This window comes from Hypanus sabinus, unplaced genomic scaffold, assembly GCF_030144855.1.
Source record: "Hypanus sabinus isolate sHypSab1 unplaced genomic scaffold, sHypSab1.hap1 scaffold_480, whole genome shotgun sequence".
NCBI lineage: Eukaryota > Metazoa > Chordata > Chondrichthyes > Myliobatiformes > Dasyatidae > Hypanus > Hypanus sabinus.
In genome coordinates, this window is record NW_026781350.1 from 225,949 (window position 1) to 370,127 (window position 144,179).

The 144,179-nt window shown below is 44.0% G+C and overlaps 4 protein-coding genes and 1 long non-coding RNA gene across 15 annotated transcripts; 2 read left to right on the forward strand and 3 right to left on the reverse strand.

The window, feature by feature from the left end:
• Positions 1 to 1,713: 1,713 nt before the first annotated feature.
• On the reverse strand, positions 1,714 to 3,955 carry LOC132389135 (zinc finger protein 239-like). The gene is made up of 3 exons (XM_059961595.1): positions 3,605 to 3,955; positions 3,149 to 3,524; positions 1,714 to 1,847 (listed from the first exon to the last, which is right to left on the reverse strand). Exons 1-3 carry the CDS (start codon positions 3,953 to 3,955, stop codon positions 1,714 to 1,716), a joined length of 861 nt encoding a protein of 286 aa, XP_059817578.1.
• An 11,999-nt stretch (positions 3,956 to 15,954) lies between these two features.
• LOC132389136 (zinc finger protein 420-like) lies at positions 15,955 to 23,704 on the reverse strand. The gene is made up of 3 exons (XM_059961596.1): positions 23,584 to 23,704; positions 20,226 to 20,356; positions 15,955 to 16,382 (listed from the first exon to the last, which is right to left on the reverse strand). Exons 1-3 carry the CDS (start codon positions 23,702 to 23,704, stop codon positions 15,984 to 15,986), a joined length of 651 nt encoding a protein of 216 aa, XP_059817579.1. The 3' UTR covers positions 15,955 to 15,983.
• Positions 23,705 to 56,380: 32,676 nt separating this feature from the next.
• Positions 56,381 to 78,466, reverse strand: LOC132389131 (gastrula zinc finger protein XlCGF7.1-like). Of its 6 annotated transcripts, XM_059961588.1 has the most exons (4): positions 78,333 to 78,466; positions 77,347 to 77,444; positions 74,134 to 74,301; positions 64,460 to 68,373 (listed from the first exon to the last, which is right to left on the reverse strand). In XM_059961588.1, the coding sequence occupies exon 4, from the start codon at positions 67,964 to 67,966 to the stop codon at positions 67,583 to 67,585; it is 384 nt and encodes a 127-aa protein (XP_059817571.1). In that variant the 5' UTR covers positions 67,967 to 68,373; positions 74,134 to 74,301; positions 77,347 to 77,444; positions 78,333 to 78,466; the 3' UTR covers positions 64,460 to 67,582. The 6 variants fall into 6 exon arrangements, 4 of the variants coding, with proteins under 4 accessions (XP_059817571.1, XP_059817569.1, XP_059817572.1 ...); XM_059961586.1 differs by lacking the exon at positions 77,347 to 77,444 and having other exon boundaries at positions 78,333 to 78,381; XM_059961589.1 differs by lacking the exons at positions 77,347 to 77,444; positions 78,333 to 78,466 and adding an exon at positions 78,231 to 78,322.
• On the forward strand, positions 75,165 to 79,096 carry LOC132389132 (uncharacterized). Its single transcript, XR_009510434.1, has 3 exons — positions 75,165 to 75,385; positions 76,608 to 76,740; positions 78,750 to 79,096. It is a non-coding gene; the product is annotated as an uncharacterized LOC132389132 (long non-coding RNA).
• Positions 79,097 to 81,391: 2,295 nt separating this feature from the next.
• Positions 81,392 to 119,714, forward strand: LOC132389134 (zinc finger protein 16-like). Of its 6 annotated transcripts, XM_059961593.1 has the most exons (5): positions 81,411 to 81,551; positions 83,831 to 84,001; positions 86,658 to 86,834; positions 97,519 to 97,644; positions 106,576 to 116,330. In XM_059961593.1, the coding sequence occupies exon 5, from the start codon at positions 107,101 to 107,103 to the stop codon at positions 108,238 to 108,240; it is 1,140 nt and encodes a 379-aa protein (XP_059817576.1). In that variant the 5' UTR covers positions 81,411 to 81,551; positions 83,831 to 84,001; positions 86,658 to 86,834; positions 97,519 to 97,644; positions 106,576 to 107,100; the 3' UTR covers positions 108,241 to 116,330. The 6 variants fall into 6 exon arrangements, 5 of the variants coding, with proteins under 5 accessions (XP_059817574.1, XP_059817573.1, XP_059817575.1 ...); XR_009510436.1 differs by lacking the exons at positions 83,831 to 84,001; positions 106,576 to 116,330 and adding an exon at positions 118,727 to 119,714 and having other exon boundaries at positions 81,392 to 81,551; XM_059961591.1 differs by lacking the exon at positions 83,831 to 84,001 and having other exon boundaries at positions 81,393 to 81,551; positions 97,427 to 97,644.
• The last annotated feature ends 24,465 nt before the right edge of the window (positions 119,715 to 144,179 follow it).

Here is a 144,179-nt window from a genome sequence, read left to right on the forward strand (position 1 = left end):
TATGAAAGTGTAGTTCTTTCACGGAATAAGGGATGGGAGAGAGATATTTGTAATCTAGGGCAAATGCAGAGAGAAGGCAATTACGTTGAATTCCATAGGTTCCACGGTGGTAAAATGAGATAAAAGTCGCCGTAGATTTTATCCGTCGCCGTTCCAAATGCATATACGAATTATCACCGAAAGTAGCTTGTCACAGGGATCAACAACACACACAAAATGCTCGTGGAACACAGCAGGCCAGGCAACATCTATAGGGAGTAGCACTGTCGACGTTTCGGGCCGAGACCCTTCGTCAGGACTAACCGAAAGGAAAGATAGTAAGAGATTTGAAAGTAGTGGGGGGAGGAGGAAATGCGAAATTATACCAGAAGACCGGAGGGGGTGGGATGAAGCTAAGAGCTGGAAAGGTGATTGGGGAAAGTGATACAGAGATAGAGAAGGGAAAGGATCACGGAACGGGAGGCCTCGGGTGTAAGAAAGGAATGGGGGAACACCAGAGGGAGATGGAGAACAGGCAAACAACTAAATATGTCAGGGATGGGGTAAGAAGGGGAGAAGAGGCATTAACGGAAGGTAGAGAAGTCACGGTTCATGCCATCAGGTTGGAGGCTACCCAACTGGTTTATAAGTTGTTTTTCCTCCAACCTGAGTATGGATCCATTTTGACAATAGAGGAGGCCATGGATAGACATATCAGAATGGGAATGGGACGTGTAATTAAAATGTCGAACTTCCGTTAATACTCCTCCTCCCGTTCTTACCTCATCCCTGACATATTTAGTTGTTTGCCGGTTCTCCATCTCCACCCCTCCTTTCTTTCTCCCGAGGCTTCCCGTCCTATGATCCTTTCCCTTCTCCAGGGCTGTAACCCTTTCGCCAATCACCTTTCCTGCTCTTAGCTTCATCCCACCCCCTCCGGTCCTCCCCTATCATTTCGCATTTCCCCCTTCCCCACTACTTACAAATCTCTTACTATCTTTCCTTTCGGTTAGTCCTGACGAAGGGTCTCGGCCCGAAATGCCGACAGTGCTTCTCCCTATAGATGCTGCCTGACCTGCTGTGTTCCACCAGCATTTTGTTTGTGTTGTTGTTTGAATTTCAGATTTCCTAAGGGATATCGTCTTCAAGTGAATCGCCACACCACATACCCAGGCAAGGGTTAACACGTAAGTGGTCTCCACAGGATTCCACAAACAAAATCCACTCCTGTGGATTATTCGTGGTGACAGGCACACATTCGATGTGCACTGAATCGATAATCAAAGTACTCCTGTGGGAACAGGAGAGTTCCAAACAGTGACCCTTGGCCACCAGTTTCCTTGTCTAATTCCTTTTATTCTCTTGCTTCTGACTGTGTCTGTGTCCTTGCTTAAAACCAAACAAACTGCGAGTAATGTGAACAAGCTGCAATGCAGACAGTTCCGTTTCCTTGAGCTCTCTCACTCTCTCTCTAAGTAAAAATCAAAAATGGGCTATTAATGTCAGCTGCTCACGTCATTGTTAATTCCCACCTCCTCAGGCACTCTCTTAAAGTGACAGTCCACAGCAAACGAAACTTAAGGATTCATAACACTTCCCCTCCCCCAAAACATTTCTTTTTGCACTAAAAGAGAAAAAAATTAACTGCAAGCTACAGTATGTAAAATAATGCATGTATGGTTATCATGTAACACATTGCAGAATCGTATACAAATATTAGATTGTGCTTCACTATTAAAACTGTAAGCTCAGCATCTGGAAGGACAATCGGCAATGATATTGTCCGTGCTTTTCATATGCATTATCACAATACCATATTCTTGCAAAATCAGTCTCTAGTTTAACAATCATCTTTATTTGCCCTTTACCTGAATCAAAAACACCAACACATTATGATCAGTATAAACTACAAGAGGTTTCTTCACAGGACAAACATCGACATCAAAATGCCACAAAGCCAAGCTGAGTGACAACAACTCTTTCTCTAAAAACCATAGAACATTACAGCACAGAAACAGTCCTTTTGGCCCTTCTTGGCTGCGCCGAACCATTTTTCTGCCAGCTCCCACTGGGCCATATCCCTCCAAGCCCCTCCCATCCATATATCTGTCCAAGTTTTTCTTAAATGTTAAAAGTGAGCCCGCTAAGGTGAAATAATTTATTTGATGCTCATTGAATTTTCTCGAAAAGTAAGATACAGGATGTTCAACATCATCATCATCTTTCTGTAATAACACTGTCCCGGCAGCTTCATCACTGGCATCCACAGCTATAGAAAATGGCTTTGTAATGGCTTTGCCCTGAGCACAGGCTAATGACACAAAAATCGCTTTCAATCCATCAAATGCCTCCTGACAAGGCTCGGTCCAAACAAACTTTTCACCCTTCTTCAGGAGATTAGTCAGAGGAAGAGCGATATCAGTAAAGTTCTTGCTGAACTTTATCCATCCATTCCCAGAAACCTTCTAAGAGCCTTCTTACCAGTCAGAATAGGAACTTCATCATTGCAACGTAAATGTTGAGAGAAGGCAATTATGTCGAATTCCACGGGTTTCATGGCGGTAAAACGAGACAACAGTTGCTGTAGATTTTATCCGTCATCATTCCAAATCCACATACGAATTATCACCGAAAGTGACTTGTCACAAGGGGTATCATCTTCAAGTGAATTACCCCACCACATCCAGCAAGGGTTAACACATCAGTGGTCTTCACAGGATACCCCAAATCAGATCCACCCCTACGGATCAAAAGAGGTGACATCCTCACATTCGAGGTACGATGATTCGATAATTAACCCACCCTGGTGGGACTAGAAAAGTTGCAATCAGCGACCCTTGGCCACTAGTTCCCTGGTTTTGATCCTTCCATTTTTCCTCCTTCGTCTCCGTCTAACTCTGAGTGTCTGTGTCCTCGGTTAAAACTAAACAAGCTGCAAGTCAGACTGATTTACCTTTTTAATTTCTCTCTCTGAAAATGGCAGTCTACAGCAAACGAAATCTAGAGATTCATAACAACGGCAACTACCGATTGTGAACTGACTGGCGTGCCATTACTTGGGATGACCGAGTGAATCCCTTTCCACATTCTGAGCAAGTGAACGGCTTCTCCCCAGTGTGAACTCGCTGGTGTCTCCGTAGGGTGGATGACTGAGTGAATCCCTTCCCACAGACTGAGCAGTTGAACGGCTTCTCCCAGGTGTGAGCTCGCGAGTGCCTCCGTAGGTTGGCTAAGTGAGCGAATCTCTTCCCACATTCTGAACAGGTGAATGGCTTCTCCCCAGTGTGAACTCGCTGATGACTCCGTAGGGTGGAAGATTGATCGAATCGCTTCCCACATTCTGAACAAATGAATGGCTTCTCCCCAGTGTGAACTCGCTGGTGTCTCTGTTGGCTGGATGACTGAGTGAATCCCTCCCCACATTCTGGACAGGTGAATGGCTTCTCCCCGGTGTGAAATCGCTGATGCCTCCGTAGATGGGAAGACTGAGTGAATCCCTTCCCACAGACTGAGCAGGTGAATGGCTTGTCCCCGGTGTGAACTCGCTGATGTATCTGCAGGTTGGATGACTGTCTGAATCCCTTCCCACAGACTGAGCAGGTGACAGCCTCTCTCCAGTGTGAACTCGCTGGTGTCTCTGTAGGTTGTTTGACTGAGAGAATCTCTCCCCACAGACTGAGCAGTTGAACGGCTTCTCACCAGTGTGAACTCGCAAGTGACTCCGTAGGTTGGATAAGTGAGCGAATCCCTTCCCACATTCTGAACAGGGGAACGGCTTCTCCCCAGTGTGAACTCGCTGATGACTCTGTAGGTTGGATGACTGAGTGAATCCCTTCCCACAGACTGAGCAGTTGAACGGCTTCTCCCCGGTGTGAATTCGATGATGTCTCTGTAGGTCGGATGACCGAGTGAATCGTTTCGCACATTCTGAGCAGGTGAATGGCCTCTCCGCAGAGTGAACCCGCTGTTGAGCCATTACGTCAGATGATTGAGTGAATCCTTTCCTACAAATACAGCCGTTTACCAGCTTCTGCCCAGTGTAAACTGACGGGTGTGTCCGCAGGTGGGAAAACCAATTGTATCCTTTCTCACACACACAGAACAGGTGAATGGCCTTGCCCAGTGTGAACTTTCTGATGTACCTTCAGTTGAGATGACTGAGTGAATCTATTCCCACTGTCTGAGCAGGTGAACGGCCTTTCTCCTTTATAAGATGACGGGCGTGCCAGTTGGTTAGATAACCGAATAAATCCCTCCCCGCAGTCTGAATAGGAAGGATGGTCGATTTTGGCCCTCGCTCCACTCCTTAAATCTCTGGACAGAGACAGCAAAACTGGCGTGCTGTGATTGAGATTCCTGGAGACAAATTCCTTCTCGTTTTAACCTGTGAAATGATTTACAAAGTCCATCAATGGCTGCTGGACAACATTTCAGATGAGATTGCTTGAGTCGCCAAGTTTTGCTCAGGCTATTCCTTACTGTTACAATGCGGTTCAGCCCAAGTTGGACGGATAAAACATCTCCTGACTAGTGCTGGAACCTGGAATGACCATCGATTCCCTGATGCTCTTCCTGTTTCTATAACAATGGGGCATTTCTGTCATTTGCAATTTGTACCCTGGCTCAGTTTGACTCTCTCCAATGGTATTATGCCCTCTTCCTGCTGAGCTGCATGGCCGCCTGGCCCCACAGTAACTGAAACACTCTCACGCAAATTGTCTTTCTTAACCTGCATCTGGGATTTTCTTTTACGTATTGTTATCTTAAAGTTTCACAATTTTATCGGCCTATAAAAATTCCCTGCTGAGGTGAATGGTTGGTCTGCACAGCTGTTAGAAGGACTTAGAGTGAATATTAGAATTACTTCAGGTTCCTGCGGAAAATTACAATACAGAAACAGGCCTTTTGGGCCTTCTGGTTTGTACTGAACTAATTAATCTGCCCACTCCCACACCACTACGATCCAGATACCTACACGAACCTCTTAAAAGTTGAAAACATGCTCGCATGCAACCACTTGTGCTGGCTGCTCATTCCACACCCGGATGACCGTCTGCGTCAAGAAGTTTCCCCCGATGTTCCCCTTAACGTTTCACCTTTCACCCTTAACCCATGGCCCCTGGTTTTAGTCCCACCCAATCCCAGTGGTAAAAGCCAGCTCAGGGGAGTAGGGGGCGACCATGGCTGACAAGGGAAGTCAAGGACAGTACAAAAATCAAAAAGATGTATAACACAGGAAAGATGAGAGGGAAGCCAGAAGATTGGGAAACATTTATAGAGCAACAGAAGATAACTAAAAAGGGAATACGAGGAGAAAATACTAAATACGGTTGTGTTATGCGGTAACCACTTGTGAGAAGGGATATTCTGTGGAATTCACTGTCGATAATACTTTATGTGTTGGATCTGGATTGGGAGTACCTTGTGGAATCTACCTTTGTGTTAACCCTTGCCTGGGTGGCAGTTCCTTCTGAAGACAGTACCCCTGAGCTCAGTGGTTTGGGAGTTATCTTTACACATATGTGTACTCATAACACTTTTAGCTGTTGATTATTTTGCTTAATTTGTTATATTATAAGTAGAGACGAATAATGACAGTGGTTTAAACATCAAAACCACACTCCAGGTGTGGTCTATTGCTTCTGGTTCGTTTAAACCGTTACGGGAATGTAACTGTGGTGTTCGTGTTTATGTCTTTCTGGGGGCCCCCATGTTAACACCTTTCTGTCTCTCTGTCACACCTTGCCAAACAGCTAGAACTAGGGGCCTGCTGGGTAAAACTATGATTCCAATGTCTGTAATCCTGCCGAACCGGAGTGAGGAACTCTTAGCCTGGGCTTCCTCAAATTAAACCGAGGGAAGAGAGTGAGGAACTGTGGTCCAGTCAGAGATGACTGTGGCTGTCGGTGTTTTGAGGTATGGTATCTCAGGCCCCCACCAAACTGAGCTTCCTGTACTGGGAAACATGCATCCTGGCCAGAACCGCAGGTGCCCAGCAGCCGAGAGGAATAACTGAGACTGAGCGATTTTGGATGATCGCTTTTCTCTGCTTTGGAGTAGCCAGGAATTCACGAGAGATAATCAGTTTGGCTACAAGCACTTGAGGAGCTGGCCACAATACTGCAGGTGCCCTGACAGAAACACAGGCCCAAGTAACAGAAACATCCACTGAAATTGATTGCAATCCGGCAAACAGTCATACAGAATCGAAGTGCTTTAGATTTTATCCCAGCTGAGAAAGGGGGAACCTGTGCTATTATTGACACAGAATGCTGCACCTATATCCCTGATGAGGCTACGAACGTTACGTCCCTCTCCAAGCACACTTCCAAGGAGACCGACGGCATCAAGAGAGCAGGGCAGGATTTACAGGGGTTCACCCAAGGGTCGAAATGGTGATCTTCGAAGACCTGTCGGTAATATGTGGGGCATGATGTTGCGTCATGTCCAAATGGTTGTACATATCATTGTTATAATTACTGATGAATGCCGTTTTTACCCACTGAGAAGTTAATGCTGTACTTGGTTGCTTTCTCTGTAGAAGAAAGCATGTTGTTGGTCATGTAATGATCTAAAGGAGGGAATGATAAAGTATGTAAAAGGGTTAACACTTCGTTAAACAATAGCAGCCTGTTTTTCTGAAATAAACTTCTGATGATCAACCAATGTGCTAAGCCATGCTGAGCCATATTTCTTCTTGTGGGTAGCTAGCTAGGGTTTCAGGATGCTTATATCCTTGTGCACTCATGTGTAGAGATAGGACAGCGTCAGTCTGTTCTGTGTGTGCAAGCCATTATGACTATTTTGTAATTTGTCTTTAGGGTCCGTCATGTAGTAAATATTTTTGGCTCCAGCCTGTCTTGTGTGGGGAGTATCTGGACAGATATATCTGTGGTGGAAGGGGAATTGGTGAATTGGGTGGGAGCATTCACAGACTGTTCCTATCTGAGCGACTAACTAAGTAAGTCCCGCTCGGAGTGGATAGTTCAAAGGTTCATTTATTATCAAAGCAGGTATTCATTAATAACCCTAAGTTTTTTTTTTCTTCTCCAGAGAACCAAACAAAGAAAACATGAAAGTCGTTCAGAGAGAAAAAAAATGAATCTCCCTCCACACCCCCTGAATCAAAAAGGACGGCATCACGATCATCAACCCCCAAAACCCATACTCCCGCACAAAATGGAAGGAAAATATCGACACCCGTTAAAAAACACCCCTGCCCCGCACAACTGCGGAGGAGCAGGTGTCACCAGTGTCGAGGCGGCCGCATCGGGAGCAGCGGACACAATGGGCGACCCCGGAAGATTTACAGGTGAAGTGTCGCCTCAGCTGGAAGGATGATTGGACAACGGAGAGAGTTCGGCCGTCCGGCCCTTTCACTGTGACACCCCGAACTCCACATCAAATCCGTCCAAACGAATCTGGGCGAACTTTAACGACCAATAAATATAATTCCTCTCAGCGATCAGCTGTCTGAGTGATTCCCTGACTCTGAGAGGAAGGGGTATCTACGGTCCACACTGTCAGGGTGTTGAGTTTACCAGGAGACAAAGGCTGCAGGGACGGGAGGTTTTCTGTTGACTAATACACTGTGTGTGGACCCCGCTGGCAATCCTGGTGTTATGACCTGAATCGAGAGAAATACCACGCTGCCCACTCCACCAACTACACGGCACAGCCGGACACATAACAGGGGACATTACATCTCACAACACTGGATTCAGCGATGAAACCCGTGATTAATGTTGTTGTCTCACCGAAAAGTCCTTTAACCCTAACCCTGCAATATGGTGTTAAATCCCGCTCCCCATACTAACACGGGTGATACAGACCAAAGAACAAATGGCCGGAGAAACTCAGTGGGTCAGGGAGCATCTGTGGAGGGAAATGGACCGTCAACATTTCGGGCCGAGACCCTCACTCTGGACTGAGTGTGGACCGGAAATAATCAGAGAAAAGAGGTGAGTGGTAGGGATGGGGCAAAATCTGGGGATGTAGAGGTGGATCCAGGTGGGGGGGGGGGGTGGTGGCAGGTGAAAATAGTGACAAGGGTGGGAGGTGAGTGGTTGGGGCAACACGGGGCTGCAGAAGATGGAAATTAATTCTATAGAGCATGAACCAAGAGGTTAGAGAGTATTTGTTATAGAGAGTGCAATGACTGATCCCTGGAGAGGTGGGGTCATAACTTGAAGAAAGATCAAATGTGATAACTCTAAATGTCATTTGGAGAATCGAGGACTGTGAGGTGAACACATTGAAATGCACAACATCATTACCGGTTGAACCAGGGATCCCAGTCTCTGAAAAAGGGGTCGACTGTCCGGGACTGTGATGAGGGGAAATGTCTCCATTCCGAGGGTCGTGAATATCTGTAAATCCCCTCCACAGAGGGCGGTGAAGACTCAGTGATCGTCCTCACGTAGAAAAGTGGCCGGCAGATGTGTGGAGACCGAAGGGATAGATGAAATGAGAATCGGACAGAAGCGTGGCTGAGATGGGAGAGCAGCCGCCATCTTGTTGATGGTTAGAGGGGCCGAATTGCCACCTCCTGCTGTTTCTCACTTGATGTTTCAGTGTTCCTGTCCACTGAAGCCGGGAGAATGTGAATATAAATTAGTGTTTATAAACACAGAACTGTTTTAAATGAAACGTGAACACTGCCTTTTTGGTCTTGAATTATGTTTCGGACCCGGGTGGGAATCGAGCCTGTGACTCTGTGACCTGGGGGTGGGGGGAAAGGGATCGGTGTAGATATGGTGTGGAAAAATAGACATGTGTCTGTGTAAATATGGAATAATTATGGGGAACGCGGCGGATGGGTCGGGCAGCGTGTGAGGGGCGAGGAGCAGAGTCACCGGGACAGGTGGGAGTCCCTCCACCCGTCACCTGATCCCATTTCCTGTTCATGTTTTTCTGCAGATCTGCAGCATCTGCGGGTCACTGCTGAACGTGTACGTGTAGCTTCACCTTTTGCCCCTTCAGACAAAGCAGTGAGATCCGGATCTGTCACGTCCTCTCGTTGTGGGTGGACAATGATTTTTTTTTCCCTGCAATATTTTCTGCATGTTTCATTCACTGTTTCAACGTGCTGAAGTGCGGCCGATCTTTCTGGGTGTCTGACCCGTTTATGTGAGAATTTATCCATTTGTATTTATCTGAGCTTCTCATAAATGTGTAAAGTTTAATTCAGCTTCAGATGAGAATTTCTAAAACAACAACCCAGTCAGTCAAATAGTTCCACACAATTAAAATAGTTTATTACATTTTTATTTTTTCTATTTTTGTACTATATTACTATAGTTATTTTAAATCACAATTGTTTAAATCTTTTGTTAAGAATTAGGTTCCACTGCTACCGCAGAGACAACGAATTTCATAGCATATGCCGGTGCTATTAAACCTGATTCCGATATTGATATGGGAGACCCACCACCGGTCACCTGATCCCAGTTACCGCAGATCGTAATGTGAGATTGAAGCATTTTCCATATACTTGCTTTCCACAGAGATGACAACAGTTCAGTTTCCTTCTGCGGTTCCGGAGCAGAAGCTCAGTCTGTCTAGTATTTCCACACAATTTAAGTGGGGAATTTGTTTATTATCATCACGTACTGAGATACAGTGAAAATCTTGCCTGATGTACCATCCACACAGATCGATACATTACGACGGTACATCGAGCTGACATACAAAAAAACAAATAACTGTAACAAAGCATTATAGCTGCAGAGAAAGTGCAGTGCAGATACACAGACGTTGCAGGGTCACGTCGAGTTACATTGTGAGGTTGAGTCCATTTTATCATTCATTTGGCTTATAACTGCACACAGGAAGCGGTCCTTCAGCCTGGTGTTACGCACTTTAAGGCTTTTGTATCTCTTCCCCGATGTGGGAGCGGGTTTGCAGCGAGAATGTCAAGGTTATGAGGTTATTTGAGTACATGGCCTGGTTCTCCGAGGCAGGGAAAGTGTAGGAAGAGTCCATGGAGGACTTGTTTCCCTGATGTTCTCTGCTCTCCAATGTTCTCTGCAGTTTCGTGCAGTCATGGGCAGAGCAGTAGCCATACGAAGGCACAAGGAGCTCAGAGACCTCGGTCTTCACCCTGCCTGGTGTCGCTGACTCCTGGATTTCCTGTCAGATCGCCGGCAGGTGGTAAGAGCGGGCTCAATCTCCTCTGTCTCTCTGACCCTCAGCACACATAAACCACAGGGCTGTCTCTTTGGCCTTCTCCTTTACTCTCTGTGCATCCATGACTTGTGTTGCCACCCACAGCTCCAATCTGCTAATTAAATTTGCTGACAGTACTACATTGATTGGCCTAATCTCACATAATAACTTAAAATCGTTGAAATGCCTCCTGACAAGGCTCAGTCCAAACAAACTTTTCACCCTTCTTCAGATTGGTCAGAGGAAGAGCGAGAGCAGCAAAGTTCTTGCAGAACATCCGATAATATCCATCCATTTTCAGAAACCTTCTAAAAGCCTTCTTAGCAGTCAGAATAGGAATTTAAGAAATTGCCTGGACATTTACCCGAACAGGAGGCAACTTGCATTGACCTACAACATAGCCAAGGCAGGTCACAGTGGCATTGCCAAATTCACTCTTAGCTAAGTTAACTGTAAGGCTGGCCTGGGAATACCTGTCAGACAGTTGTTCTACTGCAGAGATACGCTCTTCCCAAGTGTCACTCCCTGTGACAATATAGGCATCTGTGTGTTCCAACCCTCGAATTACAAAATCAATCATTCTCCGGAATGTTCCTGGACCAGTTTTCATTCCAAACAGCAAGACATTATATTCAGACAACCCAGATGGTATCACAAGTGCAGAATCTTTCTATCTCTGTCCGTCAATGGAACACACCAATACCCTGTAAACAGATCAATCTTTGTAAGAAATCCAGCTTTTCCAACCTTATTGATGCAATCATCCATCATAGGGATAGAATAGGTATGAGTTTTTGTTATTGCATTTGCCTTCCTATAATCAGTGTAAAATCTAACACTACTATTAGGTTCAGGCTCAATAATGCAGGATGAGATCGAATCTGATGCTGAAGTACTAATAATACCATTTTCCAGCATATTTTCAATTTCTTGCTCAGTCTATTTACACTTTTCTACATTCAACCGATATGGGTGTTGTTTAATCGGTTTAACCAATATCTACATCATGTACTGCGACCGTGGTTTTCTTGGGAACATCGGGAAATAAATTTTTAAACTGCAGCATTACTTGCTTCAGCTGTTGTTGTTGCTTTGGCTGCAGGTGAGCCAACCTGTTATTAAAGTTTTCTGGAACAACCGAGTTCATTAGCCTAACTGGGACAATGTTTAGCTTGTGAAAAGTCTCAGGCAAGTCAATTGCTTTATTCTCAAGGTTGCCCGATTCATATGTTTTGACAACAACACTCACAGATGGTGCCTGCTTGTCAAAATAAGGCTTTATTATATTTATCTGTACCACCTGTGTTAGTTTACATCGGTCGTGTGTTTTGATAACATAATTCTCATTATTAATTTGAGAGACTATTTCATACGGTCCATTGAGTTTTGCTTGAAGTGGATTTGTCAACATTGGAGATAAGGTAAGCAACTTATCCCCCACCTGGTATTTTCTTTCGCAAGCCCACTTATCAAACCAACACTTCATTTTGTTTGAGAAATCTTTAAGTTTTGTCTCGCTAGACTACAGGCCTCGAGTAGTTCATTATTGAACTTCAAAACTTAGTCGAACAAGTTATCATGCACATCCCCATCAATCCACTGTTCCTTTAACAATGTCAAACGTCCCCTCACTCTATGACCAAATACAAATTCAATTGGACTAAAGCCCTGTGATTCCTGTACCAACTCTCTTACTGCAAACAAAAGCAAATATATTCCTTCATCTCAGTCTTTTCCATTTTCAACACAGTATGTCTTTTTTAGGCAAGTGAGTGTGTGAGTGCAATAATGTATTTTCAAGCCTTTACAATTCATGGAGTGAGAGAGAGACGTGTGGAACACATTATGTCTTAATCATTGTTTTGAGGGTAGAATGAAATCTTTCTAGAACCCATCGTAATTCTGGATGGTACGCAGATGATGTAATTTAGCTCCCAGTTCATAAAATACCTGCTGAAATAATCCAGATGTAAAATTGCTTCATTGATCAGAATGGATTTCTTCAGGCAAATCAAATAAAGTAAAAAAAAAACTTGTTAAGATCCTTCGCTACAGTTTTAGCTTTAATATTTCTGAGAGGTATTGCCTCTGGGAATCTGAATGCAGTACACATAATAGTTAGCAGATACTGATGGCCAGCTTTAGTCTTTGGCAATGGGCTAACACAATCCACTATAAATTTTGAAAATGGTTCACCAAATGCAGTTATATATAGACTGCAGTGGGGCACAGTGGAGATCTGATTAGCTTTACCAACAACTTGACCAATGTGACAGTTTCTGCAAAAGGTCACACCATCTTTCCTGAGATTAGGCCAGTAGAATTATTTCATAATCCTGTTCACAGTTTTATTCACTCCAAAATGGCCACCTGAGGGCAAACTGTGGGCCAAAGATAAAATTTCAGTCCTATAAACATTAAGAACTACACCTTGGTGAACAATTGCCCATTCCTCACTCGCTGGTACAGCAGGTGGCCTCCATTTCCTTATTATCACTCCATCCTTGACATAATACCCTACTTTCTTAATCTCATCATCTGAGAGAGCTGTTTCTTTTAAAGCTTCAAACTCAGGATTTTGGTTCTGTTCTGTAATAAACTCGTCTGCATCAGCAGACATTTTAGCCATTCTTCGAGGTCCTGCGCAGGAAGGATAAATGTTAAAATCCATCTGTGGGTCATCAGTGGTTGGTTAGTTGTTAACTGCACTGCAAAACAACTTTACCATTAGCCAGGTCATTCACTACCAGCAAAGTAACATCTTCCACCAGTAAACTGGAGCATAATCCGATCTCAGCAGGTCCCGAAACCAACCCTGACAGTAAAGTTACCTTGAGCAATGGCATGGAAACCATGTCCACCCAATCACTTTAATAAGATTTACCTCACCAATATTAGTCTCATTACCAAAGCTTAGAACGCTGTTTGATATACGTGACTGAGAAGCCCCAGTAACTCAAAGAATTTTCACTGTTACCGGGTTGACCCTTCCTTTACTAATACAAACCCATCTGACATAAAATGATCGAATCCCTTCTTAACTCGGTCAGACCTCTCAGACCTTAACTGAGCCTGAAACAGAATGTTCAGAACCCTGAAGGTTGGTAGGTGCTACAACATACTGAACACAGGCATCTGGGACTGAATACTTTTCCTTTTTCTTCTTCAGGATGGAACAATTAGCCATAATATAACCAGCTTTCTTACAATAGAACAAGTGAGACAAGAATATATCTCCCTCAACTGCTTCCCTTCATCCTTACTCTTGTCACTATTACAGCTTTATTTTCTGGTTTAACTTGGTGATCCCTGCTACTCTTTTGGAAGCTTATTCGTGATAATCTTAACTTTATGATTAAAAACATTCTCATCTGCTACTCTATCAGTCTCCTGCAAAGTGGCAGCATCCTTTTCATCTAAATATGTCTTTATGTCATCAGGAATGCACCTTTTGAATTCTTCAATTAAAAGCAACACTTTCAAGCTGTTACAATCATCATTTATGTTTTTATATGTGCACCGGTGTTCAAATCACACAAACTTCTCATAAGCAAGTTCCATATAAGTCTGTTTCACAGATTTCTTCAAATTTCCAAACTTTTGTCTGCATGATTCTGGGACCAACTCATAAGCGTTGAGCACAGCCTGTTTCACTATGTCATAATCAGCTGCTTCATCAACTGTCAAAGCAGAATAGGCTTGCTGAGCCTTCCCCTTAATTACACTTCGTAAGAGAAAAGTCCAACCCTCTTTTGGCCACTTTAAACTTTGAGCAACCTTCTCAAAATGCTGAAAGTATATATCAACATCTGCCACGCCAAATGGATGTACCAATTTAACTTCCTGACTGGCATTAAACTTATCACTAGAGTCTAACGCTAGACCCCTTTGCTGCAATCTCTCTCTTTTCCAGCTCAAACAGCCTCTGTCTTTCTGCTTCGTCCCTCTGTTTTTCTGCCTCCCTAGCTTCAAACTGCCTCTGCCTTCCGCAGCCTTTATCTGTAATTTTTCTCACTTGTACTGGAGCTCAAGCTCACGAGGTTTACTTTCAGGAAACACCTCCAACTCCTCCACTTTAAACACACCCTCAGATACATAACATTCAGCTACTATCCTCTGCATCTTTACCTTCCTTGTTGTCGAATTCACCTTAGCAAGGTGAACCAGCAGCAATAACCTACATCTGGAGTCTGTTTTTGAAGTTAAAACTATCTTTATTAGAATCTACTTATAATATAACAAGCAAGACAAACAAAAGTTAACATTGTTATATGAATATATATGTGTAAATATAACGCCAAAACTATTGGGCTCGGGAGAAACAAGGCTTAGAGTCTTGAGATGGCAACGTATGAAAGTTCAGTTCAACCATGGAATAGCTGATGAGAGAGATATTTGTAAACCAGTGTCAATGTTGAGAGAAGGCAATTATGTCGAATTCCACAAGTTTCATGGTGGTAAAACGAGATAACAGTTGCTGTAGATTTTAACTGTCTTCGTTCCAAATCCACATACGAATTATCACCGAAAGTGACGTCACAAAGGGTATCGTCTTCAAGTGAATTACCACACCACACTCAGGCAAGTGTTAACACATCAGTGGTCTTCACAGGATACCCCAATTCAGATCCACTCCTATGGATCAAACGAGGTGACCTCCACACATTCGATGTATGCTGAATTGATAATTTACCCACCCTTATGGGCATAGGAATGTTGCAATCAGCGACACTTGGCCACTAGTTCCTTGGTTCCGATCCTTCCATTTTTCCTCCTTCATCTCAGTCTGACTCTGAGTGCCTGTGTCCGTGGTTAAAACTAAACAAGCTGTGAGTCATGTAAACAAGCTGCAAGTCAGACTGATTCGCCTTCTTCATCTCTCTCTCTCTCTCTCTCTCTCTCTCTCTCTCTCTCTCTCTCTCTCTCGCTCTCGCTCTCGCTCTCGCTCTCTCTCGCTCTCTCTCTCTCTCTCTCTCTCTCTCTCTCTCTCTCTCTCTCTCTCTCTCTCTCTCTCTCTCTCTCTCTCTCTCTCTCTCTCTCTCTCTCTCTCTCTCTCTCTCTCTCTCTCTCTCTCTCTCTCTCTCTCTAAATGTCAGTCCACAGCAAACAAAACCTAGGGAATCATAACAACAGCCACTCCCCATTATGAACTGACTGGTGTGCCAGTAATTGGGGTGACTGAGTGAATCCTTTCACACATTCTGAACAGGTGAATGGGCTCTCTCCAGTGTGAACTCGCTGATGTCTCTGCAAATGGGATGACTGAGTGAATGTCTACCCACAGACTGAACAGGTGACTGGGCTCTCTCCAGTGTGAACTTGTTGATGTCTCTGTAGATAGGATGACAGAGTGAATGTCTTCCAACAGTCTGAGCAGGTGAACGGCCTGTCTTCGGCATGAACTTGCTGATGTACCTTCAGATGTGACGATTTACTGAATCCCTTCCCACAGTCTGAGCAGAGGAATGGCCTCTCCCCAGTGTGAACTGATTGGTGTTTCTGTAGGTGGGATGTGAGTGAGAATCCCTTCCCACATTCTGAGCAGGTGAACGGCCGCTCCCCAGTGTGAACTTGCTGGTGACTCTGTAGGGTGGATGAATGAGTGAATCTCGTCCCACATTCTGAGCAGGTGAATGGCCTGTCTCCAGTGTGAACTTGCTGATGACTCTGTTGGTGAGATGAATGAGTGAATAACTTCCTGCAGACTGAGCAACTGAATGGCCTCTCTCCAGTGTGAATTCGCTGATGACACTGCAGATTGGATGACTGAGTGAATCCCGTCCCAAAGACTGAGCAAGTGAACGGCTTTTCCCCAGTGCAAACTCACTGCTGTGCCATTAGGTCAGATGACTGAGTGCATCCTTTCCCAGAAATTCAGCAGATGACAGCCTCTGCCTGGTGTGAACTGAATATTGTGTCCACAGGTGGGAAGACTGACGGAATCCTTTCTCACACACAGAACAGCTGAATGGCCTTGCCCAGTGTGAACTTACCTTCAGTTGAGATGACCGAGTGAATCCACTCCCACTGTCTGAGCAGGTGAGCGGCCTTTTTCCTGTGTAAAATGACGGGCTTGTCAGTTGGTCAAATGCCCGAGTGAATCCCTCCCCACAGTCTGAGCAGGAAGGATGGTCGATTGAATCCCTCGCTCCACTTCTTAAATATCCAGACAGAGACAGCAAAACTGGCATGTCATGTTTGAGATTCCTGGAGACAAATTCCTTCCAATTTATAACCTGTAAATAGATTTACAAAATCCATCAATGGGTGTAGGACAACATTTCAAGAGAGATTACTTGAGTTCCTAAGGTTTGATCATCCAATTTACTGTCTCATCTTGAATGCTGAGTGACTGAACCTTCTTGGCCAACCTCCCATATGAGACTTTGTCAAGTGCCTTGCAAATGTCCATGCAGAGCACATCCACTGCCTTGTCCTCCCTATCTGTTTTGTTTCCTCATATGGATTACCATTCTGATCTTGCAGAGGATTATTTTTTTCCCATGCAATCTTTTTGTTCTTAACATATCTGCAGATTCCCTGAGGATTCTCCTTCACCTTGTCTGCTGGGGCAACCTCGTGCCTTCTTTTATTTATTTCATCAGTGTTCACTTGAATTTCCTGTATTTCATAAGGACCCCATTTGTTCCTATCTGCCTGTACCTGGTATGCACCTCATTTTTATTGACCTGGAAAGCCAAAGGGTAGAGCTGCATGCTGGGAGGTGGGGGTAAGGGGGGGGGGTGGTTAAACGAAAGTTGCAGTGGGAATGCGAGCCTGAATAACTGAACAGAGAGTGGAGTGTTTGTGGAGATAGTTGTTGTTCAGTCCTCAAAGTCAGGAATGAAAAAGTTGAGCATGATGCAGTGAATATGCTGAGCCCTGTATATTTCAATACAAGGAGCATTGCAGGAAAGGCGGATGTGTTCAGGGCATGGATCAACACCTGGAATTAAGATACTAGGATCTGGCAACTGTGGATTGGGACAGTCTGTTTTTCTAAGCTCCATGTACCTATCTACGAGGCTGTTAAAAGACCCCATTGTATCTGCTTGGACCACCACTGCTGCCAGTGCATTTCACACACGCACCACTCTCTGTGTAAAAATCTTACCCCTGACATCCCTCAGTATCTATTTCCAAGCACCTTAAAACTACGCCCCCTCGTGTTAGCCATTTCAACCCTGGGAAAAAAAAAACTTCTGTTTATCTACATGCTCAATGCCCCTCATCATTTCACACACCTAAAAAAGGCTCTAAAATAAACAAGGAAATTATACATTGGATTGAGATTCTGTTAGAAGTATAGAAAATTATGGGGGTATAGATAGGGTAAATGCAAGCAGCTTTTTCCACTGAGGTTGGGTGGGACCACAACCAGAGGTCATGGGTAAATGGGGAAGATGAAAATTTAATGGGAACATTTGGAAAAGCTCTTCACTATAATGGCTGTGAGAGTGTGGAATGAGATGCCAGCACAAGTGGCGAATATGTGCTCGGTTTCACCACTTAAAGGAAGTTTGGATGGGAACCTGGATGGTGGGGGTATGGAGCGTGATGGTACCAGTGCAGGTATTTGCATTAGACAGCTTAAATGTTTTTTCAGCATTGACTGGATGGGCCAAATAGACCATTTCCATGCTGAACTTCTCCATGTTTCTGTGACAGAGAAGCTGGCCAATCTTGTTTGGAAGGGAAAGATAGGAGTGACAACGGAGCAACAATGGTTGGAGTTTCTGGGAGTAATTCGGGAGCTGAGTGATTCCCCAGAAGTGGAAATATTAGAACAACAGGAGGACACAACCGTGGCTAAAGTGAGAAGCCAAAGCCAACATAAAGCCAGAGAGAGGGCACATAATACAGCAAAAACTTTTAGAAACCAACAGCAGACAACTAAAAAACCTCAGATGAGCTCAGTGTGTGAAATCCTGGTATTGTAGTCATTTATGGGTCTTGGTAGCTCCCAACCGTCTGAGGGATTTAGAGGAACAAAACATCTGGGGCCTCGCTAGCTCTTGAAAACCAAGATTCCCTGCACCAGTTTTCTCTCAACTTTTATCTTGGCAGTCACATACAGACTCTACACCCTCAAAATTTCACTTCTGTAGGCCTACCACTTACTGAGATCTCCTTTGTTAGAAGATAGCCTGTCCCAAACCACACTTGTCAGATCCTTTCTGACACAATCAAAATTGACCGTTCTCCAATTTAGAGTCTCAACCCATTGTCCAGACCTTTCTTATACCATCTTTATTTTGAATCTCATGGCATTATGATCACTAAATTTTGTCACCAGCCTTGGATCATTTGCTAACAGCTTATTGCACACTTCTACGTCGGGAATTCTACGTACTGATTAAGGGCACATTTGACAAACATTACCACATCCAGTCCTTTTACAGTGTGGGAGTCCCAGTCAATATGTGTAAAGTTAAAATCACTTACTGAATCAACCTATGTTTATTGACATGGTCTGCAATCTCTCTACAGATTTGTTCCTCTGAATCCCTCAGACTGTTTGGTGTAAACAAGTCCCAATAATGTCTACAATATCATAATTCCCTGTCCTGAGCTCATCTGGCTTTCCTACGAGGCTTCTTGCATTGTGATATACACAGCTCAGCACATTCATCGCACCATGCTCCATGTGATTGCTGACTTTGTCTGAGGTCTGAACAAAACCTGACTGGTGTCAAGAAAACAAACTCTCGCTCACTGTCACAAAAACAAATGAGCTGATTGTGGACGACAGAAGGAATGGAGTCAGGCTAACCCCCATTGACATTAATCAATCTGTGGTTAAGAAGGTGAAGAGCTTTAAGTTCCTTGGCATAAACACCACCGAGGATATCACATGGTGCCCTGACGAAGGGTCTCGGCCAGAAAAGTCGACATGCTTCTTCCTATAGATGCTACCTGGCTTGCTGTGTTCACCAGCATTTTATGTGTGCTTCTTTAATTTCCAGCATCTGCAGATTTCCACGTGTCTACGTACCAGCTGTGTTGTAAAAAAAAGCACAACAGCACCTCTGTCACCTCAGATGACTGAAGAAGTTTGGGTTGGGGCCCCAAATACCAAGAACATTCTACAGGAACACAATTGAGAGCACCCTGACTGGCTGCATCACTGCCTGGTACGGGAACTGTACTTCCCGTAATTGCAGGAACCTGCAGAGAGTTGTGCGGACAGCCCAGCACATCTGCAGATGTGAACTATTCAATCCATTTACAGAGACAGGTGTGTAAACATGCCCTAAGGATATTGGGGACCCAGTTCACCACAACCACAAACTGTTCCTGCTGCTACGATCCTGGGAACGTTACCACAGCGAAAGGAATAACAGACTCTGGCACGTTTGTTATGTGAAAGCTACTTGTTGCCCAGGACCAAGTTTTTTGATGTCATTAACTTCCCAGAGAGAATGGGTCAAAACATGTCGTCACGGGTAGAAAAGTCCAGAACAAAAGAAGGTAGAATCTATTATAAATATGAAGGGAAGGGTAATAGTCTGTCTCATTGGAGTCTGGCACATTTGGGATGTGAAAGTTACTTGTTGCCCAAGGGCAAAGGTTTTTGATGTCATTAACTTCCAGACAGAATGGGTCAAAACATGTCGTCACCGGTAGAAAAGTCCAGAACGAGAGGAGGTAGCTCAACAACACACAGAAAATGCTGGAGGAACTCAGCAGGCCAGGCAGCATCTATGGAAAAGAGTACTAATGCTGAATTCCTCCAGCATTCTGTGTGTGTTGCTTCGATTTCCAGCATCTGCAGAGTTTGTGATTGGAAGCGAAACAAAGGTGATTTTCTCAATGTGATGTAAAAAATTTTGTTCCCTTTCTCCGAGTTCCTAATCCTTGCATTTAGATAGCTGGAGCTCAGCTCTGTCTGAGAGATCCATCGGTTCCCATTCCCTCATCAGCCAGAAGCTCCCCGGGACCCGTGTACGGATCGTGGGGCTGAGAGAGAGAGGGAGGTGAGCAGGGCCGTCCCGGGATTGCGGGGTACGGTGTGGGGAGCTCACAGCAGTTGCCCCTCAGTCGATGTTTAGGACAGTAGTCCGTAGATAACTGCTTACCTGCGTCCGATCCAGCTGCCGGGCTCCCGAGACCTTTTGTGAACTGCACGCATGCGTAAAATTCGCCACCGTCACGACCTTCACGCCTGCGCATATGACCGATGCTTCAGCGCCGGCGAATTTTTTTAATGCTGAGCATTATGGGTACGCACGGTGCCATTAAAAGTTTCTGCAAGCGCCAGTTCCATGTCCAAACCTCAGTTTTCATTTGTATATGGAAAACTCAGCAGCTGCTTTAACGCAGAAAGCGGCTCCCATACTCAATATCAAAGGGTATCTAATGCCAACGTTCAATCCCCTTACAAAGGCAGATATAAGACACAAAATATTCTGCAGTTGATGGAAATACAGAGACGCACACACACAAAATGTTGGAGGAAATTTGCCTTTCAGGCAGCAACTAAGCAGAGGATTACAAAAACAGCAAAGGGAAAAACAGAGTTCTGAGAATACTCTACCGCCGACCAGAGGGTGCGACAAATCCCGTCCCACCATGGACGGCATCTGACGGCCCAGTACTGTCCGGAATGTCCTTTGGAATTCTGAGTAAAGGACAGGATCCAAAATACCCCTTCTTCCTCCGGACCATATCCCACCCGTACTGGTAAAATGATCCCCAGTGGTGAGGGGCGGAGGGAAAGGCATGTGTGGCTTCCGATTCGGGGCCAAGTAGGGACAACGTACAAGTTTAAATCCCGATACGTATAAGGCGGGATGAATTTTTAGAGAACGGGGAAGACGTGATGTGTATGTTGCCGGGGCAGTTTCCCTCATGACTTTAGAGAGACGGATAAAGCGAGGGGCTAGTTACCGCCATTCCAGTTTGAGCGGACGATCTTTATTTGAACAGAGACCCGCTTGTCAATATTGAAAGAGGGGCCAAGCCGTCTGTGTCTGAACTTCCATTCCGAGTCTGGGTGTTTGGAAGAGGTTAGAGGAGGAGTTGTGTCTGTGGGGGTTGAGAGATTCCGACGGTCAGTATCTGTAGCTACTTGGAGACACGCGTAGTCAGTGTGAGAGGGTCGTGCAAGAGGCGAGTTTTATTATCGGGAGTCACGACCTTCAGTATTTTATTTCATCTGCTGTATTTCCCATTAACCTTCCACTATGTCACTGTTATGTTCTCCCAGTTTTCCCGCTCTCCATTAGTGATTATAAAAATTTGCAAATGCTACTGACATCTGAGGAAGTCTAGTGTGAATCCTTCACCGGTCCGGAGAAGCAGCAACATTTCAGGGCTTGATTCTGCAGATTCGCGCTCCCCGTTATTGCACGATATCAAATCTCCATGGCCACCCGATTACCCCGCAGCTTTTGGGAGTCAGTAACTGCCCCATTGCATCAGCTTACGCATCTTCTGCTTCACTGAAGGGTTCCCCCGTGTTAATAAGAAGCGATTATTTTTAACAACTTCATTCTAATATATCGCAATTGTCCCAGTGAATGCAAATTGAGCCCCTTCCCCGCATCTCCATCCTCTGTGTGGAATGTGTTTTGATTCCCGGTTAGATTTTTCGAGGCACATTCACTGTATTCTTCCTGTACCGACCGTCCACAGTCCTTACACCTACTGTGACTCTGCCTTCACAATTCTCATATCATCCTGGCAGACTCCCCACATCTTCTCTCTTCTAGGCATAATTTAAGTACCTTCTCCACATTTTCCACGTTCTTAGCATTTGAGTGTCCTACAAACTGCTATATCATCCTGGCAGATTCCATCACAGTCTCCCATCTTCCAAGGATGATCTAACCCCTCTCTCCAAATCACCCGTATCACTGATAGTGAACGCTTTTAGCAATTATGCCGCAATTTTACCATTTGAATGTCACGATAAGAAGACAACATCAATAATAAAAAATCAATACTGTAATTGAACTTTCTGAAGCAAAATTGCCGGGCACACATTACTCCTACCGAAGATATTAATTCTGAAGTTATACAACTTAACGTTATTGAAAGTATAAAACGTAAATTCTTTTAACTTGTTTCTCGTTTTCCTCATGTTCGGCATCATTGTTGTAAAGGGCCTGTGCTGCAAACCTGTTATAGCAAGGGTAACTTGTATTTACTGTATGAAAATAGTCTCAGGCCAATAGGAAATGTGTCCCGATATGTTATCAAATTAGAGCGAAGTTGGGCCAATGAAGAATTACATCTCCTCCGGGCTGTAGGATTCGACTCTTGCTGAAACTGGAAAGCTTCATCCGGACAGAGAAAAGGCAATTATACATACAGGTATAGCAGACAAACCGGAAGTTTAAATAAAGGGAGAATTCGGAACAAGAGGGAAGGAGAATGGACGTCGGGATTGGCAGACACGGCCAGGTCACTAGCAAGATTTAGAAAATGGACACTTCGACAATGGATCTGCGTGTTTTCAATCCCGGATATCAGGGTGATATAATGTGCAAGGTAAAATACATTTTACAGAACCGAAACGACAAGCAATCTAATCTGTAATAGAAAAATAAATGATTTTACTTCTGAAATAATGGAAAGGCAGAAATGCTGGGAACAGTAACTTTTTCAGGCAGTTCAATTCATTAATGTACTTGCAGAGCGGTATCTTATTTCGAAATTTGTAAATTATTTGACCCTTTCATCTGAGCGGTACAGACTAAAAATATTTCAAAACTAAAGTAGCCGGCGAGAGCAGAATGATTTTCACCTGCTCTCTGAATCTGGTCTGTGTCACTCCGTAGATAAATGTATTCGTGCAGCTGCTGAAATTCTGAATCACTGAACCCCAAACTGTGCCTGAAAAAGCCGAATAGACGTTTCCAGGTCTGTGTAGAATCATCGCATGAGATGAAGACCAGAGTGGTTGTCGCCCAACAGAGAAGGAAACTCGCCGACAGGCTGAAGAGCAGAATGATGGATTGTCTCCGACTCTGCATCTCCGGATCCCGGTGTTTCCCGCAATTTCCCCGTCCCTTCAGCCCCCTGCGGACTCTGCTCGCCGCTAGTATCTGTCTGACGGTCAGAGCATTGAGGGTCAAAATGAGGAAGAAAGGAAGTAGCGGATTCAACAGACGGTCCGTTTGCTCGACCCATCTGGTAGAACAGGACTTCGATAACCACCACCATTAGATCCGCCGCAGCCATCGCCACCAGGTAACGCGTCACACATCTGGAGAGACCGCAGTTTCCTCGGCTGAGAATGATGATCGTCACAAGGTTAACTGCAGTGAAAAAATAGACCAAAAATAAGAATAAAGAAATTCAAACGCATTTTTGGCAGAAATACAGCCGTAAATTGTTCTCTTGAAATTAAATCTCTGCTGGACATTATCAGTGGAAGTAAAAAGATACTTTGTTAGTTTGAACACGTGACCGCAGCATAAAGCGTTTTACAGTAGCGCATGCTCACATTAATCTCTTCACGTTCACGGATGCAGCAGCGATGAGCAGAGTCCAAGAATGATGGAGCACAGAAACGGGTCCTTCGGCCCAATGTCTCCATGCCGACCGACATGGCCACCTGATACAGTTGTTCGTGATTGGGTCACATTCGTCAAACTGTCCATGTGTACTTCAAATATTGTTAACGACTCTGTACGCCCATTTACTTTGTCAGGCTGTTCAATACACAGAGCAACTTCTACGTGAGGAAACGTCGCTCGTGATCCAGCTACATTTCTGCCCTCAATAAAATGCCACTCGGCCGAACCTCTCCCTGTAACTCAATCCCGCGAGTCCCTGCAAATCTTTGTAAATACTGACTGCACTCTTTTCAGCGGACTTCTGCCTTTCCTATAACAGGGCGACCAAGACTGTTCACAGAACTCCAAGCGCGGTATCTCCAAGGAGAGGGGTAGTGTAATTGAAGTGCGCATCTACGCTTCTTTCCGAAAGTCTGAGTTACTATTCGATTGCAAGGTCAGATTCTGAAACCAAGATCTTGCACCGCAGCAACCTTCCCTCTGTTTTATTTTACTGCTTCGGGGACAAACCATTGCTCTGAGCAGAACATTGTTACCCGGTCTTAAAAGTGCTCGGCACTTGTAATGTTGTTTAAATCTGTAATATGCAAGTCAAACGATGACAAAACATAACACACAAGACACGTAAACACTGTCAGGCAGTCACAATTGACAGGGAGGATGCAACAGTGAAAAGTTCTGACGGGACGACGTTGGTGGTTTCTTAACAGTAAGACTTCTATTCTGTCTTTATTGTGACCATTTGTGACAGTGTTGTAACTTGAAAACAATGACAATGCACATATGTTGAAGCTGAAATTTTTCATTGTAAATGTGATACGTTTAGTGTTTAACACATTTATGGATTATATTCATTAATGCACTTAAATTCAGAGTATTTCATTATAATATTCCCAAAGATGTCGAAACATTTTGGCATAATTTCAAAATGATGTTAACATGGTATAAAGGAAATTCCAGCTGCTTGTCCACAAATGCCACGTTCGCGGGGGAATTTGAATCATGGCGAGGCTGTGGTATGGAATTGATGACGGGCGCAGTAAAAGAATTCCTGATCCTTCGAGCCGGAATCGAACCAGCGACCTAAGGATGACTCCATTTCCTCTACAGTTCTCCGCTCTACCAACTGATCTATCGAAGGAAAAGCGACACCAAGTTTCTCCACGTTGGCTCCTACCGACAATCATTATGCAGATTTCAGCCCGGCATCTGTCGACCGATGGCAAAAGCCTGCCTGTGGCAACTATGTCGTCCTTCCAGCACTGGGGGCCACAGGCCACGGGATGACGCCGATCACCGCGCTTCTGACAATTCTAGGGACACTACGATTCCAACACAGCTCTTTGATCGTCCTCGCCCGTTCAAATCAAAGGTTACTCAGCTTTCTCTTTTCACCCAGTAACCAGGGCAATGTCCTTCTAACCACTCACCTGATTTATGCCTGAATCGTCGCCTGCAGCTCATCCATTACGGAAACACCAGCTGCCAGCCGGCTTTCCCACCAATCTGCTTTCAACGCAGCAAACCTACGACATTTTCTTCCGGCCCTTTGACTGAGGCACTTTCCGCACAACCGCATCTTTTGTGCATTCCAAGTTCAGGGATTTGGTGCGACGAATCCTCTGAATACAAAATGTCGATGGAGAATGCGAGCATCGATCTCGCTACCTCTCGCATGCTAAGCGAGTGCTCTACCATTTGAGCTAATTCCCCAGCACATCGCGCTAATCTATAATTTGCACCATTGGACAAACATCATTGCATGCCTGCCACTGTTCACCGATGCACAATCAGCAGCTCACAGAAAGGCACACACACTCACTCACTCACTCACTCAGCAGTAGCTGAGAGCGGCGTGAGGTCTCTGCTTCCGAATCAGTAATCGAAAGGTACTTACCCGGGAGACCGACAATTACAATTAAGGTGTAACAAATATCCCTGTCTGGAAACATTGTTAATCCAAGGCTGTTCTGTTCGGAATGTTGTCAATTTCTAAATTTCCCTCTATGGATAGCTGAGACCCCGTGAGTGGGGATAAAAGAAAGGTCTGGAGAGACACCCTAGTGGACACTGATTGACTGTCGGGAACCCACAGAAAGGTGGGGGCTTCGGAGACCGAACCAGGTGATCGGTCAGTAAAGCTCACAGTGCTACAGCAGGGCCGGTGGGGACTTGTCTGTGTGTCCACTCATGCCAGAGTGAAGAGTCCACCACAGAAGAACAGTCTAGCTGAAGGACGGAGGGGTTATAACTGAATGACCACAAAAACACGACGGATTAAGAAAGCCACAAAAGGTTTTCCTGCCACAGCTGTTGCTGTTACATCTCGCTCGCTCGCTCTCCGTCGTTCTCGCTCTCTCTCCAACGTTTTCAACACAAGTATAATCACCTCAGCATTTATGAACTGAACTCTATACTTTCCTATGACAATTCATTTACCCCTAGACATCGATAGAGCTTGTTTATTATTGCTTATTATTATTCCTACATTTTTAGGTTAATTACTGCTAACTTGTTTTATATGTATATTTGCATTTTTGATTCTGTATTGTGTCGTTTACTAATAAACACCTTTAGTTTGGTACCACCAGACTCCAACGGATTCTTCTCTCTCTGCTGATCAGACACCCAGTTACGGGGTATGTAACAAGTTCATCAAACAAACAGCTCCATAAGATGTATTTTAGACATTGTACATATATATCATATCACATATCATATCACAAAATATATATCACAAAATTTCCACAAAGTATTTATCTGGGATATACACTTATAAAAAACAGTGGAAACAAAAATACAAACAAACAAAAGGAAAGAACTACGTACAGGTAGGGAGTGATTTTTTTTACAACAGATTCATTGATCTGTGAGATTAAAATCAGGCCTATGAGGCATTATGTAGTTAAACCATTTTCCCCAGTATGAATCAAATTGTTCCAGCTTATGATTAACACAAGCTGTTATCTACTCCATTTTGCAAATGTCCATTGTAATTTCCATCCATGTATTTAAAGTTGGGCTTTCCTGTGATAACCATTTTCTAGAAAAAGTCTTTTTACCAGCCACCAACAGTATATTCAGTAAATATTTATCTCATTTCATCCATTCTTGAGGTATACATCCAAAATATATGGTCTTACTCTCCAAGGGTATTTTACATTTAAAGATGTCTTGTTAGGGCATTATGTATCCCCCTCCAATAGTTTTTGATAAAAAGGCAGTCCCAAAAAAATATGATAATGATTTGCATTTTGATTTCCACAATTTCTTCAGCAGACAGGGAGGTTACCATCATAATGGGATTTCTAAGAAGGTGTAATAAAATATCTTATTAAGTTTTTCCATCCGAACTCCCTCCATTTCTGTGAATTGGTGACCTGCCGTTGATATCTCCATATTGATGACCATCCTTCCTTAGATATAATTATCCCTCCTTCCTTCTCCCATTTTGACTTAATGTATGAAGTCGAATGTGTTTTACATTTTCCACTCCCTTATACATGCTTGAAATGATTCTACTACCATTATCTGAATTATATGCTTTTCTAAGGAGTTCTATCAAGCATGTATTTGCCTTGGTTACATTTTTAAGCGTCTTATTAACATATTGTCGCATTTGTAAATACCGATAAAAATCTTGTTTTTCTAATAAATGTTTCTCTTTAAGCATTTCAAAACTGAACAGTGTTCCGTCTTTCATTATGTTGCAAAGAACTGTTATTCCTTTAGCTGTCCAGTACTTAAATCTAGCATCCAATTTATTTGGTGTAAAATCAGAGTCATATGCACACCATTTAAGAATTGCAATATCTTCCTCTAGATTATATTCATTTATAGTAGTTTTCCATATTTTAAGAGTCACTTTCACCCATGGGTTATCAATAGTATTTATGTAACTTTGCAGGTCGTTATCAGCCTAAATTGCTTGTATGGGAATGGGAAGTACCTGCTCCTCAATGTTTTTCCAATGAGTGTCATATGCTGGGTTGCACCAACATATCACAGCTCTCAACTGTGCTGCAATATAATAATCTCTAAGAGAAGGTAGGCCCCATCCCCCCTTTTCCTTTGCTAATTGCAAAGTTTTGAGACGAACTCTAGGCATTTTACCTTGCCGAATATACCTTGATATATTGATTGAATTGATTTTGATTAATCTCTATTGGTAAGGTCTGAACGAGCTATAACAGTCTGGGCCGTATATTAATTTTAATAGACTCAATCCTTGAACTGAGACTGAAAACAGGAATCAGGCTCCATCATGCCACATATTGCTTAATTTTTTTATATAAAGGCTGATAACTACATTGTGATAATTTTGCCAAATCTTTTGGGATAATGATGCCCAAATATGTGAAAGACTGTGTGCCATGCCCAGGGGTATCAACTTTCAATTTCTATTGTGCGCTATAGTAATATGAAAGTAGCTGGGTTTTATCTATGTTGATCTTGTATTCTGATAATTGACCATATTGTTCAAAGGATTGCATCAATTTAGGTAAAGAGTATGTTGGTTGCCCTAGATAGATCACAATGTCATCCGCATAACAAGCCATTTTATGCTCAGTCCCTTTAATAATAATTCCCCTGATATCCTCATTTTGTCTGATGTATTGAGCTAATAGTTCCAAAGATAGTGCGAAGAGTAGTGGTGGCCATGCACAATTCTGTCTCATACCCCTTTCTAGGGTAAGACTATTTAATAAACATCCATTGACTTTAATCCTAGCAGCAGGATTGTCATATAGTGTCTGTATAGTTTTAATAATTGTGTCTTGGAAAACAAATCTATGTAAAGCTCTGCAGAGTAAATTCCAATTAACCGAATCAAGTGCTTTTTCAGCGTCCATGCTTACCACTATTGCATCGATATTATTTTGTGTATATGATCCAAAATGTGAAGTGTCCTTTGTATACTGTCTTGTGTCTGGCGTTGTCGTATAAAACCAGTCTGATCATTACCTATCAGTATGGGTAGAAATTCCTCTAATCATTTGGCCACGATGGAGGTAAATAACCTATAATCTACATTAAGAACGGATATTGTTCTAAATTACCCGCATTCCATTTTATCCTTGCCTTTTTTCGGTATAGCTGAGATTATCGCTTCCATCCAACTGGGTGGCATTTGTGCCTTTTTAAGGGGCCAGTTCAGTGTGGGGAGTAAAACAGGAATTAACTCATTTTTAAATTATTTGTACCACTCTGCCGTCTACCCATCGAATCATGCTGGCTTGCTTAATTTAAGCCGACTAATTGAAGCTTTTTAATCAACTTCAGTTATGTCATCAGTCATCCTTCTATTTTGTTCTTCGCTTAAAGTGGGTAACTCTAGAGAATTCAAGAAGGTGTCAATTTGGGTTATGCTTCCCCCTGGAACTTTGGAATATAGTGTTCTGTAAAACACTTCAGAAGTTTCTTGCATTTCACTTAGCTTATTTTTTTTTATCATTTTCGTTCTTGTGTCCCGAATTCTATGAATTGTATTTTCTGCTAATTTTTTTTTCAGTTTCCACGCCATTATAGATTTCAATCCACTTTCATAATGTCTCTGTTTCAGAACCATTTAATTTTTCCTGATTTCTTTCGTAGCCAAATTATTTATTTAATTCCTAATTCTTTTAATTTCCCCTAATGTATCCTGTGCCAAATTCAATTTGTGTTTTTTCTCTAGTTCTTTCAGCTTATTTTCTAAATCCCCTTATGTTTTATTCCTTTTTTTCTTATTTGAAGATATCGCTATAATTTTCCCTCTTAAGACCGCTTCAGATTATCGTATAAAATGGGAGGTGAAACCTTTCCATTATCATTAAATTCCAAGCAGAGACCAATTTCTTTTTTTAATTTGTTCCTTAAAGTACGGATCATTTAGTAGACTTGAATTTAGTTTCCAAATAGTATTCTTTGTTTGTAGGTCAAAATCAACATTATCACTTAAATGAGTTTCCTGTAAATATACCACATGGGTTTGTTCCATTTTTTTCATTTTGGATAAAATTCTCTTAAGTTTGATTGTATTTAATAGCCCATTTACATTAAAATAAATGAATTTTACCTTGTCCTTATCCATCTGTATTTATCTGTCAATGTATCATTGAAATTAGAATAACACTTAATCGATCTACTCCCTGTACAAATAAGAACCAAGAAACGCAAATAATAACAAAAATGGCAACAGACGTGTGACTCCAAGGCTGAGGTCTCCAGTAGACGACCCTGCGTTGAGCTAGATGAAATGTCTAGCTGTGGGGATAACCCCTCCTACTTGTGAGTTGAGGGCCCCCATTGCAGTATTCTTAAATGCCAGTGAACAAATCCATTACACAGAAAATATTTCCCTGTTTACTCCTATCTCTCTATATACACACGCAAACATACGCACACACGCACACACACACACACACACACACACACACACACACACACACACACACACACACATATATATTCTCATTTTGCTGGGGAAAAAGGAGTAAGTGAGCGAATAGAGAATAACAACTAAGTAATATAAACAACAACACACGCGAAATGCTGATGGAACACTGCAGGCCAGGCAGCATCTATAGGGAGAAGCGCTGTCGACGTTTCTGGCCTGCTGTGTTCCACCAGCATTTTGTGTGTGTTGTTGTTTGAATTTCCAGCATCTGCAGATTTCCTTGTGTTTGCTAAGTAATATAAAATCCACATTATAATGTATTTTTCGAGATAGGTATATCACCGTGTGCTTTTGCTCTTGTTTGTCTTTTCAGCATTTTTAAAGTTAGCCAAATCTTATGGCTCTTCTGAAAGGGGTGAGGATTGTCTTTGCGACACTCCCGGTCTCTTCCTGATATGTTTCTCTCGGCTTCCTTCCGTCTCCTGCCTTCTCGTTTCTCGCACTATTTCCCAAGCCGAGCGGGACATTTCCTCAGCCAGGCTTTCTTTCGTTTTGCTCATGCTGACGGGCAACCCACTGGCCTTCATGTCTGTAGTCGCCTCTTCCACTGTCTGGGACAACTGCATCCCATTGTCATAAAACACTCGATGTTTAGCAGCGTACGGAGTTTGAAATGTAATCTTATTTTTCTTTAATGCTCGTTTTACTTCGGAGTATTCTTTGCGTTTCTGGAGGACCGCGGGGTGTGTAATCTTGGTCGAAATATATTAATTTATACTCTAAAAACAATATCAATACCCGGAGACTTCTAACAAGACACGGAGGATTCTATCCACAGTCCATCGTCCAGCGACACTGGAATAAAGTACGACGGGGGCTAGGAAGGGTCAAGGCCACAGTCCTGGATGAAATGAGAAACACCCATGAATATGTCAAGAAGATGGTCCCTATGGCACTTATGGGAATACGTCACAGAGCAGGAAGTGGATATGGAAACAGAAGAAGCTGAACCAGAGCCAGAGGACCAGAGGCCATGGAAGGACAAGCCACAGCACGTGTGATGTACCATTGCCGTATATCAGAGGTGGTTGTCACAAGAATGTCTTATCAATGGCGAAATGGCAGGGCTGACGGGCAGACAGAGGCGCTGCTCATGGCTGCACAGGAACAGGGGCTGAGCACAAGAGGTGTGTCGCACCTGAAGAACATGTGGATGGACAAACCTCTGGGAGTTCACAGCCTTTCACAGGCACTTCTGAGAAGCAATGCCTCTGGCAAAGATAGTTACACGTTCGACTGAGATCAATGAGGTACCAGCGGACGACAGGATTGCCGTTTCATCCGAAGGGCTCAAAGGAGGAGCTGGGGAACTGAGGGCCAGTGAGCCTCATATTACTGGTGAGAAATGCAGAGAAGGGATTCTGAAGAGCCGGATTGGGCGATAATGTTTCGCGAATTGAACTGAGTTTATAAGCATGTCAACAAAAAGTTAGAAGAATGTGTAGTGCTAGGCACTCACTACCGGAGCATTGATATTGACATCGTGATAGGTGGCACAATGTGCTAGATGGATGGGGGTTGTCCTTATTTAGGAGTACAGGACTGGGGCTAGTGATGCGTCGCAGCGATCAATGTTGGGTTTTTGATAAATCACTACACAGGTCCTTAATTATAGATCCGGCATCAACACCAGGGAAGCATGACTTGCATAAGGTTCCAGGGTCATAAAACAAAATCTAAAATACTGTCTGCGGGTTTTCTGGCGGCTTAAACGTATGACGCTGTTTCATATCATAACAGAGGAGGCTTAACTGCGAACTGCTCGAGTTTTGGAATTTGTGAATTGTATTGTCACGCTGCACGCAGGAAGATTCAACAAAACTAGAAATTTTATTAATCAAACTGAAAAAAGCGCCAAAAGCAGTAGCAATTACACATTCTTGTACAATTTGAAATAACTCGGCCGTAATTTCATTACGCAAGGACCAGGCCGACAGAGCCCCGAGGGTTTAGCCCTTCAACTTTAAATACACTCAAGGGTACGGAGGAATCCTTGTCCAGCTGATTAAACCCCCGATTCGTGAGCAGCTTACAGGTCACCATTGTGATAAGAGGCAAAAGTCCAAGGGTACTTAATTGGACGCCGGCAAAGTCTCAAGGAAATTTAATGGGAACTATCCGGGGGCAATGGCTGCTCACATGGGAGTGAGAGAAGACTCAACTATAACACATCAACACCAGAAACGCAACAATACTTTACAACTAACATTACTAAATCTCAGAGAACACGGACACACACCAAAAAAAATCAGTAAGGAAGGCTGAGAACTCCAGAATACTCCATCGGCGACCCGGGTTTGTGACAGAACCCGCCCAACTGTGACCGGCACCTGACGGCCTACCGAGATCTTGAATGTACAATGGAATTCTGAACTGAAGCCAAGATCCGAAATATTCCTGGTTCCTCCAGACCTTATCCGTCACAAACTACAAAGTATTGTAGGTGTCCCTTTAATTTCGTGAGTTAAACAGTCTATGGATTGTGTAAACTGTCTCACCGTCTGAACTCCTAGGTGGAGTGTGTGGCTTGGGATTCCGGGTCAAATTAATTGTTTCAATTTCGATGCAAGAAAGGTGGGATGAAATCTCATAGAACGGGGAAGCTGTCATCCGTATGCTAACGGGTTAATTTTCCTAATGTATTTGAGGAGACTGATAAAGCGAGTTGTTAGTTTACGTGATTCTCGTTTAGGTGGAAGATAATTATCTCAAAGCCAGTTCCACTGAGCAGAGCTGGGAGGTGAATCGAGCACCTCTGTCTGATACACTATCAGTGGGAAACCGTGTAGACGGAAACCCTGGCGCATGAGTTGTTCTGCGGTTTGTCCGGCTGATGGGAAATTCTTTAGAGCAATGAATCAGCAAGCCCTGGAAAACCTATGGAGCACAAGTGAAATAGTGGAAAGGGAAGTGACGGAGTCAGACTGGTAATAAAATCTTCAGAAAGGTTAGACCGGAGAGTGAAGGACAGGGTAGAGAAATGAGGGCTGCTCCGCACGACATTCCTGCGACCAGCAATATCAACCGACGTTGACTGGATGAGCGATAGCCCGGGTTGCCAAGAGGATAAGAGTGATGATCATTTACATCAGAGTGAGAACAAAGGTGAGCAAGGAAAAGGGTCAGTTTATGATGGTGAGAATCCCTGTCCGCCACGGAATTTACCCAGTGAACTGGACACAAGGATGTCATCCGCTCCATATTCTTTTCGCGGCGAATTATAGGATTCATCTCGAAAACATGGCTCCCTGTCTCTGCATAGCCTTTAAAGTCTCCTGGTGAACCTGACTCCATTACAGTATCGGGCTAGCGCCCTCCAATTCACAAGCAGTTATACTTTGTAAAACACATCGGGACGTTCAACTCACCGCCAACGCCCCTCCCGCATTCATCAGGCCCAGAAAGCAACAGATTTTGAAAGGTCCTCAAAGAGGAAGATAAATCCCCGTGAAATACAGAATATTAGATAGAACATTGGCGCTGATACAGGGTTTCGATTCGAAACGTCGACAATTACTTTAACCTACAGATCATGCTCAATTTGAGTCCTCCTTGAGGTTGTATGCTGCCATGGAAATCTTGACCTTGACCGAGGTATTGCGTCCGATAGCAGGCATAGTACCTCAGGAAATACTAGGAAGTTACCGGACTGTAACCTCCGTGGATTCCTGAGAAACGGAGTTCACTTAGTGCAGAGTCAGTCCAGGACTGTTCATACAAACGGAACAAGAAGTATTTGAACGGGTGTAAATCAGATGACGGACCGGAGCGCTGCTGAGTACATGGGAATGTGTGAAGTCAGTGGCAGCTGCTGGAAGAAATATCGTGTTCATTGGAAGGTGGAAGGTTTACGGTATCGTGGATAACATATGGGGAATTGGGCAACCGGTTGAGTTTGGTGGCGAGGTGTAGAGTCATTGGGAAAAGTCGGTATGAATGGGGTCAGTGGGATCTGTTGGGGCTGTGGTCCAGTGTGGAGGTATGGTTTCAAAGGAACTATGGCGAATGTGCTGTGTTGGAGGAAGCTGTTGGAGAGGAGGATTCAGAACGGAACATTTTGTCGAAGATTGGGTCAGTAGGAAATATATTTGGAGGTGTGCGGTTCGTAGAGGAGCTGGTGGAATATCGATCAATGGAGTGGCCGACGTGTAATTGCCCAATCAGGGGTTAATGTGGCGGTGTAACTGTTGGAATATTGTGGTCAGAGGGAAAATCTAATGGGGAGGAATAGAGCCATTGTCATACGTCGATCATGAAGAAGTGGGTTTTGAAGGTATTTTAAGGGAGGCGGTGTGATAATTGGGCTTGTTTAAAACTTTTGGAGTCCGGAAGTTCAATGGCAAGGACCCGTGGTAATGGAATGGACTCGGTTGCGTCTCACTGGGAAGAGATCTTGCAGTGACGTCTGGTCATTGGGAGTGGGTGGAGGGTGGGTGTGTTCAGTGTGAGAGCGTGGGTCAGTGATGGAGGCTTGTTGAAATTTCCGGATCAATGGGTTCCGGTAGGGTGCAAGGCGTTGAGGGATTGGAAGAGGCTTGTGGAGGAGATGTGGTGTCCGTATTGTTAGCTGATGCCGAGGTCTATGTGTCTAGTTGAAAACATAATTCGTCAGTGCAAGAATGTGGTGCAAGAGGCGTGGTTTCTTATCGGGATTCATTATAAAACACTGCTTAATCCTCAGTGTTCAATTTTAAATGCAATATTTCCTGTTACTCTATTACTCGTACTGCATCACTTGGTTATTCAACTCCAGACTTACTCAGCTCTATATTAATGTTAAGAACAACAATGTTCTGCTGCAACTGATCTCTGAGGAAATCGATTGTAACTCTTCCACCAGTCCAGGAAAAGGGAAACATAATAGAGTTCTGTTTTGTTTCTGTACAGAAACAGTTTCTATTATTCCAAGATATTTAATCTTTCTGACACCCAATTAACTTGCATCCTGTTATATAGCTTTTGGAAATCAGGACCTAACCCACTTGCTTATTCATCCGCTGTATCATTGGAGGATTCTGTCCCGTTTTGTTTTTAATTTTGGAAGGGATTTCACTTTAGAAATGCAAATTGTTGAAGTGACGACCGATAGACTCCATTCGCGGCATTTCATTCCTCTGTTTCGAATGCTGTTCTGAATCGAGACGCGTTATTTGTATTACCCGAGACTGACCGTTCATAGTGCGATCGGAAACAGTCCATGGTTCCTGCGCTTCATTTTTATATATTCACTGACAGATCCCTCACGTCTTCCATCTTTCAAGGATAATCTAATCCCTACCTCTCCAAACCTCTCATATAAATGAAAGTCAAGTGAGTTTAGCAATTGTATTGGAAAATTTTGTTTAATTGGCAAGAAATGAAGGTTTAACATGAGTAGTAAAACTTAATACTGTGATATACCTTACTAAGGCAAAATTGACAGTTTTACGTTAGTTCCGCTGAAGATAATGTGAAGTACCCCAAAAATCATTCATCCTCATAACAATGAAAGACTCATGACTACCGCCTTCCGGAATAGTTGGAGTATCGCTTGTCCCGCTCGTCCAATGTGCTCACGGGTGACGGGCTCATGCTCGCGCTTCCAATTCATTTCCTTCAGCAGACCGGCAACAGCTACAATCGTAGAATAAGTGGATCAGCTGCAGAACTTCCTGCTGTATCTTTGACACTGTGGAATAGAAACATTTATAAATCCATGTTGTCCGTCCTATTCACGGATCATGGTGGAAATTTGTTTTTATTCCGTCATGTTGTTAATACGCTTGAGTATCGGGGAATCTGTTCATAACTCGACAGCGTTTCCGACAATTGGAATTAAAGTAAGTAAACCAATAGAATAACCCTCCCCCCAACACACACACACACACACACACACACACACACACACACACACACACACACACACACACACACACACACACAGAGAGTTGGGAAAGTTAGTTCCACACGGACATGTGGCTGTATATATCAGTTGGGTTACTAGGGAGGTTCAGCTGTGTAAACCTACGGTCCGGCCTGTTCCAGACCATAAAAAACGTAAAGACATTCACTGCCTACTGACAAGTACAAGCAGTTTACTCAGTGCATTTGTAATTAGGATCTGTGATCGCTGCCGACCCGCTCAGCGATACCGCACCCCGTAATGGGAGATATGGATCAATGGCTTTGCAGTGCAAGGAACCGGAAAAGTAAATGCGGGAGCCCAAATAACTCGGGAAAATCTGAGTTTAATTGATTTCATCTGTTTTCAATGCCGGATTAGCGGTCAGATCGCCATTGCCAATATGATTGTGATACATTCTTCAGGTTTGTTATCAGTTTAATCGCGGTAAACAGTCATGTAATGGGTTTACGTTTGTTCGCATCACACTGATACTCGCTAGCTTCAAACGCTACTTCCGCGGGTAAACTCTGCGAGAGGGTCTGCATTACCTCCGACAGATCTTTTGATAAAAATGTTTAATATTAAATGGGCATTCATGGCTAAATGACATTTAGCTCCATTGGGCCATTACGCAGCACCATTACAGATCGTGCTCTGCGCATTATACGGGTTGATCACAGAAGGAGTATTATAAAAGGAGCAGCGGGAGGGTCAGCAGCTTCCAGAAGCCACAGCAATATACGTGTGAGATACGTCTTTGTCCGTCAGAGACGGATTCTCACGTTAGGGTCCAAATACGGAAATTCAAATGTCTGAATTTGAAAGCAATCATCAAACAGTGATTGCACCCAGAAGCAGATACGAGTTCCGGATTGCTAAACTGATTTTACGCCAAGCACACCCTGTCTACAATATTTCGTTCAGAAAAGGCTAATGTGAAACAAAGTGGTGCAACCTTTGCAACAATTTCGGGACGATTGTGATATTTATACAGATGGAAACTACTTGTTAATAAATGAATGTTTTAAAGTGCTGTAGCAATTCTGGATTGTACAGTACGATTCCAGACATCCTGATTTAGACCATTTGAATAGATATGTTCTCCATCAAACAGCCAGCTCAATAGGACATGGGAGACTGATGTGTTCTCAAATTACAGCGATATTGGGCCGAAGCAAAAGCATATCTCATTCAGAGTGTGGGTTCCGATTTGTGCTGAAACTAGAGGGGTCTATTCAGACAGAAAAAAAGGCAAAAAAAAAAGTCTGCTAGTAAAATGCTGGCTATAGTAAGCAAACTGTAACATCAGGTAAAGGGAAATACCAAGCAATACAGAAAGGGATTGGATGCCGGGATTGGCAGCCACGGCCAGACCATTCCATAGATTCAGCTATTGAACGCTTCGAGAATGGATCGATGCTTTTTCAACATTGGATACTCGGGTGAGATAATGTGCAAGGTAAAATACATTTTACAGAAGGACAGTAAACAAGCAACTGACAGTAATATAACACCCTGGTCAGACCCCACTTGGAGTTCTGTGCTCAGTTCTGTCCCCCTCACTACGGGATGAATGTGGAAACCATAGAAAGGGTGCAGAGATTTACAAGGATATTGCCTGGATTGGGGAGCATGCCTTATGAGAGTAGTTTGAGTGAACTCGGCCTTTTCTCCTGGGACCCGACAGAGGATGAGAGGTGTACAAGTTAATGGCAGGCATTGATAGTCATAGTCAGAGGCTTTTGCCCAGTGTAGAAATGGCTAACACAAAAGGACACAGGTATAAGGTGCTTGGAAGTAGGTACAGAAGAGATTCTAGTCGTAGTTTTTACGTGGTGGCCAGTGCGTGGAATGGGCTTTCGGCGACAGTGTTGGAGGTAGATACGACAGGGTCTTTTAAGAAACCCCGGCATGGCTATATGAAGCCAGGAAAAATTTAGGGCTTTTGGTATCCTGAGGTAATTTCTCAGTAAGTACATGTTCGGCACAGCATTGTGGGCCAAAGGGCTTGTATTGTGCTGTCGGTTTTCTATGTTTCTATGTAAATTATAGCAGGAAATGAGAGTATTTTACTGAAGAAAAGGGAAAGCTGAACTGTTGGGAGCAAAGGTATTGTTTGAGAACAGGAACGTTTTCAGAGAGCCCAATTTATTCATGGCTGATGTGGGTTTATTTTGCACGACACCTGCCGGTGACAATAAACCTGATTCTGATTCCGAAACGAGGAAGTTATCTGATGCTTTCTCCTGCTCGGTATGGACTTCCAAAAATCTTCAAAACTAAATTAGCCGGAGAGAGCAGAAGAGCTTTCATCTGCTCTCTGAATCTGGTCTGGGTCACTCCGTAGATAAATGTATTCGTGCAGCTGCTGAAATTCTGAATCACAGAACCCGAAAACTGTGCCTTAAAAAACCGGATTGACGTTTCCAGGTCTGTGTAGAGGCATCGCATGAGAATGAAGACCAGAGTGGTTGTCGCCCAACAGAGAAGGAAACTCGCCGACAGGCTGAAGAGCAGAATGATGGATTGTCTCCGACTCTCCATCTCCGGATCTCGCTGTTTCCCGCAATTTCCCCGTCCCTTCAGTCCCCTGCGTAATCTGCTCGCCGCCAGAATCTGTCTGACGGTCAGAGCATTGAGGGTCAAAATGAGGAAGAAAGGAAGTAGCGGATTCAACAGACGGTCCACCCAATAAAACCCCTCAAACGATCCCGAAATAAGAAATACACTCCTATCGAAACAGACCCAGTTATCACTCGTCAACCATGCTGTTCCTCCCATATATATGAAATAAAATGGGATGTTTTTTAAACAGAAACCGATAGATATTGCGCCGATCACCAAACTCGCAATTTTGGAGATGCAGTACTTCGTTTTAAATTTAGCAGAGCAAATGGCCACAAAGCGATCGAAAGTGAAAGCGACAGTAAACCAAGCGGAACAGTCAACGGCCACGTGACACAGGACGTAGTGGACAAGGCAGAACGGAGCGTTGCCCAGGACTCCGTAATGAAATCTGTAAGCTCGACTCATCTGGTAAAACAGGACTTCGATAATCACCACCATTAGATCCGCCGCAGCCATCGCCACCAGGTACCGCGTGACGCATTTGGAGAGACCGCAGTTTCCTCGGCTGAGAATGATGATTGCAACAAGGTTAACTGCAGTGAAGCAAAGATGACCAGCAATAAGAATAAACAAAATCAAACGTACTTTTTGGCAGAAACACAGCCGTCAATAGTTCTCTTGAAATTAAATCTCTGCTGGACATTATCAGTGGAAGTTAAAAGATACTTTACTTGTTTGAACACGTGACCGCAGCATAAAACGTTTTAAAGTTGCGCATGCTCACATTAATCTCTTCACGTTCACGGATGCAGCAGCGATGAGCAGAGTCAAAGAATGATAGAACACAGAAACGGGTCCTTCGGCCCAATATCTCCATGCCGACCGACGTGGCCATCTGATACAGTTGTTCGTGATTGGATCAGATTCGTCAAACTGTCCACGTGCACTTTAAATATTTTTAACGACTCTGTTTCTCCCATTTCCTTTGTCAGGCTGTTCAATACACAGAGCAACTTCTATGTGAGGAAACGTCGCTGGGAATCCAGCTACATTTCTGCCCTCTGAAAAATCTACCGCCTTTTGTTCACGAATCCCCTACCCCACGGAGTTGAATGGTTTAATTCACCTCGTCCGCCAACCACCTGCCTTTTGCAATAAAATGCCACTCGGCCGAACTTCTCCCTGCAACTCGATCCCAAGATTCCCTGCAGCAACTCTGTGAATACTGTCTGCACCATTTTTAGCGGACTTCTGCCTTTCCTATAACAGGGCGACCAAAACTGTTCACAGAACTCCAAGCGGGGTATCTCCAAGGAGAGGGGTAGTGCTATTGAAGTGCGCACCTACGCTTCTTTCCGAAAGTCTGAGTTTGATTCGATTGCAAGGTCAGATTCTGAAAACAAGATCTTGCACCGCAGCAACCTTCCCTCTCATTTATTTTACTGCTTCGGGGACAAACCATTGCTCTGAGCAGAACATCGTTACCCGGTCTTAAAAGTGCTCGGCACTTGTAATATTGTTTAAATCTGTAATATGCAATTCAATCGATGACAAAACATAACACACAAGACACGTAAACACTGTCAGACAGTCACAATTGACAGGGAGGATGCAACAGTGAAAAGTTCTGACGGGACGGCGATGGTGGTTTCTGAACAGTGAGCGACCGACTTCCATTCTGTCTTCATGTTGACCATTTGTGACAGTGTTGTAACTTGAAACAATGACAATGCACGTTCGCTGAAGCTAAAATGTTTCACTGTAAATGTGGTACGTTTAGTGTTTAGCACATTTATGGATTATATTCATTAATACAGTTAAATTCATCGTTATATTACCAAAGTTTTCGAAAGATTTTCGCAAAATTTCAAAATGATGTTAGCATCGTGTAAAAGGAATTCCAGCTGCTTGTCCACAAATGCCATGTTCGCGGGGGAGTTTCAGTTATGACGAGGCTGCGCACCCCCGCATTTTAGAGGGAACTGTGCTGACACCAAGGAACATAGCTCAGAATTTGGTGACGGGAAAAAAAAAAGGAATTGTCAAAGAATAGAAAACAGATTGGCCGTTAATTGAACAGTGCCCGGAGAAAGAGAAGGGGGAAATATGAGTTTACTTTTCAGAAGGGGGGAAGAGAATTTGTTTTTGGGGGGTGGGATTGGTGAAGCAGTCCAGTGACAAGTCTGCACGACCCAGGTTAAAACGACAACAGGGCAGGAGGTTGAGATGAACGGAACAGCATTTTAGGGATTTTTAATAATCACCTATTAAATCACCGCCGAGAGCGGCGTGAGGTCTCTGCTTTCGTATAAATATTCGAAAGGTACTTACCCGGGATACCGACAATTACAGTGACTGTGTAACAAATAGCCCTCTCTAGAAACATTGTTGATCCAAGGCTGTTCCGTTTGGAATGTTCCCAATTTCTAATTGTCATAGAAATTGTAAATAGCCAGTAAATGAACTCAAACAGTTATAAAAAAGCCCGGAGAGCACATTTCCTTTGCGGCTACTGGGTAAAACTCTTCACGGATCACACGTTGTTGAGAGTCCACCGCGTCTGGATGTTTCCGTCCTCAATGTAGCTGAAGCACAAAATGACGTACTTATATAGAAAAATCGGTCACCAAAAATGAAAACAACTTGTACAGTGACTGGTGCTAATTAACGCTAGATAGCAAAAATATCTCTGCTCTAACGAACCGTAATGCCAGTGGGGAAATAACATGCCTTATTTCATTCAACTGAACTCAACACCTGTCATGAAGCCTCAAGAGACGGCCGATGCTGGGCTCGCAACACCAAATGTGATGTTGTCAAACTACTCCGTGTAATGACAGGACATTATCTGCGCATCGCTGGGGACGACAGTAGTCTGTAATCCTGTGGGTGAGTCCACCTCATCAGCGCTGATTCCACACTCACATTGCGAGTGGAGTCTTTGTCTCGTTAATTCCCCGTGATGACGCACCTTTCATGTGATTCACTGTCACTTTGCTTGCGGGGATTGAATTTTAATGGACATTAACATGAATGATTTCTGGCGCAAACCCTCACTGTTTGCACTGTTACCGGAGTCAGTCGCAAACACAGATGTTGGCGAGTATGCGGCGCGAAATGCAAACCAGTGAACCCAGCATTACAGACATTGTCCGCTGCTGTACCAGACAGAGTAAAACAGAAAATATTGTGTCAACACCGGTCTTAATGCAAACAAGTAGCACTGACGATATTAAATATGTTACAGAGTTACTAGATGATATTCGAAGTTGAATTTCAGAAAGAAATTGATTCAGGAAAAAAGTGTATTAAACTGCTAAACAGAGATGAACTGCGTAATGGGGCATAAATACAGAGACACAGTAAAGCATCGGGATAATTAAACACAGCTATTCCTGAAGCACGCTGTTCTCGTGTTTAGATAGAGAAACATGGAGAAGCAGTGGGCCGGGGGCTCTTTGGCATTTCATAAAACATGACATACAACGGGCCAATTGCGTCACTTCCGCTACAGCACATCAGGAACAGAGAGACGGTCAATGGAGAGACGCATTGGAAAGAACGCCGCATTAAGAACCAGCATCAGTAACTGAGCTTCCGGGCGTGCACTGGCTTCAGATTAGAGCCGTGCAAATATCTGAGTGCCGGGGAAAGCGGATTGATGGTAAATCAGGGAGGATCCTGGCACTAATTTTCGAACCCCTTTCTATGTGCATGAGAATAAAATGGTTAATTGTGCGCAGAGATCCCCTCCTCGGAGATCTGTATAGCATGGATTCTATGAAGAGTCAAGACAAAGTGTCTCGTCCCGAAAAGGCAACTGTCCTGCTTGTATTTACGCTATCTATACACTTCATAAATTGCAACATCTGTTAAAATCCTTCTCTCTTACCCCAACGCTTGGAGGAATAAAAAACCTATTCCTAACCTACTCAATCTTTCCCTCCAACTCCCCTCCTCATGTCCCGGCATCATCCTTCTAATTTTTCTATCTACACCGTCAAGATTATTGATATCGTTCATGCAATGTGGTGACCAGAACACATACAATACCCGATATTAGGCATTACCAACGTCTTATATAGCTTTAGCATAGCATCACAGCCCCTGTACTCGTCGCTTCGATGTCTGAAGGCCGATGTACCTGTAGTTCTCTTTACAATCCTATCTGACTGCGACGCCACCTTCAAGGGATAATGGATCAGTCTTCCCAGGTCCCTCTGTTATACCGCAGTACTCAATGCCCTCCCTTTTACAGTGTAAATCGTGTCATGGCTAGTCCTCCCAAAGTGATACACCACACACTAACCTGTATTCAAGACCATCAGCCTCTCTCGCTGTTTACCACTCATCCAATATTGGTGTCATTCGCAAATCTGTTGAGTGAATTTATCAGACTGTCTGTCAGATTGTTGATCTATAAAACTCACAGCAATGAACCCAGAGCAGCACCTGCGTTACACTAGTAACTGCAGGCCTCCAGTTAGAGAGGCCAATACCTACTACCACCCACTGAATTCTGCCCCTAGGACAGGGTTTCCAATATGTTTATTGCATGGAGCCCTACGATTAACCGAGGGGTCCGTGGATACAAAGAGGGGAACCCCTGCCGTAAGCCAATGTTGCATCCAATTTACTACCGCATCCTCAGTGCCAGAAGACGGAACAGCCGGACCAACCTCTCAGGCCCGATATTGACAAAGGCTTTTCTAAAGTCCAGGCAGGCATGAGCCACTGCGATTCCTTCATCAGCTTTCCTGGTAACCTCCGCGAAAAACTTTTTTAAGATTGGTGAGGCACGACCGAACACGCACAGACCTAAGAAGGCCCAGTCTACCCAAATGTTTACATAGACGATCCCGTAGAATATCTGCTAATAATGTACCCACTTCTGACGTCGTGTTCAAGGAATTAGCCCCAGAATCTATCTTAAGTAACCGAATACATTTGCAACCATCCAGTTCTCAGGCAACTGATCCGTGACAGACCTCGGGAGACCCAAATGCGGTGGAACTAACACGCCAGCAGAATGTGAAAATGAAAGTATGTTGAAATTTGATTTTGAGTTTTACAATAATGAACCGTCAGACGAGGGAACGAGTTCAGATGTAGAGAGAGTGAACAGCATTAAGCTTCTGGGTGTCAAGATCTCTGAGGATCTAACCTTGTCCCAGTATATTGATGTAGTCATTAAAAGGGCAAGACAGCGGCTGTACTTTATTAGGAGTTTGCAGTGATTTGGCATGTCAGCAAATACGCTCAAAAACTTCTATCGTTGAACCGTGGAGAGCATTCTGACAAGCTGCGTCACTGTCTGAGTGTGGAGGGGCTTCTGCACAGGTCCGTAAGAAGCTGCAGAAGGTTGTAAATCTAGTCAGCTCCATCTTGTGTACTAGCCTACAAAGTATCCAGGACATCTTTAGGGAGCGGTGTCTCATAAAAACAGCGTCCATTATTAAAGACCTCCAGCACCCAGGGCATGCCCATTTCTCACTGTTACCTTCGGGGAGGAGATACAGAAGCCTGAAGGCACACACTCAGCGATTCAGGAACAGCTTCTTCCCCTCTGCCATCAGGGAGGAGGTACAGGAGCCTGAAGACACACACTCAGCGATTCAGGAACAGCTTCTTCCCCTCCGCCATCAGGGAGGAGGTACAGGAGCCTGAAGACACACACTCAGCGATTCAGGAACAGCTTCTTCCGCTCTGCCATCTGATTCCTAAATGGACTTTGAAAGCTTTGGACACTACCTCACCTTTTAATATACAGCATTTCTGTTCTGTTTTTAACACATTTTTGATGATCCTTTCACTTGTGTATTTATTATGTTTTAATTTATTTATTATTTTTATTATTAACTCTGCTAGATTATGTATTGCATTGAACTGCTGTTCTTAAGTTAACAGATTTCACGTCACATGCCGGTGGTAATAAACCTGATTCTGATTTTGGTTTGCTAATCTGGGCTCGGACTGCGCTATAAATCTCCGCACGGAGTGCAGTATTGATCCGGGTGCATGGCGGCCAGGTAAGGGAACACCAATGCCGCAGAACGGAAACACCTGCACAAGGTAGTGGATGCATCCCATCCCATCACAGGAAAAGTCCCACACACCCGACAGGTGAAAACACAGGAAAGTAGCGACACATCTACAACGTGTGACGTCACAAGGAAGCAGAAGGCACAAGCAAGAGCGACCACCTTCCAGTTGATTCTCTTTTATCCCGGCTGCCCTCGGAAAGAGACACAAGACCAGGTTCAGGAACAGTTCCTCACTCCTACCATCAGGCACCTGAAACAATGCGGATTACTGCACTCAGCGCAAAACTGAACAGATTCCCCAACCCTGGACACACTTTCAATGGCTCTGAAAGTCATGTTCTCGTAATATTGATGTGATGTATTCATCTATCAAGTTATCTACCTCCCTGTCTATCTGACTTCTATCTACCTATATTTATCTAACTATCTACCTATCTATCTATCTATCTATCTATCTATCTATCTATCTATCTATCTATCTATCTATCTATCTATCTATCTATCTATCTATCTATCTATCTATCTATCTATCTATCTATCTATCTATCTATCTATCTATCTATCTATCTATCTATCTATCTATCTCCGAATCTACCTATCTGTCTACGTATATATGTATGTATTCATTCATTCATTCATTCATTCATTCATTCATTCATTCATTCATTCATTCATTCATTCATTCATTTATTTATTTACTGTTTTGCATTATTATGACTCTCTCCATTGGCCAGTGTGGACCGTGGATGATGCGACCGAGTTGTCTCCTTGATACACAAGACAATATGAAAGCCGTTACAACAGAATACACAGAGCACGCTTTTGCCGTGGAGCTGTTGCTCCGGACTTTTCCTCGTAGTTTGCTACCGAGGCTTTCCCACGGACTGGATTTTGTCGTAGGTTTGAGAATAGAATTTTCCATCGCATGATGAGTGCCAACCCCGGCTGACAAGCCCCATCCGTCCGAAGCCATGGTGAGCCGCCTTTGCTCCTCATCCTGTCAATAGAAATGGTTCCGCCGGGCTTAGTAGTTAAACCTCATGTGAAGGTCAGGAGCTGGGCTTGTTCAGACAGTGTAGACAACTCACCATTGAGAGATATTTTGTGTTGTGGGAGTTAATCAGCATTACCAACCCCGTCTATCACACGCCTAATGAAGCTTTTCATTCTGATTACTATTTAAGTTTTTTTGTTCTCTCAGCTCAAGCTGGGGAGTTTTCGGAGCATTCCGGAGCCGTTTACTGTTGTGGCTCTCTGGAGGCTGACATAAACATTCCGGAGCTGTTTACTGTTGTGGCTCTCTGGAGGCTGACATAAACATTCCGGAGCTGTTTCCTGTTGTGGCTCTCTGGAGGCTGACATAAACATTCCGGAGCAGTTTACTGTTGTGGCTCTCTGGAGGCTGACATAAACATTCTGGAGCAGTTTATTGTTGCGGCTCTCTGGAGGCTGACATAAACATTCTGGAGCAGTTTATTATTGTGGCTCTCTGGAGGCTGACATAAACATTCTGGAGCAGTTTATTATTGTGGCTCTCTGGAGGCTGACATAAACATTCTGGAGCAGTTTATTGTTGCGGCTCTCTGGAGGCTGACATAAACATTCTGGAGCAGTTTATTATTGTGGCTCTCTGGAGGCTGACATAAACATTCTGGAGCAGTTTATTGTTGCGGCTCTCTGGAGGCTGACATAAACATTCTGGAGCTGTTTATTGTTGTGGCTCTCTGGAGACTTACATAAATATTCTGGAGCAGTTTATTGTTGTGGCTCTCCGGAGGCTGACATAAACATTCTGGAGCAGTTTATTATTGTGGCTCTCTGGAGGCTGACATAAACATTGCTGTGAAGGCCTAACTGTTTAAAAATACTGTATAGTGTGTTTGGGATGAGACCAGTTGTGAATATTACTACTGTGACAATGTATGCTAGAGCTGTTCGGGAGGGTTTAAACTAATTTGGCGGGGGTGGGAACCGGAGTATTCCTGCTGACGATGAGGTACGAGGGGTGATTTACGGACGGGCGTTATACATTGGCCCTATATGTGATAATGGACCAGCCTTAATGTAATTGTAGGATTCCGAATCTAAACCTGGATCAGGATTCCATTGATAGCTACATTTTATGAGTTAGCATTTTAAAACAAGAACTTGGTGAATGACGCTTACCACCTGATTTCACCTGTATCAGTAATCAAACTGAGTTAATCTGCTGCAGGATCCTGTGCGCGTTCGATTGTTTCTGCTTTCTCATGACATTGTCGGCTTGAATTTGTTGTTCTTCTGTATTTTATATTGGTTCAGAGTTCACCACCTTGAGTTGCACCGTTCCTGGGAAAAGGACTCCAACTCTGAGCCAAACCTTCGACGTTTCCTTGTCGACATCGACTCTGTTCAGATCGTGGGGATGTTCTCCGTGGAAGGTCATGTTATTCCATCGGATAACTTTCTGGTCTGAAGTGACAATTTTATTATTTTTCCTATATTGTACTTTCATTTAAGGTATTTATCTTCCGCCTCTGTCCGAGGTACCTGCTCGCAAGTGCATGAAGAAAATTGCTCTCAAGTGCATGATCTCAAGTAGAACATTTTCTAAAATTTTCATTTCAGTTGTTATTTTTCTTTATCAGTTTTCCAGATAGGCTTTGACAAACAAATATAATGCATTTGCAGCAAACCTGTGTGTTGCCTTTGTAATATTTTCACTATTGAGCTCTTTCTGGTGCATTTTCTTGAGTCCTGAAGTGGTTTATTTCTATTTATCACGTCATGATCTAGTTTGCTTGCATTTTGATATCCCAGGTGTTTATCTGTTTCATTTCCATCCATCGGGAGTATCGGACCTTGCTGCTCTACTCGCTCTATTGCACCTTTCATTATCAGAATCAGAATCAGATTCAGAATCAGACTTTAATCGCCAAGTACCTGTACACATACAAGGAATTTACTTCCGGCAGATGTTGTCTCTCCGCTCATAACAGATGATAAATAGAAATGAAAATATAGATTATACAAACATGTTTAATGTTCTGCGGTTGTCCAGTCCAAATGACATGTTTCTCTAGTGTGGGGCAGAATTGAATGATTTTTGTAGTCAACATAACAACATGAAAGCTTTCACATATTCATTCGGGCTTGATTTAGAATTACAGAATCTATTATCAGTTATCTTTACATATTTTTACACCCTCACGGCATACTTTCTGCTCTTCTGTAATTATATTGTGATTATCTAAGTGAGTGTCGAATAGCTGTGGGATGCATGATGCTACAATTTTATATCCTGTTTTTAAACAGGTAAATTATTATCAATGGTATTATTTTTCCTTTTGCTCTCAGCTCCGGCTGCTAAACCCTGAGGCACGAGTAAACCTCACACACCTACTTCTCAATCCGTGTGAACTTTCCAGCCACTCTATTCGTGTAAACTATCATGGCGTTCTGGAGACTGACATCAGTATTGTGTAGGCCTCATTGTTTAATGCTGCTATGTCCTGACTTTCGGATGATGTCAGATGTATCTGTGACGATTGAGAGAATGTGTTACAAGGATTACCCATCAGCAATAATGATCAGTTAGGTACAGAAGGAGATTGTATTTATTGATAAGTGCTTTTATTGTCTGTGCTAAATCAGCACGTGAACGTACACAACGACTACATTTCCATAAACCTGGGAAAAGTGTCAAATAATCGAAAAGATGGTTGCCGGTGAAGAGTGAGGTTCCACAGGGATCCATGTTGGAACCGATTCTTCTTACATTTTATGCCAATGATTTCAATGATGGAATCATCACCAGCAAATTGTATTTGCAATGTTTGCAGACGATATGAAGAGAGGTGGATGGGCAGGGAGCTTTGTGTAAGTAGAGAGGCTACAGAAGCATCTACATAGATTAGGAAAATGGGTAAGGAAATGGCAGATGGAAGGCAGTACCGTCTCTGGTCATGAACATTGGTAGGGGAAATGAAAGCATTGACTCTTTTCTAAACGGAGGGGAAATACAAACAGAAACTCAGGGGGAAAGGGACCTGGGAACTCCTGTGTGACAGTTCATAAAGGGGAAATTTGCAGGTTGAGTCTCCGGTGAAGAATGGGTGCAATGTCAGCGTGGATTTCCAGAGAACCAAAATATAAAAGCAAGAAGATAATGCGGACACTTTATAAAGAACTGGTGGGGCCTCACCTGGAGTGTTATGAGCAGTTCTCGGCCCCTTACCTTAAATGTGTTTGACTGGAGATGGTTCAAATTAGTTTCACGGAAGTGATTCCAGGATTGGATGGCGAGCCACCTGAAACATGTTTGACCACTTGGTGTCTGTATTCACTGGAATTCGGAAAAACTAAGAGTGGCCTCATTGAAAACTATCGAATAGTGAAAGGTCTTGATAGAGTGGGTGTGGAGAGGATTTTACGGAAGGCAATCCTTTTAAATCGGAACTGAGGAAGAATTCCTTCAGCCAGAGAGTGGTGAATCAGTGGAATTCTTTACCACAGTCATCTGCGGAGTCCAAGTGTTTCTGTATATTTAATGCACAGTGTGATAGATTCTTGATTGTTCAGGACATATGTAGGTGTGGGTGGAAGACAGAAGACTGGAGCTGAAAGGAAAATTGGATCAGCCATGATGGAATGGTGAAGCACACTCGATGTAACAAATGGTTTAATTCTACTCCTACAATTATGGTCTCATGGTCTTATGTCATTGAATATTAACTGGTTAAACAGCCTCATGAGCAGCACCTTCTCAAAGGTCTTCTGAAAATCCAAGTACACAACATCCAACGATTCTCCTGAATCTAACCTACGTGTAACTTCTTCTGGAAATTTTTGAAGATCTGCCCGGCAGGATTCTCCATTAAAAACCAGAAGACTGAATGAGTAAAGAAACTCTTGGGAGATCCACTGGTGCCGGCCGTCTCCCCTGATGATCAGGTCTAGTTGGAAAGTGGATATACTAGATATGTGATTCCTTTTATCAGTGACTTGTGTGGTTGGACGAATCGGAGAAACAAACAACAAGCGAAGTCAGAATTAGATCCTGGTTTTCACTGTTGAAAAATTATGATTTTTTATTATTATTATTTATTTTTTAATATATTTAAAGAAATAAAAAAATAAACCTAAACTAACATGGGCAGCAATAATAGTTTATATGTATATGATAGTGTCAAAAACTCCGGAACTCCATACCAGAACAAGAATAAAAAGAGTAAAGGTCTGGAAGAGGCCAAATTAATTCATATGAAAGTGTCGAATGAACGGTCCCCAAGTTTGTTCAAATTTAATTGATGAATCAAAAATAGTACTTCTAATTTTTTCTAAACTTAAACAAGAAATAGTTTGAGAGAACCACTGAAATGTGGTAGGAGGATTTACTTCTTTCCAATTTTGTAATATAGATCTCCTGGCCATTAATGTTACAAAGGCAATCATTCGTCTAATTGAAAGGGAGAATCGACTATCATCTTCATATGGTATACCAAAAATTGCAGTGATAAAATGAGGTTGTAAATCAATATTCCAAATTGAGGAAATGGTAGCAAATATGTCCTTCCAATAATTATGTAAAGTAGGACATGACCAAATCATGTGGGTCAATGAAGCCACATCTAAATGACATCTGTCACATTGAGGATTAACATGAGAATAAAACCGAGCAAGCTTATCTTTAGACATATGAGCTCTATGTACAATCTTATATTGTATTAGAGCATGTTTAGCACATATAGAAGAAGAATTAACCATTTGTAAATTTTTTTCCCATTTTTCCGTTGAAATATTGTATTGAAGTTCTTTTTCCCATTCCTGTTTAATTCCACCCGATACCTCTGGTTGTATCTTCATAATCATATTATAAATAAGAGCCACTAATCCCTTCTGACAGGGATTTAAATTAAAAATCATATCTGAAAAATCTATCAAAGTTGAATTAGGAAAGGATGATAAAACTTTATACAAAAAAATTCTAATTTGTAAATATCTAAAAAAATTAGATTTAGGTAACTTAAATTTGTTAGAAAGTTGATCAAAAGACATCAAACTACCTTCAGAAAAAAAGATCGCGAAAACATATTATACCTTTCCTTTTCTATATGCTAAAAGCTTGATCTGTTAAAGAAGGTTTAAAGAAAAAATTAAGTAAGATAGGGCTATCAAGAACGAAGTTTTTTAGAGTAAAAAATTGACGAAATTGAAACCAAATTCGTAATGTATGTTTGACAATAGGGTTAGATATCTGTTTATTAAGTTTAACTAAATCAACAGGGAGAGAGGAACCAAGAACTGAAAATAAAGAATATCCTTGTGCATCATTACATTCTAAATTTACCCACTGTGGGCACAATGGTAAATCTAAATCTAGTTTCCAGTATATTAAAATTCGAATATTATTCGCCCAATAGTAAAATCTAAAATTAGGTAAAGCTAAACCACCATCTATTTTAGATTTCTGTAACTGTTTTTTACTTAATCTGGGGTTTTTATTTTGCCACACAAATGAGGAAATTTTTGAATCAATGCTATCAAAAAAAGACTTAGGAATAAAAATTGGTAAGGCTTGAAATAAATATAAAAATTTCGGTAAAATCATCATTTTAACAGCATTGATCCGACCAACCAATGATAAGGATAAAGGAGACCATCTAGTAGTAAGTTGTTGAATTTGATGAAGCATAGGTAAAAAATTCAATCTGAATAAATCTTTATATTTCTTGGTAATTTTTATACCTAAATAAATAAAATTGTCAGTAACAATTTTAAATGGTGTCCTGTCATTCAGTAAAGTGTGTGCAAATTATGATTGACACAACCGAGGTAATCCGGACGTGGAGCCCGTCCGAAGCTCGGGCTATGGGACAAATTTGTGAAAGATAGATGGAGGCGTTGATAGTGCTGAGGAAGCAATGTGATTGCAGAAGGACACAGGCAAATTTGAAGAATGAGCAAAAATGTGGCAGATGGAATACAATATTGGGAAATGTACGATAGTGCTTCTTAGCAAAAGGAACAATAGTGAACTATTATCTGATTGGGAAGAAGGTTAAAACAACAGAAGTACAGAAGGAAATATGAATCATGGCGCAAGCCTCGCAGAAGGTTAATCTACAGGACGAGCCTGTGTAAAGAAAGCAAATGCAATGCTGGCATTTATTTAGAGTAAAGTGGAAGATATAAGCAAGGAGATAATGCTGGTAGTTTATAATACCATATTAGGCCGCAATTAGAGCATTTGTAACCCATATCTCTGAAAACGTATGCTGACGTTGGAGAGAGTCCAGAGGATATTCAAGAAGATGATTCCGGGAATGAAGGGGTTAAGATATGAGGAGCGTTTGCCAGCCTTGGGCCTGTAATCCTGCACTGACCTAAGTTTAATGAATGCGGGTGGCGGGGTGGCAAATCTCACTGAAACCCAACGAATGTGCGAAAAGTCCAGAAAGGGTGGCTGAGGACTGGACTTTTCGTATGGTGGGGGTTGCGATAACAGAGGACACAGCCTCAACACTGAGGAGCGACCTTTCAGTTTCGTTAAAAAGAATCTTATTCAGTCAGAGAGCAGTGAATCTGTGGAATTCTCTGACACAGACGGCGGTGAGGAACACGTCTGTGGGTACATTTAAGGCAGAATCCAGAAGCTTGCTGATCAGTCAGGGCATTACAGGATATTCCGAGGAGACAGGTGCATGGGGTTGAGTGAGAACCGGGATCATCCATGATAGAACGGCAGAACAGACTTGATGGGCTGAATGACCTAATTCTGCTCCTATATCTTATAGTCTTATACAGTGAAGAATGACACAAAATACTTGTTACGTTCGGCCGCTATTTCTTTGCTCGATCGGCAGCGTCATCTTCCAGCAGTACAATATCAACTCGCCCTCTTTTACTATTTATATGTATGAACAGCTCTTGATAACTGATATTATTGGCTCACTTACTTTAATTTTTCATCTTCTCCCTCCTGTGTGTCTTCTTTTCGTTGTCTCCTGTTGGTTATGTAAAAGCTTTCCAATCCTCTAACTTCCCACTGTTTTCTTGCTATATTACGTGATCCCGCTTTTGTTTTATCAAAAACAGGAGAAAATCTGTGGATGCTGGAAATCCAAGCAACACAAACACAAAATGCTGGAGGAACCTCGGAGGCCAGGCAGCGTATATGGAAAATGGTAAACAGTCGACGTTTCGGGCCGAGACCCTTCATCAGGACTGGGGGGGGGGGGGGGAAATGAGACATCAGAGGAAGAAGTGTGGGGGTGAGAGGGATGGAAGAAGTGGTAGATGGCAGGTGAAACTGGGAGAATGGGAGTAATGAAGGAAGAATCTTCTCAGGATATAATTTCCTTAACGATTCTCAAAAGTTCATTACTAATACCGCCACATCTCCTGAGCCACCTCTTTCAGATCTCTGGAGTGTACACCAACCTGTCCAGGTGAACTATTTAACTTCAGACCTTTGCGTTTCCCAAAAACCTTCCCCTGAGTAACGTTACTTTACACATTCTGACCACTGACATCTGGGACTTCCGTGTTCCTGGCAGAGTAATGAGTGATGTACAATACTTATTCAGTTCATCTGCCATTCCCATGCACCCCCACCACATTACTACCTCTCCAGCATCATTTTTCAGTGGTCTGATATCCACTTCAGCCTCTCTTTAACACTATATGTACATGAAGAAAAATATGGCATCCTCTTGAACATTACTGGCTAGCTCACCTATGTATTCCACCATTTCCTTCTTAATTATTTTAGTTGCATTCTGTTGGTTTTTAAAAGCTTCCCAATCATCTAACTTCCGAGTAATTTTTGCTCTATGCCCTCTCTTTGGTTTTCATGTTTTCTTTGATTTCTCTTATCAGCCACGGTTTTGTCACCTTACCTTTGGAATTCCACTTCCTCCTTCTGATGTATATATCCTGTGCCTTCCGAATTGCTTCCAGAAATTCCAGCCGTTGCTGCTCTGTTTTCACCCTGGAAGTGTTCTTTTCAAATCAATTTTGACCAATTTTTCTCTGATGCCGCTCCAATTCTCTATATTCCACATCTGACTTTAGCTTCTCCTTCTCTAATGTCGGGGTGAATTTGATCATATTAAGATCACTTGTCCAGAAGGGTTCCTTGAACTTAAGTGACCTAATTAATTCCGGTTTGTTACATCACCCAATCCAGAACAGCTGATCCCCAAGTGGGCTCAACCACGAGCTGCTCTAAAAAAAAAGACATCTTGAAGGCATTCTAGGAATTCCTCCTCTTGAGCCAAACACCATCCTAATCACCTGCATGACAATCCTCCATGACCATTGTAACATTGCCCTTTTGGCACGCATTTTCTATCTCCCAATGTAATTTGTGGACCACATACTTACTGTTGTTTGGAGGTCTCTATACAATTCCCATCAGGGATTTTATTTACATTTGCTGCTCGGTAATTCTACCCAAGGAGCTTCTACACCTTCCAACCCCATGCCACCTCTTTCCAATGATTTTATTTAATATTTTACCAACAGAGCCACACAACCCAAATAGCAGCTTGTTCTTGGCTTATTCTTTCAAGAAATATATAAGTATCTGAGAAACAAGAGGACCTGCAAATGCTAGAGAACTACACACAAAGTGCTGGAGGAGCTCAGCATGTCAGGTAGCATCTATGGATGGGAATCAACATTTCGGGCCAAGACCCTTCATCAGGACTCTTGATTCCCACGTATCTGGAAAAACCTTTGACAAAATTTAGTTCAAGGCTTAAAAAAACCCTGTCAAACAGAGCTAAATAGTTAACAAATACAACAAATGCAATAAACACCTTCATCAATACCGACATTGATTTTTCTTTAATAAAAATATCTTGGTCCTATTTCAATTAGCAACTTTACAAAGATAAATAGCAACTTTAGAAAGGACTATTTACACTCAAACCCACTTAGACTTTGGACAGGAGGGAGGGAAATCATACACTTGAAAAAAAATCACAGAACAGTCAGATGAAACTTCTAAGTATTTTTTTTCAACAAACATGAACTGGATTCAGCACTTCATGTGTGGATATGCAATCGTAATAAGAAATACAGACCAGAAAACTTAAATGAGAGGCCAACTCAGAAAAATGAGTCTTCACTCTGGAAGAAAACATTAACCAGTTGAATGAGTATGACCATCCATGGGAGACATCCCAACGATCTGAGCAGACTAGACGGTGACAGGGAAGCATCGAGAACCTGACTGAGAGTTGGAGACCTCTTCCCAGAAACAGAGGGGTTCCTTGCATAAATACAGGACGAGGTGGTTAACAAAATGTAAAAAAAAATCAAAAATACATCAGATACAAACAAACAAGGCAGTAAGTGCACAAAATGCCAAGTGAAACCAGACACAATCCAACACAATCCAGGATCCTGCAGCAGTTTAACTCAATCGAATTACTTACAAAAGTACAATCAAGTGGCAAATATCGTTCACCAACATATTGCTTTAAAATACAAACTGATGAATGACCTCCATCACTTCAAAAAGCCACCATAAATTCCAGCGTGATCCAGTTTTAGAGTCAAAATCTTACAAATTACATGATAATCAATGCATTATTTCAGACAGGACAACTCATAATAACCATCCAGATATAACATTACAGGATAAACAAGCAGGAACAACTCCCCCCAATAGATAAAACCGTTCCCAACACACACGTTCCTCGACACGTGGAGCACCTCACCACAGGTATTGTTTGTGTCATCAGTCAACCAAATTATTTTCTCTGTCAATCAGCTTCCAAATCTTGCTACTCCGTCATTCGTTGCCACGCTCCGCTGCTGATTCCCTTCTCCTCATCATACGTTTTTACCCTGATCATCGCCGAGCCCCAAACTCTGCCCTGTGCCGATTTGCCTCTGGTTTCTGACCCTGCTCCGTTGAACATCCGACAGATGGTTCCCCATTCCGCTTTCAGTCTTTAGGGGACAGAGTGCTTTCATAACCCTTCAGAAGCAGGGAAAATGACCCATAATGTGGAAATGAGCCATGAATAAGGAGGTTAACTACCAATGTCATTCTTCCTCAGCCCAGAGATTTGAGGGGCGAAGAACATCTCAGGCAGGACTGCAGTCAGCTCGACTTCTTCAGTCTGCAGGAAATTCAAGGGACACCTCTTCACCCACAGGATAGTGACTGCTTGGAACCCATCACCACTGGCAGAGCGAGGTGAACAACAGGGGAGGATTTAAAAGGATTGACCTGGAACAGTATAACTGGCAGGGTCCAGCTGGCCTGAGTTGACCCTCTACTATACACTAGCAGTGTTATAAATTCAACAGATTCCGAAGACAGAGTTCAAAATAGAACTGATTTATTTGTCTCAGAGCCAGAATATTAAACTCCAGTCCCATTAAAGGTGAATATGCAGTAGAAGAAACTCCACCCATGCCTGGTGACCAGGGTGCAGAACTGGGTGTGGTGAGCAGCAGCAATAATTGCAGAGTTCAGCACCGACAGTCACTCTCGAAATTGCATTCAGCAATGGGGATGGACAAATATCCAGTATGCAGCTTACTGAAACTTTCTCCCTATTGTGAACCACAAGGTTAATTACTGAGAGAATCCCTTCCACACTCACAGCAGGTGAACAGTCACTCCCCAGTGTGAACTGAGTGATGCACATTTGGTGGAGATGACTGAGATAATCTCTTCCCAATGTCTGAGCAGGTGATCGGCCTCTAACCAGTGTGAAATTGCTGGTGTTTCAGTATATGAGATGACGAAAATGCCTTCCCACATTCACAGCAAGTGAACGGCTTCTCCCCAGTGTGAACTCTCTGATGACTCTGTAGATTGGATGATTGAATGAATTCCTTCCCACAGTCTGAGCAGGTGAACGACCTCTCCCCAATGTGAACTGACTGGTGCGTAATAGGGAGGATGACAGAGTGAATCCCTTCCCACAGACTGAGCAGATGAATGGCTTTTCCCCAGTGTGAACTCGCTGATGACTCTATAGTTTGGATGACTGAGTGAATCCCTTACCACAGTCTGAGCAGGTGAATGGTCTCTCTCCAGTGTGAACTCGGTGGTATGTCAGTAGATTAGATGATGAAGTGAATCCCTTTCCACAGCCTGACCAGGTAAACGGCTTCTTCCTGGTATGAACTCACTGGTGCTTCTGTAGATTGGATGACTCAGTGAATCTCTTCCCACATTCTTAGCAGGTGAACGGCTTCTCTCCAGTGTGAACTCTCTGATGTACCAGTAGGGTGGATGACTCAGTGAATCTCTTCCCACATTCTGAGCAGGTAAACGGCTTTTCCCCAGTGTGAACTCGCTGGTGTCTCCATAGGGTGGAAGAGTGAGTGAATCTCTTCTCACAGTCCGAGCAGGTGAACAGCCGGTCCCCACTTTGAACTTGCTGGTGAGCCATTACGTTAGATGACCGAATAAATCCTTCTCCACAAGTTCAGCAGATGACCAACCTCTGTCAGTGTAACTAACTGGTGTGTCCACAGGTGGGAAGACAGCCTGAATCCCTTCCCACACGCAGTACCGGTGAATGGCCTTGCCCAGTGTGAACTCGCTGATGTACCTTCAGATGAGATGACTGAGTGAATTCATTCCTGTTGTCTGAGCAGTTTAATGGCCTCTCCTCTATGTAAAATGATGTGTGTGCCAGTCAGTCAGATGACCCAGTGAATCTCTCCCCACAGTCTGACCAGGAAGGATGGTTGATTGGATCCCTTGCTCCACTTCTTAAATATCCAGACAGAGACAGCACAACTGGTTTGTTGTGTTTTAATTCCCACAGAAGAATTCCTTGTCAAATTTAACCTGTAAAAAGATATACAAAATCCATCAGAGGGTGAAGGACAACATTTCAGATGAGATCACTTGAGAGTCAGAGAAGATCTATCAAATGTATATTTCAATAAAAGTGCAAAGAAAGGAATATGCACTGTCAAAATCATGTAGAGTATAATATTGAGCTAATATAAAAAAGGAACCACAACTCCTCTTAACTATTCATAGAAAAAAAAGACTCAAAACTTCTATTATTGAGAAAGAAAAAATCACCACTTTCCAGTATTTCCTGCTTTCGGCAAAAATCTCAGGAGCAAAATCTTCCACTATACTAATTTCAGTTGAATTGTAGATTAGTTGTCCTCTTTTTCTAGCCTCTCGGAGTATAGCTTTTTTGCTTGTATAACAATGCAAGAAAAGGATGAGTGGTCGTGGACGTAATTCAGATAAATGCCAAATTCTCGGAATTCTATGTGCGCTGTCCAGTAAAGGGTTCGCTTCAAGGATCTCACTAAAAAGTGAATGTAGCATATCTCAGAAGAATTTTAACAGGTCACCAGTTTCAGTATTTTCAGGCAAACCCGAAAATTCCTCCGGCGTGCTCTGCTGTCTAAATCAATCATTTTTTTTTCTCGTTGTTCTTGATAATTCCAATGTGACATCATTAACTTTCTTTTCCATAGATGACATCTTCAATTCTTGTTCGTTAACTGTTTGCCTGAATAGTTACTGTGCCCTCTCAATTCGATGGGTAGTCTGTTTGAGCATCTGAAATTGAAAGTCCAAATTCTTCAGAGATTCTTGAACAGTCGAGATAGATTTGTCAAGCTTTCTGTTGGCATCCGTCATCTGTAAGCGAACCAAATTCAAGTTTCATATCATGTATTTTTGCGAAAGTAACAGATTTCTCCGATTTCTTTATTTGTTCCGTTTGTTCCATTTGTTCCATTTCAGGAAAGGTCTTGCCGCTTCTCAATTCAATACCAGATCGACTTCATGCCATCATGATTAAATCATAAATCCTTTAACAAAAATAATGAATCTCCATTTTCATTTTCAGAAACTTTTTATTGATGCATAATCTACAGCTATAAAATGATACAAAACTTCAACAAGTTGATATATATTGATATATACAATTAATAAAGCTGAAGAAAAAAAAGCTTATCAAAATATATGAAAATGAATATATATATATAAGGAAAAGAAGGGAAAAAGGAGAACCCCAACTAACTAAAAAGAAGAAACCCCACTACAAACCCTAACTACAAAAAAAGGGAAAAGAGAAAAAAAACATTAGGAATCAACTCTCAGAGCAATACATCTTACCATTATTTATCTCCCTCTCTCTCCCTCTCCCTCCCTCTCCCTCCCTCTATATATATATATATATATATATATATAAAGAAAAAGAATCATTAACTGCCAATTCATCCTTATATAAAATAAAATTGGAAGGAAACCATATAAAATAGTTCAAATTAAATAATTTGGCAAAACAGCCCCATGTTCTCTCAAAATCGAATCAAGGATCAAAAGTTCTACTTCCATTTTTCTTTTCCAAACCCAGATATAACATTACTTGAGAAAACCATTGAATTAATGTAGGGACAGAGGTATCCTTCCACTTTAATGAAATAGCCCTTCTTGCCAACAATGTAACAAATGCAATTATATGTTTCTGTGAAGATGCAATACCCTGAATATGATGTGGAACTATTCCAATTAAAACAGTCAATGTATTAGGTTGTAAATTAATTTTCAGAGCTTTAGAAATTGTAGAAAACAAAGATTTCCAAAAAGATTTTAATGAAGAACATGACCAGAATATATGTGACAAAGTGGCTATTTCAGTTTTACACCTATCACAGTTATTGTCTATGTTATGAAATATTTTGGATATCTTACCTTTGTTAAATAATAACGGTGAACAATTTTAAATTGAATTAAACCGTGATTGGCACATATCGAAGAAGAATTTACTATTTTCAGAACTCGCAACCAATCTTCATTAACAAAGGTCATATGAAGTTCTCTCTCACAATCTTTTTTAATCTTTAGTGAGAGGATACCTTTTTATAGTAAACATAAATTATAAATTCTACCAATGGAACCTCTTACTACGGGATTCAAATTCAAAATTGTATCCAACAAATCAGGTTCTTGCATATATAGAAACTTAGATAAGTATTCTTGTAAAAAAAATGTCTAACCTGAAAATATTGCAGTGTATATGAGAGAGAGAATATTTGCTAATTAACTCTTCAAAAGTCATCAATCAGCCATCACAAAATAAATCTGCAAAAGAACGGATCCCGTGATTTCTCCACAGGAGAAAAATGGGATCAGTTATTGAAGGTTTAAATAAAAAAATTCGATATAAAGAACCAGACAATTTAAGTTGTTTAAAATTTTAAAAATTGTGAAACTGAAACAAAATCCGTAAGGACTGTTTAATGACTGCGTAGAGATTTAAATTTGGAATTTTAGAGAGCAGTAAAGGTAGTGGAGCTCCTAATAATGAGATTAAATGAAATTGTTTGACAGCTTTTAATTCCAAATCAATCCAAGCTGGTTTTGGGCTCTTATCAAGCCAATATAGCCAAAATCATAATTGTCGAATATTAACAGCCCCATAATAGTCTTAAATTAGGAAGTGCATGACCACCATTTTTTTTAGATTATTGTAAATGATACTTATTAATTTTTGGTCCCTTATTGTTCCAAATAAAGGACGAGATAAGTGAGTCAGTTTGATCAAACTTTTTTTTTGAAAATATATAAAAATCTTTTTATGTAAAATAAAATTGGAAGGGAACCATTTAAAATAATTCAAATTAAGGAAATAGAAGATTCATGAAAAGAAAATTTTCTGAAAAATATATAAAAATCTAGGTAAAATCATCATTTTCATGGCATGGGTACGACCCATTAAAGAAAGAGTAAGTGAATACCATCCAGAAAATAGTTGTTTCATGGAGTCCATTGAAAGAACTACATTAGCTTTATAAAGATCTTTATATTTTTTAGTAATTATAATACCTAAATATTTAAAAGAATGAACAATTTTAAATGGAATATCATTATATATAAACACAGGGGCATTTAATTGAAACAATTCCCTTTTATTGAAGTTTATATCCTGAAAATTTACCAAAATCTTTGTGTTTCCAAAAGATTAGGAATTGATTCCACAGGGTTTGAAATAAAAACCAAAAGATCACCTGTGTAAAGAGAAATCTTATGTATGGTTCAATTTATAGAAATACCATGATTATTTTTAGCTTCACAGAGTTTTATGGCCAAAGGCTCCAGTACAAGATTAAATAATGAAGGGCATAATGGAAAACCCTGTCTTGTGCCCGTGAACGTGAAAAAAGGGGACCTGAAATTATTAGTAATAACTGTGGCAATAGGATTCTTATAAATCATTTGAATCCACCTATTGAAATTATTACCAAAGCCAATTTTTTTTCTAAAACTTTAAACAAATATGACCAATCAACTCTTTCAAATGCCTTTTCTGCATCGAAAGAGATAACACATTGGGGTTCCTTAGATAGAGATGAATATATAATGTTCATCAATCTCTGAACATTGGAGAAACAGTAACGGCCTTTAATAAAGCCTGTTTGATCCATCGAGGTAATCTTAGTTAAAATATTTTCCAAGTGGTTAGACATTATCTTAGAGAGAAATTTTGAATCCAAATTTAATAACGAAATAGGTCTATATGATGAACATTCAGTAGGATTTTTATCTTTCTTAAGGATTAAGGAAATAGAAGCTAAGGAAATAGAGAAGGTAAACTACCTTTCTCAAAGGATTCATGAAATATTTCCAAAAGGTATGGAGAAAGTAACCTTTCAATTTTTATGTAAAATCCTACCAAATACTCATCAAGTCCAGGAGCTTTACCTGACTGCATTAACAACATAGCTTTCTGAATTCCATGCTCAATAATTGGAGCATCAGGCATCTGTTGATCTTCAACAGTAATGTGAGTAAATTTAATCTTATGTAAAAATAAAGCCTTCATTTTGGAGGAATCTGCAGAAAGTTGAGATCTATAAAGATCAGAATAAAAATCCTGAAAAGTATTATTGATGTCTTCATCGTTACTTGATATATCTCCATTATTTTTACGAATCTTTAAACATTGTCTTTCAGCTCCAGCTGCCATTAATTGGGAAGCTAAGTGCTTATTATTTTTATCCCAAAAAATATAAAACGGACTTTTCAATTTAACTAAATATCCTTCCATAGGATATGTTAGTAATAAATTATACCGTGATTGTAATTCCACTCCTGTTTTAAACAAAGCAACACTTGGAGAGATAGCATTGATTTTATCTAATTCTTTAATTTGTTTTGAGATTTTATCTAATTCCATTCTGTTTCTTCAGTTTAGCTATATATGAAATAAACTGACCACCTAAAGTCTTTTAATGTATCCAAAATTACTAACTTTGAGACATTTCCTGTGTTATTAAAGAGAAAAAGAAATTTTTTATCTGAGTTTCAATAAACTCAACAAATTCAGAGCTTTGTTGACAAATGTTCTGGAAAACACCTAAGTGGTCTGGTAGAAGCAACATCTTTCAGTTCAAATATTAGGCTTAAAGGAGTATGATCACAGATAACAATTGCATCATATTCACATTTCTGAACATTAAATAGAAATTGAGGGTCGACTATAAAATAGTCAATTTTCGAATATTTATTATGAACATGTGAGAAAGAAGAGTATTCTCTATCACTAGGATGCATATCCCTCCAAATTTCAATTATGCCATAATCAATTAAAAAGGAATTAATAAGTGATGCAGAATGATTAGGGAGTTGATGTTCGGATGATAGAAACATAGAACATAGGTGCAGTAGTAGGCCATTCGGCCCTTCGAGCCCACACCACTATTCAGTATGATCATGGCTAATCATCCAACTCAGAACCCTGTACCTGCTTTCTCTCCGTACCCACGGTCCCTTTAGCCAGAATGACCATATCTAACTCCTTCTTAAATATAGCCAATGAACTGGCCTCAACTGTTTCCTGTGGCAGAGAACTCCACAGATTCACCACTCTCTGTGCGAAGAAGTTTTTCCTCATCTCGGTCCCAAAATGCTTCCCCTTTATCTGTGACCCCTCTGTGACCCCTCATTCTGGACTTCTCCAACATCGGGAACAATCTTCCTGCATCTAGCCTGTCCAATCCCTTTAGAATTTTACACGTTTCAGTTAGATCCCCCCTCAATCTTCTAAATTCCAGCGAGTATAAGCCTAGTCTTTCCTCATATGAAAGTCCTGCCATCCCAGGAATCAATCTGATGAACCTTCTTTGTACTCCCTCTATGGCAAGAATGTCTTTCCTCAGATTAGGGGACCAAAACTGCACAAAATACTCCAGGTGTGTTCTCACGAAGGCCTTGTACAACTGCAGTAGAACCTCCCTGCTCCTGTACTTGAATCCTCGTGCTATGAATGCCAACATACCATTTGCCTTTTTCACCGCCTGCTGTACCTGCATGCCCACTTCCAATAACTGGTGTACAATGACACCCAGGTCTTGTTGCACCTCCCCTTTTGCTAATTGGCCACCATTCAGATAATAATCTGTTTTCCTGCTCTTGCCACCAAAGTGAAGAACCTCACATTTATCCACATTAAATTGCATCTGCCATGAATCTGCCCACTCAACTAACCTATCCAAGTCACCCAGCATCCTCCTCACAGCTAACACTGCCACTCAGCTTCATGTCATCTGCAAACTTGGAGATGCTGCATTTAATTCCCTTGTCTAAATCATTGATAAATATTATAAACAACTGGGGTCCCAGCACTGAGCCTTGCAGTAACCCACTAGTCACTGCCTGCCCTTCTGAAATGGTCCCATTTATTCCCACTCTTTGCTTCCTGTCTGCCAATTTTCTATCCACTTCAATACCATACCCCCAACACCATGTGTTTTAAGTTTGCACACTAATCTCCTGTATGAGACCTTGTCAAAAGCCTTTTGAAAATCCAAATATACCACTTCCACTGCTTGTCCCCTATCCACTCTACTAGATACATCCTCAAAAAATTCTATAAGATTTGTCAGACATGATTTTCCTTTCACAAATCCATGCTGACTTTGTCCGATGATTTCACTGCTTTCCAAATGTGCTGTTAACACATCTTTGATAACTCACTAGCATTTTCCCCACCACCAATGTCAGGCTAACCAGTCTATAATTCCCCGGTTTCTCTCTCCCTCCTTTTTTAAAAAGTGGGGTGACATTAGCCACCCTTCAATCCTCAGGAATTAATCCAGAATCTAAAGAGTTTTGAAAAATTATCACTGATGCATCAACCTTTTCTTGGGCTACTTCCTTAAGCACTCTGGGATGCAGACCATCTGGCCCTGGGGAGCTAACTGCCTTTTATCCCTTCAATTTACCTAACACCACTTCCCTACTAACATGTATTTCCCTCAGTTCCTCCATCTCACTAGACCCTCGGTCCCTTAATATTTCCAGAAGATTATTTATGTCCTCCTTAGAGAAAACAGAACCCAAGTTGTTATACAATTGGTCTGCCATATTCCCCATGATCAATTCACCTGTTTCTGACTGTAAGGGACCTGCATTTGTCTTAACCAATCATTTTCTTTAAAAGGCTATAAAAGCTTTTACAGTCAGTTTTTATGTTCCCTGCCAGCTTTCTCTCATAATCTTTTTTCCCTTTCCTAATTAATCCCATTGTCCTCCTCTGCTGGACTCTGAATTTCTCCCAGTCCTCAGGTGTGCCACCTTTTCTGGCTAATTTGTATGATTCTTCTTTGGAATTGATACTATCCCTAATTTTCCTTGTTAGCCATGGGTGCACTACCTTCCCAGGTTTATTCTTTTGCCAACAGGGATGAACACTTGTTGTAGTTCATCCATGTGATCTTTAAATGCTTGCGATTGCATATCCACCATCAACCCTTTAATTATCATTTGCCAGTCTATCTTAGCAAATTCCTGTCTCATACCTTCAAAGTTACCCTTCTTTAAGTTCAGAACCTTTGTTTCTGAATTAACTATGTCACTCTCAATATTAATGAAGAATTCCACCGGATTATGGTCACTTAACCAAGGGGCCTCGCACGACAAGATTGCTAACTAACCCTTCCTCATCGCTCAATAATACTCAGTCTAGAATGGCTTGCTCTCTAGCTGGTTCCTCGACATTTTGGTTCCGAAAACTATCTCACATACATTCCAAGAAATCCTCTTCCTCAGCACCCTTACCATTTTGGTTCACTCAATCTATATGTAGATTGAACTCACCCATTATAACTGCTAGTCCTTTATGGCACGCATTTCTAATTTCCTGTTTAATGCCATCCCAAACCTCACTACTACTGTTAGGTGGCATGAACACAACTCCCACCAGAGTTTTCTACCCCTTAGTGTTACGCCGCTCTACCCATATTGATTCCACATCCTCCAGGCTAATGTCTTCTTTTCTATTGCATTAATCCCCTCTCTAACCGGCAACGCTACCCCACCTCCTTTTCTTCCCTGTCTATCCCTCCTGAATATTGAATATCCCTGGATGTTGAACTCCCATCCTGGGTTACCTGGGAGCCATGTCTCTTTGATCCCAACTATATCATATTCATTAATAACTATTTGCACATTCAATTCATTCACCTTGTTACAAATGCTTCATGCAGTGACACACAAAGCCTTCAGCCTTGTTTTTAAACACTCTTAGCCCTTATACAATTATGTTGAAAACTGGCCCTTTTTGATTTTTGCCCTGGATTTGCCTGCCTGCCACTTTTACTTTTCACCTTACTACTTTTTGCTTCTACTGTCAGAAGTGTGAGGTGGTACATTTTGGAAGGTGAAATCTCCAAGGCAGAGTACAAAGTAAATGGCAGGATACTTGGTGGTGTGGAAGAGCAGAGGGGTCTGGGCTACATGTCCACAGATCTCTGAAAGTTGCCTCACAGGTAGATAGGGTAGTTAAGAAAGCTTATGGGGTGTTAGCTTTCATATGTCGAGGGATAGAGTTTAAGAGTTGCAAGTTAATGATGCAGCTCTATAAAACTCTAGTTAGGCCACACTTGGAGTACAGTGTCCAGTTCTGGTCGCCTCACTATAGGAAGGATGTGGAAGCATTGGAAAGGGTACAGAGGAGATTTACCAGGATGCTGCCTGGTTTAGTCAGCATGCGTTATGATCAGAGATTAAGGGAGCTAGGACTTTACTCTCTGGAGTGGTGGAGGATGAAAGGAGACATGATAGAGGTATACAAGATATTAAGAGGCATAGATAGAGTGGACAGCCAGCACCTCTTCCCCAGGGCACCACTGCTCAATACAAGAGGACGTAGGTTTAAGGCAAGGGGTGGAAAGTTCAAGGGGGATATTAGAGGAAGGTTTTTTTTACTCAGAGAGTGGTTGGTGTGTGGAATGCACTGCCTGAGTCTGTGGTGGAAGCAGATATAGTGAAATTCAAAAGGCTACTAGACAGGAATATGGAGAAATTTAAGGTGTTGGGGGGATATATGGGATGCACGGTTTAAGGGTTGGCACAACATTGTGGGCCGATGGGCCTGTACTGTGCTGTACTATTCTGTGTTCTATAATCAGCTGCTTCATCAACTGCCAAAGCAGAATCGGCTTGCTAAGCGTTCCCCTGAATTGCACTTTGTAAGAGAATATGCCAACCCTCTCTTGGCCACTTTAAACTCTGAGCAAACTTCTCAAAATGCCAGAAGTATTTATCAACCTCTACCTCGTCAAATGGTGGTACCAATTTAACTTCTTGACTGGCCTCAACTTATCACTAGAGTCTAATGCTAGACCCCTTTGCTGCAATCTCTCTATCTTATCCAGCTCAAACAGCCCGTCTTACTGCTTCCTCCCTCTGTTTTTCTGCCTGTCTAGTTTCAAGCTGCCTCTGCCTTTCCGCAGCTTCCATCTTTAATTTTTTCTCGCTTGTCCTGGAGCTCAAGCTCACGATGTTTACTTTCAGGAAACACCTCCAACTCCTCCACTTTATACACACCCTCAGATACATAATGTTCAGCTATTATTCTCTGCATCTGTGCCCTCCTCATTGTCGGTTTCCCCTTAGCAAGTTTGAACCTTCTAGCAAGACTCAACAACTCAATCCTTCTGGTAACTTCTAATGCCTCAGATGTTGGTGCTTCCAGACATCTATCAACATCCGTTGCTGCTGATTTTCCACACACAAATAAATCAAAAGCAAATTTCCCCAATGAAATCGATAACTAATCAATACACCCCCAAATCTGTTCATATTCTGGTTGCAGGCCCCAATTTTATTCTGAATTGTTACGCTTTAGAAACGAACCAGCAGCAATGGACTACACCTGGAGTCTGTTTTTGATGTTAAAACAATCTTTAATACAATCCACTTATAATATAGTAACTTAAGAAAGATAAACAAAAGTTAAGTGTCATGTGTATATATGTGTGTAAATATAACTCCCAAACTATTCTCGGGGGAAACAAGGCTTGGAGTCTTGAGATGGTAAAGTATGAAAGTTCAGTTCAACCATGGAATAGGTGATGAGAGAGATATTTGTAATTCAGGGTAAATGTCGAGAGAAGGCAATTATGTTGAATTCCACAGATTCCATGGTGGTAAAATGAGAGAACAGTCGCTGTAGATTTTATCTGTCATCGTTCCAAATCCACATACGAACTATCACCGAAAGTGACTTGGCACAAGAGGTATCGTCAAGTGAATTACCACACCACATCTAGGCAAGGGTTAACACATCAGTGGTCTTCACAGGATACCCCAAAACAGATCCACTCCTATGGATCAAACAATGTAACAACCACACATTCGACGTTTCCTGAATCGATAAGTAACCCACCCTTGTGGGCATAGGAAAATTCCAAACAGAGACCCTTGCCCACTGGTTCCCTGGTTTCGATCCTTCCATTTTTCCTCCTTCATCCCCATCTGACTCTGAGTGTCTGTGTCCTCGGTTAAAACTAAACAAGCTGCGAGCAATGTAAAAAGGCTGCAAGTCAAACTGATTCACCTTCTTCATTTCTCTCTCTCTCACTCTCTTAAAGTGATAGTCCACAGCAAACAAAACCTAGAGATTCATAACAAAGGCCACTCCCCATTGTGAACTGACTGGTGTGCCAGTAGTTGGGGACTGAATCCCTTCCCACATTCTCAGCAGATGAATGGCCTCTCCCCAGTGTGAACTTGCCGATGTCTCTGTAAGCTGGAACAGTGAGTGAATCTCTTCCCACAGACTGAGCAGGTGAACGGCCTTTCCCCAGTGTGAACTCGCTGATGACTCTGTAGGGTGGATGACTGAGTGAATCCTTTCCCACATTCTGAGCAGGTGAATGGCCTCTCCCCCTTGTGAACTCGCTGATGACTCTGTAGGTGGGTTAACTGAGTGAATCTCTTCCCGCAGTCCGAGCAGGTGAACGGCTTCTCTCCAGTGTGAACTCGCTGATGTACCAGTAGGGTGGATGACTGAATGAATCTCTTCCCACAGTCCGAGCAGGTGAAAGGCCTCTCCCCGTAGTGAACTAGCTGGTGAGCCATTAGATCAGATGACCGAGTGAATCCTTCTCCACAAATTCTTCAGATGACCAGCCTCTGCCCAGTGTGAACTGACTGGTGTGTCCACAGATGGGAAGACAGACTGAACCCCTTCTCACACACAGAACAGGTAAATGGCCTTGCCCAGTGTGAACTTGCGGATGTACCTTCAATTGTGATAACCAAGTGAATCCATTCCCACTATCTGAGCAGGTGAATGGCCTTTCTCCTGTGTAAAATGACGGGCGTGCCAGTTGGTCAGATGACCGAATAAATCCCTCCCCACAGTCTGAGCAGGAAGGATGGTCGATTGAATCCCTTGCTCCACTTCTTAAATATCTGGACAGAGACAGCAAAACTGGTGTGCCGCGTTTGAGATTCCTGGAGACAAATTCCTTCTCATTTTTAACCTGTAAAAAGATTTTCAAAATCCATCAATGTGTGTAGGACAACATTTCAGATGAGATCACTTGAGTTGCCAAGGTTTGATTTGGTATCACACGGTTACAGTGAGGTTCAAAACAAGCTGGACAGAGATATCATCTCCTGACTGGGCAGAGTGCTGGTATCTGGAATGACCAGCAACTCCCCGATGCTCTTCCTGTCTCTATAAGAATGGGGCATTTCTGCCGTCTCCAATTTGTACCCTGGCTCAGTTTGACTCTCTCCATTGGTATTATTCCCTCTTCCTCCTGAGCTGCATGGGTCCTGGCCCCACAGGAACTGGAACAGTCTCATGCAAATAGTCTTTCTTGATGTGCAGCTGGGATTTTCTTTTATGTATTATTAACGTAAAGTGCCACAGTTTTAACGCCATATAAAAAATTCCTGCTGAGGTGAATGGTTGGTCCGCACAGCTGTTAAAAGGGCTTAGAGTGAATTGTTGTAATATTTCAGGTTCTTCTAGAAATGTACAACACAGAAACAGACTAAAATAATAGACAGGGATGGGGGTAAGGGCGTGGGGCAGGAGTTTCAATGGAGGGCAGAGAATTGGATGTTCATGCCGGCAGGTAGGAGGCTACCTAGGCGGGAGATAAGGTATTGCTCCATCGACCTGCGTTTGGCCTCATCTTGACGGTAGAGGAGGCCATGGACAGACATGTTGGAGTGGGAGTGGTCTGTGGAATTGAAGTGTGTGGCCACAGGGAGATCCCGCCACTGCTGGAGGACAGAGCGCCTGTGTTCGGCGAAACGGTCTCCCAGTTTGCGGTGGGTCTCCCCAATGTATAAATGGCCACATCAGGAACACCGGATACAGTATATCATCCCAGTTGACTTGCAAGTGAAGTGGTGCCTCACCTGAAAGGACTGTCTGGGGCCTGGGACTTCATTAACTTCGCCTCCAACTTTCACCCCACCCTCAAATTCACCTGGTCTATTTCCGACACCTTCCTCCCCTTTCTATATCTTTCTGTTTCGATCTCTGGAGACACCCTGTCCACCAAAGTCTACTACAAAGCAAATAACTCCCACAGCTACCTAGACAATTCCTCCTCCCACCCTGTCTCCTGCAAAAATGCTATCCCTTTATCTCAATTCCTCCGCCTCCGCCGCATCTGCTCTCAGGATGAAGCCTTTCATTCTAGGACAAAGGAGATGTCTTCCTTTTTTAAAGAAAGGGGCTTCCCTTCGTCCACTACCAACTCTGCCCTCCATCGCGTCTCCCGTATTTCACGCACCTCTGCCCTCACCCCATCCCCCCGCCAGCCCACCAGGGATAGAGTCCCCGGTCCTCACCTATCACCCTACCAGCCTACAGATCCAACGAATAATCCTCCACAACTTCCGCCACCTCCTACGTGATCCCACCACCAACCACATCTTCACCTTCCCCCCTCTCTCGGCTTTCCGCAGGGATCGCTCCCTACGCGACTCCCTTGTCCATTCATCTCCCCCATCCCTTCCCATGGACCTCCCTCCGGGCACTCATCCCTGCAAACGGAAGAAGTGCTACACCTGCCCCCACACTTCTTCCCTCACCACCATCCCAGGCCCCAGACTGTTTGAGGAGTCAGGGTATTTATAAAGCTTTGCAATTTGCATAACCTGTCCTAACGATGACTGTGAACAAGCCATTGTCCTAACAAGCTAATTCAGGTCTGAGACCTTGGTAAAATTTAACTGAGATCTCAAATCTCTTGGGGTGCCCAAACTTTTCCATGGTGCTCCTTTCCTTTTTTTTTCCCACTCTAAAATTGTACAAAAACAGAAATAATGCACTAAACTCCTGATGAAGGGTTTCAGTCTGAAACGTTGTCACTACCTCCTCCCATAGATGCTGTCAGGCCTGCTGAGTTCTGCCAGCATTTTTTGTTTTTAATAATACACTAATCTTGCTTAAAATGTTGAAAAGAATGTTTTGTCTTTAATTTTATGACTTTTGGAGACCAGTTCACCCTCTACTCACTTAACTATTCACAGTAACAGGAAGTTTGACCTGTGGTGCCCAGCCGTTTGCATACCACTGTATGGGATGGGGTGGAGAGCGCGGGGTGTGACGGGAGAGAGGAGGAGGAGGAGGAGTGGGACTGACAGGGAGCGAAGAGGGAGAACGTGTGGGGTGAGTGGTAGATTTAGAGGGTGAGAAAGAGGGGAAGACAGTGTGGGATACGGGAGCCAGCAGGGAGAGTGTTTGAGAGAGGGGGGAGGGTGGGATGTAGGGAGAGAGATAGAGAGGTTGAGAGCCGGTAATGGAGGCGGTTACAGAGTGGCGGAGGTGAGTGAGTGAGAGACAAGTTTGATTGAGGTGCATGAGAGAGGAGGAGATGGAGAGGGGAAGACAGAGGGTGACTGATATTGAGAGTGGGCTGGCGGGTGATAGGGGTAGGGACGGATTGTGGAATGGGAGAGAGAATGGAAGAGTAAGAGAAAGATGGAGAGATGCAGAGGGAGAGAGTGAGAGAGAAATGAAAAGAGGCATGACAGAGTGAGGAGATGAAGAGAAACAAGAGCGAGGAGTACGATTTATTACTAGAGGGGTAGAGAGAGTGGCAAAAAAGGAGAGCGCAAGGAAAGGGGTGAAAGAGAGTGGGAGACTGGTCAAGTAGCAGTGTAACTGAGAGGGATAGGGAAGAGGGATGATTGAGAGGGGCGATGATAAGGAAGGGGTGAGGGAGAGTTGAGACAGTGAGGGAGAGAGGGAGCAAGAAGGGAGGGTTGGAGTAGAGGGCCCTATGAGGAAGAGGAACTGTGAGGAGGGTGTGGTGAGGGAAATGGGGTAAGTAGCTAGGGGTGAGGGAGAAAGGCGAGGAGACTGTGTGTCTGATTACAATTATTAGACTATTTATGCAGTCCCCAGTTGCAGGGACATTAATCACGTCTGTTCACAAGTCACCGAACAAATCCACCGTGGGATTACGGTTCCATGCTGGGAATTATGAGTGTGAGGGCAGCTTGCTGTTCTCAGTGTCGGATGTGGGAGGTCCCGGAGTCTCCTAGCTTCCCGGACGTGCACATCTGCACCAGGTGCGCTGAGCTGCAGTTCCTAAGGGACTGTGCCAGGGTACTGGAGCTGCAGCTCGATGACCTTCGTCTGGTCAGGGAGAGTGAGGAGGTGATAGAGAGGAGTTGCAGGCAGGTGGTCACACCGGGGCCACGGGAGGCAGACAGGTGGGTCATAGTTAGGATGGGGAAGGGGAAGAGTCAGGTACTAGAGAGTATCCCAGTGGCTGTACCCCTTGACAATAAGTACTCCTGTTTGAGTACTGTTGGTTGGGGGGGTGGGTGGAAACAGCCTACCTGGGGGAAGCAACAGCGGCCGTGGCTCCGGCACAGTGTCCGGCCCTGTAACTCAGAAGGGTAGGGAAAGGAAGAGGAAGACAGTAGCAATAGGGGACTCAATAGTTTGTGGGTCAGATAGGCGATTCTGTGTAAGCAGTCAGGAGACCCGGATGGTAGTTTGCCTCCCTGGTGCCAGGGTCTGGGATGTTTCTGATCACATCCAACATATCCTGAAGTGGGAGGGTGAGGAGCCAGAGGTCGTGGTACATATAGGTACCAATGACATAGGTAGGAAAAGGGAAGAGGTCCTGAAAGGAGAATATAGGGAGCTAGGAAGGGAGTTGAGAAGAAGGTCTGCAAAGGTAGAAATGTCGGGATTACTGCCTGTGCCACGTGACAGTGACAGTAGTAATGGAATGAGGTGGAGGATAAATGCGTGGCTGAGGGATTGGAACAGGGGGCAGGGATTCAAGATTCTGGATCATTGGGACCTCTTTTGGGGCAGGAGTGACCTGTACAAAAAGGACGGATTGCAATTGAAACCTAGCGGTCCAATATCCTGGTGGGGAGATCTGTGAAGGCTACTGGGGAGACTTTAAACTAGAATGGTTGGGTGGTGGGAATCAAATTGAAGAGTCTAGGAGAGAGGAGGTTAGTTCACAAATAGAGAAAGCTTGTAGACAGTGTGAGGAAATCTAGGACTAATGGTGCATATTTCCCTGAAGGAGGAAGCTCATGTGGTGGTGAAGAAAGCTTTTGGTATGCTGACCTTTATAAATCAGAGCACTGAGTATAGGAGTTGGGATGTAATGTTAAAATTGTACAAAGCATTGGTGAGGCCAGATTTGGAGCACTATATACAGTTCTGGTCACCAAATTATACGTAAGATGTCAAGAGAGAACAGAGATTTACTAGAATGTTACCTGGGTTTCAGCACCTAAGTTACAGAGAAAGGTTGAACAAGTTCGGTCTTTATTCTTTGGAGCATAGAAGGTCGAGGGGGGACTTGATAGAAGTATTTAAAATTATGCGGGGATTGATAGAGTTGATGTGGATAGGCTTTTTCCAGTGAGTGTAGGGGAGATTCAAACAAGAGGACATGAGTTGAGAGTTAAGGGGCAAAAGGTTAGGGGTAACATGAGGGGTAACTTCTTTACTCAGAGAGTGGTAACTGTGTGGAACGAGCCTCTAGTGGAAGTGGTAGAGGTAGGTTCGATTTTTTCATTAAAAAAAAAATTGTATAGGTATATGGACAGGAAAGGAATGGAGGATTATGGGCTGAGTGCAGGTCAGTGGGACTAGGTGAGAGTAAGCGTTCGGCACGCACTAGGAATGCCGAGATGGCCTTTTTCCGTGCTGTAATTGTTATGTGGTTTTACCGCGTACGATTCTGGTCTCCATATCCGACAGCGGGGAGCTTTAACTCATATGGGGACCAACTGCAGCTCAACCCCAGCTGATGCGGGTGTTTCTCCTGTTCAGGTGGCGGTGAGGAAGGGGTTAATCTCGGGTTTGTGTAAATCGAGGGCTGATTGCTATGGGAAAGGGGTGGGACCGAGCCGGACAGCTGGAGGCTCCGGGCTCTCCAGTCTTGCATCCCTGGTTTTAGTTTTGCACCGTGTCGGGATCGCGGGATCAGTTTGTTGTGGTTCCCCAAGCTGGGAGGGTGGACGTGGGTGAAGGGGGCCTGTCTATGTGTCGGTGTGGGGTGAATGGTCAGAAGGGTGTGGGGCCACTGGTGGAACGGAGGGTGGTTGGGGTACTGTGGGTGATCAGAAGTAACATGACCTGGGTGGATGGGCAAGGGGTAAATTACGTTGTCAACGAGGGTGGAACTGGTCCAGTGAATCAGACAGCTCAGCTCGCCTGTCCTTTCAGGAGGCCACAATTCTCTCATCATCTTAATCACTGACTAATCTTCCGGTTAACATTGAGTTGGTTACAGAGCCCCAGAGTCTGGGAATGGCTGGGTGGTAGGAGGCAGAGGGTGATGGTGAGAGGCTGTTTCTTGGACTCGAGTCCCGTGCTTAGTGACGATTCCTGGGGTTACACCCATTGCTACTTGTAATCTATGTCAATAATTTGGTTGAGAAAGTACAGGGTATGGGTAGAGAGTTTGCAGCAAGTTCAAACAAATACTGTTTTTGAAAGACAGTCAGTAAAAACACTCCCCTCTCTTTCCCTCTCCCCACTCAGATCTGACCAAAAGCTACATCAGAGGATGCAAGATCTTTTACTGAGTAACCATTGTGAGGGAATGGGAGTGGTTTCAAAGGGCTGGGCTGCTGGAAGCACATTACCAGACCTGGAGTGATTGCAACTGGGTCTGACAGAGGCATAACTGGTTCTGCTGGGCACATTCAGTCTCACTCCCAACTATTTCCTACCTTCCCTTGTACAGGAATGTAATGTCTAAAGGACCAGTGTTTGAGTGAATGAGACTCACCAAACTTTCTCCTGACTGAATCACTGGAATCTCCGAGTCAGATGGGTTCTCTCCAGTCGGTGCTCTCAGTCCTCGGGCTGGTTCACTTGTTGCTGCTCCCTCGTCTTCAGTCGTGGTTTGCCTCCAGTTGGGGTTTTTCTTCAAATAAATCTCTCACCACAGGTCTAACTTTAACCAGAGAGACAATGAAGCACATTAATAATGAAAAGGAGAACTAAACATTTCTGTGTAATGTTACTAAGAACAAAACTCACTGAGATTTAAACACTGAAGGCAGATGTAATGACCTCAGTAAACAATCTTTTATTGTCCCTCACATCTCACAGACGATACGGGATAAGAAGGATCCATCATCCAGTCACGGTAAGACACAAGACACAGGAACAGAATCAGGTGATTTGGTCCAACTGGTCTGCCCCACCATTTAACCATGGCTGATTTTCATTCCAACACCACATTCCTGCCTTCCTCCTGTAACCCTGAGCTGCTCAGCAATCATCAGTATGTTAAACTCTGTCATATGTATACCCAAATGGCAGCTTCAACCACCCTCTGTGGCAACAAATTCCACAGATCAGACATCTTCTGGCCATAAATGTTTCTCATCTGAGTTTTAAGGGGAAGCATCTTTATTCTGAGACTGTGCTGTCAGATCACAGACTCTCCGTCTAATGGAAACATCCTCTCCATGTCCACTGTATCCAGGCTTTTCAGCATTCGGTAGGTTTATTAACCATACATCCCTCCACCACCCCAACCGTCCCTCTGAACTCCATCGAGCACAGGTCCAGAACCATCAAATGCTCCTCACACATAAAGCCGATCATTCCTGAGATTATTCATGTAAACCTTGTTAGGAACACTGTACTGAACACATTTCCAGGAAAAACAGAAAAATTGGTACCAGGATAATTGACAGGGAAACGTTGTGCTTTCTTTACAGTTCTACTATCACATGTGCTGGCGCGTGGCCAAGTGGTTAAGGCATTGGTCTAGAGATCTGAAGGTTGCTAGTTCGAGCCTTGGCAGAGGCTGCATGTGTGTCCTTGAGCGACAGCACCGGTGCCAAGCTGTATGGGTCCTAATGCCCTTCCCTTGGACAACATCGGTGGAGAGGGGAGACTTGCAGAGACTCTAACGGAGGCCTACAAACTATCACAGCCATTTTCATTTCCAGGTTAAAACAGGTCCATTTCATGAAATATAAACCAAGAAATAAAAAGAAACTGGAATTACCAGAAAGACTCTGCAGGTAAGGAACAGCTTACAATACAATTCAATTAATAACATTTCATCAGATTGAGTTCAAACATTTTCAGTTTTTAGTGCAGATCTCCAGCACAGCTGCCTGATTTCCACTGTGTGATTTCCAAACACAGTTTGAACACCAGACTCAGGGTCTATCTTAACTGTTGTAAACACAGAACAGCCCAGTTACTCACAGCCTCTCCCTGTGAGGATGGAATGGGAACTCATCCTCTCCTCAGATTGGCAGTCATTGCTTCCAAAGGAATTCCAGAAACAAACATCTGATCCCAGACCAGAAATACTCGATCAACAGCTCACAAGCCCAAACAGCTCGATCCCCGATTCCACTTTAGCTGGATTAAAAACTATGATATCCCAGGACCCAACACAGCTTAATCTGCCGCTCACCGACCCTGAGAGTCTCACACATCATCCCCACATCTCACACTGGGTAGTGCAATCTGGGATTTCCCCACAACCAATGTCCAGCTGCTCGACATTTCTGCTTCATTGCAGGATAACCATCCGGCCCATCTGCAGAAGCTCAAACCAAAGTCAAAGCTAAAACACCAGCAGTTCCATTTGCCTGGAAAGCCGATCACAGGATTAGAGCCCAAGCACCAACTCTCCCAGTACTCTTTGCTGCCAGTAAAATGCTGCAGTGTGTCAGCCCGTCACTGTTCATAAACGATCACCTCCACACCAATGCACAACAGACCTGGGACCAGATGACCCTCCAGCATTCCAGCTAACAATAACCAATTCGGGAAATGACTCAGCGAGGCCAAAGGTACAAAAGAACACTTCACAATGAAGACAGAGGTTGGAAGAAAGATAGCTGATATATAACATTGAGCTGGTGGGATACAGGGTGGACCGAAGATGACCCAGGTGGGAGATGTAAATCACTGAAGCAGGAAGATGGGTTTAGGAGACTGCACAGAGGTTGAACAAGATGAGCAGAGATAAGCAGATGGAACCAGGTGGGAGAAGGGATCATACATTCAGGGGTGCAGTGCTACCAGAGCTCACCGGACAACCGCTCTGGCAACTCTGTAAAAAAGTCAAAATAAACAAGCGGGTAATTTAACAGCGGCCACATAATAAAAAGAGGGAACTCTACGGAAGCAGGGGGTGTTGGCTGGTGGGGAAAAGTGCCACTAATAACATTAGGATATTTGATCGTTTTTGGTGAAATCCTGGAGCTGTGACTGTTTTTTATTTAGGTATTTGTGTAATTCCTTCTCGCTCGACCCGTTGTCCTAGGAAGCTGAGAAATAGCTGCACACAAATGCAAGCATTTTCCCGCTCTTTCCAATTTGTACCGTTGGATACCAGGAAGCAGTTATATTAAGCAAGGTATGAACATAGAAACTCTAGTTTAAAAGTTGAAAACAATGAAAGAAAAATTCACTGCTCGCTCATCTTCGTCCTGATTCTGATAAAATTCACAAGCTAATCATCCAAAATCCTCTTCTACACCTGGATAAATTTAGTTTTGTTTTACAAGCTAAATGGAAAAAAAGCATTTCTGGGCTATAAGCTAGTTTTACGTCATTTCAACTATCATTAATAGCGGATCAACCCCTTGGCCTCGCTCCATCAACTGTAGCTGATGGGAAAGAGGATCTTTTTCTCTTTGTGTTGATAGGAAAAAGAGTAATTTAGTGAGGCAATGAACGAGATGAAATGCATTTCCAAAACTCCCAAATGGTTGCTGTCCTCCCCTGTTAACATTTGTCACTTCCAAACTACGAGATTTTCTATTTGTATAAATGCGATAACAATTTATGTAAAGATTCAAACTTCTTTAACTTTTTATATATTTAAAGACTAAACAGGATCTGTAAAGGTCAAACTATGTAACACCCAACTTGTGAGGAGATTGTATCGACACTCACACATACACTTCCCGTCCAACCATTTCTGCGAGAGAAACGGTACGAGGCAGAGTTGCCAACCTACCACTTTTGAGACTAGTATTCAGCAATATTCGTGGCTTTAGCAATAGTTCATCACAGTTTCTTTTTTCATACTTGATTACTTGGTTCCAATTTAGGTGGCTAAAAGTGTAAAAAAATGAATTGCTTTATTTCTGTTATTTTTATACCTCCGAGGAACACTGCTAAGCGCTGCGGGCCCTGCCGTCTGCTCCGAATCAGTCGTATTAGTAAGGCTACATCTATGGTGGTCCGTGAATTACCCGCTAATCCTAAAGTAAACTTTTCTCACTAACAACCCTTTGCTTCTAAGCAAAGTTATTTTACTTGCTTGATAATTATATTCTATGATAATAGGTTAAGTGCAACCATGCAATACTTCGTCATATTATTAAATTAAGTATTATATGTTTAATCTTACCAGTTATACACTGAAATGTAATGATAGGCTGTAATCTTGTTAATGTCTTAGCTATCACTATATTTCTGTGGATCTCTGGAATTCATATATTTCTTTTACCTTGGTTTACTGCTTGACATTATAGGAAGCCCTATATATGTCACATCAAATTTGTGCACCTACTCATTGCACGAATGGGGCAAGGCAGTTGCCCAGTAAATGAAATGAGCATGTATACAAATTGGGTTTCACAAACTGGGGGTGATTGATAAGTTCATGGCCTAAGGTGGAAGGAGTCAATTTTACAAAACCTAGCAATTTTCAATTATCTGAAACAAATACCACAAAAGTTATTAACTTCAAACTTTCTGCATAATCACTCAAAGAGTTGAACGAAACGTGCAGGTACCGAGAGCTGTATAAGTTCAGAACTTCCAAATTAGGCCACGAACTTATCAATCAATCTCCCGCACCCCCCACCCCCACAGCTCCGGCAGCTAAAACATTACCACTGCAGCCATGCTCCAGCCGTCCGGCAGAGCTCGGGCCCGGCCCTTTCCCAATGCAACCGGCCCCAGAGTTACACAACACCGGGATCATTCCCTACTCACCCCTGCTCGAATCGGAGAACCGCCAACAACAGCGGCACTCGGCACCGCGCATGCGTTCAGCAGGCGTTTCTCCGCAGCGCCACCGATGGCCGGAGGTCTGCACATCGTCTCCGAAGGCCGGAGATCTGCACAGCGCCACCGCTGGCCGGAGATCCGCACAGCGCCACCAATAGTCGGAAGCCGGAAGGACAACGGAGAGGTAAATCACAAACGAGACAAAGTCTGCAGATCCTTGAAATCCAAACCAACACAAACAAAATGCTTGCCGAACACAGCAGGCCGGGTAGCAACGGGAATGGAAATCAGAATGAAAATGTTTGGACACGGGGAACTCCCGCTCGGAGCGGATAGTTCAAAGGTTAGTTTACTATGAAAGCAGGTATCCATAAATAACAGGGAGTTTTTGTTTCTCCATAGAACCACGAAACAAAGAAAGAGCATGAAAGTCGTTCACAGAGAAAAATCAAACTTCCACCCCACCCCCCAGATCAAGAAGAACGGGATCCCAATCATCAAACCCCAAAACCCACACCTCACGCACAAAAGTGAACAATAATATCGACCCCCGATAAAAAAAAACACCCCTACACCGCACAACTGCGGAGGAGACGGTGTCATCACTGTCGAGGCGGCCGCATCGGGAGCAGCGGACACAAGAGGCGACCCCGGAAGATTCACAGGTGAAGTGTCGCCTCACCTGGAAGGATGTTTGGACAATGGAGAGAGTTTGGCCGTCCGGCCCTTTCACTGTGACACCCCGAACTCCACATCAAATCATTCCAAACGAATCTGGGTGAATTTAATGACCAATAAATATATTTCCTCTCAGCGATCAGCTGTCTGAATGATCCCCTGACTCTGAGAGGAAGGGGTATCTATGGTCCACACTGTCAGGGTGTTGAGTTTACCAGGAGACAAAGACTGCAGGGACGAGAGGTTTTCTGTTGACTAATACACTGTGTGTGGACCCCGCTGGCAATTCTGGTGTTGTGACCCGAATCGAGACAAACACCACGCTGCCCACTCCACCAACAACACGGCACAGCCGGACACATAACAGGGGACTTTACATCCCACAACACTGGATTCAGTGATGAAACCCATGATTAATGTTGTTGTCCCACGGAAAAGTCCATTAAGGTGCTTTTGAATGCCAGCGCTCGCCCACAGGTGACGTCACACAGCTCCTCCCCTCACGCGCCTGACGTCACACGGGCTCCCCACACCGGGATCTGCCCTCACGTGCGCGGTATCTTACGTCACCCACGCGCTGCTGTGCTCGAGCTTTATCGGTTTAACGGCTGGGCTAATAAGCACGTGACCAGCCCCTCCCCCACCGCTGTCAACAGAGGATTCAGGAGCTGCGCTATTCCCATTGGTGAGAAGCGATGTCAATCACTCGTTACAACCAGTCGCGGAGGTGGACAAGCCGAGTGGGCGTTACCCCGCTGAGTTCGTCTCCCGCTCAAGCGCCGACCGCCTCCTCAGAGCGGAAAAAACCTCAAAGTTAATGTCCGCTTTCTGATTTATTTCCATTTCCCTCCGAGGGAATTGGGGGGCGTTTGTGAACCGTCTCCTGCGGCCGGAGTCTGATGTATCGCTGAGAGGTAGGAGGAGACCGCTCGGCCCGTCGGTTTGATGCTGGTTCCCCGGGGAGGTAGACCGGGGATTTTATTGACAGGATGAAGATGGCGTGAGATGCTGAGAGAGGGTGTGGACAGGATGTTTGTCCCGGTGGGGACAGGAGGGGCTCATCTGGGGAAATGTCTGAGCCCACGGTGGTGCCGAGCAGAGGGATTCACCACATTGGGGGCAAACACCGGCAGACTGTTGCCCTGCAAGCGGGGCCAATGGTCCGGGCAAAGTGACAATTATTTGTGCTTTGTTGAGATTGTACCTGGAATATGGTGTAAAATCCCGCTCCCCAAACTAACACGGGTTATACAGACCAAAGAACAAACTGCCGGAGGAACTCAGCGGGTCGGGCAGCATCTGTGGAGGGAAATGGACCGTCAACATTTCGGGCCGAGACCCTCCCTCTGGACTGAGAGTGGTCGGGAAATAGTCAGAGAAAAGAGGTGAGGGGTGGGGATGGGGCAAGAGCTGGGGAGTGAGAGGTGGATCCAGGTGAGGGGGAGGTGGGAAGGTGGAAATAGTGACAGGGGTGCGAGGTGAGTGGTTGGGGCAACACGGGGCTGCAGAAGGTGGAAATTAATTCCATAGATGATTCACAAAGCGGTTAGAGAGTATTTGTTACCGAGAGTGCAATGAATACTCACCTGACTGATCCCTGGGGTGGTGGGGTCATCATGTGAAGAAAAATCAAATGTGATAACCCTTTCATTCAGAGAATCGAAGACTGAGAGGTGAACAAATTGAAATGCACAACATCATTACCAGTTGAACAGGGATCCCAGTATCTGAAAAAAGGGGTGGACTGGCCGAGACTGAGATGAGGGGAAATGTCTCCACTTAGAGGGTGTTGGATATCTGTAAATCCCCTCCACAGAGGGTGGTGAAGACTCGGTGATCGTCCTCACATTAAACAGAGGTCGGCAGATGTGTGGAGACGGAAGGGATCGAGGAAATGAGGATCGGACAGAAACATGTCGCTGAGATGGGAGAGCAGCCGCCATCTTGTTGATGGTTAGAGGGGCTGAATGGCCTCCTGCTGTTTCTCACTTGAGGTCTCTGTGTTCCAATCCAGTCATGCTCCGGAGGAACTTAGTGTTTACAAACATAGACTGATCTAAATGAAACCTGCACATCTCCTGTGTGGGTCTGAATTGTGTGTCGGATCTGGATGGGAATCGAAACTCTAAGGCTGAGAACTCTGTGACCTGAGAGTGGAGGGAAAGGGATCGGGGAAGATATGGAGGGAAAGAATTAAAACTGTTGCTTTTATAATACGGGAAATAATGTAGGAAACGCGGCGGATGGGTTGGACAGCGTGTGGGGGGCGAGGAGCGGAGTCACCGGGTCACGTGGGAGACCCTCCGGCCATCACGTGATCCAGTTTCACAGCGGATCTGCAGCATCCGCAGGTTTGACTCCTAGGCCCCGCCCACCGCCCTGATGACGGGCTGACGACATCGCGCACGCTCAGTTCTTTCCGTTCTTTGTTCAAGCGGATCGGCATCGGGAGGGGTTCCTCGCCCCCAGGGTGGGGAGCCGGGAACGAATGGTTCTCTGCGGGGCGAAACCTACGATTTTCTATTGGTGAGTGTTGAAGCCGGTCGCGAGTGGCGTAGGGGATCTGATGTTGGGCAGTGAGTCCCTTTAACTGTTCCGAACTCAAACAAGAGAAACCTGCAGATGCTGGAAATGCGAGCAACGCTCACAAAATGCTGGAGGAACTCAGCAGGCCGGGCAGCATCTAGGAAAAGAGTACAGTCGACGTTCCCGGCCGAAAACCTTCGGCAGGACTGGAGAATAAAAGGTGGGGGAGGGGACGGAGAGAGAAACACAAGGTGATCGGTGAATCCTGAAGGGGGAGGGGATGAACTTTCCCGAACTGGCGGCCTCGCCTCGCTTCCTTCACAGAATCTGCCGGGGTCGGTCCGGGTTGTGAGACCTTCACACCGAACCGTCTGAGATGAGCCGCCGCTCAGCCCCTGTTGTTCTGGTCCTGTTAGCAGGATGAAGTAAAACATATTTCCATATTGACACTGACGGAGATTTTGTATAATTTGTGTTCCGTGTGTTATCTGAATGTACTTGCCTGTGATTCTGCTATCAGTCAGGGTTTCTCTGTACCTGTACCTTCCCGTACTTGTGCACTGGGCAGTAAGTGTCGGGGCTTTGGAGAGGGCGCAGAAGAGGTTTACCAGGATACTGCCTGGAATAGAGGGCCTGAGCTACAACGGGAGGCTGGACAAACTTGTGTTGTTTACTCTGGAGCCGTGCCGGCTGGGCTGAGACTGAATAGACGTTTAGAAGATTACCAAAGGATTAGAAACAGTGCCTCAGAAAGGCAGCGTCCATTATTAAGGAACTCCAGCACCGAGGGCATGCCCTTTTCTCAACGTTACTATCAGAGAGGGAGTTAAAGAAGCCTGAAGGCACACACTCAGTGATACAGGAACAGTTTCTTCCCCTCTGCCATCGGATAGCCAAATGGACATTGAGCCCTTGAACACGACCTCACTTTTAAAATATATAGTATTTCTGCTTTTTGCACAATTTTTAATTTATTCATAGAATAATAGAAACTTACAGCACAGTACAGGCCCTTCAGCCCACAAAGTCGTGCTGACATGTCACTACCTTAGAAAATACTATGGTTACCCATAGCCCTTTATTTTTCTAAGTTAGTTTTTTCTCCAGTGCCGCCAGGTTCCTATCCAAAAATCTTTGAAAAGACCCTATCATGCCCACCTCCATAACCGTTGCAGGCAGCCCATTACACCACTCTCCACCACTCTCTGACTAAAAAAACTCACCCCTGATATCTCCTCTCTATGTACTCCCCAGCACCTTAACCCTATTCCCTCTTGTGTAACCAATTCAGCCCTGGGAAAAAGCCTCTGACTATCCACATGATCAATGCCTCTCATAAACTTGTATACCTCTATCAGGTCACCTCTCATCCTCCGTCACTCCAAGAGAAAAGGCCGAGTTCACTCAACCTATTCTCATAATGTATGCTCCCCAATCCAGGCAACATCCTTGTAACTCTCCTCTGTACCCGTTCTAAGGTTTCCACATTCTTCCTGTAGTGAGGTGACCAGAATTGAGCACAGTGGAGTGTGACCAGGGTCCAATATAGCTGCAACAAAATCTCTCGGCTCCTAAACTCAATCCCACGATTAATAAAGGTCAATGCACCATATGTCTTCTTAACCACAGAGTCAACCTGCATAGCAGATTTGAATGTCCTATGGACTCGGACCCCAAGATCCCTCTGATCCTCCACACTGTGAAGAGTCTTCCCATTAATGCTATATTCTGCTATCATGTTTGACCTAATAAGTTGAACTACTTCAAACTTATCCGGGTTGAACTCCATTTGTGACTTCTCAGCCCAGTTTGGCATCCTTTCGGTGTCCAGCTGTAACCTCTGACCGCCCTCCACACTATCCACAACACCTCCAACCTTTGTGTCATCAGCAAATTTACGAACACATCCCTTCACTTCCTCATCCAAGTCATTTATAACAATTACAGTGAGCAATGGTCCCAGATATACATATACTGTAATTTTAATTATTTTATTTTGTTTTATTTTTCTTCTAAATTATGTATTGCATTGAAATGCTGCTGCAAAGTTAACATAGTTTACACAACATGACAGTGATAATAAACCTGATTATGAATCTGTGTGGACAGATGATATATTTTTCCTGAGAGTTCAAATATCTAATACACTTATGGGGAGACGAAATGTAAATGGCAAGTTTGTCTCTTTCCACAGAATGGTTGGTAGCTGGACTCTGCCTGGGGGGGGGGGAGACCCCACCAGTCACGTGATCCTGTTTGCCCCTCCCATTTATCCACAGATGTAACTAACTCTTCGCGCATGCTCACTGTCTCCGGTTGGGTGGTGTTTTCCTTTCTGCTCAGTGCTGAAGCGGATCGTCTGTGGGATTGGGAAAGGGTCCTCCCCTCCTGGGTCAGGAAGCCAGGGATCAGATCACAGTCTGCGGGCCGAAGATATCGTTTTCCCATCAGTGAGTATTGAGACCGATCCCGAGTGGGGAGATCCAACGTTAGCCATGAGTGCTGAACTGAGGGCCAATTACTCATTTATTTTCCAAATATCTGGGCTCTTCAAAAATATGTAGATGTCACTTAATCTGTATTGAACGATCCAAACCAGGAGCCCAGGCTGTTTATTACCACAGAGTTGAAATGGGAGACCCACCAACAGGACACATGAGCCTGTTTAACACTGATCTACCTCGCCCTCTGGTTTGTGACTCAAGATCATGTGGTGTGCGGTCAGAGTCCCCGGATGTGAGGTGATGCTTCCTCCATGTTGTGTTGGGGAATCTGATGTTGGCCACTGAGTCCCGTTAACTTCCCCCAGCTTGTCTCATTTCCTGAGCCTCCTCGCATTTGTCTTTGAGCTTTTTGGCTGGTGTCTTCTCCCGGACTGGGGTGGGTGAGGAAAGAGAATGTCCCAGGCAGTGGGAATCTTTGATTTCACTACCTGCTTTCCTGTGGGACTGAGAAGTCTAGTGTGAGAATGGTTTCTGTGTTGTGCTGATCTGGATCCAAAGGTCTTTGCTGTTCCTCGCAGTCATGGGCAGAGCATTTACCATGAAAAGCATGAAGTGTCTGAACTTTCTAAGATGTGTTGAGAAAAATTTGGTGAGGGTTCAAAGTATATATGGCAAAGTTCTTGTTGTTTGTTCTAACTGTCATTTTAAGATCCTTTATACAGTAGTGTGTACTATTAATTCAGTATCTGTGTATTGCTGGAGAACCTTAATTGATCGTCCTTGATTTCTTCTCCCCCTCATTCTATCTGCTCATTCCCTGCCCATCTTGTTCAGTCTCTCTCCCACCAACTTCAGTGACATGCATCAACTATCTGGGTCAAACTTGGTCCACCCTGTATCACACCTCTTCAATGATATATATCGGCAATCTTTCTTGTCTTCATTGTGAGGTATTCTTTTACACCTTCGGCCTCACTGAGTTATTTCCAGAATCAGTTCTTGTCAGCTGGAAAACCAGAGGGTCATCAGGTACCAGTTCTGTTGTGCATTGGTGTGGGAGTGCTATTTTGTGAACTGTGACTGCCTGACACACTTCATCATATTACAGTCAGCAAAGAGTTCTGGGAGAGTTGGTGCTTGGGCTCTAGTCCTGTGATCAGCATTCCAGGGAAATGGAACTGCTGGTGTTTGGGCTTTGACTTTGCTTAGTGCTTCTACAGATGAGGCTGGATGGATGTCCTTCTTCGAGCAGCTGGACATTGGTTGTGGGGAAATCCCGGATTGCACTACCCTGTGTGAGATGTGGGGACAATGTGTGAGACTCTCCGGGTCGATGAGTGGCAGATTAAGCTGTGTGACTCTGTGAGGTTGGGTCCTGGGATATCAGTTTTTGATCCAGGGAAAGTGGACCCGGGGATTGAGCTGCTTGGGCTTGTGAGGTGTTGATCGAGTATTTCTGGTCTGGGATAAGATGTTTGTTTCTGGAGTTCCTTTGGAAGCAATGACTGCTAATCAGAGGAGAGGATGTTCCCATTCCATCCTCACAGGGAGAGGTTGTGAGTAAATGGGCTGTTCCGTGTTTACAACAGTAGAAATAGACCCTGAGTTTGGTGTTCAAACAGTGCTTCGAAATCCCCCCCTCACTGTCATCTGTCTGTCACTCGGTGGAAATCAGGCAGAATCCCAAGTTGCTGGAGATCTGCAATAAAAACTGAAAATGCTTGGTCATTCTGACAAAACATTATTACCCTGAATTGTAAAGTTTGTTCCTCTCCCAAAGCTGTTCCTTACCTGCTGAGAATTTCTGATAATTCTAGTTTCTTTTCATTACATTTACCTTGGAATGGTTTATATTTCCTGAAATTAACCTGGAAATGGAAATGGCTCATTCTGTGCTAGTAGAAAAATAAAGAAATCTCAACTTACCCTGTAAATTATCCTGGTATCAATATATCTCTTATTCCTGGAAATGTGTTCAGTACAATTGCTGCTAACATGGTTTACAAAAATAATCTCAGGAATAATCGATGTTATGTATGAGGAGCGTTTGGTGTTTCTGGACCTGTGCTCAATGGAGCTCAGAGGGACGGTGGGAGTGGTGGAGTGATGTATGGTTAAGTAAACCTACTGAATGCTGAAAAGCCTGGACACAGTGGACACGGAGAGGATGTTTCCATTAGACGGGGAGTCTGTGATCTGACATCACAGTCTCAGAACAAAGATGCTCCCCTTTAAAACTGAGATGAGAAGAATTTTTTGGTTAAAGGATGTCTGATCTGTGGAACTTGTTGCCGCAGAGGTTGGTTGAGGCTGCCATTGGGTATATTTGTGGCAGAAATTAATATATTCATGATTGGTGCATAGCTCAGGATTGCAGGAGGAAGGCAGGAATATGGTGTTGGAATAAAAATCAGCCATGGTTAAATGGTGGGGCAGACCAGATGGATCAAATCACCTAATTCTGTTCCTGACTGTATGATGGCTCCTGCTTATCCCATATCGTTTTGTGATGTGTGAGGGACAATAGAAGGTTGTTCACTGAGATCATTATATCTGCCTTCAACATTTAAATTTCAGTGAGTTTTGTTCTTAGTAACATTCAGCAGAAATGTTTGGTTCTCCTTTTTAATGTTAACATACTTCATTATCTCTCTGGTTAAAGTTAGACCTGCGGTGAGAAGTTTATTTGAAGAAAAACCCCAACTGGAAGCAAACCACAGCTGAAGACGAGGGAACAGCAACAAGTGAATTGGCCCGAGGACTGAGAACAGCAACTGGAGAGACCAACTTTGCATCAAGAGACTCGGATTTCCCAGTGATTCAGTCAGGAGAAAGTTTGGTGAGTCTCATTTACTCAAAAACATGTACTTTGGACATTACATACCTGTACAAGGGAAGGTAGGAAATAGCTGGAGTGAAACTGAATGTGCCCAGAAGAACCAGTTATGCTTCTGACAGACCCAGTTGCAATCAGTCCCGGTCTGGTAATGTGCTTCCAGCAGCCCAGCCCTTTAAAACCACTCCCATTCAGTGGAAGTCGAATCTGGATAAAGTCACTCAGAGACCGTACGGTACAAACTCTTTGTTCCAAGCGCCCGGGGCTTACTCAGTTAGTCACTCAGACAGGAACAGACTGTGAATGCTCCCACCCTATCCACCAATTCCCCTTACACATTAGATGTATCTGTCCAGATACTCCCCCACACAAGACCGGATGGAGCCAAAGTTATTTACTGTGACAGCCCCTAAAGACAAATTACAAAATAGTCATAATGGCTTACACACACAGAACAGACTGATGCTGTCCTATCTCTACACATGAGTGCACAAGGAGATAAGCATCCTGAAACCGTAGCTCGCTACCCTCAAAAAGAAATATGGCTCAGCATGGCTTAGTACATCTGTTGATCATCAGGAGTTTCTTTCAGAAAAACAGGCTGTTATAGTTTAACGAAGTGTTAACCCTTTTACATACTTTATCATTCCCTTCTTTAGATCATTACATGATCAACAAAGCAGTAACTTTTTTACAGAGAAAGCAACTGAGTACAGCTTTGACTTCTCAGTGGGGAAAAACAACATACATCAGTAATTATAACAATGATATGTACAACTTTTAGGAAATAGGATTAGGACTTTGCCCCACATATTACCTTACAGGCCTTTGAAGATCACCATTTCAACCCTTCGGTGAACCCGTGTAAATCGTGCCCTACTTTCTTGATGCTGTCAATCTCCTTTGCAGTGTGCTTGGAGAGGGATGTAACGTTAGTAGACTCATCAGGGATATAGGTGCTGCATTCTGTGTCAATAATAGCACAGGTTCCCCCTTTCTCAGCTGGGATAAAATCTAAAGTCGTACGATTCTGTACGACTGTTTGCCAGATTGCAATCATTTCAATGGATGTTTCTGTTACTTGGGCCTGTGTTTCTGTCACAGGGCCCCTGCAGCATTGTGGCCAGCTCCTGAAGTTCTTATAGCCAAATTGATTATCTCTCATGAATTTCTGGCTACGCTATAGGAGAGAAAAACTATCATCAAAAATCGCTCAGTCTCAGTTATTCCTCTCGGCTGCTGGGCTCCTGCAGATATGGCCAGGATGCATGTTTCCCAGCGTAGGAAGTTCCGCTTGGTGGGGCCCTGAGACACCATCCCTCAAAACACTGACAGCCACGGTCATCACAGACTGGACCACAGTTCCTCACTCTCTTCCCCGGGTGTTATTTGAAAAAGCCCAGGCAGAGAGTTCCTCACTCTAGTTGAGCAGGATTACTGACAGTTGAATCATACTTTTACCATACCGAGGAATTTCAGCACAAACCCAGCAGGCCCCTAGTTCTACCTGCTTGGCATAGGTGTGACAGAGAGACAGAAAGGTGTTAACATGGGGGCCCCCGGGTGCTGGGGTGAGCCCTCTTAAAGACATAAACACGAGCAGCACTGTTACGTACCCAATCGGTTTAAATAAACCAGCTGCTATAGACCACACCTGGAGTCTGGTTTTGATGTTAAAACCACTGTCTTTATTCGTATCTACTTATAATATAACAAAGTAAGCAAAATAATCAAAAGTTAAAAAGTGTTATGAGCACACATACATGTAAATATAACTCCCAAACCTTTGAGCTCAGGAAATACCAAGCTTAAAGTCTTGAGATGGTGAACTATGAAAGTTCAGTTCAGCCATGGAATAAATGACAGGTTAACAGTCGCTGTAGGTTCTATCCATCGTTGTTCTAAATCTACATACAAATTATCACCAGAAGCAGCTTATCACAGGCGTACTGTCTTCAGAAGGAACTACCACACAAGCAAGGGTTGACACACAGGTAGATTCCACAAGGTACTCCCAATCCAGATCCAACACACAAAGTATTACCGACAGTGATTTCCACAGAATATCCCTTCTCACAAGTGGTTACCACATAACACACCCGAATCCGGCTAAGGGTTAACAAAAGTGGTAGCCGCGAGATACTCCAACAACATCCCCATATGGATTATACGAATTATCACCAACAGTGATTGGTCACAGGGGTACTCTCTTCAAGTGAATTACCACACCCAGGCAAGGGTCAGCACAAGTGGTCTTCACAGGATACTCCCAAACCAACAGATCCACTCCTATGGATCAAAGTGACAATCACACATTCAGTACACGCTGGATCAATAGTCAACCCACCTTGTGGGCATAGGAGAGTCCAAACAGTGGCCTTTGGCCACTAGGCCCTTTGTTTCGAACCTTCCATCTTCTTTCTTTCTCTCTGCCTGACTGTGTTTGTGACTGTCCTTGCTTAAATAAAACAAACTGTGAGCTATATAAACACAAGTGTAAACATGCTGCATAGTCAAATAGTTCTGCCCCCCTCTCTCTCTTAGTAAGAATCAAACGGGAGAATATTAGTTTCCTTCGGGGTTGATCGGGATTCGAAAGTTGGGTCCCAAAAATATGTCGAAGCTCGTCACATTCGATTTCGGTCATTGTCAGGCCAATCCATATTATTTGTATTAATAATGTTGGCTAACTTAGTTGGTAAGCATTGGAGCAGTAAGTCATTAATAATGGGTATTTGTCCCCCCAGTTTAAAGGCTTGGTCTCCTGTGAAACTGCCGTAGCAGGCCACAAGTCACATCCACCCATTCACGCTCCACTTTTAGCAGCTCCCAACCTTTGGCATTCCTTCTGCAGTACATACCTCTATCCCATTCCATTATTCCTCCAACTTGCTGATAATATACTGTTCCACTTTAAAAGTATGTCACATCCGGAGCTTTTTCCAGTTAGCCGAGGATTTCCTTCCACGCCGCTGTGCGGTGTTGGGAAATCATGTACAAGGCAAGTTACAGCAGTAGTTTGCCATTGCCTTCTGCTGGGTGAGTTGTTTTGTTTAAGAGATCACCAGCTCTAACCCAGCACGGATGAAAGTGTGCAAGGGAGTCAGCTGGATTCGAACTCGAGACCTCTCGCCTCAAAGTCCAATTCTGAAGCCAGTAGGCCATCAGTGGCATAGCTGGCAAACTTCCATTTTACATCTGCCTTTTCCTTCCATTTCCTTTTCAACGATTTCCACTTCTTTCCTCAGTTCTTTTTCCATATCAGATTTACTGCTTGTTCTCATGACGTAATAACCCAGGCTCCCCCCCCCCCCCCCCCCCCCCGTCCGAGGCCACATTTTGTTCCCCAATTTCTTACTCAGTGCTGCACTGAACATTTGAAAATCATTTTCCTCGTCCGGAAAACTCTCACACAAAGTTGTGTAGGGCTGCTCCTGGCACACTCGTATCAATCGACTACAATTAACCGATTATCTCTAAGTAATTTATCAGGCACAAAGCCTCCAGCTCAATTAACAATCAGATAAATTTACCCAGCAGGCACCTCCTGCTCAATTGATGAATTTACCTGACATGTCTGCTTCCTGCCCACTTAGTAAAGTTTACCCAGTACCGCCTCCTGGCCACTTAGTAAACTTTATCCAATACTGCCTCCTGCCCACCTGGTAAAATTTTTGCCTACCTTATACTAGTCTCCCAACAGATTTTTTTCCCGATCCTGTCAAGGTATGTGATCAGCCTTGGGCAAGGCACCATACATCCAAAGGAACTAACAGTGAGCGACAAATTTAAAATACCTATTGGGCTCCCGGTCAGTCCCCACAGTCCCCAGAGTGGTTCAGCTGCTTACTCAGCCCATCTTCTCAGTGCTCTGTAGATAGAGATCCTGATCATGATGCCAAATGTTAAAGCTGAATCTGAATAAAACTCGAGATACAAGCTTCTTATCGACACCACAGTTTATTGCACATTCTCCTGCAGGAGTTTGAGCCCCAGTTGTCACAGGGAAGGCACGTAAGCACTGCCACTCTCTGACAAGTCGACTGACTTAGGTTACAGCCGTGTATTTATACACAGTACACCCCATGCATCACTATTTCAAGATGTTATTTGAACTGGTATGCCCACCAAGTGTGTTGCTGCAAATCTTAATTACTTAGATAACAGAGTTTGTTATATTGAGGTTTTAATTATGGATGGATGTACTGTCCACTTATTCCCTTTGCAAAGCCCTGACTTAATTACAAACAGATGTTCATTCCTGTCCTTATCAGTGAGTCCTCCGCCCCTTACTCAAATGAGGGTAGAATGTATAATGGTATCAACTAACAACGGTACAGTATACAATGTTATCAGCTCTCAGTGTGTCTCTCTGCAAGCCACAGAGAACTGGCAATGAGCCTGCCTTAGCTAACCACTGAAGACAGTGTTTACTTCGGTTCAAATATTCATATTCAGTCCCAATTATTCTTTTAGCCAGAGATTACATAGGTTACATAGGTTTTTTTTTATATATCCTCAATTCCTCAGGAGGGTTCAGGGGAAATATTTATGTCCAATATAGAAACTGGTGTTACCTGTGTGTATTGAAGAATGAATTGGGAGAAATTGTTATGGGAAACAGGGAAATGGCAACAGAATTTAATGCGTACTTTAGATCTATCTTCACCAGGGAGGACACAAGCAATCTCCCAGATGTATGGATGGGCCATGGTCATAAGATATCAGAGGAATATCAGAGGGGACAGATTGACATTAGGAAAGAAACTGTGATGAGTAGACTGGTAGGACTGAAGGTTAATAAATCCCTGAGTCCAGATGGTCTGCATCCGAGGGTTCTAAGAGAGGTGGCTCAGGAAATTGAGGATGCATTGGTAATCATTTTCCAATGTTCCTTAGATTCAGGATCAGTTCCTGAAGATTGGAGAGTGGCTAATGTTATCCCACTTTTCAAGAAGGGAGGGAAGGAGAAAACGGAGAACTATCCGTTAGCCCAACGTCAGTCGTGGGGAAGATGTTTGAGTCCATTATTAAGGACGAAATAGTGGCACATCTTGATGGCAGTAATAGGATTAGGCTGAGCCAGCATGGATTTACCAAGGGCAAATCATGCTTGACTAATCTGTTGGAGTTTTTTGAGGGTGTAACAAGGATGTTAGATGAGGGTAAGCCAGTGGATGTTGTGTACCTAGATTTTCAGAAGGCATTCGATAAGGTGCCACATAGGAGATTGGTGAGTGAAATCAGAGCTCATGGCATTGGGGGCAGGGTTTCAACATGGATAGAAAACTGGTTGGCAGATAGAAAGCAAAGGGTATCAGTGAATGGGTGTTTCTCGGACTGGCTGGAGGTGACTAGTGGGGTACCACAGGGCTCTGTATTGGGACCACAGCTCTTTACGATTTATGTCAACGATTTAGATGAGGGCATGGAAAACTATATCAGCAAGTTTGCTGATGATACTAAACTGGGCGGCAGTGTGACATGCGAAGAGGACGTTAGGAGAATACAGGGAGACTTGGATAGGCTGTGTGAGTGGGCAGATACTTGGCAGATGTCATTCAATGCGAACAAATGTGAAGTTATCCACTTTGGAAGCAGGAACAAGAGGGCAGAGTATTGTCTGAACGGTGTAGAGTTAGGTAAAGGAGAAATGCAAAGAGACCTAGGAGTCCTAGTTCGTCAGTCAATGAAGGTGAATGAGAAAGTGCAACAGACAGTGAAGAGGGCAAATGGAATGTTGGCCTTTATTACAAGGGGAATTGAGTACAAGAGCAAGGATGTCCTTTTGCATTTGTACATGGCCCTGGTGAGACCACACCTGGAATATTGTGTACAGTTTTGGCCTCCAGGTTTAAGGAAGGACATTCTGGCAATTGAGGAAGTGCAGCGTAGATTCACTAGGTTGATTCCTGGGATGGCAGGGCTGTCTTACACAGAGAGATTGGAGAGATTGGGCTTGTACACGCTGGAATTGAGGAGATTGAGAGGGGATCTGATTGAAACATATAAGATTATTAAGGGATTGGACAAGATAGAGGCAGGAAATATGTTCCAGATGCTGGGACAGTCCAGTACCAGAGGGCATGGTTTGAGAATTAGGGGTAGGTCATTTAGGACAGAGTTAAGGAAAAACTTCTTCTCCCAGAGAGTTGTGGGGGTCTGGAATGCACTGCCTCGAAAGATGGTGGAGGCCAATTCTCTGGATGCTTTCAAGAAGGAGCTAGATAGATATCTGATGGATAGGGGAATCAAGGGATATGGGGACAAGGCAGGGACTGGGTATTGATAGTGAAAGATCAGCCATGATCTCAGAATGGCGGTGCAGACTTGAGGGGCCGAATGGTCTACTTCTGCACCTATTGTCTATTGTGACAATGCAAGAGGTGCTGGAGAATTTGCAAGTGGAAAGACTTGGAGTAATCTTTGCAAACCTGACTTTTTAAAGCATAATTTAGCAAGCAAACCACATATGAACAATGTGCAAAAGCTCTGGTGAGATGATTCTTCATTACTCGTTACAGGCCTGCTACATAGTTTGTGTGAGAGTGCAGATGAATTCCATCAAACCCGGGGGATATCAAAGTATTTATCGACAGTGATTTGCTCGCTGTGAAAATGATTACCTCTCTGTATAAAATTCACTGTGCACATGTCACTGGGCAAAAAAATGCACGGTACATGATTTATGTGCACACTGGTCATTACAAATTAGGGGGGACATTGTGGGAAAGTGGGGAGACCTCCAGTGTCCCTTATGCCCCCACCTACAAGGTGTGCATCCAGCTGCAGCTTGTAACCCTGCACCTTAAGGAGTTGGAACTGGAAATGGATGAATTCCGGATCATCCAGGAGTTGGAGCAGGAGATAGATATGACATGAAGAAAGGTGAGTTACACACAAGGTGCAGGACACAGAAAACTGGGCGAGAGTCAGGAAGCGGAATAAAGTTAAATAGCCATCACAGAGAACTCTTGTTGTTATCCCACACAACAACAGGTGGAACACTTTAGAAACTGTTGGGGTGGGGAGGATAGATTACCTGACAGAGAAAAGTCAAAGGGGTGATAGTGAATTCATTAGTTAGGGGAACAGAACAGGAGGGGACTGATATCCTCGTGGTAAGGCTTGCTAGTGCTAGTGTGGGTGGAGAGTGTGGTGGTTAAAATAAGTTGCTGGGGAAATGGGAGCCAGAATGACAGAACAGATAGTGGAGAGGGTGAATTGAATTGAATTGACTTCACAATGTACACTAGAAAGGCCACTCGGCCCATCTGGCTCCGGCAGTGTTTCTGTTCCATATCAGTATATCAAAATCTACCCCTGCCGTTCCTCTCTCACTCTCGCTGAGATGACAGGCTGCAACTAGTTACCACTCCGTGGGATAGGAGATTTCTCTTTAATTTCATAGAATCATAGAAATCTACGACACATTACAGACGCTTTGGCCCGCAATGTTCTGCCGACTATGTAACTTACTCTAGAAATTGCTTAGAATTACCCTCCCGCATAGCTCCATGTATCTATTAAAAGACCCTATTGTATCCGCCTCTACCACCGTCGCTGGCGGTGCATTCCACACACACACCACTCTTTGCTTAAAAATCGTAGCTCTGACATCTCCTCTGTACCTACTTCCAAGCAGATTAAACCTATTCCCCCTTGTGTTAGCCGTTTCTGCCCTGGGAAAAAGCCTCTGGCTATCCACACGACCAATGCCTCTCATCATCTTATACACCTGCATGAATTTCCTGCATGATTTTCTCCAGGCTGAACAAGAGGATGAGCTCACGGTGGTTGTGACGTTGTTCAGGGCTCCAGACGAAGTTGGTTAAACTCCTTCTTCCCCGCTCTTTTCAATGTTTTGGGTCATTTTCAAGAATTTTAAAGGACTGTGCCTCAGACAGCTGGGTTGTTGCAATTGTTACGTACCAGCAGCAACAGATCACTCATGGAGTCTGGTTTCGATGGTAAAAACACTCTCTTCATTAGTATCTACTCCAAATCTAAAAGATTGAATGAAAAATACAGCAATTAACTGTGTTATGCATATATATAGCTCCTAAACTATCAACCTTGGGAAACAATGCTAAAAGTCTTCAGATGGTAAATTGGAAAAGTTCAGTAATCCACGGAATAAGTGAGTGAGAGGAGAGATTTGTAAATCCTCACGAAAACGTAGAGAGAAGGCAATTACGAAGAATTCCACACACATTCCACGCTGGGTAAACGAGACAACAGTCGCCGAAGATCTTATCCGTCGATTAGTTCCGAAATCCACTTAGAAAGATCACCAGGTGACAGTGACAGTGACAGGAATATCGTCAAGTGGTTACCACAGAACACCCTGATTCCAGGCAAGGCCCAACAAAAGTGATACCACAGGACACTCCAACAAATCCACACATATGGATTATACGAAGTGACATCCAGACATCCGTTGTGCACTGCGTGCCGATGATCAACCCAATCTTTTGGGCGTAGCAGTGACAAGCTGAAGTCTCTCTCACTCTCACTCTCTTCCTCTCCCTCTCGCTCTCTCCCTCACTCTCTCTGTCCCCCCTCCCTCTCCTCCCTCTCTCCCCTCCCCTCTGTCTCTCTGTCTCTGCTGCTGCGCGTTTGTGAAGTCACAGCCGCGCCTCCCTCAGGCACTTAAAGCGACACGCACTCCGCTGTATCTGTCAGTTCACCAGCGCTTGAATGCCACTGATCCTTGAATGTGGAGGCGGAGATGCTGGAGAAGACAGCGCCCCACTCGCTACAAGGAGAGCTCGAACACGTGTCCATGTCCGTGATCTGATTGGATACATCGCCATGACGTTCAGAGCACTGTGACGTCTTCACTGGCTCTCATTTTGGAACGGATTCAGTCGGCCTTCGCAGATACACCAACAGCTTCCCACTGGGAAGCGGCTGTTCACCTGCTCCGTGTGTGCGAAGAGACTCATTCAGTTAACCCACCTTGTGATGCTCCGGTGAGTTCACAGTAAATAGAGGCCACATTTCTGTCCGGAGTGAGCAAAGAGTTTTACTCACTCATCCCAGCTGCTGCAACACCAGCAAATTCACATCAGGGAGGAAGTTCAAATCAGCTCCGTGTGAAAGGTTTAACCATCACGGTGACTGAAGGCAGCTGCAGGTTCATGAGGGACTGTTACTGTCAGATTCTGCAGTTCTTGCGGCTGCTCATCGCACCCAGGACTGAACCCTGGTCACTTAGCATTGGAGGAGTCTGTTCTGCTGATGTTAGCCTTAAACTAGACTGGTGTTTAATATTGTGGATCTGTGACAGATAAATCACTTCTGTATCAAATTCCGTTTCTCACTAGAGAAGTCCCTGCCGATGTTTCTGTTCCATATCAGAATATCAAAATCTACCCCGGCCATTCCCTTCTCACTCACCCTGAAATGACAGGTTGCAACTAGTCACTACTCTGTGGGAGGAAGGATTTCCACTGAATTTCATAGAATCATAGAAATCTGTAGCACATTACAGATACGTTTAGCCCACATGGTTGTGCCGACCATGCAACATACTCTAGAAACTGCCTAGTATTACCATACCGCATAGCCACCAATTTTCCTAAGCTCTGCGTACCTATCTAAGAGCCTCTTAAAAGACCCTATTGTATCCGCCTCAACTACCGTCGCTGGCAGTGCATTCCACACACACACCGCTCTTTGCTTAAACAAAACTTAGCTCTGACATCTCCTCTGTACCTACTTCTAAGTAGCTTAAACCTATTCCCCCGCGTGTTAGCCGTTTCAGCCCTGGGGAAAGCCTCTGTCTATCCACACGACCAATGCCTCTCATGACCTTATACACCTGCATGATTTTCTCCGGTTTGAATAAGACGATAAACCCACTGTGATTTTGACGTTCTCTCCCCCCTCTCCATTCTCCATTCCTCCCCTCCCCCTCTCCCCTTCACCTCCTCCCCCCTCCCCTCCTCCTCTATCTCTCCCCTTCTCCCCTCCTCCCCTCCTGTCCTCCACCTCTCCTCCCTTCCCCTCCCCTCCCCTTCTCTCTCTCCCTCCGTTGGTGTTTCACGTCACAGACCCACCTCACTCAGGCAATTAAAGGGACACTCACAGTAAACGAACCTGCGGTCTCCTAACACAATGCACCTCTAAAGTCTGACAGCAGATTAGCGAGTGAATCTTCGATGGTGTAGAGTCAGAAACCAAAGAGCTGCCAGATTGAGTCAGACTTTAGGGCTGCAAAGAGGAGGAAGAGGAATCAGACCAGCAGGATGTGGCAGCAAAAGAAAGATTAGAAACATTTGGAAACTGGTTGATCGAAAAAAAAGGTGGTTAATTTCTGCAAAATACTGGTGGCAATCAACAGTCAGGCAGCAATTGTGGAGAGGCATAAAAAGGCAACGTTTAGACCGAGCCCCTTCAGCATGCCTAGCCTGTGTACTCCGCTGCCTAGTTGCTGCTTGAACTGCAGAGTTCCTCCAGCATTTTGTATGTGTGCGTCTCTGTATTCCCAGCAACTGCAGAATCTCCTGTGTTTTATAACTGCATTTTACTTAGATACACATTGATATTGAGTATATTGCTTATGGAAACCGCTTTCTGCGTTAAAACAGCTGCAGATTTTTCTATACACACGAAAAAAATGAGGTATGGACTTTGAACCGGTGCTTGCAGAAATGTTTAATGGCATCGTGATTACCCATAGGGCCATGCGTTAAGAATTCTGCCGGCGCTGAAGCGCCGATGAAATGCGCAGGTGTCAGGCTGAGGACGTCCCCGAGTATCACGCATGCGCGCAGTGCACAGAAGGCCTTGAAAATGTCGGCTACAGGTAAGAGCGATTCTCCGTGTTTTTATCTTAAACACCGACTTCAGAGTGATTCCTGTGAAATCCGGAGACCGTGGCCAACAATCCCGGGACAGTCCTGCCCTCTTCCCTTTCTCTCAGCCCCACGATCCGTACACGGGCCCCGGGGAGCTCCCGGCTGATGAGGGAATGGGAACCGATGGATTCTCAGACAGAGCTGAGCTCCAGCTATCTAAATGCAAGGATGAGGAACTCGGAGAAAGGGAACAAAATCTTTTACATCAGCAGTTGAGAAAATCACCTTTGTTCTACCTCCCATCACAAAGAAGAGGAAATCTGCAGATGCTGGAAATCCAAGCAACACACACAAAATGCCGGAGGAACTCAGCATTAGTACTCTTTTCCATAGATGCTGCCCGGCCTGCTGAGTTCCTCAGCATTTTGTGTGTGTGTTGTTTGTTCCACCTCCTTTTGTTCTGAACTTTTCTACAGGCGAGAACATGTTTTGACCCATTCGCTCTGGGTACATGATTATATCAGACACCTTTGCCCTGGGCAACAAGTAACTTTCAGGTCAGAAATGTGCCAGACTCCAGTGAGACAGACTACTGCCCTTCCCTTCATATTCATTGTCATTGCCATCACAGAGTTCATCACCGTCTGTCATCTGGAGAGGGTTCAGGGGAAATATTTATGTACAACACAGAAACTGGTGTAAAAAAAATACACGGTACATGATTTATGTGCACACTTGTCATTACAAATTAGAGGGGACGTTGGTGGGAAGGAGGGGAGACTTCCAGTGTCCCTGATGCCCTCACCTACAAGATGTGCATCCAACTGCAGCTTGTAACCCGGCACTTTAAGGAGTTGGAACTGGAAATGGTTGAATTCTAGATTATCCAGGAGTTGGAGGGGGTGATAGATATGACAGGAAGAGAGGTGAGTTACACACAAGGTACAGGACACAGGGAACTGGGTGACAGTCAGGAAGGGAAATTAGGTTAAATAGCATCACAAAGTACTCTTGTGGCCATCCCACACAACAACAGGTGGAATACTTTAGAAAGTATTAGGGGGGATTACCTGGCAGAGGAAAGTCAAAGGAGTGATAGGGGATTCATTAGTTAGGGGAACAGAACAGGAAGGGGACTAATATCCTAGTGGTACGGCTGCGAGAGCAAGTGTGGTGGAGGGGGGTGCTGATGTGGTTAAAATGAATTGTAGGGGGAATGGGAGCTAGAATGACAGGACAGATAGTGGAGAGGGTGAATTGAATTGAATTGACTTTCTTACATACATCCTTCATGTAAATGAGGAGTAGAAGTCTTTATGTTACATCTCCATCTAAATGTGTGGTGTAATTTATAGTAATTTATAATAAATAGTTTGTGCATAGAACAGTCAGTATAACATAGATATGCAATTGTATCAGCATGAATTAATCAGTCTGATAGCCTGATAGAAGATGATGTCCCGGAGCCTGTTGGTCTTTTTGCTGTGGTACCGTTTCCTGGATGGTAGCAGCAGGAACAGTTGGTGGTTGTGGTGAATTGGGTCCCCAATATCTTTTGGGCCCTTTTTCCGCACCTGTCTCTGTAAATGTCCTGAATAGTGGGAAGTTCACATCTACAGATGAACTGGGCTGTCTGCACCACTCTCTGCAGGTTCCTGAGATTAGGGGAAGTACAGTTCCCATACCAGGCAGTGATGCAGCCAGTCAGGATGCTCTGTAGAAAGTCCTTAGGATTTCAGGCCCCATCCCCAACTTCTTCAACCATCTGAGGTGAAAGAGGTACTGCTGTGCTCTTTTCACAACACAGCCGGTATGTACAGACAATCTGAGATGCCTGGTGATGTTTATGCTGAGGAAGTTAACGCTGTTCACCTTCTCAACCCCAGATCCATTGATGTCAAGAGGGGTTAGAGTATCTCCATTCCTCCTGTCATCCACAACCGGCTCCTTTGTTTTTGTGACAATGAGGGGGAGTTTGTTTTCTTGACACCAGTCAGATGTTGTTCAGACCTCAGACAGAGTCAGCAATCAAATGGTTGAGCATGGTGTGATGAATGTGCTGAGCTGTGTATATCACAATGCAAGAAGCATCGGAGGAAAGCCAGATGAGCTCAGGACAGGGAATTATGATATTGTGGCCGTTATTGGGGCTTGTTTACACACAACAGTCTGAGGGATTTAGAGATATTTGTAGAGAGATTGCAGACCATGCCAAGAAACAAAGGTTGTTCCAGTAAGTGATTTTAACTTTCCATATATTGACTGGGACTCCCATACTGTAAAAGGACTAGATGGAGTAAAGTTTGTCAAATGTGCCCTTAATCAGTACGTAGAATTCCCGACGTAGAAGTGTGCAATAAGCTGTTAGGAAATGATCCAGGGCTGCTGGTGACAGAATTTATTAAACATCATACCATGAGATTCAAAGTAAAGATTGAAAAAGAGAGGTCTGGACCACGGGTTGAGATTCTAAATTGGAGAAAGGTCAATTTTGATGGTATCAGAAAGGATCTGACAAGTGTGGTTTGGGACAGGCTGTTTCCTGGCAATGGAGTACTTGGTAAATGGGACTTGTTCAGAAGTGAAATGTTGGGGATATAGAGCTTGTATGTGCCTGCCAAAGTAAAAGTTGAAAGGTAACTGGTCCAGGGAACCTTGATTTTCAAGAGAAATTGAAGCCCCGGATATTTTGTTCCTCTAAATGCCTCAGACTGTTGGGTGCTACTGAGATCCATTAATGACTACAAATCACAATTCCACACACTGAGCGCATCCGACTTTTTTGTTGTCATCTTCTGTTAGGTTCTAAAACCTTCCAAATAGTTTTTGCTCTTTTGTTTGCCCTCTGTTTGACTTTTATGTTGGCTCTGGCTTCTCATTCCAGCCACTGTTGTGTCCTCAATGTTTTCACTTCCTTGGGATATATTGATCACTCAGCTCTTGCTTGCATTTGCCCTTTCTATACTCTCATGGTACTATATGCTTTTAACAAGTCGTCAATTCAATGTATAATTTCTTTGTGTATGTTTGGAGCCTTTTTTAGGTGCATATGATGATGAGGGGTATTGATCGTGTGGATAACCAGAGGTTTTTTTCCCAGGGCTGAAATGGTTAACACAAGGGGGCATAGTTTTAAGGTGCTTGGAAATAGATACCGAGGCAATGTCAGGGGTAAGGTTTTTTTTACACAGATAGTGGTGGGTGCGTGGAATGTATGCCAGCAGCGTTTGTCAAGGCAGATACAATGGGGTCTTTTAACAGCCTCTTGGATAGGTACATGGAGCATAGAAAAATAGAGGGCTGTGTGCGAGGGAAATTCTAGGCAGTTTCTAGAGTAGGTTACATGGTCGGCACAGGATTGTGGGCCAAAGAGCCTGTAATGTGCTGTAGATATCTCTGTTCTATGTGAAGAAGCAAAGCAACTTCGGTTATTCGCCAATCCTCTATTACCACCCCGTTACTAAAGATGACTTAATTATCTCTGCTGGGGCCCCTACAATTTCTGCTCTTGCCTCCCACAGGGTCCGAGGGAGCTCCTGGCCATACCCTGGGGATTTATCAGGATGGGTGAAAACATGCTTCCACCAATTCTGTCTGGCTACATAATGATATCAAACACCTTTGCCCTGGCCAACAAGTAGCTTTCACATCACAAATGTGCCAGACTCCAGGGAGACAGACTACTGCCCTTAAAGGCAGTATTCCTTGGCATTACCATCACTGAGTTCACCACTGTCAGTCACCTGGGTGAGACTTCAGGGGAAATATTTATGTACAATACTGTGTGTGTTGTGGTGATGCAAGAGTTGCTGGAGAATTTTCAAGTGGGAAGAAGAGGAGTGATATTTGGAAATCTGAAATTGAAAGCATCATTTAGCAAGAAAATCACAAATAGGTGGTTTGCAAAAGCTGTGGCGAGTAAATCCTTCATTAACCTGTTACATAGGTTGTGTGAGAGTGCAGATGAACTCAATCAAGACTCAACCAGAGGAGATTAAAGTTCTTACTGACAGTGACTTGCTCGCTGTTGAAATGAATACCTCTCTATATAAAATTCAGTTTGCACATGTTGTTGTCACTGGGTAAAAATTGTACAGTACAAGGTTTTTGCACACACTGGTCATTACAAATTGGAGGGGACATTGGTGGGAAGGCAGGGAGACCTCCAGTGTCCCTGACGCCCTCACGTAGAAGGTGTATATCCAGCTGCACTTTAAGGAGTTGGAGCTGGAAATGGATGAATTCCGCATCATCCAAGCGTCAGAGGGTGTGATAGGTATGACGAGCAGAGAGGTGAGTTGTACCCAGGGTGCAGGACGCAGGAAACTGGGTGAGGGTCAGGAAGGGGAATGAGGTTAAATAACCATCGCCGAGTACTCTTGTTGCTATCCCACACAACAACAGGTGGACACTTTAGAAACTGTTGGGGGGAATTACCTGGCAGAGGAAAGTCAAAGGGGTGATAGGGGATTTGTTAGTTAGTGGAACAGAAGTAGAAAGGGATGAATATCCTAGTGGCAAGGCTTGCTGGTGCTCCCCTGTGGGGTGGGTGGTTAAACTAAAGTTGCAGGGAGGATCGGAGCCAGAATGACAGAACAGATAGTGGAGAGGGTGAATTGAATCGAATTGACTTTATTACTTACATTCTTCATACATGAGTTGTAGAAATCTTTATGTTACGTCTCTGTCTAAATGTGCAATGTGAAATTTATAATAGTTTATAATAAATAGTATATACAACAGGACAGTCAGGATAAATAAAAGTACAATTGTATCAGCATGAATTAATCAATCAGAGGGCCTTGTGGAAGAAGCTGTCCCTGGGCCTGTTGATCCGGGCTTTCAGGCTGTGGTACCGTTGCCCAGATGGTAGCAGCTGGAACAGTTTGTGGTTGGGGTGACTCTGGTCCCCAATGATCCTTTTTACACAGTGGCCCTTTTTACACACCTGTTTTTGTCAATGTCCTGAATAGTGAGAAGTTCACATCTACATATGCGCTGGGCTGTCCGCACCACTCTCTGCAGAGTCCTGCAACTGAGTGAAGTACAGCACCCATACCAGGCAGTGATGCAGCCAGTCAGGATGCTCTCAATTGTGCCCCTGTGGAAAGTTGTTAGTATTTGGGGCCCCATCCCACACTTCCTGAACCGCCTGCGGTGAAAGTGGTGCTGTTGTGCCTTTTTCACCACACAGCCAGTATGTACAGACCAGGTGAGATCCTCGGTGTTGTGTGTGCCAGGGAACTTAAAGCTGTTCACCCTCTCAACCCCAGATCCTGGGTCAGCCTGTCTCCATTTCTCCTGTAGTCTACAGCCAGCTCCTTTGTTTCAGTGACATTGAGGGCAAGGTTCTTTTTTTGACACCAAACAGATGTCATTCAGACCTCAGGACATGAAATTACGATATTGTAGCCATTACTTGGACTTGCTTGCGCCCAACAGTCTGAGGGATTTCAAGGAACAAATCTGTAGAGAGATTGCGGACTATGCCAAGAAACAAAGGTTGATAAAGTGAATGATTTTAACTTTCCATTTATTGACTGGAATCCTAGGCTGTAAAAGGACTAGATGGGGTAGGGCTTATCAAATCTACCTTAATCAGTATGTAAAATTCCCGATGTAGAAGTGTGCAATAAGCTATTGGTAAGTGATCTAGGGCGAGTGACAGAAATTAGTGTATGGGAACACTTTGTATCTACTGATCATGAGATTCCAAGTAAATACAGAAAAGCAGAGGCCTGGACCTCTCTTGAGATTCTAAATTGGAGAAAGGCCAATTTTTATGATATTTGCAAGGATTTGACAAGTGTGGATTGGGACAGGATGTTCTTTAGCAAAGGAGAACTTGGTAAGTGGGAGTTCTTCAGAAAGAAATTTTAAGGGTGTAGAGTTTGTATGTGTCTGACAAAATAAAAGTTGAATGGTAACTAGTGCAGGGAATCTTGGTTTTCAAGAGATAATGAGGCCCTGGATATCTCGTTCCTCTAAATGCCGCGGACTGTTGGGTGCAACCAAAACTCATTAATGACAACCATTTCATAATTCCACTCCCGAACTCATCTGACTTTCCTTTAGTTGTCTTCTGTTGGATTCTAAAAGCTTCCTTATGGTCCTTTGCTCTTTTGTTTGCCCTCTCCTCTGTTTTTATGTTGGTTTTGGTTTCTCATTTAACCCACGGTTGTGCCCTGCTGCCTTTCCAATGCTTCCACGTCTTTGGGATGTATCGATCACTCAGCTCTCGAATTGCTCCCAGAAACTCCAGCCATTGTTGCTCTGTTGTCACTCCAACCTTTTCCCTTCCAAACAAGTTTGGCCAGCTTCTCTGTCACAGAAACATGGAGAAGTTCAGTACAGAAACAGGCTATTTGGCCCATCTAGTCAATGCCAAAAACATTTAATCTCTCTAATGCAACTACCTGCACCGGGATCATCACCCTCCATACCCCTACCATCCAGGTACCTGTCAAACTTCTCTTAATGGTGAAATCGAGCTCATATTCTCCACTAGTGCTGACATCTCATTCTGCACTCTCACGACCATTTCAGCAAAGAGCTTTTCCACATGTTCCCATTAAATTTTCACCTTCCCCATTTACCCATGACCTCTGGTTGTCATCCCACCCAACCTCAGTGGAAAAAGCTGTTTGCATTTACCCTATCTTTAACCTCATAATTGTGTTTACTTCTGACAAATCCTCAGAGCAATGTCTAATTTCCTTGTTTATGTTTGGAGCCTTTTTTAGGTGTATAAGATGATGAGGGGCAGTGAGTGTGTGGATAGCCAGAGGATTTTTTCCCAGCGTTAAGATGGCTAACAGGATGGGGCATAGTTTTAAGGTGCTTGGAAATATATGCGGAGGGGATGTCAGGGGTAGGTTTTTTACACAGAGAGTGTTGGATGTGTCGAATGCACTGCCAGCAGCGGTTGTCGAGGCGGATACAACAGGCACTTTTAACACTCTCTTAGATAGTTACATGGAGCTCAGAAAAATAGAGGACTATGCGCTAGGGAAACTCCAGGCAGCTTCTAGAGTAAGTTACATAGTCGGCACAGCACTGTGGGCCAAAGGGTCTGTAATGTGCTATAGATTTCTATCATTCTATGAAATTCAAGGGAAATCTCCAAACCCACGGAGTGGTGACTAGTAGTGAATAGTGGGAAAGTTACTGGAACGTATGAGCAGGAACCGGAAATATAAGTATTTGGATAGATGTGGAATGATTAAGAATAGGCAACATGGCTTTGCGCAGGATAGGTCATGTCTAACCAATCTTATAGAGTCTCTCGAGGAAGTTATCAGGATAGTGGATGAAGATAAGGCAGTGGATGTTGTCTACATGGATGTTAGCAAGGCACTTGACAAAGTCTCATATGGGAGGTTGGTCAAGAAGGTTCAGTCACTCAGCATTCTAGATGAGACAGTAAATTGGATGAGACACTGTCTTTGGCAGAAGCCAGAGTGTGGTAGCAGATGGTTGCCTCTGTGACTGGAGGCCTGTGTCTAGTGGTTGCCACAGGGATCAGTGCTGGATCTGTTGTGGTTTGTCATCTAGATCAGTAATCTGGATGATAGTGTGGTTAACTGGATTAGCAGATTTATGACCACCAAGACTGGTGGTGCAGTGGACAGCGAGGAAGACTATCATGGCTTGCAGTGTGATTTGGACCAGCTGGGAAAATGGTTTGAGAAATGGAAAAGGGAATTTAATGCAGACCAGTGTGAGTTGTTGCACTTTAGTCTGACATACCAAGGGAGGTCTTTCACAGTGACTGGTCGGGCACGGAGGAGTGCTGTAGAAGAAAGGGACCGGGGAATACAAGTCTTTAATTCACTGAAAGTGGTATCACAGTTAGATAGTGACGGAAAGAAAGATTTTAGCCCATTGGCTTTCAAGAAACAAATACTGACGATAGATGGATATTATGTTGACTTGTAAAAGAGGCCTAATTTGGAGTATTGTGTGATGTTTTGGTCACCTACCTACAGGAAAGATTTAAAAGAGATTCAAAGATTTCAGAGAAAATTCACAAGGATGTTGCCAAGTTTGGAGGACTTGGGTTATAAGGAAAGACTGAACAGGTCAGGACTTTATTCTCTGGAATGTAGAAGATTGAGGTGAGATTTGATTGTGGTAGAGGGGCACAGATAGTGTCAATGCAAGCTGGCTTTCTCCACTGAGATTGGATGGGACTTCAACCAGTGGCCAGGGGTCAAGGGTGAAAGGTGAAATGTTGAGGGGAACATGAGGGGAAACTTCTTCATGCAGATGGTCATTTTGGTTTGGAATGAGCAGCCAGCACAAGTGGTGCATGCGAGCTCGATTTCAACATTTAAGAGGTTTGTGTAGGTACCTGGATGGTAGGGGTGTGGGAGGGGCAATTTAAATAGTTCAGCACAGACTAGATGGCCCAAAGGACCTGTTTCTGTGTTGTACTTTTCTACAAGAACCTGAAATATTACAAAAATTCACTCTAACCCCTTTTAACAGCTGTGCCGACCAACCATTCATCTCAGCACAAATTTTTTTATATGGTGTTAAAACTGTAGCACCTTAAGTTAATAATACATAAAAGAAAATCCCTGATGCACATCCACAAAGACAATTTGCGTGAGACTGTTTAGGTTACTGTGGGGCCAGGCACCCATACTGCTCAGCAGGAACAGGGAATAATACCAATGGAGAGAGTCAAACTGAGCCAAGGCACAGATTGGAGACGGCAGAAATGCCCCATTCTTATAGAGACACGAAGAGCATCAAGGAATTGATGGTCATTCCAGATGCCAGCACTCTGCCCAGTCAGGAGATGATTTCTCTGTCCAACTTGGGTTGAACCTCACTGTAACCGTGTGATACCAAATCAAACCTTGGTAACTCAAGTAATCTCATCTGAAATGTTGTCCTAAACCCTTTGATGGATTTTGTAAATCTTTCCACAGGTTAAAAACGAGAAGGAATTTGTCGCCGGGAATCTCAAACACAACACGCTAGTTTTGCTGTCTCTGTCTGGATATTTAAGAAGTGGAGCAAGGGATTCACTCAATCATCATTCCTGCTCAGACTGTGGGGAGGGATTCACTCGATCATCCTTCCTGCTCAGACTATGGGGAGGGATTCACTCGACCATCCTTCCTGCTCAGACTGTGGGGAGGGATTCACTCGGTCATCCTTCCTGCTCAGACTGTGGGGAGGGATTCAATTGATCATTTGACCAAATAGCAAGCCAGTCATTTTACACAGAAGAAAGGCTGTTCACCTGCTCAGACAGTGGGAATAGATTCACTCGGTTATCACAATTGAATGTACATCAGCAAGTTCACACTGGGCAAGGCCATTCATCTGTTCTGTGTGTGAGAAAGGATTCAGTTGGACCTGTGGACACATCAGTCAGTTCACACCACACTGGGCAGAAGCTGGTGATCTGTTGAATTTCTGAGAAAGGATTCGCTCAGTCATTTGACCTAATGGCTCACCAGCAAGTTCACACTGGGGAGAAGCCGTTCACCTGTTCAGTCTGTGAGAAGAGATTCACTCAGTCATCCCAACTACAGAGACATCAGCGAGTTCACACTGGGGAGAAGCCATTCACATGCTCAGAATGTGAGAAGAGATTCACTCAGTCATCCCAACTACAGAGACATCAGCGAGTTCACACTGGGGAGAAGCCATTCACGTGCTCAGAATGTGGGAAAGGATTCAGTGAGTTATTTAGCCTACTTAGACATCAGCGAGTTCACACTGGGGAGAAGCCGTTCACCTGCTCAGAATGTGAGAAGAGATTCACTCAGTCATCCCAACTACAGAGACATCAGCGAGTTCACACTGGGGAGAAGCCATTCACGTGCTCAGAATGTGGGAAAGGATTCAGTGAGTTATCCAACCTACAGAGTCATCTGCGAGTTCACACTGGGGAGAGGCCGTTCACCTGCTCAGACTGTGGGAAGGGATTCACACTGTCATCCCACCTACTGGTACATCAGCGTGTTCACACTGGGGAGAAGCCGTTCACCTGCTCAGTCTGTGGGGAGGGATTCACTCAGTCATCCCACCTACGGAGTCACCAGCGAGTTCACACTGGGGAGAAGCCATTCACCTGCTCAGTCTGTGGGAAGGGATTCACTTACTCATCCCACCTACAGAGTCATCAGCGAGTTCACACTGGAGAGAGGCCGTTCACCTGCTCAGTCTGTGGGAAGAGATTCACTGATCCATCCAACCTACAGAGTCATCAGCGAGTTCACACTGGGGAGAAGCCGTTCAGCTGCTTAGTCTGTGGGAAGAGATTCACTCGCTCATCCAGATTACTGGAACATCAGCGAGTTCACACTGGAGAGAGGCCATTCACCTGCTCAGACTGTGGGAGGGGATTCACTCATTTATCCAGCCTACAGAGTCATCAGCGAGTTCACACTGGGGAGAAGCCATTCATCTGCTTAGTCTGTGGGAAGAGATTCACTTGCTCATCCAGATTACTGGAACATCAGCGAGTTCACACTGGAGAGAGGCCATTCACCTGCTCAGAATGTGGGAAGAGATTCACTCGCTCTTCCACACTACAGAGACATCAGCGAGTTCACACTGGAGAGGAGCCATTTACCTGCTGAGAATGTGGGAAAGGATTCACTCAGTCATCCCAACTACTAGCACACCAGTCAGTTGTTATGAATCCCTAGGTTTTGTTTGCTGTGGACTGTCATTTTAAGAGAGAGAGAGAGAGATTAGGAAGGTGAATCAGTCTGACTTGCAGCTTGTTTACATCACTCCCAGCTTGTTCAGTTTTAACTGAGGACACAGACGCTCAGAGTCAGACGGAGATGAATGAGGAAAAATGGAAGGATCGAAACAAGGGAAATAGGTGCCAAGGGTCACTGTTTGGAATTTTCCTATGCCCACAAGTGTGGGTTAATTATCGATTCATTGTACATCGAATGTGTGGTTGTCACCTCGTTTGATCCATAGGAGTGGATCTGATTTGGGGTATCCTGTGAAGACCACTGATGTGTTACCCCTTGCCTGGGTGTGGTGTGGTAATTCACTTGAAGACGATATGCCTTGTGACAAGTCACTTTGGGTGATAATTAGTATGTGGATTTGGAAGGATGACAGATAAAATCTACAGTGACTGTTCTCTTGTTTTACCACCATGGAACCTGCGGAATTTGACATAATTGCCTTCTATCAACATTTACCCTGGATTACAAATATCTCTCTCATCAGATATTCCGTGGTTGAACTGAACTTTCATAATTTACCATCTGAAGACTCCAAGCCTTGTTTCCCCCTAGCTCAATAGTTTCGGATTTATACTTACACACATATATACACATAACACTGTTAACTTTTGTTTATCTTGCTTAAGTTACTATATTATAAGTAGATTCTAATAAAGATAGTTTTAAGATCAAAAACAGACTCCTGGTGTAGTCTCCACGAGGAAATCTGCAGATGCTGGAAATTCAAACACATACAAAATGCTGGTGGAACACAGCAGGCCAGGCAGCATCTATTAGGAGAAGCACTGTCAACGTTTCAGGCCGCGAACCTTCGTCAGGCAGTCTCAGGCAGTCCTGATGAAGGGTCTCGGCTGAAACGTCGACTGTGCTTCTCCTTATAGATGCTGCCTGGCCTGCTGTGTTCCACCAATATTTTGTGTGTGTTGTTCCAGGTGTAGTCTATTTGTGCTGATTCGTTTCTAAAGCATTACGATTCATAACAAAATTGGGGCCTGCATCTGGGATATGAACAGCTATGAGGGCATAGTCATTAATTATCGATTTCATTGGGGAAGTCCCTTTTGATTTATTTGTGTGTGGAAAATCAGCAGCGGATGCTGATTATTGTTTGGAAGCAGCAACCTCTGAGGCATTAGAGGATGCCAGACGGATTGAGTTGTTGAGTCTTGTTAGAAGGTTAAAATTTGTTATGTTGAAATTGACAATGAGGAGGGCACAGACGCAGAGGGTAACAGCTGAACATTATGTATCTGAGGGTGTGTTTAAAGTGGAGGACTTGGAGGTGTTTCCTGAAAGTAAACCTCGTGAGCTTGAGCTCCAGTACGAGTGAGAAAAATTAAAGATGAAGGCTGCAGAAAGGCAGGGGCAGTTTGAGGCTATAGAGGCAGAAAAACAGAGAGGAGGCAGAAAAATAGGGAGGAAGCAGAAAGACAGAGGCTATTCGAGCTGGAAAAGATACAGTGGTTGCAGCAAAGGGGTCTAGCGTTAGACTCTGGTGATGAGTTTGAGGCCAGTCAGGAAATTAAATTGGTACCTCCATTTGATGAGAAAGAGGTTGATGAATACTTCCAGCATTTTGAGAAGGTTGCTTAGAATTTAAAGTGGCCAAAAGAGGGTTGGTTCTCTTACAAAGGGGGAGGCTTAGCAAGCCTATTCTGCTTTGACAGTTGATGAAGCAGCTGATTGTGACATAGTGAAACAGGCTGTGCTCAAAGCTTATGAGTTGGTCCCAGAATCATACAGGCAAAAGTTTAGAAATTTGTGGAAATCTGTGAACCGGACGTATCTAATTTGCTTATGAGAAGTCTGTGTGTTTTGATCACTGGTGCACATATATGATGATATATATGATGATGATAAATAAATGATGATTTTTAATAGCTTGAAAGAGTTAGTTTTAATTGAAGAATTCAAAAAGTGTGTCCCTGATGACATAAAAATATATTTAGATGAAAAGGATGCTGCCACTTTGCAGGAGTCTGCTAGATTAGCAGATGAGTTTGCTTTAACTCATAAGTTTAAGTTTACCCAGAATAAGAGCTTCCAAAAGAGTAGCAGGGTCACCAGGGTAAACGAGAAATTATAGCTGGGACTAGTGACAAGTGTAAGGATGAAGGGAAGCAGTTGAAAGAGAAATATTCTGGTCTTGCTTGTTACTATTGTAAGTAAGCTGGTCATATGATGGCTAATTGTTCTGTCCTGAAGAAGAAAAAGGAAAAGGAGGCAGTCCCAAATGCCTGTGTTCAGTACGTTGAAGCACCTATAAACCCACAGGGTTCTGAACATTCTATTGAGGCTCAGTTATGGACTGAGAGATCTGACCGAATTAAGAAGTAGTTGATCATTTTATGTTAAATGGGTTTGTATTAGTAAAGGAAGGGTGAACCCAAGAACCAGTGAAAATTCTTCAAGTTACTGGCGATTCTCAGTCACTTATATTAGACAGCATTCTAAAGTTTGGTGATGAGACTTAACACTGGTGAGGTAAATCTTATTAAAGGCATTGGGGGTGGCATGGTTTCTGTGCCGTTGTACAAGGTAACTTTACTGTCAGGGTTGGTTTTGGGACCTGTTAAAATCGGATTATGCTCCATTTTACCATTGGAAGATGTTGGTTTGCTGTTAGGGAATGACCTAAAATTGTTCCTGCAGTGCTATTGACAACTAAGACAACCGCTGACGACCCACAGATGGATTTTAACATTTATCCTTCCTGCGCAGGAACTCGAAGTATGGCTAAGAAGTCTGCCGATGCAGACGGTTCTGTGCAGCATGATTCTGATACCCATGATAGCCAAAATCGGGATTCAGGTTATGATGTCAGGGAATTTCTGCCTTCATTGTTTCAACAGGATTCAGGTCGTAAGTCTGATGAGAAAGATTTATCCCTGTGTAGGAAGGAGTTTATAGCAGAACAGAACCGAGACCCTGAGATTGAAGCTTTAAAAGAAACAACTTTCTCAGATGATGAGATTAAGAAAGTGCCAGCAGGGTATTATCTCAAGGATGGAGTGTCAATGAGGAAGTGGAGGCCACCTGCTATACCAGCGAGTGAGGAATGGGCAATTGTTCACCAAGTTGTAGTTCCTAAAGTTATATGGCTGAAATTTTAACTTTGGCCTGCAGTATGCCATCAGGTCGACATTTTGGAGTGAATAAAACTGTAAACAGTTATGAAATAATTCTACTGGCCTAATTTGAGGAAAGATGTTGTGACCTTTTGCAGAATCTGTCACACTTGTCAAGTTGTGGGTAAACCGAATCAGGTCACGCTAGTGGCCTCACTCTGCCCTATACCTGCATTCGGTGAACCCTTTTTAAAATTTATAGTGAGGGGTCCTTTGTCCTTGTTAAAGGAACAGTGGATTGATGGGGATGTACATCTTAACTTGTTAGACATTGTGTAGAAGTTCAAGAATAAACTACAAGTTATAGTCCAGTGAGACAAAACTTAAAGATTTCTCAAAACAAAATGAAGTGTTGGTTTGATAAGTTGGCTTTGGAAAGAAAATACCAGGTTGGGGATAAAGTGCTTGCTTTATCTCCAATATTGATGAATCCACTTCAGGCTAAGTTCAATAGACCGCATGAAATAGTCTCTCAAATTAATGATCTGAATAATGCTATTAAAACACCTGACCAACGTAAACTAACACAGGTGGTGCACATAAATATGATAAAGGCTTATTTTGACAAGCAGGCTCCATCTGTGAGTGTTGTCAAATCATATGGATCTGGCAACCCTGAGAATGAAACAATTGACTTGTCTGAGACTTTTCACAAGCCAAACATGGTCCCAGTTAGGCTAATGAACTCAGTTGTTCCAGAAAACATTGTTAACAAGTCGGCTCATCTGCAGCCAAGGCAACAACAACAGCTGAAGGAAGTAAGCCTGATGTTTAAAGATTTATTTCCCGATGTTCCCAAGCAAACCACGGTCGCAGTACATGATGTAGATATTGGTCAAGCCAAACCGATTAAACAACACCCATATTGTATGAACGTTGAAAAATGTTAAATTGGCTGAGCAAGGAATTGAATATATGCTGAAAATGGTATTATGAGTCCTTCAGCATCAGATTGGAGCTCACCCTGCATTATTGTGCCTTATCCTGATGGTGGTGTTAGATATTGCACTGATTATGGGAAGGTAAATTCAGTAACAAAGAGATTCCTCTCCTATCCCTAGGGAGGATGATTGCATCATTAAGGTTGGAAAAGCTAAATTTCTTACAAAGATTGATCTGTTGAAAGAGTATTGGTGTGTTTCATTGACGGACAGAGTTAGAGAAATTTCTGCATTTGTGACACCTTCTGGGTTGTGTGAATACAATGTTTTCTCTTTTGGAAGGAAAAATGGTCCAGGATCATTCCAGAGAATGACTGATTCTCTAATTCGAGGGTTAGAACATACAGATGCCTATATTGATGACTTAGCCACAGGGAGTGGCACTTGGGAAAAGCATATCACTGCAGTCGAGAAGCCGTTTGACAGGCTTTCTCAGGACAACCTTACAGTTAGCTAAGAGTGAATTTGGCCATGCCACTGTGACCTGTCTTGGCTATGTTGTTGGTCAAAGCAAGTTGGCTCCTGTTCGGGCAAAAGTCCAGACAATTTCTCAAGTTCCTATTCTGACTGCTAAGAAGGCTCTTAGAAGGTTTCTGGGAATGGATGGATATTTTCGTAAGAACTTTTCTGCTATCGCTCTTTCTCTGACCAATCTCCTGAAGAAGCGTGAAAAGTATGTTTGGACCGAACCTTGTCGGGAGGCATTTGATCGATTGAAAGTTATTATTTGAGGTTAGGCCAATCAATGTAGTGCTGTCAGCCAATTTCATTAGCAGGTTGGAGCTGTGGGTGGCAACACAGTGTTATAGGTGCACAGAGAGTAAAGGAGTGGGCCAAAGAGACAACCCTGTGGGGTATATGTGCTGAGGGTCAGAGAGACAGAGGAGATGGAGCCCACTCTTACCACCTGCCGGCGATCTGACAGGAAGTCCAGGTTTCAGCTACACAAGGCAGGGTGAAGGCCGAGGTCTCTGAGCTCCATGTCGATACTTCACGCCTTCGTCTGGCTACTTCTCTGCCCATGACTGCAAGGAACTGCAGAGAACTTTGGAGAGCAGAGAACATCAGGGAAACAAGCCTCCCCTCCATGGACTCTCCCTACACTTCCCCTCCCTTGGAAAAGCAGGCCATGCACTCAAAGAACCTCATAACCTGGACATTCTCGCTGCAAACCCGCTCCCCCATCGGGGAAGAGATACAAAAGCCTTAAATTGTGTAACACCAAGCTGAAGGATGGCTTCCTGTCTGCAGTTATAAGCCAACTGAATGATAAAATGGACTCGACCTCACAATGTAACTCGACGTGACCCTGCACCATATGTCTATCTGCACTGCACTTTCTCTGCAGCAATAATGCTTTGTTACAGTTATTGTTTTATCGTATATCAGCTCGATGTACCGTTGTAATGTATCGATCTGTGTGGATGGTACGTCAGGGAAGATTTGAACTGTCGTTCAGTACATGATGATAATAAACAAGTTCCCCATTTTAATTGTGTGCAAATATTAGACAGACTGAGCTTCTGCTCTGGAACCACAGAAGGAAACTGAACAGTTCTCTTTCTGAGGAACGCAAGTAAATAGAAAAGGCTTTAATCTCTCATTACGATCTGCTGTAAGTGAGATCAGGTGACTGGTGGTGGGTCTCCCATATTAATATCAGAATCAGGTTTAATAGCACCGGCATATGTCATGAAATACGTTCAGAAGTAGAACCTAATTTTTAACCATAGATTTTAACAATTGTGATTTAATATAAGAATATAAATATCACATTGTTAAATTATATAAATAGTACAAAATGAAAAAAAAGATGTAATAAACTATTTTAACTGTGCCGACTGTTTGACTGACTGGGTTGTTGCTTTGGAAGTAGTGGAGTGAAGCTTAACTGAACTTTACACAATGATGAGAAGCTCAGATAATTATAAAAAGCTAAATTCTCACATAAGTGGGTCAGACACCCAGAAACATCGGCAGCACTTCAGCAGGTAAAAACAGTGGAATGAAACATGGTGAAAATATTGCCGAAAAAAAACCATATTGTCCACCACAACGAGAGGACGTGACAGATCCGGATCTCACTGCCTTGTCTGAACGGGGAAAGATGAAGCTACACGTATAGGTAGAGCAGTGACCCGCAGATGCTGCAGATCTGCAGAGAAACGTGAACAGGAAACGGGATCACATGGCCGCTTTGGTCTCTCACCCCCAGACAGATGTCCGTTTACCCACTACTCTGTGGAAAGACGCAAACGCCGCTCACATCTCCACTCACCTTAAATGTATTAGACATTTCAACCCCCAGGGAAAATATATCGACTGTCCACTCTATCTATTCCTCTCGTAATCTTATTAACATCCATCCAGTCTCACCCCAGCCTGCGCCGCTCTGGAGAAAACAACACAAGTTTGTCCAGCCTCTCGTTATAGCTCATGCCCTCTAATCCAGGCAGTGTCCTGGTAAACCTCTTCTGCGCCCTCTCCAAAGCCCCGACATCCTTCCGAGAATGGGGGCGACCAGAACTGTATGAAACACTCCAGATGTGGTCTAACTAGTTTTATAAAAATGTGTTCCAAACTGTGGCGTTTTAGAAACGAACCAGCAGCACTGGAGTTCACACTGGAGTCTGGTTTTGATGTTAAAACCATTATCTTTAGTAGTATCGACTTATAATATAGTAACTTAACGAAATGAAGGGAAGTTAACAGTGTTATGTGTATATGTGTGTAAATATATCTCCCAGACTATCGAGACTGAGGGAACAAAGCTTAGAGTCTTGAGATGGTAAAGTAGGAAAGTTCAGTAATCCACGGAATAAATGATGGGAGAGAGATATTTGTAATCCAGGGTGAAACGTAGAGAAACGGCCGTTACTTCAACCAACCGCCGTCGAAGTTCTTATCCGCTGAATCTGTCCAGATACGAGTCATCAGCGAAAGTGACCTATCACAGGAATACCGTCTTCCAGGGGTTACCACAAGAACATGCCCAGGCAAGGGTTAACACAAGATATTCCAAAACCCACTCCTATGGATTATACGAAGTGACAGCCACACACGTTCGTTGCGGTTCTCTGTACCGATGATCAACCCACTCTTGCGGGCATAGGAGAGTTCCAATCCTCAGCTGCGACTAACTGAAGCGATCAGCTTTTCCAGTCTTTCTCTCTCTCTCTCCCCCTCTCCCCCTCTCCCCCCTCTCCCCCTCTCTCCCTCTCTCCCTCTCTCCTGGCCGACTGCCTGTCTGCAGATCGCTCTCTCTCTCTCTCTCTCTCTCTCTCTCTCTCTCTCTCTCTCTCTCTCTCTCTCTCTCTCTCTCTCTCTCTCTCTCTCTGATGGTTCAGTCCACAGTCAGCGCTGTCAGCCTGTGACTGACGTCATAGTCCCGCCTCCTCACGCCGGCGCTCTTAAAGAAACAGTCACAGTACCACCGCAGGCTCGAAACAGCCGCAACACAACTTCCCGACTTTTGAACTCTGCTTCAACTAATAAAGACAACCATGTCATTTGCCCTCTTAACCACCCGATCAATCTGTGCAGTCTCTCTCAGGGAGCGATGAACTTGGAGTCTAAGATCCCTCTGATCATCGACAATGCTCAGGGTTTTGCATTCAACAGTGTACTGTCTCATACATTCGACCTACCGAGCTGCCAAGATGATCATCACTAATCAAATCTCACTGAGATTTCTCAGGTCCTGTTGAATTTATTACCAAGTGCACAAGTACGGGAAGGTACAGGGACAGAGAAACACTGACTTGTTGCAGCATCACAGGCAAGTACATTCAGATAATATGCGGAACACAAATTATACGATTCTCTGTCAGTAACAATCTGTAAATATGTTTTATGTCATTAACGATATATAAAATACATTGTGTCATGATCAATATTAAAATGTGCATTTTGTGTCAATAACAGTCTTGGAAATGTTGAATTAAACTTACCCCACGGTCTGCCCCGCTATCCACACGTTTCCATTTCTCCCTCTCGAACTGTCGCTGTTTTTCTGCTTCGTCCCCCTCCAACTTAATTCTCTCCAGTCGCATCTATTCTAGACGTAACTGGACCTCCCCTTTCCCTGCGGGAAAGTGTTCTAACACCTCCGCCTTGAATATCTGCATCGTGACATAATGTTCAGCTATCTTACGTTGTATCTCAGCCTTCGTCATCCCTTTCTTCACCTCCGTGAGTTCCAAGGACTCCAGCATTTCCCACAACTCAGACTTTTTAGCCGTCTTTAAACCCACAGGGTTCGGACTTGACAGACACTCGTCAACATCCATTTCTGTTGCCTGCCTTTCTGGTTTTTCACACAACCAGATCAGATAAGGGAAATCTATCCAGATTCACCGGCACCCCAATTTGCGAATTCAAAACCCGAGACGATGCACCAATTTGTTACGTACCCCGTGACTGGGTTAACAGACCAGCAGGAAAGGAATGATACGTTGGAGTCTGGTGGTACCGTCACTAGAGGTGTTTGTTAGTAAAATAAGCAAAACAGTGTCAATAATGCAAATATACTTATAAAACAGGTTGGCAATAATAAACATAGAAGTGTAGGAATAATAATCAATAATAAGAAACAAGCTCTATCAATGTCTCGGGGTAAATGAATTGTCATAGAAGAATATAAAGTTCAGTTCAGTTCAGTTCGTGCTGAGGTAGTTGTTGTTGTGTTGCAATGTTGGAGAGAGAGAGAGAGAGAGAGAGAGAGAGAGAGAGAGAGAGAGAGAGAGAGAGAGAGAGAGAGAGAGAGAGAGAGAGAGAGAGAGAGAGAGAGCGAGAGTTGAGCAGCTGCAGCAGGCAAACCTTCCGTAGTCTTCTTGTTCCGATGTACGGTTGGGGGTCATCGGTTATGACCCTTCCGTTCCAGGCTAGACCGTTTTTCAGTGACGGACTCGTCACCCAGGCAAGGGCGGACGCACACAAGTCCCCACCGGTCTGCCTTCATCCACCGTGCTCCGGACCGATTCTCCTGAACCGATCCTTCAGTCCCCCACCTTCCTGTGGGTGCCCAACACTCTTTCAGTGTCCACTGGTCTGTCTATCTGTGTCTCCGCAGAACCGTCGTTTAACTCCCCTTGATGGTGTATCAGCCGTCCATCAACTCAAATGACCATGTCCATCAAACTCGGCCACTCCCTGCTGTCTCAGCAAGAATGTTAACGAGCAAAGAAGTGTCCTTGTAGCAAATGATTGTTTACATTTCCATCAGTGAAGAAGCCATAATACTTAAATCATTCGTCTCTCTCTTATCTGTAGCAGTTGCCTCTACCCCTGTTCTTCATCTCTCTGTCTCTCATCAGCAGCATAGTTCCTGGGGTGGGGGGGTGGTCAGCTCTGGACCACATTTCCATTTGGTTTGTTCAGCACAAATAGCAATTGTCCTTCGATACAGACGAATGCCATCGTCATCTTATGGTCTTATTGATCAGTTATAAAGAAGCCAGTGCAGCCTTTCTGTTTTATTAGACGTTTGCAAAGATTCGGCACGTCATCTAATAGCATTATGTTTGATACGCGGTGGAGTGTATATGATACTCAGGTTCATCAGCAATTTGTACCTCTCAAACCTCAGGACCCAACAACTATCCCTACTGCACGCTACTAGTCACAGACTTATAAATCAGTCCCCGACTTCTCAATCGGTTTTCATTAGTCTCCGTTCCACGGGCAGACAGCAAAATCGCTCTTCCCCGAATCATTTTGTGCTTGCAGCGTTGGAGGAGATCTTCGGCCGCAGGGAACCTAACCTGGGATTCTTATTCCAAAAGGAGAGGCAGTCGGTAAACAAATTAGCACTTAAACGGTGAAATCCCCTGCGCCGAATGTTGGAAGGTGTTGAGGGCGACTACCCCTGGGACACTGGTCAGATACAGTGTGGAGCTTTATTCATCACCCCCAAAGTGTGTCCTCAAACGGGAAATGTTAGGGAGTTGTGGTTACTGTGTCCGATATGCTCAGCAACGGAGAGACTTGTCACCTGATCCGGTTCATTGTGTGATACCAAACCCCACATGGTCACTCCGGGGTGGGAGGGCGGGGAAGGAGTGTGGTATCCATGGAATACTTCCAATAGTGTGATTGTTCCTGACCTGCTACAGAGGCTTGTGGGTCTGCTAATTAAAACCGAACAGGTGTCATTCACCAGTCTTCGTTTAACATGACAATAATACTTATGGATAGACCGCTCAAATGAGAATTTTTTTCCCCCAAAAAAATCATGGCATTTCACCATCGATTGCAAAGGATGACAGATTGGTTATTTCCCTCCTTCAGGTGTCTCCATTACGGGAATGAACAGAACTGTTGCCGCTCCAGTGGTACATCACTGGCCACACTGGTATCATCACTGCTTACTCGGACCTGTCAGCAACCACACAGATAATGTCCCTGCTTGTCCGGTTCCCTCTGTAACGCAATGTTATTGGGTCTCACTGCTGGACACAGAGAGAATGTCACTGCATATTCAGTATCCCCTCGGCAAAATTTGTACTTTCGTAGCTCGTCCAGTCTGTTGATGGACATAGCGAAAATATCCCTCTTTATAAACATGTTCCTCAACGCAATCACACTGTCAGCGATGATGCCCAGTCATCTGATCACACTGACACTCGATATTGGCACACGTTGGTCATGAAATTATTGGTCATTCCCGCTCCGTTGACAGCGAATAAAAATGCTGGCAATGCCAAAACTCACAAACTGCAGAATCAATACTTCAAAACTACAGCCATACATGGAACTCGTGATCGGCTGCAAAGAAGGAGATGACAGGCAGAATTTCCATCCCGTGGAACGTGTCGATTTCGATTGGAGTTTACCGGTAATACAGTTTAGAGGCAGAGGTGTGAGGACAATGTACCAACGATCGACCAAAATGACAGCAGAAAATAAAGACGTTGAACTTGCATTTTGTTACTATTTTAAAGAATGACCAGGTGGTTAGCGAAAATACTCTTTTTCTTTGTGTCATCATTTTGGGCCGTGCTTACATTTCGAGGCCACCAGAGAAAGAGAGTGATTTTCCGGCATATTTTTATTTTTGTATATCTAAATGAAATTCGGTGTTATTCATTTATTTTCAAGACGTCTTACGCTCAAATATTTGCGGGCTCTGGGCTCGATGCAAACCCCGGCATTATTCAGTGGATAAAGAACATAATTTAAGAAAATAGATGCGCCTTGTTGCTGATAATGGAACCATCGGAGAACATTAGAATATCGAGACGACATCATTTACAACTTTCACCCATGTTTACTAGACGATTAATACAGTTAACATTTGAACAAATGTATATTGTATGCTGCGAATAAATATACAAGTTTTTGTGATTCCAAACAGGATGTGTAGCAACAACATCAAGGGAGAATTGTTGCACAATCCTAATCAGATTAATTACAGTCAAGAAGCGACGTAGTTAATTCCTTATAGTATGGATACGTAGAACAAGCGAACAGATTTATTTTAGGAACATAGAAACGAAAAAACTACAGCATCACAAAGTTGTGCCGAACATATCCCGTTAGAAATTACTAGTCTTACCCATAGCCCTCCGTTTCTCTAAGCTCCACGTACCTATCTAAATAACCATATAACCATATAACAATCACAGCACGGAAACAGGCCATCTCGGCCCTCCTAGTCCGTGCCGAACTCTTAATCTCACCTAGTCCCACCTACCCGCACTCAGCCCATAACCCTCCACTCCTTTCCTGTCCATAGACCTATCCAATTTTACCTTAAATGACACAACTGATCTGGCCTCTACTACTTCTACAGGAAGCTCATTCCACACAGCTATTACTCTCTGAGTAAAGAAATAGCCCCTCGTGTTTCCCTTAAACTTCTGCCCCCTAACTCTCAAATCATGTCCTCTCGTTTGAATCTCCCCTACTCTCAATGGAAACAGCCTATTCACGTCAACTCTATCTATCCCTCTCAAAATTTTAAATACCTCGATCAAATCCCCCCTCAACCTTCTACCGTCCAATGAATAGAGACCTAACTTGTTCAACCTTTCTCTGTAACTTAAGTGCTGAAACCCAGGTAATATCCAAGTAAATCGTCTCTGCACTCTCTCTAATTTATTGATATCTTTCCTATAATTCGGTGACCAGAACTGCACACAATATTCTAAATTTGGCCTTACCAATGCCTTGTACAATTTTAACATTACATCCCAACTTCTGTACTCAATGCTTTGATTTATAAAGGCCAGCGTTCCAAAAGCCTTCTTCACCACCCTATCTACATGAGACTCCACCTTCAGGGAACTATGCACTGTTATTCCTAGATCTCTCTGTTCCTCTGCATTCCTCAATGCTCTACCATTTACCCTGTAAGTTCTATTTGGATTATTCCTGCCAAAATGTAGAACCTCACACTACTCAGCATTAAACTCAATCTGCCAACGTTCAGCCCATTCCTCTAACCGGCATAAATCTCCCTGCAAGCTTTGAAAACCCACCTCATTATCCACAACACCTCCTACCTTAGTATCATCGGCATACTTACTAATCCAATTTACCACCCCGTCATCCAGATCATGTATGTATATTACAAACAAATAATGTCTCTTCAAAGACCCTATCTCCACCACCGTTGCCGGCAGCCTATTCCACGCACTCACCACTCTCTGCGAAACAAATCTTATCCCTGACATCTCCTCTACCCACACCCCAGCGCCTTAAAACTGTGCCCTCTTGTGCAGCCATTTCGGCCCCGGGAAAAAAGCCTCTGACTATCCACACGATCAATGCATTTCATCATCGTTCACACCTCTATCAGGTCACCTCTCATCCTCCGTCGTTTCAAGGTAAACAGGCTGAGTTCGCTCAACCTATTCTCATAAGGGATGCTCCCGATCCAGGCAACATCCTTGCAAATTTCCTCTTCAGCCTTTCCACATCTTTCCTGTAGTGAGGCGACCAGAACTGAGCACAAAACTCAAAGTGGGTTTTTACCGGTGTCCAATTGAGCTTCAACATTACCTCTCGGGTCCTAAATTCAGTTCGACGGTTGATGAAGGTCAATACACCGTATGCATACTTAGCCTGAGAGTCTACCTGCACAGCTGGACTCGGATCCCAAGATCCCTCTGATCCTTCATGCTACAAAGAGTCTTACTATTAATACTATATTCTGCCAACATATTTGACCTACCAAAATAAACCACTTCACACTTATCTGGGTTGGACTCCATCTGCCATTTCTCAGCCCAGTTTTGCATCCTATCAACGTCCTGCTGTAACCTCTGACAGGCCTCCACAGTATCCACAACACCCCCAACCTATGCGTCATAAGCAAATTTACTAACCTATCCCTCCACTTCATCATCCAGGTCATTTATAAAAATCACAAAGAGTAAGAGTCCCAGAACAGATCCCTGAGGCACCTCACTGATCACCGACCTCCATGCATTTTGTGAAAGATCTTGAAATAATTTGTAAATATTGCTGTAATTAGAGAAAATGAATAGAATAAAGTGGTCTCTGCAGATGGGGATTGAAGTGAAACACAATTTGATGAAGGTGCTTAAACTGTCCAGCAAGCGCACTCACCCACATCTGTCTGATTCTCTGGAGTATCACTACCTGGACAGGGATAGCACGGCAGCTGACATAAAGCCGACACCCTGACTGTACTATTGAACTGTTTGAATGATTACGTTTATTGCTCATATAGATACTTCCGTTATATAAGTTGAATGGTCTGCACCGCGCTTTGATTAACACGTCACTTGCCACTCTGATGTTATCACTGCTGCTGCTGCTGAAGATGATGATGATGATGAGCTGAGATGATGATATCATTTCTGGCAAAGATGATGGCGTCATTACTAATCCACGCCCATTGTTGACCATTATGATAATGTTTTCTCCTGCACAGTCGCTGACCAAAGTGATGATGTCACAGCGTACGCTGGTCATTCACCGAAATGCAGTCCTAAGAATCCATATTTTAAATTTATCCTCTTTGTAGAATATTCAGCTAGTGATTTATACAAATCCGTGAACGATCGTTGCAGTCAGCTGATCGCCCATGAGCTAGATCAAAGAGATCAACTAAGTTCAGACCTGTATTTTAGGCATTTCTGTTTCTCGTTGTTGTCTTCGATGGCTTTACTTCTCGGCATTCGCATTGGCATTACTGCCGCAAGCGATAGCGCAAATAACAGCTCAAGTAAGAGTTAGGCTTGGAGATGTCATCGGGAGCAGAATTGGTAGGATCCCCGCAACGAACGACGGCCGATCCTTAACGTTCCAGGATATTCCGGATCCATTCGATGGAAATCATCGTTGTGCGAAGGATCCAAGATGCAGCAACGGCACAAAATAAACACCATCCCTTATATTCGATCATCCAACAACCTGTGAGTCGTGTACACTGGAGCGCATTTAACCGTCCGAGGTTCCGGAGGTGCAGAATCGGGTAGGTTGGGCCGTCTTGGGGTAGACAGCTGGCTTGGGGTAGACCTTGTGGTTGTTAGGTGTGATCTTGAGGGGCGGTGCCGGCTGGAGACGGTAAGTGACTGGGATGATGCGTTGGATTATCTTCAAACCGGAGAGAGAAAGTAGTTGTGCAGGGGCGGATATCAAGTGGACAGCCAGACAATTCCCCAAGCCTGTTAGGTCTAGATGGGCGGCAGAGCAATTGTCATGGCGGCAGTAGGCATAGATGGCGGCTGGAATGGCCCTCCATGTCCTCATCGAAGTACTGAGCAGCAGCGTACCAGGACTCTGGCTAACGGAACCTCCAACGCGGGCTCCTCCGCAGGGAACAGCGGAGGCTGGTAGCCAGGAAGACATCAAAGGGTGATATACAAGTTTCAGAGTAGGCGAATAGCCTGTGGGACTGCTCGGTGAAGGGAACATACTTCTTCCATGTGAAAGGTCAGAGACGGTATATCATTGAAAAACGCATGCAATTGCTGATTTGTTCATTCTGACTGACCGTTGGTCTGTGGATAATCACCAGAGGAGAACTCCACTGATTTCGGAGGAGGAAATAAAAGGTTCTCTAGATCGGAGACGAATTCGGATCGTCGGCACTGCATACTGTCCTGACGGAAGCAATGGAGGTGTGCTAAATGTAGAGCTAAGATCACCGTCTCATCGGCTGACGGAAGCCTGGGTAGGACAATTAAATGGCCGGTTTGAACGACTGATCTACCACTCTCATGACCACGTGGCCCCATCAGAAGGTGCTAATCCCATTATGAAATCCATGGCGATGAGTGAGTTTGAGCGTCGAGGTACTGCTGGGCACCGCAGGAGGTAACAGAGCCGCTGGTTGGACACACTGAAGGCAGAGATCGATGAACTGACGTACATCTACGATGATGGAAGGTTACGAGAGCCGGCGACGCATGCTCCAGAGTAAATCGAGAATACGTGGCGAAGTTAAGGAGGCTCTACACGGCGAATCATTTGCTTGCATCTTCGGAAACAGTCCTATTTCCATCTTTAATGTCTTTATTCTTTTCCTTTCAGAATATTTTGAAGACCCTGCCCTGGAGTTACACGCTGACTTCGGTTCTTCGAGGAATAGGACCCGTTCTCGGCGTTTCAGGGCTGACCGTTTCTCGCACGACGCCGACAGGAATTAGTCCTGTTTATTTCTTCTCCTTGCTTCCTGTCATTCAGCCAATCTTCTATGCACCATAGCATCTTTCAGTAATACCTATGGCGTTCTACCTTCTTTAGCACTCTCGTGTGTGGCATCTTGTAAAAGGCTTTCTGAAAATCCAATGAAACAACATCCATTGATCTCCGTTTATCTCATCTGCCTTTTATTGTTGACAAACAATTCCAACAGCTTTCAGGCCGCACTTTCCGTAATTCGGCCGATTTTATTATGTGTCTCCATGTCACCGAGACCTCATCCTTCATAAAGGTTCGTCTTTTCAACTTCTGAGGTCAGGCTACCTGCCGTATAATGTTCTGTCTATTGACTATCTCTCTTCGTAACAAGTTATGTGGATTGACATTTCCTATATTCTAGTGATGTGGACTATTCCAAATTCCAATTGGTATTGAAAGTTCGCCGCTAATGCTTCCACAGTCTGGCAGATCCCTGTTTCGGAATACTAATGTCCAGATGACAAATTTAACTCCACATCTGTCAGCCTCCCAGGCACCTTCTCCTCAGTAATAGCAACGTCTATGGCTTGATAGTCTCGTTCGACTGGCATACTGCTGGCGTCTCTCACGGTGGGAAAAGACAGGAGTTATTGAATTCGTCCGCTATTTCTTTGTTTCCTCATTCAGAGGAACGAGAGTTTATGTTGGTTATTGCATTAACAGCAACAAACAAACGCCATATTTCTATTGTTGTCGCCTGTAACCGAAGCAATTTCCGGAGTGAAACAGAGCAAACCATGATGTTACACCTTTGATGACGAAATCGATGGACAGCAAAGCCTTGGAATGGACCAGATGAGCAACAATACTGAAACCGAGAGATGAGCCGGAGAGCGTTTCCCAACAACGTTCACTGACTTCTCGAATCGTCTTATGAGATTTTGCAATTTTGTGTCAAGCTACCCACACCTCATCACAATTGGGATTTCACTTGAATGAAGTCATGTTTCTTTTTACCCTATCTGTTGGGCAATAAAACGTCAGCCTTGTGCAGTATTGAATATTCAGTGTGCTGGATCGAGTATAAATGAATGAGCGTGGAGATTCATCAGCTCAGAGTTTCTTCAGCGAGATCGCGGACGGCTGGAATACAGGCTGAATCTCACACGGCATGATTGAATCATTTTACCGTGTGAGAAAGATATATTACCTGATCGTTTCCGTTATCGGTGTTCCTGGTAAGGACAGAGGCGAACTACCACTTGCAGATTTGTGTGCACAGTACTTGGACTCGGTCAATTACCGAAAGCGTTGTGATGCCGGTGTATCAGTGAGTGCGGTGCAGACACTGCCGCCAAACTGCATGTTCGTTAAGCAGTCCCCTTGCAGTGCTCTCGGCTGAAAATAAACCGGTAGCTTAAAGAGATGTAGAGCGGAAGATTTGGGAAGTGGATTCATGCAAGACAGTTTTGATTTATCAATGGAAATTCGCTGGCAAAGTAAACTCCAATAATCCATCGTGACCGGTACCTTTTCGGCCTCCTTGGTGTTATTTCGTATTGATCAAGCAATGTGCTTCAAATTCAATTTTAAATGTATTGCGCTGTTTTTAAGGAATTGCTGCAAGTTTGAATGGAACGGGTAAAGCAAATCACCGGCGGGATTCATGGGAGACCGGTAAACATCGTTTGTGATTCAAACTCTGAAACATCGGGAGCATAGAAAATTCAAATCAGGGTCTGTGGGTGTTTTACTGTAACAGGGTTAGTTTGCATATTCTATTTTTCGTGTAGTGGGGTGGGAGTTAAGAGCCAAACCAGCGGTATTTGTTAAAGGTCAGACGGCCTGTGTTACATGTGATACTCGGCTCAAAAACGAAAATAATTCAGAATAATCTGCAGTGTTTTGAGGCAAACTCCAAAGGAGAAACTGCTGCGAAGCATCTACATTGGCGTTGCTTCAGAAATTAGATGCTTTAACCACCAAATGAAAGATGTCTAAAAAGTCCAGAATATTTAAAAAACGAAACTGGGAATTTTCTGATACAATGAGAAGGAACCGCGGGTAAGAGCAGTTGTAGAATTTAAAAGAAGCGAGCCTGTGGGTGGGGGAGAAAGGAGAGTCGAGGAGGAGACGAAGACATGCGAACAGGTGAAATCAACGCTTTGAATTTTGTAAATCGTCCGAGGCGGAGGGAGAGGGACTCCGCCGTATGGAGAGTGTGTCAAGAAAGGGGGATCTGAACACAACCCCTGAGAAAGTTGCCGAGGTATCCAGCCTTTACACATCAGTCGAAAAACTGATGGCAGGAGATTTATATTTATTTCTCCAACGCACACTCAGCGATCAGTTGACAATGCATCCTTCCCAAACGCAGGTCTGTATCCAGTACAGAAAACTGTTACCTTTCACCCAGCAGGCACGCGTGTGTGGCATATGCGTCTCCCGCTTTGCAACCTTTAAACCTCCAGAAATGAATAGAGTCCAAAGTTCCAGCTTGTCTCTGCCCTGAGACCCACGGAACGGAGAGACAGTAATTCACTCTTTCTTTTTGCTGTTCCCTCAGTGAATTTAGTGGCGATTGTGATCCTGTCCCGGGGAAAGTGCGGCATCTCTACCTGCACCACTCGCTACCTGGTGGCCATGGCAACGGCAGATCTACTAACCATCATCTTTGCGGTCATATTTTGGCGAGTCAGTTATTATTACTTCCCCGGGACTTTCCTGGACATCACCCCCGTGTGCAGTGTGATCTCCGCCTTGGGAGAGGCAGCCACAGACTGTTCTGTCTGGTTCACCGTCAGCTTTACGTTTGATCGGTTTGTCGCCATCTGTTGCCAGAATCAGAAAGCAAAATATTGCACCGGGAAAACTGCCGCTGTGGTTCTGACAACAACCGGCGTCCTGCTCTTTTTTAAGGATGTGCCCTACTTCTTTCGATATCGTCCTTTGAAAGTGATCGACAATATACCCTGGGACTGTATTACAAAGCCGGGCGACTATACGGATCCCGGGTGGGTGGGATATGACTGGTTTACCACAGTTCTAACGCCATTACTCCCGTTCGTGCTGATACTGCTGTTCAACGCTCTGACAGTCAGACACATTTTAGTGACCAGTCGCGTCCGTAAGGGGCTGAGGGGTCAGAACAAGGCGGAGAACCGCAGTGACCCGGAGATGGAGAGCAGGAGGAGGTCTGTGATCTTACTTCTCACCATCTCCGGAAGCTTCATCATCCTGTGGTCGGTGACTGTTGCCGAATTCCTTTATTATATCATCGCCGGATTGGATCCAAATAATTACAACGATACGGAATACATACTTCAACACTCTGGACTCATGCTAATGATGTTAAGCTGCTGCACAAACACGTTTATTTATGGGGTAACTCAGTCCAAGTTCAGAGAGCAGTTCATCAGCGCAGTGAAATATCCGCTCACGTCAATTATCCAACTGATTAATGAACAGAATATCTAAGATCTTCTCAGAGGCGGTCGCAGTGTTTTCATCCTGTTACAATGGAACTGAAGGTCACTGGAGAACGAGGCAGAGGTGAGAAATAAACTGTTTTATAGCCCGAGATAGACACAGCACGGGAACAGACTCTTCGGCATCCGCAGCCCGCGACCTCCACCTCCTCACAATTACTCAACTCATTCCAGCATTTTCTTCACCATACTCCCGCTCCCGTATCAGCCACACCCCTTTAGACAATGATAGGGCTGTTCAGGATCTGAGGACATTTAAGACCAAATCGGCAGATATGTAAGCCATCCGTTACTTTTGCATAATAATAGAACGAAAAAGAAAGTCAACATTCCGCACGAACTTACAGTAAACCTTACACTTGTCCTTCGCGTTAGGAAGCCCTGTTGTGGAGAAATATTTAACACCGCAGAAATCATGCATTCGAATTATAATTGTGTAAATTCCTAGGGAAAACCCAGATGCCCACTCTGCTCCAGGGAAAGAATGTCATCTCACCTGACGATTTCGATTAAATTTCGACCCGAGGAAACTGCATGTCGAATCTCCTCTGCATTCACTCCAGTACAGTCGCAAGATTATTATCACATTTCTCAGCTAAAACTGGTAAAGCCTGAGGTATGGACATGGAAAGCCTGTGTATGAAATCAAACTGAATTAAACTGTTGCAGGATTCTGTAATGTGTTGGACAGCTGCTGTGTTTTCCACAGCATTTTCTGCTTTTATCGTCTTGAATTTGTTGGCATTTTATTGTGTAATTTTGATATTTTTGTGCTAACCACCTGACACCCTTTTACCACAAGCAACCACTCAGTTTCTGGAAGGAGGTCTCCAACATTGAAACAGGCGTTGGACGCTTCCTGTCGACATCTGCTCTGCTCCGATTGAGGGGATGTCGATAGAAGGTCATGTTCATCCATTGGTTTATCATTCCATCCATGGCGACTCTGTAGAAGTAGATTCACTGTTTCTGACATGTGGAGTGTGTGATGGGACAGTGTGGACTGAGATGTACTCTGTGTCTGACCACGGGTGTGTGTGATGGGACGGTGTGGAGGGAGCTTCACTCTATGCCTGACCCCGGAAGTGTGTGATGGGACGGGTGGGCGGGATCTTCACACTGTGTTTGATCCCTGGAGTGTGCAATGGGACTGTGTGGAAGGAGCTTCACTCTGTGTCTGTCCCCGGTAGTGTGTGATGGGACTGTGAGGAGTAAGCCTCACTTTGTGTCTGACCCCTGGAGAGTGTGATGGGACGGTGGGGAGGGAGCTTCACCCTGTGTCTGACCCCGGGATTGTTTGAAGCTAGGATGCGGATTGATCGTCACTTAGTGTTTGACCCCGGGTGTGAGTGATTGGACGGTGTATACGGAATTTCACTCTGTGTCCGACCACGAAGAATGTGTGATGGATGATGCGGATGGAGCTGCTTTCTGTTTCGGACACAAGGAGCGTGGGATGTGCTTGTGCGGAGGGTGCTTCACTCTCTGTCAGGCCTCGGGCGTGTTTGGTGGGATGGTGCGGACCGAATTTCATTGTGTTTGTGATCCCCGGAATGCTTAATGGAACGTGCAGGGAGTTTCACTCAGTGTCTGAGGTGACGAGGTCGAATGAGCTTCACTGTGTGTCTGACCCCGTGAGTGATGCGAGGATGAGGAATGAGCCTCACTGCGGGGCTGACTCAATGTCACAGCGTTCGGCTGGAGCCGGTTCCGATTGAACATTTGGGAATAAAACCAGGAGCGCGGCCGTTAAAGGGGAGGATGGCTTTAAAGGGGACGGCGGGGAAGCGGCTAAAATGTCCCAATCCCAAACCACGGTTCATACATTCAGATGTTCACAATCTCACTCTCAGTCCGGGTCTGGGTTCCTGCAGAGATCTCAGTTCCTTCTTCCATTTCTGACTGAAATGATTGTACTGCAGATTGAAACAGATGGAAGGATACAGATGAAATAAACATATTACACAACAGTGTCAGTAGCAGGACAGTGTGTTAATGTTTCAATAACACTCATTGACAAATATTGCCAGAAAACCCACGGATCGGCTGAAATATTATCACATTATTAAGACAAACACTCATTCGATTGGGAGGGTCAGTATGAGGCGGTGGAGAGCGGGGACAGATCGATCTGTCAGCCAGTTTGTTCCCAGATCCAGCACCGTCAGTGATGGATTTGTACTGAGAGCGGAGACAAGATCCTCGACACCAGAATCTGTGAAGCCGACAATGTGCAGCCTGGAGATGAAAGAGTGTGAGGATTAAGGACACAGAGACAGAAGGCAGTACAAATCCCCAATGTTTATCAGTTACACAATTACTGATCACATTAATGTTCAGTGTCAGACACCCAGTGACTGTAAACACAATCTCCCACAGTCTGCTACTTGCCGCAGTTTCTGTATTTTACACTCCGGGTTCCTCTGAGCCGCAGACACCAGTTTCACTCCTGAATCTCCCAGTCAATCATCACTCAGGATCAGCTCCGTCAGTGATAGGTTTGTACTGAGAGCGGAGACGAGATCCTCGGCACCGGAATCTGTGACACCGACATTGACCAGCCTGGAGATGAGAGAGAGTGAGGGTGAAGGGCACAGAAAGACAGGAGACGGTACAAATCCCCAGTGTTTATCAGTAACACAATTACTGATCTCATTCATATTCAGTGTTAGACACCCAGTGACTGTAAACGCGATCTCCCACAGTCCGGTACATGACACCAGGGTCTGTATTTTACACTCTGGGTTCCTCAGAGACGCAGACACCAGTTTCAATCCTGAATCTCCCAGTTTATTTCACTCAGGATCAGCGTCGTCATTCACCCAGTGGGACGGATGGTCACCAGCACTGAACACCCTGGGAGCAGCTTGCCCTGGATTAAACTGTACACAATATCAGACACCTTGCACCGGAATTCAGGATCTCTGCAAGTGTATTGTTGTTCTCTGTCTCTCCAGCTGTCAGAAAAATCAATTTTCTCACTGAGTTCATCAAAACCATCCAATATAAACAGCAACACCTCTGGGTTCTGTTCTATTTGAAGGCTACGGATGTCTTCATTAACTATACGCCGACTCTGAGACGGGTATCAGTAATATCTAACAACGTAACGGGCCAACACCCTCAGGCTGTATAAACGTCAAAGTGTCAGACTCAGTCCAGATTGCGTGTGCAAGGAAATGTGCAAAAACTTCATGAAGCTTTTCATTCCCCATGACGCCGCGAGATACTCCATTATGCAGGTACTGAACCGGGTCAAAAAATTTACTGGGTGTTTTTTATGGGCGGCCCAATAGTAACAGGGATACCGAGGTGCAGATAGGGAAACCGATCGTGAAAAGGTGTAAGAAGAACAGAGTTGTCGTGATGGGAGATCTTAATTTCCCGAATATCGAGTGGCATCTCCTGAGAGCTAGGGGTTTAGATGGAGTGGAGTTCGATAAAACATAGAACACAGAATAGTACAGGACATTACAGGCCCTTCCGCCGACAATTTTGTGCCGACCCTCAAACCCTGCTTCCCATAAAACCACCCACCGTAAATTTCTCTATATACCTGTCTAGAAGTCTCTTAAACTTCACTGGTGTATCAGCCTCCACCACTTACTCAAGCAGTGTACTCCACGCACCAACCACTCTCTGAGTGAAAAATCTTCCTCCAATATCCCCCTTAAACTTCACTCCATTACCTTAAAGCCGTGTCCTCTTTTACTGAGCAGAGGAGCCCTGGTTGTTCATTCTGTCTATTCCTCTTAATATCTTGAACATCTCTATCATGTCTCCTCTCATTCTCCTTCTGTCCAAAGAGTAAAGCCCTAGCTCCCTTAATCTCTGATCATACTCCATACTCTCTAAACCAGGCAGCATTCTGGTAAATCTCCTCTGTTCCCTTTTAGGTTTATTTTGAAATCCTGGCCTGGCGTTACACACTGACTTTGATTATTCGCGGGAATGGACCCGCCATCGGGGTCTCACGACTGGCCGTTCTTCCACTCGGCCGAGAAGATTAGGGCGCCTTCGGAGCTTCCGGATTTCGTTGCTCTGGAAGCGGGAGGACTCGAGTTTGGTGCTTCTACAGGAAATCAGTGTCTCCCGATCGGCAGAAGATCGAAAGCAGCAAGTTTGCTGTTGGCTGTGTGCCTAGAATCCCGAGTTCTTTGGGCAGAAAAAGCGAAGCAACAGATTATTAACACCATAAATCAGCGAGTGTCTGAGTCTCGGGGCCAACTCTTTTTCCCTTATTAGAGAGAGAGAGAGCCTGTGGTATGTCGAATCACCGGGTGAACAAATAGTCTTTGGGTACTGCAGGTCCATGTCTTTATTGATGTTTTTCAGCACGTTTGAATGCTAGCTGGGGGGCGCTGATCATTTTTTTTTGCTGGTGGTGCAGGGTGGGATGTTTGCTTTGCTGCTGCTGACGCGTGGGAGGGCGGAGCTGCGGGGAATGTTGTAACATTTAACTGTCATTCACTCTTTGGGACACTCTACTGTTTTCGTGGATGGTTCTGAAGAAAAATAATTTCAGGATGTATATTGTACACATTCCTCGACATTAAGTATACTCTGCTTTTGAAACTATAAATTTTTTGACTTTTCGAGGTTGTGCTCTCACTTAAATTTAGTCGCGTGCTCTTCTTATCAGAATTGCAATGCTGTCCAGGAGGGCCTATAATATTCTTACTATTTACTATGTTTGTATTTGCACATTTTGTTGTATTTTGCACACGTTCGCTTAGCGCTGTTGGTGCGGACATTCATTGATTCGGTTATGGTTACTGGGTTTATTTGTGTATGCCCGCAAAAATGTGGCTAGTCCTTTCCACCTATATGGTGACATGTGGCTACTTTCGTAATACATTTACTTTGAACTCTAAATATGGTCATCCCTGTTTAAATTGATCCGAGAGGACCAGCTGTTCATCGCCTTCAAAATGAAATCCTCTCTGTCAACTACTGTCATGTTCGCCGCAGTCGGTGGTGCAACTCTCGTCCTCAATTAATTTCCTCTTCAGCAGCGCATTCGGACCCAGTAAGCCTGAGATGCCAAACGTACTCATACGTCAAACACATTTCCATAACCAAGTGTCCATAATCCAGTCATTCACAGCCACCTGCAGATTTTACGGGATTCACTCGTCTCGCAGATGAAAATAGCGTTAGTAATTTAAATAAATCCGCTAAAGGACTTTAAATATTATAATTATATGATAGTATAAAATTATAATAAATGTTAATATAAATATTACATAAATATAATAGATTATAAATATCGCTAAATAATATTTAGGGAGGACGATTGCAAAACATCGCTTTGTCTTCCAATAGACTGTACAATCAAGCACGTCGTCATTAAAAAAGAAATTTATAATTGAAACTTGGCGCTAATAATGTAAATATTGCATTTCAGTTTGGCAAGGTGACTGACGTATTTTTAGACTCGGGGATATTTATTTACTCCACATGAAGCTGCATCGGGGTAGAGCAATAGAATTTGTATATCTTATCCGATTAAAAGTAAATCGTAGCGTGTCTGTGCGTTAAGTCTTCGTGATTATGGATTCGATTAAACAAACACGTGCATTTGATCGCAAGATTAACATATGGTTGGTGAATTTGTAAAAATTATTCAAGTCCAGCAATTTAAAAAAATCTAAAAATGCATTAAATATCTACTACAGCGTGTGTGTGTGTGTGTGTGTGTGTGTGTGTGTGTGTGTGTGTGTGTGTGTGTGTGTGTGTGCGCGCGTGTGCGTGTGCGTGTGCGTGTGTGTGTGTGTGTGTGTGTTTGTATTAACAAGAATAATCATTGAATCATTGCTAGTGGAGACTGGATGTGTGTATGTGCGTGTGTCTTTGTGTATTAACAAGGATCATCATTGCTGGTGGAGACGGGATGTCGGAACGTGCAAAATTACGACCATATAGTTTCAGCTATCACATTAGATCTTGCCCTCAGAATTTTACTGTACAACAATTTCACTTCATTGTTGTACTCCATGTCCAACAAACCATATATCATCAATACAGTTAAAACTGGGACAGCAGGTGAGGGATTACACTCTGCCGACTCGCTGTCTACTGGATCATGATCTTCAGTCGGCCTTTGTAAATACCCTTGAAGTGACAATTGAATTATGAACTGACGTCACTCCCATGTCACAGCGTATCTACCTTATAGATATCAATCCGGTAAGATTGAGAAAATAAGTATTTAAATATTCAAAACGGCTTCTCATTGTCCACACTCTTGTGAAATGCGCTTGATCAAAGTCACAATATCTGGGAAGAAGTAGATGAACGATATGTAGTTACACAGACAGACAGACGGAGAAACAAGCAGGCAGAGGACAGGCACACCGGTAGACGGCCAGATAGTCAGAGAGATAGATGGATAGATAGGTAGATGTGCAGACACACATATCGACAGACGAACATATATGTTGCTCAGAAAACTAAAATCTGCAAATCAGTGAACGGAAACGAGGCAAAGGCAATGGAAATAGACAAAGAAGATGCTGTTGTTCTTGTCATGTGATCGCAGGAATGGAGGTCCGTTCTCAGGGATGGCTTCATCAAAGCAACTACAGGTGGACACAATGAGTTGTTTTGTTTTTGATGATCGAAAGCAAACCATTTTCAGATGAGAACGAACAGCCTGTGACCCGGTGGACTGCGCCGAGTGTCTGGCTTGAGCCAGTCTGAGTTGGGAAGGACAAAATCAGATGTCGGGGGAAAGGGCCATGAAGTTTGATTGAACGAAATTGAAAGCATTTAGATTAATGTGATAAGAGATAGATAGGAATAGAGATTTTCAGGAGTACATGCAGCGACAACTCTGTGGAGACCAGCCACCGCGGAAGTGAATGACGCAAAACTGGGATCTTGAAGGTTATATCAGGATGACGAGGAGTGCCCGGCCAGCGTGGATTACTTTCCCCCAGTATTACCTTTCCCATGCGTTGACATTTCGTGGCGGGTACAAACAAAAATGATATACTGAACTTGCTTAAAATGTTGAAAAATATTCATCTTTAACTTTATGACTTCTGGAGATCATTTCAACTTTTCTTCACTTAACTATTCACAATAACATAAATTTTGATCAGGGGTTCCCCCAAACTTTTGCAAGCAACTGTATGTCGCTAATAATTGTTTCGCTTCTGTGTGAAGCACCTCCTGGTCCTGCGTTTCAAGGAGAGAATGACAGATTCTCGGCTGATATCGGAAATGTTCTATGCTCGGCAATTTCCTGGTGAAACAGTTGTGCAGGGCTCCACAGCAATCACGTCCATCACTCACGGGGAGCAGAAAATCAGACTACTATTATATATTATTGCACCATGACTTTTCCCGTCGGTGACGGCATCTGTTCAGAACGTATTGGATGCCCCATTGTCAATCTGCTTCCATACCTTTATTATGTTTGGACTTCAATTTCTTTCTTCGTGTCCACATCAGCACTCCCGAGAACCCCGTCACTCTTTGTGAATATCCCAGCCATACTCACACATGGAAGGTAACATCGTACCTCAATGTTGACCCCTGTCTGCCCTTTACAGACCAGCTGACAAAATGACTAATTTAATCCCACAACCGACGACACATTAGATATTTATTGCATCGAGTATCTAGAGAGAGTGAAGGACTCTTCTCATGAGGCATTCTGTTCGGACCATTCAATACATAAGTAAACGGAGGTGGCATATTAGGAACATAAAAACAGAATAAACAGTTTTGTGTTGTGTTTACAATGGAAGTGTCAAATAGGCAAATACCATTGTCTACAACACTAGCAATTTAGCGCATCTGCCAAACAATTGTTGTTACAAATGTAATGAATGCAGATGCTATGTCGGTTTAAACATATACACAAATTCGAGGGTCATGTGTACGGTGGTTGAATTACTTTGCTTCATACCGGTGCGAGCATTGGTGGCTGCTGGTTTACTACACGAACGACTGCATGTATATCAATTGTATTCACAGACACAACGCAGTCTGGTAGATGTCCGCAGGTCAGTCAGCATCTATGGAAATGAACAAACAGACGACGTTTCGGGCCAAGACCCTTCATCAGGGGGTAGAAAGGAAGGAGGAAGATGGCAGAATAAGAACCTCGGGGAGAGGAAGGATAAGCTAGAAGGGAATGGGTGTTGCCAGGTTGGCGAAATAACAGTCTGGGTGATGATAGGTGAACAAAGCAAAGGGCTGCAGAATAAGGAAGCCGGTAGGAGAGGAGAGTGGATCCAAGGAAAAGGGAAGGAAGAGGGGCGTCATGGGAAGGCGATAGGCAGATCAGGCGGAGAGATAAGAGGCCGAAGTGGGGAAAGGAAGGAGGGGAAAATACCGGAACTTAAGGGAAATCGATGTTCTTGCCCTGGGTTTGCAGGCTACCTGGACGGAATTCGAGGTGTAGCGTATCCGGCCTGAGAGTAGCCTCACTGTGGCACGAGAGGAAGCCATGGGTTGACATATCGGACTGTGAACGGGGATCGGAAAGAAAATGGTTTGCCACTGGGAAATTTCGCTTCTGTTGATGCAGGTGAGGAGCGATGAAGTGTTAATTAATTTGAAGAACCGTCTTGGCCTGAAATGTCGACAAATTAATCATTTCCAAAGATGCTGCCTAACCTTCTGAGTTCCTCCAGCATTTTGTGCGTGTAGCAATAAATCTGATTAAACGTTTACGTGCATTCAATATCACCAAGAGCCTGAATATGATATTAGTTTAAGGTTCTTCACTATGTTACAGGAACGTACAAACACGTTTTTCTTTATGTTATATATCTGTTGCAAGATCTACAACCGAGACAATTCCCAGAGTGAAACTGATTAGCCGATTGACAGTATAACATTGGTCTATGGTGACAAAATCCATGGATCCTCGGAATGGACAAGATCAACAATAACAATCATGAAACCGAGAGATGAGCCTGAGATTGTTTCACAACAACAGTCACTGTCTTCTCCAATCGTCATTTCTTCATCTTTGAGATTTTGCAATTTCGTGTCAAGCTATTCATAACTCATCACAATTGGGAGTTTACTTGAATGACATCATGTTTATTTTCACCGAAGCTTTTGCAAAACACGTCAGCCTTGTGTGATATTAAATAGTCCGTGTGATGGAGCGAGTATTAATGAATGAGCGTGGAGATTCGTCAGCTCAGAGTTTCTCCAGCGAGATCGCGGACAGCTGGAAGACAGGGTGAATCTCACACAGCATGCGTGAAACCTTTTACCGAGTGAGGAAGATATGGTACTTGGTCATTGCCGTGATCGGTGTTCCTGGTAAGAACACAAGCAAATTAACATTTTAAGCTTTCTGTGCGCGGTCCGTGGACTCGTTCTGTGACCTACAGCGCTGTGACGTCGGAGTATCAGAGAGTGCAGTGCAGACATTGCGACCACTCTCTGCGTTCGTTCAGAAGTTCCCTTGCTTTTTAATTGATGGCTTCTGCTGGAAGTAAACCGGCAGCTGAAGCGGCCGTAGAGAGGAAGATCGGGTAGATGGATTCATTTTGTAGATTCATAGCAGGCAGTTGTGATTTATCAATGCAAAGCCGCTGTCAAGTGAACCCCGATAATCCAGCGCGCTCGACACCTTTACGGCAAATTGGTTTTATACCGTTTCATTAGAGCAACGTGCTTTAAATTCAAAATTCAAGGTATTCTGCTCTGATTAAAGAAATACCTGCAAATTTGAAGGGAGCGCGGGAAGCGAATGGACTTTGAGATTCGGGGAGAGAGGTCGATTGCATTTGTAAGTCACACTCCGAATATAAGTCAAGTACGGGCCTGTGTGCGTGTTTTGTACCAGGGTTTATTACCACGCCCTGTTATGCGTGAGGTAAAGCGGGAGTTAAGAGCAAGCTCAGTGGTGTCCGTTCGAGGTCAGATGGGGTAAGGTGCACGCGATACTCCGTTCTTGTACAATATGCTTTGAAATATTTATAATAATGTTGAAGTAATTCGGAGAGGCCCCAAAAGAGGTAGACCTTTAGGAGTACCGACACTGTCTTTGATGATATAAGTACGAGCGTGCAAAATACTTTATAGTTCAGCGGGTCAAGCATAAACCCCAAAAACGAAAATTGAAACTTTCTGATCGGATTCGTTGAGAGCGGGTGAAGGAACCCCGGCCAAGGGTAGTTACGGAATTTAAAAGAACCCATCCAAGCGGAGGTGGGGGGGTGCTGTGTGCGGGTGATAAACGGGGCGTCAAGAAGGAGACGCAGGCATTGGAACGGTAGAAATGAATTTGCTTTGAACTTTGTAGATGGTGAAGGGAGCGGAACTTCGCTGCACAGTGACAGTGCCAGGACATAGATGACAGGAACGCGGTAATCAGCATCGCTGAGAAAGTTGCCGAGGTACCCAGGTTTTACACATCAGTCCAAAACCTGACGGGGGGAGATTTATATTGATTTCTCTCAAGCGCTCTCGGCGATCCGCTGATAACGCCTCCTTTCCAAACCCTGTTCCTTTTCCAGTATCGAGTACTTTCTCCGTTCATCCCGCTTGCATGCGTGAGAGGTATCTGAGATTCCCACATTATTCCTTTTAAACCCCCAGATATGAGTTTTCTGCACAGTTTGTTGGTTCTCAATTTCCAGCTTGTCTCTGCCCTGAGACCCACTGATCGGTGAGACAGTAATTCACTCATTCTGTTTGCTGTTCCCCCAGTGAATTTAGTGGCGATTGTGATCCTGTCCCGGGGAAAGTGCGGCCTCTCCATCTGCACTACGCGCTACCTGGTGGCCATGGCAACGGGCGATCTACTGACCATCATCTTTGATGTCATATTTTGGCGGATCAGTTATTATTACTTCCCCGGGACTTTCCTGGACATCACCCCCGTATGCAGTGTGATCGGTGCCCTGGGACAGGCAGCCACTGACTGCTCTGTCTGGTTCACCGTCATGTTTACATTTGATCGGTTTGTCGCCATCTGTTGTCAGAAGCGGAAAGCGAAGTATTGCACCGGGAAAACTGCGGCTGTGGTTCTGACAACAACCGGCGTTCTGATCTGTGTTAAAAATGTGCCCGAATTCTTCATATATCACTCTGTGAAAGTGATTGACAATATACCCTGGGACTGTCTCATAAAGGCGGGCTACTATACGGATCCCGGGTGGGTGGGATATGACTGGTTTGTCACAGTTCTAACGCCATTACTCCCGTTCGTGTTAATACTACTGTTCAACGCTCTGACAGTCAGACACATTTTAGTGACGAGTCGCGTCCGTAAGGGGCTGAGGGGTCAGAGCAAGGCGGAGAACTGCAGTGACCCGGAGATGGAGAGCAGAAGGAGGTCTGTGATCTTACTTCTCACCATCTCCGGGAGCTTCATCATCCTGTGGTCAGTGACTGTTGCCGAATTCCTTTATTACACCATCGCCGGATTGGATCAGAATAATTACAACGATTCGGAATACATATTTCAACACTCTGGAATCATGCTGGTGATATTAAGTTGCTGCACAAACACGTTTATTTATGGAGTATCTCAGTCCAAGTTCAGAGAGCAGTTCATCAGCGCAGCGAAATATCCGCTCAAGTCAATTATTCAACTGATTAATGAACAGACTATCTAAGATCTTCTCAGAGGCCGTCGCAGTGTTTTCAGCTTGTTACTATGGAACTGAAGGTCACCGTAAACACAATCTCCCTCAGCCTGGTACTTAACCCAGTTTCTGTATTTTACACTCCGAGTTCCTAAGAGCCGCAAACACTAGTTTCACTCCTGAATCTTCCAGTCCTTTCTTCCCAAATCTAAACACAAACAGACAAATTGAAGAACAAAGTGATTCAAACCGTTCGTCGGAGGGAATTTCTCTCACTCGGATAGTTCAAGATGTTAAACACTTCAATAATTCAATAATAGGAGTTCCCATCACTGTCAATGTCCCTCACTGTCCAGGGCCAGGTTATTCACCGAATGCAGCAATTTAGTCGGCAAATGTGATTTTATAAACTCCTCATGTTCTGTCTCATTCCCCGATGGTTACAAAGGTGTTCCTGATGAGAAAGGTTCAAAGGGGCAGGCCCACGGTGAGGAAGATTTATGAATGTGGAACGGTCGATGGGATGAGGTGGAAAAGACTCCATCTGAGGAAAAGATAGGGCAAGATAGAACAAGAACTTGGGATGGGAATGCTGACAAGATATTCCACATGAGGAAGGGAGATGGGGAAGAGAGGTCCCAGCGGAGGAAGGGAGATGGGGAAGAGAGATCCCGCAGGAGAAAAGAGATGGGGAAGAGATATCCCAAAGCAAGAAGGGGGATGGGGAAGAGAGATCCCAAAGGAGGAAGGGGGAAATGGAAGAGAGACCACAGAGGAGCAAGGGGATGGGGAAAAGAGATCCCGCAGGAAGAAGCGGGATGGGGAAGAACGGTCCCACTGCAGTGTACCGATGGCAAAAGATAATCCAACAGACGAGATGACGCAGAAACAGATTTTCGGGAGGGGTGGGTGTGACCTAAGGCCCACAATCGGGAGAGGAGATGCGCCCATGGGTTCTGGGTATCTGGGAGTGAGCAAAGTCACACAGGTGGGCTGATGGTGATAGTCACACAAGGGGAAGGGCAGGGAGGACAATCTCACAATGGTATTTCTTTCCTTCTCACTGGGACAGTCTGCTGACGGTCTCTTGTCCCTCACCGGGAAGGGGGTGTGATGCTCTGACCCACCTGCTGCAGTCAGTCTTGGTCCGGGTGTCAGTAACAGTGAGAAGGAACATTGTCAATGGACTTGTCACAGGCAGTGAGTAGCACGGCCATTCCTGTGATTTACTACCATTAAAGCAATGGCCGTTGTTCACTGATCTAATGAAGTCTCCAACATCCCTTCTCAAAGAACCACAGAACCCTCTCGCCTTGGGGATTTACTGACCAATCCCCTGGGCATTTGACACAATTCTTCTTAATCTGATTTTCTACAGTTTTACCGAAATTCCTTTACATTGAAGCAACACAATGGAACGGTTTCACAGTTCAAAGGAAGAGGCAAATCAAGTTACCTCAACTCCTGGCACTTGTGCAGCCCGGGTCCCAGCCGCTGGATTCCTTCACACTGAATGAGGCAGTTTCCCAGGTCGAGGTGTTATATTCTATCACAGAGTCCGATGACATGAGACAGGACCGCGCAGTCAATCGGGGTCAGTGTGATTCCACTGAATGGAGGTGTTTCCACAGATCCCAGTGCGGCCTGAGCCAGTCCACGATTCTGAGACTCAAACAGATAGTGCAATGTTTTCAGGAAGCTCCTTTTACCGGCTTCACTCTCTGTGTTTCCACTCTGGCGTTTAACCTCCTCCTTCACCCAGTCAATCACCCGGCAGGGTTAAAAAGAACCAGCAGAACCATCTGGAGTCTGAGTCTTCCGTTATAAACTCTATTTAATTAGTAACTACGTGAATAAAGTAATATAGAACGCGATAAAGTAAATAGGTTAGCAGATTATATATGTGCGTATACCTATCTATCTATCTATATATATATATATATATATATATATGAGTGAGTGAGTGAGTGAGTGAGTGAGTGAGTGAGTGAGTGAGTGAGTGAGTGAGGTGTGTGTGTGTGTGTGTGTGTGTGTGTGTGTGTGTGTGTGTGTGTGTGTGTGTGTGTGTGTGTGTGTGTGTGTGTGTGTGTGTGTGTGCCCAAGCTTCCCCAGTTCAGGTGACTGGGTGATACAGTCTTACGGTTGGATGGTAAGTAATCAGTTCAGTTCTGGAATTTGGTTTGAGTAGAGCTGGAGAGAGAGAGAGAGTTGGTTTATCTTCCAATGCCGATGCCGATCCTCCACGTCGTCCTCCTTGCTTCCGAAACTTATTTAAAGTCACCAGCTTGTGACCACAGAAAAGGGGATGCCATCTTCTGTGGTGGAGTTATCAACTCCAGACCGGGGTTAAACACACCGACCGTACTCACAGGTGCAGGTTCGGGGTCATGATAACGTTTGATCATATTTACGTGGACGAGCTGGGTAGCCTTTCACCGGTCAGGAGTCCTAATAACATAATTTATAGAATCAATTTTCTTAATTATTTCATATGGTCCACTAAATCTCGCTTGAAGGGGTTGGTAAGGATGGGGAACAGCATCAGTACCCGTTCTCCAGCACGATATCGCTGCTCCCTCGCTCTTCTGTCATACCCCTGTTTCATGTTTATCTAAGAGTGCTGTAAATTCTGTTTCACAAGGTCACAAGCCTTGCTAAGTCTGTCTCTCAATTCGGAATCGAAACTAAGCACACACCTACTCACATTCTGATCTGACCATTGCTCTCTGAGTAGGGTCAAAGGTGACACAATGTGATTAAATCTCAATTCGTTAACTATCCACTGGAATGTTTTCGAAGTATGTTACTCCAGATTGGATTTCTTTAGGTAGACATTCCAGTGTGTGAAATTTGATAAGTGCTTTTACCACAGTCTTGGCCTTGATGTTCCTGAGAGGTACCGCTTCATGGAACCTAGATATCGCACACATGATGGTTAACAAATACTCATAACCAGCGACAGTCCTTGGCAATGGGCCAACACAATCCACTATGATCCCAGAAAAAGTTTCACCAAAAGCAGGTATTGGTCTAAGTGGTGACGCTGGGATCACCTGATTAGGTTTTCCCGCAACCTGTCAGGTAAGGCAAGTCCTGCAAAAGTTCACAACATCCTTCCTTAAATTAGGCCAGTAGAATTCCTTCATAACCCTGTTTACTGTCTTTCTCACTCCGATGTGTCCACCTAAAGGCATACTATGAGCCATGTTTAAAATCTCAGCCCTGTAAACTTTCGGGACCACAACTTGATGTTCAATGATCCAATCCACACTTGCAGGCAGGTAGGTGATCTCCACTTCCTCAGTAACACTCTATCCTTCAGATATTATCCTGTTGACTCTCTCTGAGCCTCCTCTTCGGTGAGAGCTGTCTCCTTTAACGCAGCAATTTCAGAATCTCGACTTTGTTCCGTTATAAATTCATACCTGGACAAGGACAAACCTTTCCTACCCTCCTTACTCCCCACATCCTCATGCAACATGGAAGGCAGAAAAGTCTCTGACAAATTCTCATAAATTAAACCCCTGTCTATGCTAACTGCGTCAGCAGCTTTTTTAGACATGATTCGGGCTACTGCACATGTGAGATTCACATCAGTATCTGTGCGTGTGTCGTCAGACACAAGCTCGCTTATTAGCTGTATTGTTGAATAAACTTCACCCTGGATAGGTGCCAACTTAATATTTACCAAACCCAGTACCATTACTAAGCTTACGAAGACCGTGTTTACGTTATAAAAATTCCCAAACAGCCCATCCATTCTGTTCTTTCGACTTTTAGCTCGACTCGTCTCCATAGTTACCCAGTCAGGTGGTCTGTCAAAACCAAAACAATCCTTTCTCTCCTCATTACAATCGTGAAAAACAACTCCATAACCTTGAAGGTGTTTACTTCTTCCTGCGGAAACAAAATTCAACAGAGATTCACATACTTTTACAGGCCAAGCAAGTCCTGCAAGCAGGGTCAAAGGTCGCGAAACCGGTCTAAAACCTCCCAAAATTTTTATTCAAAAATCCAGAAACAGCCCCTTTCTCCATATTTCCAATAAGATGCACATACCAAATTTCAAAACACCGTCCAACACAAATACGTGAGAATCCTCAATTTCCACTCGCACCTACGTTAACCCTTTATTCATTGAACCAAATCCATCTGTCTGACAAGACTGGATTCCTTCTCCACAGAGTCAGACAAAGTCAGACACCTCAGACGGGAGGCAGCCGGTATTGAAGAGGTCGATGAGCCGGAACTTGGAATACTGCCTTCGGGTTTGGACGCCTGTTATGTACCCCCGAACGGGTTAAAGAGCCAGCAGAAATGGGCACACACGGAGTCTGAGTCTGCCGTTATAAACTCTATTTTATTAGTAACTACGTGAATAAAGTAATATAAAACGAGATAACGTAAACAGGATGGCAGAGTTTATGCACATATATAGGTGAGCAAATAAAGTTCCCAAGCTCAGGTGATTGGGTGATACAGTCTGACGGTTGGATGGTAAGTAATCAGTTCAGTTCTGGAATTTGGTTTGAGTAGAGTTGGAGAGAGAGAGTTAGAGTGTTGGTTTGTCTCCAATGCCGAATCCGATCCTCTACGCCGTCCTCCTGTTTCCGAAACTTATTTAAAAGTCAACAACTTCTGACCACAGAAAAGGGGATTCCATCTTCTGTGATGAAGTTATCAAACCCAGACCAGAGTTAAACACACCGATAGCTTTCCACTGGTTATCCCTGTGTCCACACTGTGAGCAAAAACCTCACCCTTGTCATGGGCACACAGAGCTCACCAGTGTCCTCCTTGCCTCAGGAGTCGTGTGTCTCCTGTGGTGTGTCTTGTGTGTCTCTGGTGTGTGTCTGATTAAAAAGTCAACTGACCTTGTATATATCTGCAAGTGCTGAACACGAGCTGCCCATCATATAGCTCCGCCTTTCAGTTTCCAAGGCAACTCACAGACTTTCTGTCACCCTGCTGCTGAATTAGCACACAAACTGTTCTCGTTTAAAAGAACAGTCCACTTTAGAATAATCCTACACATCTCGTCACAGTCTAAACAGAGCTACAAGATCTGTGATATATTCGCATATTCTTAAG

Excerpts from the sequence above, each read along its gene's own strand:
- LOC132389134 (XM_059961591.1), top strand. The coding sequence starts at position 107,101 with ATGGCTCACCAGCAAGTTCACACTGGGGAGAAGCCGTTCACCTGTTCA.
- LOC132389136 (XM_059961596.1), bottom strand. The coding sequence starts at position 23,704 with ATGTCGGTCGGCATGGAGACATTGGGCCGAAGGACCCGTTTCTGTGCT. Across the intron at positions 20,357-23,583 it reads TAATGTGAGCATGCGCTACT|CATTAAAAAAATTCGCCGGC; the intron begins GTAAAACGCTTT and ends CATAATGCTCAG. Across the intron at positions 16,383-20,225 it reads GGCAGCTGGATCGGACGCAG|GTTATAAATTGGAAGGAATT; the intron begins GTAAGCAGTTAT and ends ATCTATTTACAG.
- LOC132389135 (XM_059961595.1), bottom strand. The coding sequence starts at position 3,955 with ATGGCTCAACAGCGGGTTCACTCTGCGGAGAGGCCATTCACCTGCTCA. Across the intron at positions 3,525-3,604 it reads ACCTACAGAGACACCAGCGA|CGAGTTCACACCGGGGACAA; the intron begins GTTCACACTGGA and ends CAGATACATCAG. Across the intron at positions 1,848-3,148 it reads GCCGTTCAACTGCTCAGTCT|GTAAAGGGCAAATAAAGATG; the intron begins GTGGGAAGGGAT and ends TTTTTGATTCAG.
- LOC132389131 (XM_059961588.1), bottom strand. The coding sequence starts at position 67,966 with ATGGCTCACCAGCTAGTTCACTACGGGGAGAGGCCTTTCACCTGCTCG.